Source organism: Anser cygnoides, chromosome 1 (assembly GCF_040182565.1).
Source record: "Anser cygnoides isolate HZ-2024a breed goose chromosome 1, Taihu_goose_T2T_genome, whole genome shotgun sequence".
Taxonomy (NCBI): domain Eukaryota; kingdom Metazoa; phylum Chordata; class Aves; order Anseriformes; family Anatidae; genus Anser; species Anser cygnoides.
This window is the reverse complement of record NC_089873.1, coordinates 15,847,722-15,989,324: the sequence shown is the minus strand read 5'-3', so window position 1 is coordinate 15,989,324 and position 141,603 is coordinate 15,847,722. Positions and strand designations below refer to the sequence as shown.

Here is a 141,603-nt window from a genome sequence, read left to right as displayed (position 1 = left end):
ATCTACGTAGCTCCTCTCTATCAGATAAGACAGGTAACAGATATTTCATCTGTTTTAGAGAATGATTCGTTAATAAGAGAATGAAGCAAACTGATGCTGACCAATGGAGCCCTGCAGTGGATAGCTATATTTTTTAATGGAATTCAGCAAAAAAATCAGTGTTATTCAGGAAATAAGAAGCAATTGATACTGTGACAACAAATTATGACTTTGGGAACTGAAGGAACTTTAAAACGTACTGACAATAGGTTCTATTGACCAAAACCAGCAAAGGATGTCTTGTGAGAACCACAAGATGTACTTGGGTGTTCAGAAGAAAACCTGTCCATCTAAGCTAGACTCCAAGAAATTTTCACTGATTGTGACTCTTTGCCATTAGCAATGTTGCAACGTATTGACTTGCTTTCCAGAAAGGCAGACACAAATAACTCTGGTAACATCCTAGTAACTACAGAACATAACACTCAGGAGTCACCAGTTTTGACTTGAAAGCAGACAGCTGACACAGATGCTTGCAAGTCACACTTCTGTGTGGATTCCATGCTTGGAGGCATTCCTCTAGCAGCAGCCGTCACCTCCTCAGAGAGGAGCTTATAGTGACGAAGGACTGAAAATCCCAGGATCATCCCAGTGTCCGCACAGTGATGCATGATCTCAGAAATATTCTGTCAGTTATATTGAGGAATTCATGACCAGACCCAAAAGCTAACTGGAGCCAACTCCGTGCCATTTTGGTACTTGAATAGAATGCCTGCGAGGCATGAAGTCAGGCCTGGAGTCAGGCCCACCTTCTGACATTGGGTTGAGAGGCAAACACCACTAAAAGAAATGCAAGTGGTCAGACTCAGGGGTGTGTGCCTAATTCTTGGTTGTTTGAAACAGAGTAAGTCCTCTCTTCATTCAGCTTATTAATGGCATTATTAATTTTCTTACTTGGGCTTATCTTTGAAATTTAGTCCCTTACCTCTACTTCTAATCTGTGTGGGTCCTCATCTAAGGTTGTGACAATGCTCTGATAAAGATATCAAACATTTTAAACTGTATGTAATGCAGACAGGCTTTTCTTTAAGCAGACATGTTTGCTACCACTGCTGCTTGGAAGAAAACCATACATCTGGGTACTGCTGCAGCTATCTGTAACTCAAGTCTCCAGCCATTACGGAGCACTGTCAATAGCATTGCCTACCGAACAGTTGGCAAAAATTTCAATGAGGTGCACATCCACCCATGCAGCTTGAAGAGCCAATAATTCCATAACTCTGAAACTGTCATGCATGAAGGTAGCAGCTTCCTCCTCTGCTAAGAGTCCTTGAAGTAGTTAATTTGACAAACATCTACAAATTCAAGCTCAGCTACCCTGAGGAGACATGATCACAGCTACACTTCTCCAATAGTCCCAAAAATACCTGCCTAAGAGAAGCCAGCCCTCTATGCCAAGCGAGCCCTCCTTCTGGCACCTTGGAGTGAGTGGATATACACCACAGTTCTTACAACCTACAGATTTCCCACTTGTGGGCCCAGTTCTTCAGCATCTGGAAGATCATGGCCATCCTCTGTGAAGTCAGGAAGGAGTTAACACGTGTCAACGGGTGATGCAAATTCTTGTTTTGCCAGCTGAACTCCCCTGTGGGAGCAGCACTAGCAGAGCTGAGGAAGCAGAGAAAGCACACTTCTTTAAAGAAAGATTTCAAATGTGTCAGATGCTTGGGACCCTAAGAAAAAGCTGGAGGGAGGGGATTAGAATCACTTCGTGGTTTCAGTGTTGTCACACAAAACTGAATTGGGGCAGGGGAATTTAAGAAGGGGAAAGATAAAGTGAGCTGTTTGTAGGCAGGTCAAAGGATAATGCTCAGAATATCAACAGTATAAAACTGTATAAAATGACAGTCTGCCTCCATCTGTCTGAACAGATTTCTGTGTTGAGTTTGGTTTTGGCAGGGGATAGAGATTAGAGAGCTTAGACAGAGACGCTGGTATTAAAACCTCTTCTCTAAGTCCAGAGCTGCACTTGAAGTCTGTTGATGAGCAGAAGAGGATAGCCTTTCCTTCCAGCATGTCACTGCACCGCCCTTTGAAATCAAACATGCTGCAGCTGGCAGTACCACGCTTCATGCATACAGATCTAGCTAAATATCCCAACTGTATGAGTTCTCCGTGATGGCTGCCATCTCTTCTCCATGTAGGCTACCTATGCATTCGCTAACAACCGGGACCTCTACCTGCTGAACTACCAATGTTTTTGATACTGTTTCTTGACTTCTCTATCAATTTCAGCATTATCACCACATTTTTGCAATTAGACCCACTCCAACTTGAACTGCTCAGCACCAGTACAACCTGTCATGTGTCTCCCATTTTCAGCCACTAGCAGTAGTCTCATACTGCTTAGATTTAGCATAGAATAGAATAGAATAGAATAGAATAGAATAGAATAGAATAGAATAGAATAGAATAGAATAGAATAGAATAGAATAGAATAGAATAGAAGTAGAGTAGAGTAGTTTCAGTTGGAAGGGACCTACAAAGATCGAGTCGAACTGTCAGAATACTTGCAGGCTGACCCAAACTTAAAACCTATCATTAAGAGCTTTTCAACTGTCTCAAACACTGACAGGCATGGGGCATCAATGACCTCTCTAGGAAGAGAGTACCAAGTGTATAATATGTCATTTGTTCTTGTTAAATTTCACGCCATTGCTGATGGCTCAATGCTCCCGTCTATTTAGATCCCTCTACAAAGCCTCTCAACCCTCAAGAGAGTCAATAGCACCTCCCTGTTTAGTATCACCAGCCAGATCATTGATAAAATTATTGAACAGCACTGGACCCAAGATTGAGCCTTGGGGAAGCACTGATTGTGTTCCAGTGTTGCTCGTTTCCTGCTTCAACTTAGAAGACAGAGCTGCTTCTAGCCTTTCATTTCAGATACAGGCTGGCCCAAACATCTCGGCTTCATCTCCTAATAACCAATTACATTCCAGAGCATCAACACTGCGAGGTTTATCCTGACATGTGGTGTGCAATATGGCACAGAGGTGGCAGCACAAACTTGTCAAAAATCATGTAACACCACAGCAGGTTTACAGGAATACTGCAAGAGCATGAATAATATAAAATATCTTTCAGAGCAGCATAAAAGATAAAACCTTCGTGATAGACAACATAGCCTTGTATGTGTTCCAACTTGCTTTTTCATCAACAATTTCATCTAAGTTCAATTTTTATAATTTTTATAAACTTGTTATTGATTAGTGTTACATCTGCATGGAAAAAAATGTGTGTGGGTGAAATGTGGAGCATTTCATATTAAGTAGCTGCTGAATTTTGGCATTGACTGGATCATGTCGATCAGTCTACCCTATACAGAGCAGCCACGATTCCCACATTTTTCAAACTATATTTGCTGAAAAATGATATAATCAGATTCTGTTCAATCACTAGTAGGAGTCTGGATATGTTCACTTTTTTTCTTTTGTACAGTAGACAAAGAACACATTAAGTTACTGCAAACTCCTGCTTGATATTTATGTAGTTTAATTATTTTTCCCTGCTTTTCCAGACTGTGGTGTTCACTGCCATGTCACCAAGCTGCTAGCTACTTCCATTTTGCCTTGGAGTAATAGTAATATTTGTTTAATTATGTTTTGTTTAATGACTTTGATACAAATATTTTCTGGGTTGAGAAGGAAGAATTCAGTGAGTTAACAAAATATAGGTAGAGACTGGGATACACAGTTGAATAATGCATGTGCAGGGAAAGGAGAACAGGAAAAAGAAATATTTTAAATTCTTTCTGCAGTCAAAGATGTTGCCCACCCATCACTACCTGAGACATTGGACCCTCTAGGATCTGTCTCCTAGACAGGCATAAAAACTCTCCCATGAGGCTGCCTGTACCACTGCTACAACTGCTAAAGATTATGTCCAAGATCCATAAAATCATTGAAGGGAAATGGCTGTAATTAGAATAGATAGAATCATGTCTGTTCAGCTGACTGTTGTATTTAACTATCCACTAGCTCTGGAGAAGGGGCAATAAGCAGAACATGTCCGCATGAAACCATTAACAAACTACAAAGCTACCATATACCAGCTCTACTATTCTGGCATAGGCAGGAAATTAGCCTTGCTAGGAGAAATCTTGGAAATTTTCTATAAATAACACCAAGTCTCCAGGAAGCAAGGATCAGAAAAAGGCTGCGAGTGCTGAGCCACACATTCTGAATTCAACTGCAAATATATTTCTCGCAGAAATATATTCATATATATATAAATATATATTTCATGCAGAAATATATATATTCTGTACAGACGGAAGCTTCTGTACTACTAGCAAAACCATCAATCTTTTGTACAGATATGATTTTGCACCCACTTCTACCCCAGTGCATAGGTATCATTGATGCTATTGGCATTTCCGATGAATAAGGTCTCTTAGGCTTAATTAATGACTCAGCAATGTGCCCTTCCTACATAAAAGGCTAATGGTATCTTGGGTTTCAATAGGAGGAATGTTGCCAGCAAGTCAAGAGAGCTGTTCATTCCCCTCTACTCAGCACTGGTGGAGCTACAACTAAAATACCATGTCCAGTTTTGGGCTCCCCAGTTCAAGAGATACATGAAGCTACTGAAAAGAATCCAGTCAAAGGTCACTAACATGATTAAGGGACTGGAGCCCCTCACATATGAGGAAATCCTGAGAGAGCTAAGACTGGTCAGCCTGGAGAAGAGGATGCTCACGGGGATCTGACCAGTGTAAATAAATACCTGAAGGGAGGCTGCAAAGAAGATGAAGCCAGGTTCTTTTCAGTGGTGCCAACTGATAGGACAAAAGGCAGTGGGCACAAACGGAACACGAGGTGCTGTCTGAAAATAAAGAAACACTATTTTACTTTAAGTGCAACTGAGCTCTGGCACAGGTTACCCAGAGAGGTTGTGGAGTCTCCCTCTTTGGATATATTCGAAAGCCAGGATATATTCAAACCCCCTCCCCAAAAGGGGTTGTTCCAGGTGACCTCCAGAGGTCCCTTCCAACCTCAGCCATTCTGTGATACCCTGTTTCTTTGGTTTCCACATTGCTTAGTCTCACTGAACCATCAGGACTATTTCTCATTTTGGTGATACCTTACATTTCCTCAGCTGCACAGGTATTTCAGGACAAACTTCTCCACAGCATTTGTACAACAGATGAAATTAAAACCTTGAGTGCCAGATTATAGCACTGCACAAGCAAGTGGGAACAGACTGCCAGATGTCAAGGTTTGATCTGAGCAGCTCAGTCCAAGCTTCAGCTTACTTCCAGGAATTAGCACCTCTGGGACTTCCTCAGGCAGAAGTGAATCTTTGTATTTAATTTGGTCACTGACATTTTTCCTCCATGATTTAATCCAATCATTTCTGGAAAACAAGTAAATCTTTAGCATCTACAATTCCCTGCGATGAGCAGTTCTACAACTGAACAGCATGTTATGAAGAATTATCTTTTGCATTTGTTTTGGACATACTGCTGGCTAGTTTCATTTGACACCCACTAATTCTTGCACAGAAAAAGGACAGAAGTTCCCTACACAGTTTGTGCCATTCACAATTTTATGCACGCGTAACGCAGATCAGTTCTCTTTTCTGGACTAGAGAGTATGGATGAGGAACAGTTTTCCTCATACAGAAATCATTCCATTCCTTGGAAATCAGAAAAATCAGAAAATCAGCCACCTATTAGAACTTTTCCAGTCCTACTATGTTCTCCTTGAGATGGGAGGACCAATTATAAAATGTTCAAGATGTCAGCGTACCACAGATTATACATTAACATAATCATTTAGTGATGAACAGTTCAAGAAAAGAGCACAAAAAAGGATGTTGCTGAGAGAGAAGATGATGTTAATTGCATCTACTGAGCCTCACAATGGAGCATGATGGCTTTAGAGCTGTGAATAAGCCTGGGAAGAGAAACATTTCTACACAAGGCAGTGAAAAGGACTCTTGTGACAGAAACAACAGCTGCAAAGAGAGGAACAAGTAGCATCTACAGAAAATGTTTTAACCATTCATGAGATAAGCCACTGCCACAGGGGTGATGTACAAGACCATGGAAACAAAAATTATAGCTATGATGACTTCTTTTTCAATGAGATTTCCAGCATGTGTACAGTAAAGTGCAAACATGAAAAGACTGAGTAAATTTTTGCCTCTCCATACAGAAAAAAATATATAGTCCTTTTTCATCAGCATAGATGCATCAAAGATGAGACCAAGAAAATTTTATTAACTGTTACTTATTATTTTCATAAAGAAGAAGGCAAAAAGTCTTCAGATTTTTGGGAATGTATTCATGAAACCTCCTTGACTATACCACAGCATACAGTCATGTATCACTTACAAAAATGCTGGCTACTCTTGTCAACAACAATATTGGGTTTGCTTAAAATGTGGCAAACACTCAAAATTTGCTTATTGTGACTCTACAAGAAAGGATGCTCTGCTCATATAAGAATTCCACATTCATAGAATGCTTTGGGTTGGAAGGACCTTTAACAGGAATATAAGCTGGCCCTACTGTAAGTCTGAATATGCATAACTAAGTCTGAGTTGCGGGGAAGTGTTACTTGTGATCTGCTCCCAGTACCAGGTGTGCTCTTCTGCTTTGGGCAGCTGTGAATAACTTTGCTTCAAGTTCTCTGGATATTTAGCTTAATTTCATAGAATGGTTTGGGTTGGAAGGGAACTTAAAGTTCCAACTCTAGTTCCAACTCCAGTTCCAACCCAGTTCCAACTCCACTTTTCACCAGGCCAGGTTGCCCAAAGCCCCATCCAGCCTGGCCTTAAACACCTCCAGGGATGGGGCAGCCACAGCTTCTCTGGGCAACCTGTGCCAGGGCCTTACCATCTCCGAGTAAAGAATTTCCTCCTAACATTTAATCTAAATCTCCCCTCTTTTAGTTTAAAGCCATTCCCCCTTATCCTATCCCTACACCCCCTGACAAGGAGTCCCTCCCCAGCTTTCCTGCAGGCCCCCTTTAGGCACTGGAAGGCCGCTGTAAGGTCTCCCTGGGGCCTTCTCTTCTCCAGGCTGAACAACCCAAACTCCCTCAGCCTCTCTTCATAAGAGGTGCTTCAGCCCTCTGATCATCTTTGTGGCCCTCCTCTGGACTCAATCCAACAGGTCCATGTCCTTCTTGTACTGGGGACCTCAGAGCTGAACACAGGGCTCCAGGTGGGACCTCACAAGAGTAGAGTAGATGGGTACAACCACGTCCCTTGACCAGCTGGTCATGCTTGTTTTGATACAGCCCAGGGCACGGCTGGCTTTCTGAGCTACAAGCACACATTGCTGGCTCATGTTGAGCTTCTCATCAACCAGCTGCCCCAGGTCCTTCTCTTCAGAGCTGGCCTCAATACATTTTCTACCCTGGCTGTATTTGTGCTAGGGATTGCCTCAGCCCTGGTGCATCACCTTACGTTTTCAGACTGTTACCTTCATCAGTTCTATGCTTTCACTGTTTGCCAAAGCAATTGGAGCCTGAAAAAACAGCATGTTAGCACAGAACAGCAGCAGCTAGATTTCCATGGTATACCTCCAAAACAAGTGCACATTACTCAAAGGCATATTCATCAGCAAGAAATGCAGGTCTGACATCAAATATATGATGCATGTCATTGATGCAATGACTGATTTTCCAAAGATAGCTCAACATTTTATGGCATTAACAGGAAGCAATACTCACATTATTTTCAGCAACATCTAAGGAATGCACATGCTGAGCATTTTTGCCCTAATGAACACTTAGAGGTCTAACACAAGAAGTGAAATACAAAAAGGACATTCACAAAACAGAACCGTGCTTAAAACAAAACCCCAGGTTAACCTCCGTGACATTTACAGAGGAAATGGAAAAAACAGTGCAAGACTGAACATTAAGTACAAGGATTATTGCGGGGAGTGTAGTAAGGCTAGTGAATGAGATTGAATTGCATCAACTTTCTCGTTGGATTTCTCTGCTCTAACAGGATAATGGGGATATATGAACATGGCACATTTTTAAGTCTCGTTTATGAAATCTTCAGTTAGCAAATTGAAATTATCATTGTTGCTTTTTATCAAAAGCAAACTTTCAGATATATTTTTAAATTCCTGAAGAGAAGCACTCTGACAAACAATGATAATGGCAAATTATCACCATAAGTATTTTTTTTAACTGTTCTAATAGCCCTGGACTTTTTAAACATAAAACTTGAGTTCTGAGCTTATTCTTGTATGTGTATTTGAGTGAATTTATTGAATATATGGCTGTTATATAGGCTTAGGTAATTTGGACTGTTAGTTCAGTATTTGTGCACACAACTATTGCTCTAACTAGGTTTCATGTGCAGCAACAAAGACATCTGTTACACATTGATTTAACCCTAACAAGTTAAGGCGCATGCTTTCCAAATTTAAAACTGGAGTGAATACTGGAGGTCTGGAACAAGGATAAACTTCGGTGAGGCAATGTACATCTCATTGCTGCACAATCTGTCCTCCGGCTGTGAGACTAATGCCACCACCCTTTCCATTTAGGTGGTGTCTTACTCTTGTAAGAGCTATCCCAGAGAAAATGGGTGAGGTCCAAGCCATATCCATCGTGTGAACGTCCAGAGCTCTCAGCCATAAGGCATGACCCATTCAGTTGAGCTGTAATTCAGAATGAAGCTGGCAGGGTAGAACTCCCCAGATGTCTCAAGAGAGCAATTAAAAAGTCATCTCAACACATGTATAATTTCTAAACCACATTCTGTGTGTGAGTTTGGAAATCAGTGCCTGGGGTTTAATGTTGACAGCTTTCTTTTGCTTCCACCTCAAATAAAGTTTAATAAAATATAATCACTACAGAAAAAAAGCTGGGGCGGGGGAGCAGGACTTTCTTCCCCACCCCCTTTATAACGAAGGGCCAAATTTCTACACCACCACCTATTCATGAGCTGTGCTGATAAGACAGCACTACGAAGATCCACAGGATACACAGGTATACAGCCAAGGGCCTGGCAGAGCATAAGACCACCCCATGCCACCCCCGTGGATCCAAATCCTTTCAAAAAAAATCATCTCATCTTCATCCTGTCTGTCCATGAGAGCAAAAAGCCACCTGGAAAGGCAGCCCAGCGAGAAGGTGAAAGGGAAAATACGGAGAAGTGCTACATCACTTAGCGTTTGTTTGGTTTCTTGTATTTAAAGAAGGTGTGAAGCTATGCCAGGTAGACAAAATGCAGCATCAAAACAGCCAGGGAATAATTACAAACCAGCAAGAACATTCGCAAATGTTGGCACTAGCACACTGGCATGAGGAAAAGCAACTGAAAGGGTTAGGTCCCTCTGAGAGCCTGTGAGTCTGTCAGAAGGTCGCTTCCTGACCAGAGTGTATAAAAACCTGCTTTCAGTCATGGGCTGGCCGAGCACAGATACACAGAAGGGAGACTGTGCTGTGTGTATCATACCTAGCGGCGGTGTCAAAGGCTTCTTCAAAGCAAAAGATCTAACAACAACCGAACCTTGAGCTGTGTCCAAGCTACATCTGGGCTGGCCTTTGAGAGCTGGAGCTCTGGGACAAAGAGGGGTGAACTCACACCCTGTAAGAGAATCTCTTTCCTTTCACTGACACAGTCCCTAACTGACAAATGATTTTGGAAACCTCAATCTGGAGGGGCAAGGTCAGAAGCCATGTGTCACAATTCATCTCAGGATGTATAGATGTGTGCATACAGTTTTATTATATGTATTTATACACTTACATATAAAGGTTACAACCTGCTATTCAGATCCAATTACTTCAATATTTCTGTCGTCTTTTTGCCAGTGTCAGAGCAAATTACTGCCTGCGGTTTGATTTGGGTGATGATATACCTGAAATAAACTACTTACAAACACTGCTTGATAAAAAGCACTTCGTCTGTGATAAGTCATAAAATCAAGTTGAATTCTAAGAAGTTCCTGAATACTAACAGGAAAATTGATCAGATTTGCACGTGTTATGATCCAGATCTGGACCTGTCTGTAGTCTATGTTCCACTACAAATATTCCACATTTTATACTTAATTTTCAAAAATTTCCATTTGCACCAGAATGATGAAAAAGACAGCTAATTACAGTTTCTTAAATTAAACTAGCTCTGTAACAGATACTTTGGAGGAGCTGGCTTTGTTACAAAATGCTTCAGTCTCACTTTATGGCTCTGTCCAAAGCCAAAAATCTAATGTAATTGCACAGTAAAAACCTTGAATGATATCCAGACAGAAACAGAAAATAGGATATACCAAAATTGGCTGAATATAAAACCTTCCAGTGCACACACTTCAAAATAGCTCAAAGCACTTTATTTTTTACCCATAAAAAAAGACTAAATCAAAGCATAATTGATCAAATAAGAACAAGACTTATCTACAGCCATTTCCTACCAATATGATTAGAGGCAGAAAAGGAAAGCTATAACAGCAATAAAGGGAATTTTAATGTTATTTCAATAGGAGCAAGCAACATCATCACATAAAGAAATGTTCTTCCAATAAAACAGTGCTGAAATCATTTCAGCTAATGAGTATTAAAATTAACTCTCAGCTTCAATGACTTCTTAGTCATGGTCAACCCAGTGACATACCACACGCTATCCACTATTTTGTGGGAAAAGACTAGTGAATTACAACTGCAAGAAGCTGCACAAAACCAGTGCAAAACAAGGCTTTAATTTGATGCAGGACAAAAAGAAGCGAGCAAAACAACTTCCCTACCAAGAACGACCAACTTAAAGACTGCACAATATATCTGGAAACCAGCGACGTATCGATCAGCAATGCTATTCAGCAAGATTGGACCAAGAAACTGTTGCCTGGCTGCTGACCCTGAAATTCAGATGACTAGCACCAAACTATGCAGAACTGAGAAATGATACTAAAACTTGGAGTATAACGTAAGTGGAATTAAGACTTACAGAAGTGTGCCAGCGACTAACACGAAATAAGTTTAAAACCTGAATGTTTTGTTCAGCGATTTTCATCAGTATTTTTATAGCTTATAAAATGTCAATTATTTCTGCTTCACTGATACTTTAAGAAGTTCTGTCAATTTATACTTATCTTTTAGGTGCAAAATCTTCACTCATGATCATTTTGACCCAGATTTTATCATGAAACTAGCGAATCCAAAAGCACGTGGGCAGAGCAGATGTCCTACTGTGCACAAATGCTGAAAGATGAGAAATGAAACGCAAATAACTATTGAATGGCCTGGAATTTTTAGTCTACAATTAAGGGATGAGATTATCCAACTGTGAGGATGGGACTGAACTCCTTTATTAGAACATATAGGTAGAAGATTTGGCCTTAGGAAATGAGCCTTAACTGAGGAACAGAACTTTTTGTTGTGGGAGGAGAGGAATGTGGTGATGTGGCTGCTATGTAAGATGTTCTCCAGCACTAGACAAATATTGTCAGGATTAAAATTATTCTGGGAATGAAAAATGAGGCATTATCTGAGAGTATCTATGAAGGTTTATCTTACTGAGAGCACAGTTGTGACCAACATATTGACAACACAAACTTCTGGAATACTCCTGCAGTTCCTAAGCATTCCTTTCTGTCACTATACTCCAACTCATGCACCTAACCATGGACTGATTTTAGCCTTGGGACACATGGGAACAGTGCTCATCAGCACATTGATGCCATATAGCTACAAGAATAGGTCCTACTTCACAAAGACCTTAAGAAATTAAAAGTCTTATTGTAGAATATACTTGCAGGAACCAAATCTTAATTTCTCCTATGGAGAAAGAAGGATATCAGACCTGCTCAAAATGTGAAATGCAAGGTATCAAAGACCCAACTATAAACCCTTCAGGGAAATCACCGAGCTTTGATTAGTAACCGAAGTCTGTGAGTATTTCATATTAGATTCTCTTAGAGCTGTGCAGCAGACAAAACCAGCTGAGATATAACACTATTAAATACAGTGCTTGCAACTGAGAAATGAAGTGCTACAGTTCATGTTGTGTGGGACTGCTGGCTGACTACCCAGGAGACAACTCCACCAGTGCAGTATTCTGTTATACAGAGACATACCTTCTGTGACCAGGGATGTTTAAAGACACAAGGTTAATTATTCAAGCAATTTCAAAGAAACATCTCAGGCAGCCTACAGGTGGACTTCACAGCTTAGCTTTGTGCGTTAAAAAACGCCTGAAAATAGATGAAATCTAGGCTTGCTGTTTCTAAGGGGGGCATGGGTGGTAGTATGAGGAAAATCTCTATGTTCTCCCACTCTTAAGGGAAGGCACTTCATAGAATCACAGAATGGTTTGGGTTGGAAGGGACCTTAAAATCATCTAACTCCAACCCCCCTGCCATAGGCAGAGACACCTCCCTCTAGACCAGCAGCACTTGACAGTGTGTGATTCACAGATTCACAGATTTTTCTAGGTTGGAAGAGACCTCAAGATCATCGAGTCCAACCTCCGACCTAACACTAAGTACTCCACTAAACCATGTCCCTAAGCTCTACATCTAAACGTCTTTTAAAGACCTCCAGGGATGGTGACTCCACCACCTCCCTGGGCAGCCCGTTCCAATGCTTAATAACCCTTTCGGTAAAGAAGTACTTCCTAACATCCAACCTAAAACTCCCCTGTCGCAACTTTAGCCCATTCCCCCTCGTCCTGTCACCAGGCACGTGGGAGAATAGACCACTCGTCTAAGATCAGGGCAGGGAAGGGCGACATGGCCCTGACGTGACATTGTTCCAGCCCTCTGCAAGGAATCCCATCCTCCCAGCAGGCTTGCCTCCCTCTCCTCTGTGCAAAGTTTCCACAGTACCAAACCCCTCTGGTCCTTCCACTCTGTTGGCTACCCCTAGACACCACCTGGACCAGGACTTGGGGACAGGCTCTCTTGAGACATCACAGTGTCCAACTAGGCAGGGCAATGAGCAGCACATACGGGGTCCTCATTTTCTTTTCTATTTAAAAATTCAGCCAAGATGAAGTTTAAATTAATATTTTCCCCTAACAAACATTTACGATTTGTTTTCCTCCATTAAAGACATAGCTACAAAAGAGCCACACGTGTATTCAATTATAAATATCTCTTCCACCATGATCTTGTGGAGCCAATTGCTCATTTCCTTTTCCAGCAGGCCCTGCCATGGGTAGCTGGACAGACCCACTACTGGTGTAGGCAACCAACACTACACATGATGTTGAGTGTTATTCAGTGACTGAAGTGAATGATGGATCAGCTCCGAGAAAGGTTTGGTTACACCAGCAACACTAAGTAAAAGAAAAAGGACATCGTACACAGGACTCTGTTAACAGAGTATAAGGAAAATAAGTAAAATCATACCCCTTCTTTCCCAGAGTTGAAACATCACCAACTGATGCAGTAGGAAGCCTGCCAGAAAGCTGACCACCACTCGTTTGATAACACTGAGATAAATGCCCATTACAGCAAGCAGCTGTGCTACTGGAAGCACCCTGTGCCAAAGGCTCTGCTGCCTTCCCCAGGAGCATTTGGACACACTTAACCTCCTTGGAAAGATGCAAAAGCACGGAGGAGTTGACACACTGGAGAACATCAACTGAGATATGGGACTAACCCTCTCATGGCTCATGGCTTTTACCTTACTGCCAACATAACATCAGCCAGTACAGATAGACCACAAAGGCTTCCACAGCACCACGAGCAGTATAGAACTACACAGGTGCGCTGTGTTTATGTACTCAGTGTTGGTGACAGCGTGTTGAGCATCACTGCTCGCTCAGCAATGCATTTACTGTGTTGCTTTATATTGTGTTCTGCTAGGTGCGATACGGTCCCAACACGATCATCAGTTACGCACACCAACTGGAGATGCACCATTAGGAAGCTGCCATTCTGCGACACATTTCAAGTCAGCTTCATGCTTCATCGCAGTACCTGATAGCACCGTTATAGTTTTTTGATATCAGCACAGGCCTTGAATATGCTTAACTCGCTAGTGAAAGAAATTTAATTTTTTGCTATTTGTAGATGAGGACTTTCACATTGCTGTTATTCAAATAACTTGAGATTAACTGTATACATCAGGCCTTCCCATACTGCTCTGACATGCCCAGAAGTTGTATTTAGGGTAAAAGATTTTAGAATTTGCCTGTAATTCAAAACAAAATTACAAATAAATAAGTCCATTTGGAAAAACTGACAGTATAACTTAAGCTGCAGAGAATATACAGAGTGTCCACCTTTATAGAAAAAGCAGATGCTAACTTATGCTTTGAAAATTAGACTTGGGTTAAACCAGAGGAACATTCCCTTTCACTCCCCCTGTTTTAGCCCAATTTATTAACAGTGACACAAATTAAGAATTACAGAAATTGTGTAACAAAATTAAAATGTTACTCAATTCTAGCAGCATACTGTTACACAAAACCTTGTAAAATATATCGTAAATGCATTTGATATGGTAGGTAATTTGGGAAACCATTTATACAGTAAAATTTTGAATTGGAACTAAACCTGTTCCAGTGATCAAGGGATCAAGTCTTTACAGCTTAAGCTTCTAACTACAGCTGCTGCTTCTTCCCTCATACGAAGGACTGATAGGCTACCACGTCATCTAGATGAAAAGTTGTTAATAGCCACCAGACCACAATACAACCATTTGAAAAATACAGATCAAAGAAAAGATGTCCACCTTTCCCTGAAAGCTCTGCTTGCATTGTTATTTACATTATGCTTAGAAAACACAGAACTGAATTTTTCAACAAAATTCAAGGTACAACTTGGAATTAAGAACTCAAGATTCATTTTTATTAGAAATTAAAGACCGAAAATTGCACCACAATCAACACCAGTAAGCTTCAATATATAAACACGGGGAAGTGGCCAAAAATTCCTTTCCATCAAAGATCACTTGACGTACTTCAGAGAGCTCGTTTGGATGAGAAGGACATAACGCCCTCACCTAACCAAACTTTAAGCACTGTCACCACACGTTGAAGATATTCAGTACATACACACTTGTCATGCAATTCATAAATTTATTTAAGCAACAATGCCTGAAACTTGCATGCTTGAGAACAGAAATAGTCACAGAATGGTAAAGAAGAAATGCAGAATATCGTTAGTCATAACAGGAGTCCTAGTTATTCATAAAAAGTGACTGACTTGAGATCGAAGATCCTTATTGGCACTGACATTGGGCTTATCCCACCCCCATAATTTAGTGTTGCATAATGGGGGTGGGATAAGCCAGTCCCTGTCATCTCAGCAGTTGGACTCACTCAGAGAAAATTTATTGTCTCTATACTCTTCTACAGTTACAGGTAACATGATATGCTACGCTAGTAGGTCAAGGGAGGTGATTGTCCCGCTCTACTCTGCGCTGGTGCGGCCTCACCTCGAGTACTGTGTGCAGTTCTGGGCACCACAGTACAAAAAGGACATGAAACTGTTGGAGAGTGTCCAGAGGAGGGCTACGAAGATGGTGAAGGGCCTAGAGGGGAAGACATATGAGGAGCGGCTGAGGTCACTGGGCCTGTTCAGCCTGGAGAAGAGGAGGCTGAGGGGAGACCTCATCACAGTCTACAACTTCCTCGTAAGGGGGTGTCGAGAGGCAGGAGACCTTTTCTCCATTAACACCAGTGACAGGACCCGCGGGAACGGGGTTAAGCTGAGGCAGGGGAAATTTAGGCTTGACATCAGGAGGGGGTTCTTCACAGAGAGGGTGGTTGCACACTGGAACAGGCTCCCCAGGGAAGTGGTCACTGCACCGAGCCTGTCTGAATTTAAGAAGAGATTGGACTGTGCACTAAGTCACATGGTCTGAACTTTTGGGTAGACCTGTGCGGTGTCAAGAGTTGGACTTGATGATCCTTAAGGGTCCCTTCCAACTCAGGATATTCTATGATTCTGTGATTCTATATTTGTGGGTTTTTGTTTGTTTGTCTTTGTGGAATTGCTTTGCTAATGCCTCTCTGGGTAACTGGGGTTATCTGAAGATGCTTCAAGCAGCTTATCACAACAGTGTAGGAGATGATTCATAACGAGAGCCATAGATGGATGTTGTGTTACTTGCATTGCTTACTACTATCGCCTCTCCCTGCTGATGAAGCAACTTGGGCAGAGCTGTTGAATTGGCACAGTGGATCCTGCGCTTACTACCAACACCACTGGATCCAGCCTGAAGAAGAAACCAACAAATCACTTTGCTATTTGTCAGAGGAATTTGCCCTCATGGATGAACAATCACCTGGAAATCAGAATTGAGTGCTGTGCCCATTCACTTGTCGTTGGCAAATAGGTGGTCTCTTTCCATTGATTATTCTCCCTTACCCATCAGATTAACAGCTGTCAGTGCTGTTTGATTCCCAGCTGTGGGAACCTGCTTTTTAAAACCTGCAGCCCTTTGCAAGCACATCATCATAGTGGGCTACATCTCCCCCAGATCAGCTGTTCCCTCTGGATCAACTGGCCCTTAACCCTCCTCCCCCCAGCCCTCTTCAAGATACTCTCGAAGCCCATGTCCAGGGATTTAGGCTTTACGTTACACCTCCTTAGAAAACACTTTTTTTCCTTAAAGGTCTGATCAAGTGAAAGCTTTGCCTCTTTAACACACAGTGTTTAATCAGCTGGATACTGTCAGAAAACATCCTGAACATCTCCTTCAGTTTCTAATTTAGAGACACAAAGTGCATCATCAGCTGTTCAGCAAGAAAGAGCAGGAAAACTTATATGAAGTACTACCATAGTCTGATCTGCTCCATTAACATAGAGACCTAGCAATAGATGGCAAAGCAGTGCACCCCAAAGGATGACAGAAGGGAAAAGCATGCAGGAGGAAGACAGGAATTTCAGGAGAGTGGAGGGCAGGAATTCCAGGGACAGCCCTTCTTTTAATCAAACCCAGGTCTGCTCTGGCCTCTTTTGATAAAAGCATAGTTTCAAGAAGCCTTAACTAGAGAAGCCACAAGAAAAAGATCCATAGAATGTATACTACTGTTTATTACTGTATTATAAATACACCCACCACTAGGTGTCACCCCAATTTAAGATATATAATATGTGCACAATTAAAATCTGACCTTCATTATACCATACTATGAAAATATTCAGCATTTTTAATAAGAGTATCAGTCCTTTCTGAAACATACACATGAAACACTCTTAAGCTGCCCATAAAGAACAAACCAAATGACACTTGCATAAAAACATTGCATATCTAGCACCTTTTTGAAACTGCTTTGAACAAAGGCACATTTGGAGGCTGTGGTGATGACAAGCCTTCTGTACAGACAGCAGAGAACAAGCACAGGCTCACGAACAGTACTTCATCCATATTTAAAACCCAAAGCCCCTGATGACTAAAACATAAGCTAAAAATGCCATCTTTTAGTCTGAGGTAGAATACCTGCCCCAACACTGCTTTCTGAAGCAGTGATTCCATTAACACCCCAGAGTCCCTGCTGACTAAGATATAAAAGGAGATGGACCATTTTGGCCAGGAGGCAATCAAATAACTCATTTCTGAACAGGCCCTGAGTATTTTCTGTCATTCAAATAACAACACCTCCTTTCCAATCACAGAGCTTAATACATATAGAACAGGAATGTAACACAAGGAAAGGTATTTATTCAGAATACTGTGCCTTCAGTGATAAATTTGCATGGGCTTTTCAAAGCAGACTTCAAAAACAGAAAAGGTGGTTATGAGGCCTCCTGTAATTAAATTTTCATTCCTCTCTAGGGAAAGTATGATGAGACAAAACTGAAAGTGGAAAAATGGACCCGAGACTGCACATGGTCTGAAAGAGCTTGCAAAGGAGAGTCCCCATGTAATGCCTAATGCAGCCTCTGAAGGCTCGCCAGTGATGTAAAGCACTGCAAAGAAGGAAACAAGAGAGCAGGAAGATGAAAGCACTAGAAACAGTTCAAATAGAAGAACAACTGCTTCATAAAATCACCTACCTTTCTAGCAAGGCCTTTCCAACAGCCTTCAGAGCCTTTCCTTGCACACCGTCTCCCTCTTCTGTCAAAATGATGAAGCTCCAATTCTGAAATATATTTATATCACACTGCAACACGGTCTTTCCACAATTGACCCACCACCTGTCTGCATTTCCTGATCTCTCATCCTAAAAGGATCACAAAACACCCATGTCAGTGTCAATACCAAAGTCAGGAAGAAATGAAGGAACTACCACGCAGCTGATGGCAAGAGCAGGTCTGAGATGAGTGATATCAAGGACAGACTGAATTCAAACAAAGTGGGAAATTCTACAACAAACATGATAATGAACATAGCCAAGATGAAAAAAGCAACCAAGGCAGCAAAATGACTTGCAGAAGAACCATCAGAAATAACTAATAACAGAAGGCAAAAACAGTCCCTTTACAACCCTAATCTGGAGCTCCAAGGTGGATTTCACTTCTAAATCTAACCCTAGGACTGGGCTGAGCCTTAGGCTCAGAGGCCAGCCATAACGCAGACAAAAAGCTCCTCAGGGGAAGGGGCTTCTGGCAGCCTGCCCCTTCATACAGGAGCCCCTTTGGCAGCCCTCCTCCAGCTGAAGCTCCAGGCTTTGTCTCTCTCCTGGTCCTAACCCTAAGGTCGGGCACAGCCAGAGCATTAAGCCAAGAATCCCAGCAACAGCCCAAACAAAAACACTCTCATGGGGAGGCCTGTTGGCAGCCCAACCCTTTGCATAGCAGCACTTTCCAGCCCACACCACGAGGAACTGGAGGAGCCTTGCTCCTAACCCTAGCCTTTTTCACAGCTTCGGCCTCCAGCCCTCACCTAGGCAAAACAGCTCTCAGGGGAAGAGGTCTTTTGGAAGCCTCAACCTTTTCTCTTGGTGGCTCCTTTGCACTCAGACTAAGTGGAGCTCTAGACTTTGTTCCCTTTCTAACCCTAACACTGTCCAGAGAAGGGCTACAAAGATGGCGAAGGGCCTAGAGGGGAAGACGTATGAGGAGTGGCTGAGGTCACTGGGCCTGTTCAGCCTGGAAAAGAGGAGGCTGAGGGGAAGCCTCATCACGGCCTACAGCTTCCTCATGCTGGGGAGCGGAGGGGCAGGTGCCGATCTATTCTCGTTAGTGACCAGTGATAGGACCTGAGGGAATGGTGTCAAGCTGTGACAGAGGAGGTTCAGGCTGGATATCAGGAAGAGGTTCTTCACTGAGAGGGCTGTCATGCACTGGAACAGGCTCCCCAGGGATGTAGCCATGACACCAAGCCTGTCAGAGTTTAAGAAGCGTTTGGACTGTGCTCTTAGTAATATGGTCTGAATTTTTGGGTAGACCTGTGTGGTGCCAGGGGTTGGACTCAATGATCCTTATGGGTCCCTTCCAACTCAGGATATTCTATGATTCTGTGATTCTGTCATAGCGTGGCAACAGCTGGCAGCTCTGCAAGGAGAGCAGAGCCAGGAGCTAAGCACAGACCAGGCAGGTCTGCTTCAGAACTGCATCCAGAGAGCGTGATCTGGGCAGGCACAGTCCAGCGATCACCCAGCAAGGCCACGGTGATGAGGCAGGTGCAAGGCCAAGCCAGGAAGCCGAGCCACAGACCCAGGTCGGGGTCTGACCAAGACCCGTTTCCTCCTTTTACATTCTGAAAATTATTATAGTGTTAAAGATGTCAGAAGGGTACCTGGGGCAATACATTTTTTCGGGAGCTTTATCTACAATCACATCCGTAGCAGAACTATAGCCATTTCTGCCTGTTGCAAGACTGTGCAGTTAACAGTGCTCGTGGCCACAGACTGATGTGCAGGTCTGAGGAATATTTACAGAGGAACAAGGCCTTTGCTACTACAAAACTGATTCTATTTATTGCTATGATCAGTGTGCAAGGCCTATGTGGAAAAGCATTGCAGGTGTAAAGGCTGGAAGTGCACAATGTGTTGCGAACAGATCCTAGACAAAACCCAGCAGCAGTGCTTCATGCCTGTGGCCAGAAGCTGAGAAGCAGGGCAGTTATATTTTCCTATGACAGAATGCATACAGAAAAGCATGACATACCAAGAGACTTTTTTGCCATGGAGTTCGCACTAGAAGTGCAAGAATGTAGAGGTGGAAAGGAAAGCTGACTGTTTAAAGGTGATATGCCTCATGGACTTTATTTGGTTGCTTATAAAGCAAAGTTTGAGGCTTTCCTAGTATGTAATGCCAAAGGCTGTAACAGATACATTAACATATCATTTGTTTAAGAAAGTGGCTGCAATCACATTTGCTCCTAGAATTCATTCAATAACTCCTACTTTTCCCTGCTGGGAAGGGATGAGAAGACAGCAACAATGAGGACAAAGATAACAGAGATAGAGATAGGAATATTCAAACCAAAAGCAAAACCACTCAACTGAAAATGGGTAAGACTGGAACTCAGTGTGGAAGATGCACACATGCAAAAGTATTGGGAACTATCCTGAGAAGCCTCATGATGAGAAAGCTCCAGGGGAATCTTATCCATGCATATAAGGGAAAGTAAAGAGAGACTCTTCTCAGTGATGCACGCTGGCACAAACTGAAATACAGGAAATGTCATTTAAGAAGAAAAAAATACTTCATGGGAAAGTGGTCAAATAAGCAGTCAATGAAGATACTCAAAACCCAACTGGAGACAGGCCTGAGCCTCCCACACTAAGTGACCTTGCTCTGAACAGCAGGGTGGACTTAACAGTCTCCAGGAGTCTCTTCCAGTCTCTGGTTTCTCTGATTTTTAGATTAATTACTGTTGAATGTTGTCTGGGCAGTGAACTAACAGCAGTGTTTAAGCCTGAAATAAGCACATACAAACAGAAGGTCAAAAAGAATCCTCCTGATCCATTTCACATACAGATAAACCTAAGCTGAGTGAAAAAGCAGCTGAAGTCACAATGCCACATTATCTGATTAGATGTGTGGGAATTAGAACAGTTTTCAGAATTGGAAAAATATCACTACAATATCAGAGAAAGGTTATTGAAAAAAACATACAGCCTTCAAAACAATTTCCTTTTCTTGCATGTAAGAAAGTCAGGATGAGACTGTCATGCAAATTATTAATAAACAGAAGTAAAAGAATCAGTTCAACTGTCACAAGAGGTCAGGTGGCCACACTGATGACTGATGAGTAAAGCATGACAATACAAGCAATTTGTCTTTACTTTGCTGACTGCCCTATGGATGTCACAAAAACAATCAAATTTAGAAACAAGATTGGCTGAGTGGCAGTCTGCAACCCACCACCAGCACCAGTTCTGTTTGCATAAAAGTGAAAGCAACCTCTGATGGCAGCTGCACACAGAAGTTCTGTTCTGTGTATTCCACGATGACATGAAACAAGAGATCAAAGATCTTGCCACTACAAGCTGCTTCCAGAAAGACAATCTAACTAGGAGCTTTGCTCAGCCACTAGCCATACAATCATGTGCAATGCAGACTTTATCACCATTTCATCATGAGAATAGAAAAACTGCCTGTGATCAAATATTGTTAGCTCTTCAGAAGCTGTCTGTGCCATCCAATATAACTATACCAACAGCTTGGGGAAAAAAAAAAAACACAAAAAAAACAGATTATCTCCTATGGTCTGCCACTGAACAGAAGAGAAAACATAGCATCATAAGATAACTCAGACTGGAAGGGACGTCAGTAGCACATAGTCCAAGGTCCTGCTCCAAGCACAGTCAGGCCAGGTCAGTCAAGGCTTTATCCAGTCAAGTCTTCAGGGCTTCTTGTCATGAGAGAGTTTTCCTGATACCCACTCTGAACCTCATTTCAGTTTATGCATGTTGCCTCTTATCTTCCTACTACACACCACTGAAGAGCTTGGCTCCGTTTCCTCAGATGTATTGGCAGGAAGGTGTTAGGTCCCCCTAAAGCTGTCTTCTCTGGGCTGAAGCCATTCCTTCAGCTGCCCTTCATGGGGTAGACCCTCCTAGTCCTTGACCTTATTGGTAGCCCAATGCTGACAACAGATTTCACTCACATGGACGTATTCATTAGGTTCCTGTGTGTTCACAGACCTATCTATAATACAAATTGAGAAAACCTCTTACAGTAAAGACACGATAACCCAATAATCAGTAAGAATTCCAAGCAAACATCACAACTTTTATTCCAGATGTAAAAGTCAGAAGAGAAATAGATTACATGGGCACAGGTCTAGGTAATAAGCAGAAAATAAAGAATTGTTTATTTATCTACATTTGTAAGGAGCAGGAATCTAAAGTCAAAGTTTCACTGTGCAGGCATTGGCTTTTTGGCAATGGCTCCTTAAAAATCTTTGCTTCTGGCCATCACAAACCAGGACTTGAGATTTTGGACAGGTTATCACCCTGTGCTCTCATGTACAAGCAGGACAGATGAGCTTTCTGCATGTTTTATGAATTCCTATCCTAGTCAACCACTGTGTAAAGTTAAAACAAAGATCAATTACTGTACGCTCAAATCTATCATTGCATTAATTTAGAAAGTTACTTTATGGTTCAGTGCATCCTTCATTTCTGCATGACATTAAACAAGTTGTGAGAAAGCATAATTATTCATTACACATTGGGTGATGAGGCCATGGAAATTGTTATATTAAATCAGAAGACCAGCTGATCTGGAGTTACAGCCTGTGGCCAACATGAAATTCTGCTTCAGAGAAAAGAGCAGAAAACCTTAGGTGAGACTGGAAAAAACTGACTTAAGATTTCTTCCACAAAGTCTGGCAGAATGTACACATTTTTGCTTAGTAGACTCAAGCTTGATTGCAAGAGTCTTAGTGTATCTTCATCTTTGCTCCACACTTTGCTCTGTCACAAGTCACTGCCCCAAAGCACGAGCCCAACAAACATACCATCGTGGTAAGAAAGTTCCTTGTTGCTTTGCTAGGGCAGATGCTGGTCACTGCTTCTGATTCTGCCTGCGGCAATGCCTAAACCACAGCCCAGCCCACTCTGACTCAGTGAACCAAGCACACCAACGATTCTGGAAGCGACTTCAGCTACAATTTAGATGCCTACGTTATTACTCAGGTGTCACACTGCCCTGAGGGAACAGGTTGTCCTCTTCAGTGAAATTCATTTCGTACTCCTTAGGTCTCTCTGCCAGGTCACTGCAACATGCCCAGCAGTTCCCCAGGGTGCCTACCTGGGCATCCACCAGGCACACATTTATCAACTCCCTTTGAAAGGTGGCAGCTCTGAGAGGATGAGAAGGTGCACACGGGTCACAGCCCCAACATGCACTCTGCACGTAACCACATCAGAGGTGCACTCACACCACAGCTTGCATCAGTTCTCCAAATCGATCTTGGAGAGCCTCAAGTCTCACCACACCATCCTGAGGCATCACTGCGGCCAGGAACCACACAACTGCAAAACGCTGGCAACAACCTAGAAGAAACAGCAACCAGAAAATATCTGCAGGAACCATAGCTTCATGTCCAGCTCTGCACCCAGTGACCCATGTAGACCTCAGCAGATACACAACTGATGCACAAATCAGAATATTCTTCAAGGTTATCTCACTGTGGCTGCCCAAAACCATAGTTAGCTGTTTGTTTTTTTTTTCTGTGAAAAGATGAGCTAATTAAGGATATTGGGATTTCCTGAGCAACAAGGCAGAGACTGAAACCTTGTCATTTGTGTGCACCCTAATATAATTGTTAAAATGTACTTTACGATTTGGGTCCCTTGGTTTTTGTTTTGGTTTTGTTGTCACTGTTTTGTTTTAAACACTCTGCACAAAATTGTGGCCACACCAGAACGTAAGCGCAAAGAATAACAAAACAATCAGTTGGATCACTGCTCGAAGCAAGTAGGTCTCCTATCACCTGTATCACAATCTGTAACAGTGCTAAAGCATCTCAAAGCATTTCAACTACAGGCACCCTGGCTGTATAGCAAAGTGTCAGGGTGCACCAAACACATTTAGCCAAGAAGCATGAGTCGATGACGCTCCCTTACTCTGACACTAGGATCCAGGAGTGATTTAGCCAAACTACCTCCAATGGTGAACACCACCAAGAATCAGATGGAACTAAAAAGTTAAACGCAATTTTGGTTATTACAGCTGGACTTCATTAAAAAAAAATCTTTGTTGCCATACTGATCGGATTTCCTCCAGGAGAAGAAAAATGTCTTCCCCGAGCCAAATCTCTTCTACCCACACTGCACAGCTGACCTAGGATGAAAGCACAAGTCAGTTCCCTCTAAAATATATTTTTTCCCACAGTTAAGACTTTTTTTTTTGAGTTTAAGTGTAATTTAACACTCAAAGGAAATCCATCTTTGCTAGTCACTTCCCACAGTTTATCTGCTGTATTTGTGGTACCATTTCCACAGGCTTTATATACTGCTTGACAGGGTAAAAAAAAAAAAACGACTATTATATTCTAAACCAGACAGACAATTCCCATTTTAGGGAAATGGCTATATCGTCTTAGTGATGCACTTTTCTTTTGGCCTGCATGGGACATCACGTTTTCCTGGTATATCCTCTACTGACTTTCCCATTTGTGGTTTCTGCAAGATGCCTCTCAAAATCATTGTAATTACCAGCTCCATCGTCCCAGGCTTAGGATACACAGCTGCTATCACTGCTGCTGCTGATACCTAGGAAAGATAAGACCGAGGAAAGTGCAAGGTCTGTGAGCAGATACAAGGAGGTGTATCGACTTGTCAGGCTACACTGAAAACCAAAACAGCGTACAGGTTACACAATGCTCTGCCTACTCAGGCCCGTAGCTTCTGGGAAGCTATGGGACAAAATCAAGAAGTTGCAAAGGCCACCACAGACACAGTTGCACAAAAGTCAGACCAACTACAAAGCCTGGTACTCTCATTTCCCAGTCTTCTCTCTCAAGAGAGAGTGAGGAAGGCTAGTAACAAGGAGAGGGGCCACCAAACCAAAGACAAACAGAGAGCTGAAGTAATTTAATTCACACAAGTGCCCGGTGCCTCTCTGTTCAGCCCAGAACAGAGCCACGTACTTGACTGAAGGGCAGCAGCAGGCTCTCAGGAGGCACAGGGAGGACGTGGCGTGGCATCACGTGCGTGTTGAAGCCACATCCAAAGGACAGGACTAGAGGAACACAGGACAGTGCCCACAGAGGAACACCACACGAGAAGTGGTCTGATGTATGTCATAAGTCTGTCTTAATGCCTGTGCTCTCACAGCCAAATTTTTCTTGCCACAGACACAGAATGAGGAAGAAACACAAGCCGGAGTAGTATTTCCCACTATACGGGTAACAGCTTAGACTTGATCAGTGCAGGAATACGTCCCCAACATGCACACTTGCAGTTTGGTCCATGGCGACCCATTTTACAATGAAATTGAGATTCAAGCTCACATGCAAAAAAAAATTCTCCACTGATCTGGTCTTCTCTGTTTCAGTTATGGCTTCACATAAAAACAGAATAAGGAAACGGCTACTTGCTTCTTACAGGAAATTACCAACCCAACAAAGAGCAGACAAATATATCTTGCTTTCTTCTACTATATTTGGAAGGTTTTACATCTGCACCAGTTAAGTTCTTTTCAGCAACTTGCTGGCTGCGCTTCAGGCCCCCTGTTGCACAGCCCCACATCAGCCCCTGGGTCAGCCTTCCAGCCACCTGCATGCATTGCCCAGAAGAGAAATCTGCCCGACAGACACCTGGATTCCACCTCAACAAGCTCTCACCAGGTGCATTACCGACGTGACTACTCCCAGCCCCATCCCTAAGGAGCCCCAGCTTCCCAGAGGCAATCAGTCCCTAAAGGTAGAGGAGGTCACTAACTACAGCCGAAGCTGGGGTGAGTCAGAGTAGAAAGAGCAGGGTTCAGACACACCAGCTGGGAAACGCAGCCCCACAGCCTTAGAGAGATTAACCAAGCACAGCCATGGTGTGACCAGTATGATCAGGTCGTTACTCTTTCCATTAAAATCAGATGACAAATAAGAGCAGACTTCCCGAAGTATGTGTTAAAAAAGCAATGGTCAGGGCCAAATCCAAACACTCACACTATCACATATCCTAAAACCCACGATTTCAGAATCCAATTGAAGTTCAATGTTCCACATAGTTCTGTGGTACCCCAAGGTGTTCGTAACCTACAGCAGGAAAGAAAAAGCAGGGTGACCTAAAACCATAGTTATCCCATCGATACCACAACCACCGAGCTCGTTCAAACAAGAGTGTCAAATCTCCAGGGCTCTCTGGTGCCACGTAATTTTCCAGCTGATGCAGGAATGCAAAAGCTGGAGGTAGAACAATGTATTAATCTCTTTGTTAATGTGCTACACTATCTGTTCATATCTGTCTAGCTGGTCACACAGCAGAGATGATATATTACTTAATGAGTACTAGTAGTCCCATCCACGTGGAATAGGATAAATACAGACCAGGACACACAGGGCAGACAGCTGCCAATCTCACTGAAAACAAAAAGGGGAAATAATTCTTGTATGCCTAAAGCGCTCAACCTCAAGAAAGAGCCAGGTGCGACAATCCTGATTTTGTTAAAAACAAAAAACCACACACACCACCATGAAAAGAACGCTCAAGGAGACACGAGTGTTTGGAAGCAAAGATCGGTTGGAATTTAGGGAATTACAAGGGAGGTGGAGTGACAACAAAACCCCTTGATACACAAGTAGGACATATGGAAGAACTGCGCTTGAGATCTCTTGAGAAACAAAAATTTTCCTTAAGCAATTTTCCTTAAGGAAATCCACAACTTTATTCCACTTTTCTCCACTGAAACACCAATACATAACCTGTATTGGTGCATTCTTATTTAAAATATGCTAGAAAGAAGTCCAGAGCAGCAGCGCATCCAGAGGGAAGCTCTGCTGAATGGACAAAGCAGCCACAAATTCAGTTTAAGAGTAGGATTTGGAAGCCATATTAATACAACTTTTATCAATATCACTAGTTGTACCTTACAACTGCAGAGATTCTAAAACTCACAAGTGACATTTCTGATCAGTATAAGCTATGGAGACTGACCTTTTAAAAATCTTTTGCTAAAGTCTCATAGCAACTACAGCTTCGCAGATACGGGAAGAAGTCAATATAAACTGAGACTATTTGCATTCATTTTGCAAGACAAAAATACTACTGTAAATCAAGAAAAACATTTTTCAGTTATTCTTTGTGCTTGCATTAGTGGCTCTGCAGAAAAGAAAAACATATTTCAAGTGCAACCAGTCCATTTAATTCAACTCATTTTTGTTTCAGTCCAGATGTAATGTGTTCCACACATCTCAAACTATGAGTCACTATTTCATAACGCTATCTCACATTCATGTTTGTTTTCCAGTGCTTTAGAGAGGGAAATACTAGCTCATCATTTAACAAATGCAGTCCTAGTTAATGGACTATAATTGGGATGCCAAGACAATAGTTTCTTTGTGCAAAAAAAAAAAAAGCCTGAACGATGAAGGCAGCCGTGTCCAAGGTTTTCAGGACCGATACACCAAGAGGCCAGGGACAGTTCAGCCAGCTCCATGTGGATTCAGAGGCATTACAGAGCACTTTCTTAAAGCATGTTTTGAGAAACAAGCAACCTGTGAAACTACTGTTCAACAAACAATACGTGTTTCTAACAAAACACTGTGAACTAAGCAAAAGCGTCAGGTAAATCCATACTCCTACCATGATCCTCCAAACCAGACTTTTGTCTAATGAAGTCCAATTTAACTGGAAAGTTTATTCCCTTAATTAATACTTAGGTATTACAAAGGGCATGCAACTTCTGTATAACATATCCCACTGGTACTGCCTTTCTAACCAAGTATTTAAAGAGGTATCCGGCTACCTCACACCCACACACCACTCTCCCAGAAGAGCAGTGAGGTACCACAAGTATTGCCAGGTTACAGGAAGATTGCATCAACCACAAGTGAAGCAATGCACGTGCAGGGCAGGAGAACTTTCTTATCTCAGAACTGCAAACTCTCATTGCGCAGCTTGGAGCAAAATTTGACTTCCAAGTACAACAAAGTTTTGTTTTAAGCAAACCCACAGACCTAACGGAGTCCATGAGGCCAAAACACTCATGAACATGAAGCAAGGGTCTTCCTTGGGCTATGTTAACCCAAAGCTGGTGATCCTTCAGCTTCACCTCAGCTGCCTCAAACCTCATGAGAGGACATAGCTCCTTCTCCACCTTCCCTGGCCCACCACAGCAGGAAAAAGGACACTACATTATGCAAGGAGGCCTCAGGACCTACTGCCTGCCCATGGAGCCGCACACATTAGCTGCATTTGCTCCCCTTTTCCGAGGAAGAACAAAACAAACCCAACGCCTCTCTCGCCACCACCCTCACCTGAGGCGCAAGGGCACGCTCCAAACCCTATTTATAGCCTAGGCACGCTAGTGGGCGGACCCCGCACTGCAGATCTGCCATCCTATTGGATATCCGCGCTGTCAATCTCCGCAAGCGGGCGCGCTGTCAGCGAACCGTGCGCGAGTGCCGCGGGCGCCCCCTAATGGCGGCGGGCGGGCGGGGGGCCTGAGGGAGGGGGTTCCACGCCCGGCCGCGACCGCGTCCCGGGGCGGGAGGCAGCGGCGGCGGGGAGGGCGGCTCGAAGGGGCCGGGCGGCGCTGTCAGCGGCTGCGGGACGGGCCCGCGTCGTCCGCTCCTCGTCCCCGCGGCGGATGGGGTGAGGCGAGGCGAGAAGAGGCGAGGCGGCCGCCGCGGAGGGCAGCGGGGCGGCCATGGCCAGCGCCGGCCCTGCGGAGGAGGAGGAGGCGGCGAGGGAGGAACAAGCCCTGAGGAAGCTGGTGGTCCGGCTCCAAAACGTCCAGGAGAGGAAGCGGCTGGAGACGCTGGTGCAGACCCTGAGCGACCTGCTGGAGCTGGCGGCCCGGCAGAGCGGTAAGGCGAGGGCCGCCCTGTCCAGCCCAGCCCAGCCCTGCCCGGCCCTGTCCATCCCGGGCTGCCCCACACGCCCTAACGCGGCTTTTCTGTGTCCCCCTCCAGCTCCACGGCTCTTCAGCGGCAAAAACATCCACGTTCCCGTGCTGCTGGTGGTGGACATGTACGCGGGGGCAGCGGGCGTGCAGCAGGTAAGCGGCCCCGAGCTCCCCCCGGCCGGGCTCCGGCCTGGGGCCGGCCCGCTCCGAGGCTGCCCCCTGCCCTTCCAGGGGGCTGTGTGAAGGAAAACGCTGCTCCTCAGCAAAAGGACAGGAGAGGGGTTGGGATTGGCAGTCCCAGGTTTCTGCAGACGCAAACAGCAGCTCTAAACGGCAAAAGAAAGTGGAGTGATGAGCGTAAACGAAGCGGCGTGGATGCAGCACACCCCACGCTTCTGAGTTACACGTAATGCTGTTTAATATAGTTCTGACGTATCGACGTGAAATCCTGCCATTTGATATAGTTCCGACATATCGACATTAAATCCTGACGTTTAATATAGCTCCAACATATCAACATTAAATCCTGCCTCCTTTAGGCAAACTTTAGGAGCAGGATGATTTAAGATGTCTTCATACATACGTCTCCCCATCCTGTGAGAGTTGTACGAGGCCACTTTTTAGGGGAAAACAGTGTTGTAACTCAGAGGAGCTTCTGCAATTTAAGGTTCTGCCTGGCTGCTCCTGTGACAACACCGGCCCACTTCAATGAGGTGTGGCGCTTGCACAACTTGGTGCTGTGCTTTATGGTACAGCTGCCAGGCTTGTCATATGAAAGAGCTCCTTCCTGGCAGGCATAGATTAAGTTTCTGACTACGTTATGCTCAAAGGATGTTTATGAAGTCCAAGTTCGCGTGCCACTCGCTTGCTTTCTTTATTAAGCAATTTTGTATCATTACAAGCTTTTGGGCGTCTTTTTTTTTTTTTTGGATTCACTAGAAAGCAAAACATAAATGATGTCACATAAATAATAATGTTTTTTAAGATTTTTTTTAATCTACTAGATCTTAAGCTAGAGATCACAAGCATAAGATTCAGATTAAAACATGAAAGTTTCCTTTGAAGACTAAGTAACTTGTACAAAGTCTGAACTTTCAAGTTATTTTACTATTGAATTGTCATTAAGTAATACAAAAGGATTGTTCATAAAGAAATACAAAAGGATAAATCTTTATTTTTTTTCAGAATAAAGCATATGAGGTATGTAACAATTTACAAAGCCACTGCCCAGAAATTTAGTCTAGGAAGTAAAAAATATGAAATCCAACCACAACCAGAAGCAGGTCTGAAGTGATTGCACAGGGCTCTAAGAAGCGTGTAAGAGGACCGTGATCGTTTAATTTTTATTTTAGTAAAGTTAAAAATCTTCACTTTGATTTAATATGGAATTTTAAAATCAGTTTTAATCTTCTCTCTGCCTACATTTGCAGTCATACAGTGCTTCAGTTTAGAAGTTTTGGATTTCCTTTGCATTACTACATTGTATTCAAGTGTCAAATTCAAAGCCAGTGCAAAGCTCTAATCCAGTTCCTCACGAAGTGCCATAGGCAGCTCGTCCTTCAGGTTTTGTTATGATATTTACCAACATCCACAGTGTGTTAGTAGAGCTCTGGCTTCCTTGCTTCATCCACAGCAGTTGATTTACAGCCTTTGTGAATACACAGTTCTCCCTGGCAGCAGTGAAGTGACGTAGTCCTGACTTCGCTGTAGTCCGTCTGTACTACTAAAGAATTCTCATTGAATAAATTGATTAACCAACCAGTTGCCTCCTTGGCTTTTGGCATTGTAATAAAACTGACCCATGTAAGAGAAAAAACATATTAGGAGCCATATCTGAAGTGAGGATTTCCTTTTCTGTCCTATGCTTCCACAGAGTAAATTGGCTTAATAGATCAATATTGCGAGTACCAGCGCAAGTCGGACTACAGGCATAAGTCTTGCAAACTTCTTTATAAGTAGGAAGATACTGAGCTGCAAAGTCAGTAGTGCCTTAAAAGTAAAATAGACATCTTTTAAGTAAATATGATAGCGTGTTTTTTTTTTTTTAGTTGCTGGCTGACAACGATTAGAGCAGGTTAGAAACAATAGATCAAAACTTGTTTACACTTCAGAAAGGAGCAGTCAGTAGAGCTTTGTCTCATGCAGAAGGTGTGAGCTAATGTAATATAAATTCATTGCATGCCAGAAATGAAAAGGGGCTGACAAAAATAACAGGGTTTCAGTGCTGCCGCCAACTGTCCCTGTGTGTCAGAACATGTTAAAGTGTTTACAAGAACATCTTTGTTTACTGCATTTTTTTCCTTTCCCTGTAGCCTTTAGTATCTCTGTTATTTAAAAGACCCTTACTTTCTTACTAATTATTAAAAGGATAATAAGCTCTTTGTTACCCAAGGCTGTGATTTTAATATTGTAAAATAGACTGCATTATCAGCAGGTCAAATGTCTGCTTCGGTCTTTTCTGGCTCCACAGTCCTTATAAATGTTTGTCAGTGCTTGGAGTCACAACAATCCAAATAGAATCTTTAATAGAAATATAAATTTCATCAGAGACAGTACAAAAGTGACTTTTCTAAAGACATTAAGCTAATTTTCATCAGGTTCTAAGTTTTACAATTAGCAGGGCAGGAAGTGGCACTTTAAAATCTTTTTTTTAGCAATAAACAGTGTTTGAGTTAATGGTCACCTCTACGATGTCTTTGCCGTGCAGATTTGAAATTTGTTGCTTGAACATGGAAAATTAGGTAATGCATAACCCCATCTTTGGGGGATTTGGTGGTCACTAAGGCTGTTCTTTGAAATTATGCTTGATCAGGAGTTGATCCCACAGTCCAGACTAATTTTCCTGAATGTCCATAGTAGTTGGTTTGCACTCTCAAGTAGAGCAAGTCAGCTCGCTGTCTAGGCAAGGAAATTGTCTTCTGGGCAAGCTCAATCTGCAGACATTAAGGGTATAATTGGCTTAAAACATTTGACTCTGGAAATCTAAACTGCAACAAAAGCAAAGCTACTGCGGATAGCGTGAACGTAGTGCCTGTGACCTGTGAAATATAAAAGCAGAATTCCAGTTCCCGGGGATTTCCATCACCTTTTTCATAGACTTGCCAAAGCTGTTGTGAAAGCCGCCTGCTTTCTAGTCTACGTTTGTTTGGGTGGCTCTGCACTACCCAACTTCCAATTTCATTCATGTCTCTCGTCTTTCACACTGCAGGGTTAGAGATCATGCAATTTCTATGAACTTTGCAGTGAAGCTCCTTCGAAGCAGCTGTTTACATTCCTGTTGGTGGTGGATGTCCTTTGTTGACCCCTTTGCTTTGCATAACTCTTTGCTGAAATGGGATCTTGTTATGCATGTAGTTTTTGGGCCACACCTAGGTTATCTTCTGTCTTGACCCTATTCCTACAGCAGACAGGCCTACTTCCTCCTCCTTTTGTTCTTTTTTTATTTATATGGCCAGGGAGAGTTTTATGCTTTAGTGTTTTTTTTAATCTGCTTTGTCTTGAACTTTTGACATTTCTCAGTTTACTTCCTCTCTTTCAGTACAGCAAGGTTTTCTTTTCATCAGTTAATTCTTTCTACATTTTTTGCTCACTGCTATCATTCACACTAAAGCACATTCAATTTTATCAGCCTGCAGGCCGATACGCCCAGCAAGCTCTCATAATAATAAAGAACATTGTTCCAGGGAACATGGGGGGAACAGATTTCTCCAGTATGGACATTTTTCATTTTTGGTATTATTTACAGATACCTAAAAGTCAAGGCACTCGCATAGGATAGAGCAGGTAGTTATTAGAATAAATATATTGTTTTCAGTTTGTCTTTCACTCCTTGTGTTCTCAAGACTTGCATTGCCCTTTTTGTGTTTTGTAAGCACGCAGAAACTGAGGATTGATGGCAAGAATATGAAATATGTAGTATCATTTAGGTACCTCACCCCATTTAGAACATTTACACCTTTAACACGTCCACTTTTAAAAACTATCCTTTCTCCTTCTCATTTGCAATTAAATAGCAAATTCTTATGGAGGCAGCAATGCTTCAGTGAAGTTGGACTAGCTGTAATAGTGCAGTGGTCTTCCGTGACCCATGATGGCATACTATTGATCTCATTTTTCTCTCTGTCAGCATCTCTTTTAAGTGTATGTCCTCTATCATCAGGCAGTGCTGGAGCACATTGTAGGTGATATATTGCTACAAGCAAGGCACTGAGAATCACTGACATGTTCTAGTTCCATCTCTCAACTTTTTATGTCCCTTGTCTTGTGTAATTATCCCTTATTTAGCTAGATAACTGTTGAGAACATCCATCTTCTGGATGCCATGAATATTAGTAGACATTTAAGTTCCAAATAGAGCATCTGTTCTGATTTTTTTTTTTTATTTTACAGATGGGTTGGTCACTTCTTTGTAAATTGATAGAAATTTGTCCAAGTACTCTACAGAACATAGCTCCTAAGGATGTTGGGAAGGACTGGGAAGTCCTGGGTGTTCACCAGTAAGTACGTTGTATGCAAAGAGTCTTCTGGATATCATGGCAGCATATTTATGCAATAAAATGTATTTATATAAAGTTATTACATCAGCTTCTACATGGTTAAAGATCTTTTTTGGGTTTCTTCAGTTTCCAGAATAAAAAGCTCACACAAGCAGGGATGTTAGCTGTACACACAAATACCTGATGAGGAGAGTAAAGAAAACTGAGCCAGGCTCTTCTAAGTGGCGCCCAGTGATGGGACAGGAAACATTGGGCACAAATTGAAATATAGGAAATTCCACTTCAAGATTTTAAAAAAAATCAAATGATTTTTTTTTAATTATTTTGAGGTTGATCAAACACTGGAACAGGTTGCCCAGAGAGGTTGTGAAGTCTCCAGCCTTGGAGATATTCAGAACCTGACTGGACCTGACCCTGAACAATCAGCTATAATAGACTTCCCTTCTTTGAGCAGGCAAATTGAATTAAGAGACCTTCAAAGGTCCCTGCCAATCTCAGTGATTCTGGGATTCTGTGGTTAGGAAGTTTTCTTTTAATAGACATATGCAACATTACCTGGCAGGTTTTGTGTATGTGTGTTCTTTATGATGCATTACATCCCCAAGCCTAAAGTGGTACAAATCAAGAGAAGGGGTATTTTTTAGTTGTCTAAAAATTAAGTATTTAAAGTAGACACCTCAACTACCTGTGCAGTCAGTGGACGCAATTACCATTAGAAGGTGGTTCTTCCCATCTTTTTAGTAAGTAAGCCTGGAACTAAGTGTAGTTTGATTTGAGTCATCTCTGTGCTGACCGTTGAGGGAGCCTAAATTAATGGCTTCTGCGTGGCTTTGGTTAGATGGACAAAGACTGGCAGAGGTTAACCCCAAAGCTGTTCCGTAGCACAAATGCTAGCTGCAGATGTAAGTATAACATGAATAGGAGAGAAGGACTTGGTTGGATGTTCTCTCTCTCGGACAGATTGCCTCACTCAGGGCTGATAATGACAGCAAGGAGCTACAGCTTAATAGCTCTGCTAGTAAATCTGCCTCTGCTTTTATAGCCTTCACCTGCCCTTCCTTAGAAAGGTTGCTATTATGAGATGACTTGCATGAAGATGCGGTATGTTTGTGATTTTGGTTGCTTTTCATGAGCAAGGAATGACTGAGCTGAAGCTGTACTAGCTAGTTAAGATTTCTTTGGCAGCTTTAAGGCTTGTTAATTGACTGATGCTTATTCTTAGGTCCCAGAAAATTACTCCATTTGAGCTGATATTTCCCATAGTTTCCCATTGTGGGTTAACCACCCACGCCTCTTGTGGGTTAAGCACCACACAGTCGCTCACTCGCTCCACACCAGTAGGATAGGGGAGAGTATTGGAGGGGCAGAAGTGAGAAATACTCTGTGTGAGGTAAAGACAGTTTCATAAGTAAAAGAAAAAAAAAATCAGCAAAACAAAGCAAGTGATGCAAAAGCTCTCGTTTACAACCAGCCAAACGATGCTCAGCCAGTCCCCAAGCAACAGCAGCCCTGGCAAAGTTCTCCCCAGTTTTATTGCTGAGCGTGACATTACATGGTATGGAATATCTCTTTGGTCAGTCCAGGTGAGCTGTTCTGGCTCCATTCCCTCCCAGCCTGTTGTCCACAGCTGCTCCTGGAGCAAACAGGTGAAGGAATCTGCAACCCAGGTACAGTTTCTACATGTGTATGCATGTGCGCACACACCTGCAACCACACAATAAAGTGCATTAGGAAGGCTTAAGACTAAAACATTTTAATCAGGACGTTAAAGAAGTGCATTTAAGGGTGTCTGTTTAGCTACTCTACCAGCTTGGTTAGGGTGGCTCCCTGTTTTCTTTGATTCATCACCCTACCACTTAGTCCATACATCTGGGCTGTGTGCTGGGCCAAGAATTTGCCTGGGGACTGAAATGCCAGTGCCTGTCCTTGTCTGTAGACTTACTGGTCCAAAGTGTGCATACAGAAATTTCAGGGAGGTATCTATTCTCAGTTTAAAATAATAAGAAATAAATAATAATAATAAATACATTTATCCTAGTTTATAAAGTTAGACCTTAGCAAGGCACACAACATCATTGCTATATCTTGGGAATGAAATTTGGATGAAGCTTTCAGTGCTGTTTTTGTTTTTCTAGACAGGTCAGGAATGTCTGTTAACATTGCCAGCTACTGCACGATCCGTTTTGTTTAGATATCTGTACAAAGACACTCTCATTTGAAGATCATTGAGATCGCAGAGTCAAACTCTCCAAAGTTATGAGTATCAACAATGAAAGTTTCTTGATATTTTTTTCTGAGCCTCTTTATTTTTATTTAGTTTTTAATTACATGGTCTTGGTTTTCCCCCATTTTAGGATATGCTTCATTAAGTACAAAATCAAATGCTCATTTATTTTCTGCCATCATCATCATTCAATATGGGGCCCACTGCCTTATTTACGTTATTGATACCTTATCTGAAAATCGGCCTTTTAATTTCTTCTCAGTTTTTCTTAGTGCTCATCAGTATTGTCTAGAGATTTAAAAAAAATGTTAATGAGAAGGTATTACAGATTTTAGGTCACTGTCTTAGAAAATCATGTTAAAAATACCAACAGATTTTTGGGCACACAGTTTGGTACATTCACTGGATTTTTCAGAGCACTTAGCATTGTCTGGCTCTCCTTATGTTTAAGAATTCAACTTTGTTTGACTCTGCTTGCAACATTTCAGAGGGTAATATCCCTGGGTCTCAAGTCAGGCCACCTAGAAAGCAGAAAGTATACAATTGCCAGTCTATGAAACACTTCTTTTTAGTGATTTGTCCAGCATCCCATAAGTGCTACGTGGTGGAACCTTAGATAGGATAGAGTCCTTCAAGATGCTGTTCAAGTTCTTTAGCTGGGAATCTGCTTTGTCTCTTCCAGCAAGCACTTGATCATTCACTGTTACATCACTCTTGCAGCAAGCAGAACACTGCCTTACCATCTGCAGTCTGCTGCACCCCCCAGCCCTGCTTTCTGTAGAACAATTCCATCCTGGATGTAAGACTTGCCTCCTGTAGAATTAATATATGCATATAAAATTAATTAAAATTTTAATTGGTAAATTACACGTCATTACTTTCATGAAATGTAAAAATTGTTAGAGTAACCAAGTAATTTAATTGCTAACTTGAAAAAAACATAAGCTGAAAGAAAAGTTTGAAAAATGAATTGAGAAAGGACAAAAATGGCTTTAGAAAGTTTTTGCTAATTTCTGTAACTACTTTGTATTGTTTTTTTTAAGTAATGTTTGAAAAAAATAGTTTTGTTAGTATTTACTTAGCCCTAACTCTTTTTTTCCATCTTTTAAATTTTTAGGTTGATCCTTAAAATGCTCACAGTTCACAAAGGAAATGTAAATCTCTCAGTAATAGGACTGAAAACATTAAATCTACTCCTCATGTCAGGTATTGTCTGTTTCACTTTCCTAGTTTGAGCCTTTAAAACAAAGAACAGTAATATAAAGTGCATGACCATACATTTTGGACCTGATTTGTCTCTGTTTTATTCTGTAAAGTCATTTAGAATCATAGAATCCTAGAATATCCTGAGTTGGAAGGGACCCATAAGGATCATTGAGTCCAGCTCCTGGCACCACACAGGTCTACCCAAAAATTCAGACCATAGAACATTTGTACTTGTATACAAAGTAATAACAGTACTGTTTTTGTCCAGGTAGAAAGGAGTCTCCAAATTGCAAGGCTATGAACAACATAGCCAAATAGTTTTGTCAACTTGTTATCAGCATAGGCACAAATACTTGCTGTATATAGCTAAGTTAAATAAGTAAGAACTTTTTCCTAGCAAAGTATAAAATTGGTCACATTCTGACTTGCTTCCTTTAGTACTAGTTTATGTATTTGAAAAGAGTGAATTGTCTCTGATACATTTCTTTTAATCTGCTCTCCAGAGACTTGATCTTATCAGGAACTGAGAACATTTTTCTTGATCTTCTGTTGAAATCAAAGAGAGACTGTAAGGGAGATATCTGCTAGCATGGTTCAAGGTAGCATATAATACTAGTACTAAAATTGTTGAAATAGGAAAGTTTCCACTGACTTTGAAAGGCCTTGTAATCAACCTTACTTACAAAATAAGGCTTAGACTTTAGGTGGTTAAAGCTGATCTGGCTGTCCAGCTTCCTGCTATAGGCAGTAGAGTGAAACAGGAACTTTAAGAAGATGGTTTTGCTATTTATTTGTCTATTTTATGATAAGATCAATTACCTCTTGAATCTGCTTTCTTCTCCCTTTTAATTATAGAGAGAGACTTAAAGTCTCGTTTTGACTATCTTACTTCAGAAAAGTATTTGAAATTGTACCTTGTCAGAAAAGTCTCTTGGTATTCTATATGTCTGTGTGTCCAAAAACTTGAATTGCACTACAGCTGGAGGTGGTAGGCCACTGCGAATGCAGAGTGGTAGCCATACAGAAAGATCCTTTCTTTAAAAGGAAAAAAGAACAGCTGCAGCTGAAACACTGGATCAGGCACTATTAATTTTATTGTTATTCATGTAAGCTTGAAAAATTGTCATGTATATGATTTTTTTTCCTTATACATGCTATAGAGACAGCAACTTTTTTCAGTCTGTTTTTTTTTTAATTATTATTATTATTGTAAGAGCAACAGTGACATTGGAGTTTTAGTTCATTTTCAGGTAGCAATTATCCAGGCTGAAAGAATGGGCAACAGAGTGAGAATAGCATTTTCAAGAAACAGATGGATCAATTTCATGGTTCACCATAGCTGAAAGGTAGATTTCAACTCCCTATGTGCTTTCTTTTGGCAGTGTAGTCCTACCCTTTTTTTTTTTTTCCACAAATTTAGTTTCTTAGTGAAGTTCTTCAGCTTGCAAAAAGTGCAGTTTTTTGGACTGATTAATTTTCCACTAGTTTAGTGAGATGAGCTGTCTCTGAGAAGTCAGACAAGTACCAAAGCCAGTGCAATGTGGGAGAAGGAGTGGAGAGGGGAAACTGTCTTATTACCAGTAATATTTTAGAACATCTCAGTTGTGTTGTAAAACATTACCTTAAGAGATAACTGCCTCACAAGTTATATAAAAGCCTGGGTGTGAGCCACCAGAGTAAATTTGAAGGACAGTATTAAAGACTTCGGGATTTTAATGGTTAAGTACAGTGCTCCAATTAACATGTTGAGAACACCTCAGCACAACATGTAATCTCTTCTGCTTTTTAGATGTAGTTGCTTTCCTGCTCCTGGAGGAAGAGGTGGATGTGTTTTCTTTGATATTTAATGCCATGCACACCTTCCCTAAAAATGAAGAGATCCAGCAATATGGATGTAGAGCATTATACAAGCTTTTTGAAAAAGGTATCTATATCTTGTGGGCTAGTTAGAAAAGCATATAGATTGGGAGGGGACTGCAGATATTTATTTAACTGAAAAAAATGAATTATTGCATTCCAAATTTTGTTTTGTGTATTATATCTGTTCTTCAAACCTGTTAGCACAAAACAGGTTTTCCAAGCTGTATCATAAATTTTCTGAATCAGATAAATTAATGTGTAAAATGTCACTACATGTCTGACTAGAGTTAACTGGAAAGATGGGATTCAAAGTTAGTCAGTAACACTGGGACAAAGAGTAGTGATACTTGATTTTAATTCTCAATAAGTAAAGCTGCTTCTTGAAAGACTGGTAAATTTTAGGGTTGCCAGGAAGTTGTGAGCAAGTCTAAAATCAAGCAAAATGTTTGCACTTTAGAAAAAGTATATAATTCAGCTTTTGATCCTGACAATGCTGAAAGGCTAAGTATGTATCTCTACAATATTCCTGTGTTTCTTTGGAGGGATGATGTCACCATGTATTAAATTTCTGCAACATTTTCAGGAACTGTGTGTGTGTAATGGCCAAAAATCCCATTATTGTGACAGTTTTTCTTTGCATCGAGTTTCTTGCTTCAGAATAACTATTGAGAAATTCCAGTACTCCTAGTAAGTCCACTATACTCCTTTGCTTCAAAGACAGTCTCCAGTTCCTCAGATTTGTTCTTCCTGGCACCATTTTATATTGCTTCTTTCGTAAGTCTTCCTCCCACACGTGTGCCTCGAACTATTTTCTGCTTTCCTTTCCCTTTTCCACTCTCCCTAAATACTTTTGTCCTGCCATATTTTCTCTTCAGTCTCCACAAGTGTCTCAGCTTCTTGCATTTTCTGTGTATGCCTTTTATAAGAAGTGCCTGATTTTTACAGATTCACAGATGTTTCAGGTACAGACCTGCAGACCTTCTTCTTGACAGCAGCGTAACAAGTTCCTAGGCTGTCCCTGGATATTTTTTTCTTGCCTTTGAGAAACCTTCTCAGCTACTGTAATGTGAATGTTTGTACCCTTATCATGAACCAAATTCAGAAAATGATTCTTCTTAAAAAATTTAAAGTGCGGGATTTGTGCTCAAGCTGGATTAGTTCCTTTATCTGGTTCACTGCACAACTGCAGTGATGTCAGCACAAATGATGGGGGACAGTGATTGAAAAACCTTAAGCGATTATTACAGTGAAGGTAGGATATTATTAAAGCATGGCTGTAGTCTTTATGGAAAGAACTCCATTATCAAAAAAGTTGAGAAGTAAAATAAAATTAGGGAGTATGTGAAATGCATTCCATCAAATTGTTTTCACTGTGTTCTTAGCTTTTCCTTCACTTCTATGTCATCTTGGTGAGGAATACCTGAAGTTCGTTCTGTGAAAAAGACTAAAAGAATTTTTATTTTTTTTAAATACTCATTCACAGGAAGGCACTTAAAAGTCAGAACTCATTTACAGAAAATGTGGGCTAGAAAAAGGTCTTTGTAAAGTAGCTCAGTTTTTGGTGTGAGGAATTTTAACTGTGGAATATGATCTCTATGGAGGAGACTACCTTACTTTCTGTGGAATATACAAAATAAATATAAGGAAACTTCATTAGAACAACTGTATTTTCTCATATTGTATCAGGATATGAATTACTTCCTCAAAACTTACTGTCTCTCTCTTTCTTTTTAATTTAGTTCCAGAAGAGCAGCTGACCGAATTTGTTGAAAGCAAAGATCATATGATCATACTGGAAGTATTTAAAGAGTGTCCAGAGAAAGAAGAGGTGATTCTTCCTGCACTTTACTCATTACATTCCTTAGCTGGACCATGTAAGTGTACTGTTGGAAGTCATTTTCAATTCTTCACCTCCCACAGCTTGCGTCAGTTCACCTGAGTGCATGGTAATCTTTCAGTGACTGTGAAAGCAAATAAAACTTCAGAGTCTCTCTAGGGAAAAACAGTTGGTAGTGCTGCAAAAATAGTGACACATTTTGACAGAGGGAACGGTTTTGAAATGAGAATTGGTTGGGAGCTGCTAAACAAATCACTTTTCTGTTTTCTGTGGGAAATACTGACTTGTAATTTTTTATGGGAAATTTTCCTATTCAGTCATACTTACAAGGCTGGAATCTCATAAAGTAGGTAAAGAGTCTTTCTTCTGCTCAGAGCAAGTGTTAACTAAGATGCTTATTATGGCTGCAGAGGTCAAAGTTCAAGTCCTTGCTCTGCCTTTTTTTAAAGTTTGAATAATAAGATATATTTATTGACTAAATGAATATTCAGTGAGTTTGGGTAGCACATTAAGAACATTGGTGGCAGAGGCTGTTCCACAAGGGGAAAATTTCCCATGCAAATCCAATTGCCAGAGCTAAGACAAGGTGTTGGGGCTCAAGCACCTCTCTCTGACCAGTCAGTGGTGGCTGCAATGAGGAGCACAGTAGGATTGGGCACATTTTGGAGTCTCATGGTGTCCTCAGGTGTTGTGCAATAGGACGGAAGAAAATCTCATTGTGTCTCGTTCTCTCATCACAGCAGTCCCTATTATGGGCAAAATCAGGTCCCAAGAAAAGTCCCTGATGATATGTGTCCCTTTATTGACTTGGTGCGTGATGCTGTTGACACAGAGGCATCTCTTGCACCTTACTGTTGGCAATTTCAGCAGGCATCGAGCTCTTTGTCTTTTCCGCAAGATCACAGAATCACAGAATCATCCAGGTTGGAAGAGACCTCCAAGATCACCGAGTCCAACCTCTGACCTAACACTAACAAGTCCTCCACTAACCATATCACTAAGCTCTACATCTAAACGTCTTTTAAAGACCTCCAGGGATGGTGACTCAACCACCTCCCTGGGCAGCCCATTCCAATGCCTAACAACCCTTTCGGTAAAGAATTTTTTCCTAATATCCAACCTAAACCTCCCCTGGCACAACTTTAGCCCATTCCCCCTCGTCCTGTCACCAGGCAGGTGGGAGAATAGACCAACCCCTACCTCTCTACAGCCTCCTTTAAGGTACCTGTAGAGAGCAATAAGGTCGCCCCTGAGCCTCCTCTTCTCCAGGCTGAACAATAGTTGTATTCTTGCAGAAGTGTTTCCTCATACATCCTGTCCATTTGGATAGGAAACGTGCTGGCCCAGGGTGTGCCACAAAACAGGAACTAGACTGCAGTTTTCCAAATTTCATCATTCTCCAAACTATTTAATTTCGCTTTCACAAGCTTCTTGCTGTTCCAGTTTGTCTTTAAAAATTAAGCATTCCTGGAGACAGAAATAATTTTACCATAGCCTAGAAGTTATTTCCATTTTCTAAAGCAGAGAATGCTAAGTGCTTTTTTTTTTTCTAAAGAAGAGAGTGCACTTCAGAGAGAGCCTTAAGTGCTCTTTAAAAAAAGTAATTAGAGAATGTGTAACAGTTCCAAGAGGAAGCCATGACAAAGACTTGCTCTACAGTAGGCGTTGTTTTTGGAGTTTGCACTTTCTGATATGAAGTATTGAAAACAGGGAGACAAAGATAGTTTGAGCATAGCTTGAGTAGTCTCCCTATATCCTAAAGTCTACATACATCAAGGATTTGTACCTCAGTATGCCTTCTTACACTAATACGTAATGTAGACTTTACTCTGGCTCATATGTCGTGAGAAATTGAGGGCTGGCAGTTTATCCCAATGCAGGACAAGAACTCTTTCAAATTTCAGTAGTCTTGAGTGAATGAGAAAATGCTTTGCTGACAACTGTCCTTCAAAGTCCACGGGGAAGTGATGTATCACATGATGTTTGCCATCTAAGTGTTAGTCATAGGCAGCTATCCAGGCTTCTCCTATATTTAATGGGGAGAAACAGGCACCTCCAGAGGCAATTTCACCTCACCCTGAGAGAGGTACCTGTTATTCCATGAATTATAGAGTGCTCACATCTCTTCCTCAGTTACAGTGAGAAGCTGGATGTGCAAGTTCTAGTGGTAAATGTTAAATGAGAGCCATTCCATACCACTGCTTCGTTCTTGCAGGATTTAAATATACACTTGATTGCGCTCTCTCTGTAATCAACAATTTTAGAATTGTTTGAATATTTTAATATGTTGATAATTATCACCTGTGAAGTGTGCAAACCTTTACAATGAAAGGTGTTTTCAGTGGTGAGTGACATTAATAAATCACTGTCATCTTAAAGCATTGTGAAAAGTACCTTCCTACACGAACAAACAGAATGATTCAGAAATGCTTCCCACTCAGAGCTTGCTTTTTCAACTTAGTATCTTTGTATACAGGAGAGCCAAGCTGTTGAAAAGAATATTAAGAAAGTTTATAGACCTCAGTAGAGTAGTGCTGAACCTCTTGGAGGCAGTGACAGGACTTTCATTCACTGGAACCAAGATTTTGACCAAGATTTTTGTGGTTCTGTATCATACCCTAGATAGACACATACTGCAAAGATGCTTTCATGTACTGTGTTTTTAACTACCATGATGCTATTTTGTTTTAAATTACTGGGTGTGGGATCTTCAGTAGGGAAGGATGTCTGTCAGTCAGGGACTGACTTCAATAGGAAAGGACGCATTCTGTCTTTTTACTGACTAATGTGAATGCCTGCTGGTTTCAGTATCTGACCTGCAGAATAAACAGTGAATAGGGTGAAGGTGACCGAGCCCTGGCACAGGTTGCCCGGAGAGGCTGTGGATTCGCCATCCTTGGAAATACTCAGAAGCCACCTGGTCGTGGTTCTGGACAGCTGGCCCAGGGTGACCCTGCTTGTGCAGGGGAGGTTGTTCAAGATGACCTCCAAGGTCCCTTCCAACCTCTGCCATTCTGTGATTCTGTGAAATATTTCAGGATCATTAGGTGAACCTTTCTATACCCTCAATACGTAATAGTCATACAGTAGAACTAGTTTAAACCAAATGAATAACTTGCTAACTTGCACCCTAAAAAAGAAGGAAAGCATGAGAAACATGGAAAAATTTCTTTCTTAGAAAGAAAAAAAAATCTAAGTTGTTTCTTAGCTGTATGCCTCTGGGAATATTTCTCAAATACTGTAAACTGTTTAGCTTATCTCAGTTGTGTTATAAACACCACTTATAAGATTGAATTAATATTTATAAAATAATGTGTTCAATAAAAAAAAAGTAAGAATAGTTTGTAAGGAGGTTCCTGTTACATGTCATGGTATGGAATGGAATAAATTCACAAATGTTAATATTGACTCTGAATTTAATTATTTTTTTAATTTGAATTTAATGACTTTAATTATTATAAATTATTACCAAGTGTTGGTAGTCATTAATATTAGAACCCAATTACCATGCTTCTTTTTTTTTTTCTTTTAATCTTAAGTAATTTTTGTTTCTGTTTCCCTCTTTAGCCAGCAATGTTGAAGTGCTGATGTCTGGAAATGTTCGCTGCTACAATGTTATAGTGGAAACCATGAAAAGATTCCCCAGTAGTGAAACAGTTCAGGAAGCGTGTTGCTGTTTGTTGCATAAGCTTACATTGGGTAAGTTCACAAAGCTGGTGTTAGTCAGCTTACTCTGTGTAAGAACTGGAGGTACTGACATGAAATCTTAGGCCAACTAGAGAGCTACTGTTCCAGTGAATCCTCACGGTAGTGTATAGCTCAATTATTCTAATGATGTGAAGGTCTGGTGGCAACACTGGCAACAACCAGCATGGAATCCTTTTGTGATAAAGGCTAGTAACAATGACAGAAACAGTCATAAAAACCTAGACTGAAAAAGTGAGAAAAAAAGAGTATATCAATAGATAAACCATTCTTTGTAATGTTATTAAAGAATGGAAGAAAATTCCTTCTAAATTTCTTCTTCGAAGTGGTAGTTCTGGTTGTGTGAGATACTATTGGTGCTACTGAATTATCTGGGACATGCTTTCCAAGACGGTGTTTTTCCTCCTTGCAATGCATCTACCCAAAGGCCTGTGCTGCATTCCTGCTCAGGTATGGTGCCAGCCTTGGGGCCCCTGGCCTGCAGCAGTGAAAGAATCAGTTTGCTGAAAAAAAAAAAAAGAAAAAAAAAGTAGCTCCATTGTCTGGGCTGACACAGGCTAACGCCACGTCAAGCCAAATAATGGCAATGTCAACAAGGATTTTGTTGTGCCTCTTCCCAGCTCTGTGCTATCTCTTGCCAATACGATAAGATGATCTGAGCAGTTGCAGTAATAGCAAGTTCAGATGAAAATAAATACATTTTTTCCCCTGTTGTGTGAAAAGACTGAGTAGAGCAGCTGGAAGAGCCCACACTACATGACAGGTTTTTCATCACTCCGCCAAGGTCTTTCTCATGAGTTAGACTTCCCAGTTCTTGCAGGTGGTGGCCTGAAGCTGCTGCAGATGCTGGTGCCATTGCATGACTCCTCTTAATCAAATCAGTCTCATCCTGTCACCATCTGCTTCCACTCCTTCATGCAGATACCGTAGAGAATACAGATCAACCTTGAGTGCAATGGAGTGCAACTTCCAGTTCCCCTTCAAAAAGCCAAATAAACATTTAAAGAAAATGTGGCCTCTGAGGTGGTATTTGCAGTTATTTGGCAAGAGGTGATGTTAAGCTTGAACAGTTTCCTCTGCCAGGCCAACTGCATGGTAACCAAGCTCTTGAGGGGACACAGCAACTTTGTTGGCATGCCTTGATCCTGTCCTATGTGCAACCAGCCTGACTTCATGGCCTCAGAACGTGCATTTGTGATTTGTGTTTACTGACCAACAAGTAAGAGGGGCAGTTAAACAGACATGAGATCTATTAACTCTTTTTTCAGCTCCACAGATGTCTTTCATCTTAATATGCAGACACTTTGGGAGGAGATTGAGTAGGGGTGCCCACAGCACCAGAAAGTTAGGCAAAACAGGTGTGAAATTGCTAGGTTGTCCTTCCTGTCCTTTCATATGAGACTGGAAATAGTCTGGAAGACTTCCTTATAGCCAGTATGGCTTCCCAAATTATTCTGATGGACACTGTTTTCCTAAACCCAAGTTATTTGGTAGTGAAATTGTAAAGTCAACATCTATTAGCTTCCAAAATCACTATCATGTGTTCTTGCTAATCTGGTAATGAATATTCAAGACGAGAATATCATCAGAATTTTAACTGACTGATATCTGTTTAAGCAGCCACAAGTCCAGCATAATTATTAGTCACATAGCCTACATTTCTTACTTTCTGTGAAATAAGTAAGATTTTTACACAAACATGTCATTTTCAGTAAAATACAGCAAGAAACAGCAACGCTGCTACAACATGACCACGCTAGTACAGAGTAAGAAGAAAAATGCTGTTTCCATTTGCACTTGTGTGGATAGTAAGGCCAAAGTTTTAGAATGAGGGATCTGGAAAGGACTTGCCTTAAAGTCTGTTCTTTAGAGTTCTGTTGACTTGGACTAATAGGGCTGAATCATAAAACACTGGGAGAGGTACTTATTTCCCAGTGAGCAACCCAGACATTGCAGGTAGCCAGCACCTATAGGGCTCAGGACCAGAACAGAGGTAAAGAAATTTTTAGCTTTTCTTCTGCTTGTAATTTTATTTTTCATGCCCCAAAATCATATAATTCTTAATTTTGTACCTTATCTGAAGCACTTGAGAAACATTGATACAGATTTGAATTTCACCTTTCATGTGGTTAGTATGATTCTCATTTTTAGTAATTGAGAATTAAACAAAATTAAATATCAAAATAGAAACTGTATCTATCAGACTATATTTTACAAAGTGAGCATAGCCATATTATTGTATGCATGATACTTGTTTGCACAACAAATGGGGAAGTTCTTTTCTTTCGCTTGCATTCATTTGTAGAATTCCTTATATTCAACCTTATATTCGATTATATGTAATGTATAGCCTTTGATAAAAGCTGTCCTTTAAATACATTTATCATCAAAAGCTAGTTATTTTTACTGTTCCAAAATGTATTTATTCTGTATTTATAAGAATGACTTTGATCTATTTAACAAGGAGGACAAAACCAGAGGGCAAAACAGGTTTTAAACGCTTGCTTGGCAGGATAAATCAAATCATTGCAAGAATTCAAGACCAGGACTGCTTTGGTTTCCTGGCAGGAAGTCTGCAAATGATATATAGATGGTATCTTATTTTGCTGACACTGTGGATGTCATGTTCCATTAAACCTCAGTCTTCATATTAAAAATAAAGAAAAGAACCTAGATCCCGGTTGTTTTTTATCCTTGTCCTCTTCTTTCCACAAATAAAATACCATTATAGTATACCCCATAAAATATATATATACCATAAAATATCCCCTAATAACAAATCTAATGTTTGCTACAAAGTCTGTGCATTATGTGCTGCTGAGAAATCTATGCTAAATGTGTATAAAGCTATAGATGTGTGTTTGCATTCATTTAATATCTTAATCTATTTCCAGGAAATTTTTTCAATATCCTCGTGTTACATAAGGTTCCAGAAGTCATTGTGAAGGCTGTGACAGCGTATTCTAACAATGCGAAGTTACAGGCTGCAGGTCTCAGCTGTTTAGCTCTTCTCAGTAAGTAAATTCATTCTTAAACACATAAATAAATTACTTATGAAATAAACAAGTAAATGTTTTCATACTGGTGATTTCCTGTAGTTATTCTTAATTCTGCTTCTTTTTTAATGTGGAAGCCTCAAGTAAGGTAGCTTTGATAGAGCTAGATTTCCTGCACGTTTATGGTTTAGTGTGACATTCCTGTGTTCATACCATATTCCCACATATTCAGAGCTGGGACATTATGTTGATAGATCTTAACAAAGCAACCTGTTTGTTCCTAGGCAAATATTGGATAATCCCTACTTAATATAAAGTGTCTGGAGACAGCAACATGTATTTGATGTTTGCCATGTTTGCCGTGTGTGGCAGGACTCATTATGTACTGCCAGTTGATTGCAACACCAAGTTAATGCTTGTGCCTGAGTTTTGAAATCAAATAAAAGATTTAACCTTTTCCTTGAGTACGCTCCAGTTGTTATTTTTAAACAGAAATTAGTTACCTAGTGGCAGAAAGCTAAAGATCAGATTCTGTTAGTCTTTGAGTAGTACAGATGTCAGTAGAAAGGCTGTGTAACAGTCCTCAAAACAGCAACTGTTAGTAATCAGCGTACACTCCAGTAAACTTCAGACAGTATGGTCGGTGCTGATACCTTTTTTTCTTAAATGCTGAAAAACACAGGTATGAAATTATTTATTTTACATTTCATTGTGCTTTCTGGGACCTACTGTTTCTCTCAGCAATTGCAATTTATATTTTTAAATGGCATATCTTCAGAGTGAAGATGGCTCAGCGATAAGTGGTTACGTGCAAATGAACCACAGTTATATTTTATGTGTGTGGCGTTCTGTATGTAAATGCATAACAGAACAAGTGTGTGCTGGTCTTTTCAGAACCTGACCGTTGACTGATCTGTAACTATCTGTATAAGTGGCTACACTAAAGTACTACATAGCAAAGGGTCTTTTAATTCCTTTTATAACCTTGAAGACGTCTCAATTCTGTCACAGAGCTTATGTCAAAAGACTTCTCCCTTTCCAGAAAAGACTAATCCTCCAGCTGACTTTCCTACACAGGCAATGTGAGCACCTCCATGACTACAGGAAAGTTAAGACAAGTGTTTTGTCTTTGCAATAAGAATTGATTGTAAATATTTTGTATTTCAAGCTGAAACAATATTCTTGAACCGAGACTTAGAGGAAAGAAAAGAAGAGGAGGAGGAAGAAAAATTATGCTGGTTGGAAGCATGCTACAGAGCATTAGAACTACACCGAAAAAACACAGATGTACTGGTGAGAATTTCTGGATGATGGGGGTGTAGAAAGACAGCATTACACACTAACTAAAACATTTAGCAATATAATTTTCTCCCATATATCATCAGACAAACTAGGTCTGAGGGACTGTATTAGCCTTAGAAAAAATTTCCCTTTCATTCCATCCTTACGTTTGTTCACCCCAAGCAGTTTCAGTTACTCCTTTGGATCAAATGTGGTTAGATAGTTGAGACTTAGTGCCTGGAACTTTGGCCACCCAAAAACTTGTTGTCTACTCAGCTGCTCTGTATACAGCAGCAAAACACAGGCTCATCAGCTGAAGAATTAATGTTGGCCTAATGTAGGTATCAAAATGAAAATCAGATAATGAGAACGTGGCACATGCTTGTAACTGACTTCTATCCCAGATATAAAAATGTGACAGTCCATACTTAGTTGTATTTCTACATAAAGCAACTAGTACTTTTATCACGGACAGAACAATTCTCAAACTTCTTTTTCTATTTTTTTTTATTTTGCTATTCTGGAGGTTTATTTCTTTAATCCTTTTGTCTCCTCTTGTTTTGTATTTAGGAGGCTGCATGCTGGGCTTTGAAAAATCTGTTTCTGTATCAACGCAACCTTCATGAAAAGATTGGAGATGGAGATAATCAGTCAGTGTTAATACCTTGAAATGTGTCTTTGGAAATGAAAAAAAAAAAAGTGGCCTACTATTAGGCCATTTGGGTCTCATGTTTCTGTTATTTTTATTTTTCTTTCTTGTTTTCTAATACATGATGAAATGCATGACAATCAACATAGAAAGTTTCTTTCTTGAAAAGCATTCTAAACTCCACACAGACCAAATTGCTAGTGTTTTAATAAAGAGTAAGGACACAGTGTAATAGAGCAAATTTGTACAGTTCACAAGGAATTTCATCTTCAGTTGCAACGAGTATAGGGAGATTTAAAGAATGTAAGAGTAGGGAAAATAGAGGAGATTAAGATTAAGTAGGCAGGAAGTATGGAAAAGCAGCACGCATTCTCCCACAAGTCAGATGAAAGAGCATAGCAGAGGGAGCACTGGCCTTCAGGAAGAATCTAGACACGAATAAGACACAGAATTTCCCTTAAACTCTTTCTCAGAGTTGTTTAAAATTTTAATCATTCAAATTTTGGTAAGCCTGTTTTTTTTACTCACTTCTGCACCTCAGATCACTTGGAAGTCATGACTCCAAGTGAATTGTGTAAGATTCAAAGTTGGCTTACACACGTAGTATGCAAAGATGTGGCTATAGTGAAATATTAGAAGCCAAGTTCAGTCATCTAAAAAATTAACTATGTCACTTAGTGTGTTTTTAGGAAACTGAACGATAGTAATGAAGTAACTGCTGTAATGTGGTCCATGTGCAGTGATTTGTTTCTCTCTGTGAAAGGTTCCCAATAGACAGGGCGGTGATGCTGTCCATGCTGATGCACTCCTCTTCAAAAGAAGTGTTTCAGGCAGCTGCTAGTGCCTTGGCAATTTTGTCACAGCAAAATGGTAAGGGAATTTAACTGTCTTTGCTTTCTAATTCTGCAGTCATTGCTATAATATTAAATATTAATATTAAAGAACATACAAAGTGTGCTAGAGTATGGATACCGTATTCCCTGTGATTAGAGTATTGTACAGTTGTGTTCAATAGGAGGTTTATTCTTTGCTTTGAAAAAGGTGTTGTTAGCTAGTAGCTAGACCGACCGATGTCATCTACTTGGACTTCTCTAAGGCTTCTGACATGGTCCCACGCGACTTCCTAATCTCTAAATTGGAAAGATAGGGACTTAAGGGTGGACCGTCTGGTGGACGAGGAACTGGCTCGATGGCTGCACCCAGAGGGTGGTGGTCAATGGCTCTATGTCCAGGTGGAGACCGGTGATGAGTGGTGTCCCTCAGGGGTCTGTCTGTGGACCAGTGCTTTCCAATATCTTCATCAGTGACATAGATGATGGGGTTGAGTGCACCCTCAGCAAGTTTGCAGATGACACCCAGCTGAGTGGTGCAGTCGATACACCAGAAGGAAGAGATGCCATCCAGAGGGGCCTGGACAGGCTGGAGAAGTGGGCCCATGTGAACTTAATGAGGTTCAGGTCCAAGTGCAAGGTGCTGCACCTGGGTCAGGGCAATCTCCGACATGAGCACAGACTGGGAGAAGAACTCACTGAGAGCAGCCCTGCAGAGAAGGACTTGGGGGCTCTGGTGGACAAAAAGCTCGACACGAGCCAGCAGTGCGTGCCTGCAGCCCAGAAGGCCAACTGCGTCCTGGGCTGCACCAACAGAGGGGTGGCCAGCAGGGGAGGGAGGGGATCGTGCCCCTCTGCTCTGCCCTTGTGAGGCCCCACCGGGAGCCCTGCATCTGGGTCTGAAGCCTCCAGCACAAGAAGGATGTGGGGCTGTTACAGTGGGTCCAGAGAAAGGCCACGAGGATGATCAGAGGGCTGGAGCACCTCTCCTGTGAAGAAAAACTGAAAGCTGGGGATGTTCGGCCTGGAGAGGAGAAGGCTCCAGGGAGACCTTATTGTGGCATTTCACTTCTTAAAGGGGTCTTATAAAAAGGATGGAGAGGAACTCTTTACTTCGGTAGATAACCATAGGACAAGGAAGAATGGTCTTAAAGAGGATAGATTTAGACTAGACATTAGGGAGAAATTCTTCACTCTGAGGGTGGTAAGGCCCTGGCACAGGCTGCCCAGAGAAGCTGTGGCTGCCCCATCCCTGGAGGTGTTCAAGGCCAGGCTGGATGGGGCTTTGGGCAACCTGATCTAGTGGGTGGCATCCCTGCCTGCGGCAGGAGGGTAGGAACTAGATGATCTTTAAGGTCCCTTTCAACCCAAGCCATTCTATGATCCTAGTATTGAAGAATTCGTGTCCAAAGAAAGAGATCTTTGCCAGTTTATGTGTTGTGATTGCTGTTTTTTTGGAGCAGGAGACATGGGTCTGTGCTCTCTGTATGCTTGTTTAAATGTTTATCACGTTTGAATTTCATTAAGACCAGAATTTGTTAAAACTCACATGAGTAAGGATTACAGCCTGACAAATAATATTTTCTTAATAATACAGGGCATTTGAGCAGCCATGTTGACTTCAGTGAATCAAATCTTATGTAGAAAGTTAAGCATTGTGCGTAACAATTTTCAAGATTGCTTTAGTCCTGATTGTGTCCCCTAACTGGTTTCCTAACATTTTTCAATTTGCGGACCCCTTCAACATTTTTCAGTGGCAGTGTGGACCTCTGGCTAGAGTATTTAAGCCTACTTTGGCCTTCTTTTGTCAGATACTTTTCCCAGAATCCTTTGAAATGTTTCTGGATCTTAAGTGGTTTGTAGACTGCTCGTTGAAAACCACTGGCTTGATAGGAAGATAAGGACTAACAGTTAATTACCATTCTCTAGGTGAGAAAGCTTTGTTTTATCACTAGGTTACTAAGCCATCCAAGTACATAAAATGTAACAATGAAGAGTTTTTATTTAATTATGGAGAAATAGATCTCATAAATAGATGCATAGTGTTATCATATATTATATCAGGTACTTCCATAATGTGTTACTTAAAAGTGGGCCTCTGATTCCCACTGGAAATCCAAAGCCAATTTTCATTTTGTCTTTTTTTAAATTCCTTCTTTTCCCCTAAATGAATATGCTTACAACATAAATGATAGACATAAAGAAGCTTAGTAAGACCCTGTGGCACAACATAATGTTGCTTGAATTTGTCATTTGAAATGGATGTACTGAACTGGGAATGCCAAGAGTTGGTGGTAGTTACCATGATAATGTAGAATATTTGTATAGCATTCTGAGCTGTATTGGCTACAGTTATAGCTACAACCTCTGCTTGGGTATTTGAATTCTCAAAAATGTGTGAACAAAGTAATTAGATTGGGTTAATATTTTATTTTTGAAGTCTTATTTTGGAACTTAGAAGGTTTTTTGAAAAGTAAATTCTCACTTTCCTACTGAATCACAGAGTGCAATTCAGAGAAAAAAATGTTTAAAAATAAACATTTTTCAAAAATAAAAGTAAAGTGATATATTCGCCTTCCCTTAAGTTAACGGTGCTAGTAAAAATACAGATGTATTTAAACTTATTGGGCACTTCAGGAATTTTAATGCTTTTGATTAAGATATGGAAATAAAGTCAGCTTCAGCTTGAATCATTTCCTGTTTTAATTTACAATGCTATAACACATATGATTTTGAGGAAAAAAAAAACAAAATGAGAAAAAAGTTAGTTCTGTTGGTTTTTTAGGACTCTATATATAGGGAGAAAAGAGATTTGCTTATGGGATGCTTGCTATTTTGTCTTGTAGGAAATATTAGGAGGACACTTTTGTCTAAAGGAATACACATGAATGTTTTGGATATAATGAGGAAACATCCACATTCTCCCGAAGTGGCTGAAAGCGCCTGCAGAATTCTGAATCATGTTTTCAAAGGAAGGTAATACACTTAGAAATAAGTGACCACTTCCAAAGTGAAGGTTTGTGAGATTCAGTGCTGTAATTGATTGCATTTAAATTACTGACTGTTTCACTTATGTTAAAATTGACTAACCTGACAGCTGTATTTAAGACACTGAATCACATCTAGCCCCTCCTGTTAGCCACACTGATTTCCATTGAGAGCTAAGAATTTTACCACAATACTAACTCTAATTATAAAAAAAAAAAAGTGTTAATATTTCTTTTGTAATGGCTTTTGCAAATGCTCTAGGACATGGGTGGAAAACAAACTTGTGACTCAGAAAGAAAATCCCAAAAATTCCATAAACACGTTCACAGGAATAAAATGTATTATAAAATAAGAAAGTGGCCTTAGAAGTAAATTAGTGGCCCTTGGCTACTGCCATTTCTAAGTTAATGTCACTGTGCTACCTAATTGTAGGTGTTCTTTTTCTTCAAGATTAGAAACTAGCATGTTTGATATTTTTCTGATTATTCTGCAAGTATCTGGCAACTCATCAATATTTTATGGCAAATTAGGGAAGATCTATCTTCTCACATGTCTGCACTAGAATCAAAGAGAAATATATGAATCCACCGTTCACCCTGAGTGAAATACTATACTCCCTGTGTACCAGTGTTCTGGACTGAACTGAAAATTACCTCTCAGTAGTCTCAAATTGAATTAATTACATACTCTGCATTCATGAAATGACATGAAAATAACATGTTTGCTATGCTAAAGAAAAGCGCCATTGTTTAATTTATATTTTGTAGCTAAAACAGATTTGCAGTGTTGTAAAGGGATATCACACCATGCTAATGAAAGAAGCAAATATGTGTAAAATCTAGAAATGTGTTACTTTTATTTATTCTATAAATAATATTTTCAGTTTCCCTCATCTGGATATAATGACAGTAGCTGCATCGGAAGTTGTAAAAGCCATGAGGAAACATGAAAAATCACTCTCTGTACAACTGGAAGCACTTCGAGTCCTTTTACACTTTATGATGCCTGGTAAGTCATCTAAAAATATAATTGGTGTGACATCATACATCAAATCAGAGAATTTAATTAGATAGCTTGGTTTTAGTCTTATCTAATGAGACAGCCTTTAGTAGGACTTAAAAAAAAAATTACCAAAATTCTGTATTTAACCGAGCAACTGTAACTCTTTAGAATGTACAAGATGGAGGATGCATTGAAAATAACAGGCCAAAATTATCACTGCTGATATCCCTTTGATTTCATCAGTGATGATTTAGCTCTGCTGCTTCTGCAGAGTTCTTGGAATGACTGTGGAGCCATTGCTGTGGTTGCATGCTCCTACCATAGATGATTTTTAATGAGAGCAAGCAGTGATAGTGATATCAGCATAGTTTTACCACAAAATACAATTGTTTTGATAGTATCTCTTGGAAGGAACATCAAAACTAGACCTCTGACACCAAGACAGTGATTCAAAGATATGAAAGCTACTATTACATGCTATTTTCTACAGCAAAGGAGAAACCAAACTGACTAGCTTAGGAATTCCTTTTCCTCCCAAAAACAACTCTTTAAGAGCAATCTACATTATGAAAAGAGTGTTCTTTTTTTATTTCCATACCTTTAACAGAGTATGGGGGAAGTTTTAGCTCTTCTTTATCAGTTTACTGCTGTATATCCCATTTTTCTTTCCCCAGTGTTAAATGTGAGAGTACAAATGTGCTGATTTTTTTCCAAACAGGTTTTTGCAAGTATCTTTTGTCAGTTTTAGTTGAATATTACAAAAGCAATAGTTTCTAAACTAGTCACTCCACTAGCATGCAGATTGATTACAGATTTCATTTTTTTTCTGTTCATTGAATTATAATTCTAATTCTTTCCAACTTTTTCAATAAACAAGAGGATTAAGACTTTATACATATATTCTAACATGTAGGCAAGAGTATTTTTTGGTGAGAATCCTTAAAGTGAGGCCCTTCTAAAGTGCAATGAAGGAAACAGAGCACAAAGCAGATGTTAAAATTTGCATGTTAATTAGGGAATAAAAAATCATTTATAGAAAAATAGTAATCAGAACAAATACGAATGCTGAATTGACATTTAAAGGATATCTAAGTACTTTCTGTAGTGGCATTTGCCTGCAAGTACTGATAGCTACAGGAAAGGTAAATCTGAAAGACCATTCTGTGTTCTTTAATTTGTACTCACCTTTCACTTATTTCATCTGTTGGTAAAAGTCAGCCTCTGATGTAGTGCCAAGTGAAGAAGAACAAATAGTTTATGGCTTCCTTACAGAGTCTCCTTCCCAGAAGGAAGAAGCATTTTGAAGTAGTTATCTGGAACACCAAGAAACCATATAGCTCAAGGAAGTACTAATGTGTTGCAGTGTACCTTAGGCAAAATTCTTTGGCATGATTTTGCATTTTCACAGTAAGTAGTGAGCAAACATATGGTGAAATTACCATTTTAAACGCGATGTACCCAATTCTACATTGTAAATCTGGAAGAACTCCAGTCTCTATCACTGCAGCGTTCTGAAAAAGTCATAAGATTAGAAATATGCCTGCGGAGTCATTTAGCCTGTATGTTCAATCTGATTGTAATATTGGGTTAATACTGGGAAGAATATTAAATCTGTTCTTCTGATGAATTCCGTTTTCCTTTGTTTCAGATACAAAAAATGACCAGAATGGTTCTTTGGGAGATATGGGAGATGCTGCTTTCACACTTACTGTAAAAGTCATTAAAAGCCAGTGTCTGTTAGAGGGAACTCATTCGCTGGTGCTTGGTGCTTTGAACAGGGTATGGTTAAAGCTTTATCCTAACGAATTTTGTCACTATTTTACATGTGCAGTGATGAATCATTTATAATTTTTAGTTCCATGGTGATTTTCCTATCGATTGGATTAAAATCAATCTCAACCTTGAGTTTCATTTATCATTGGATGTTTCTTTTCTACTTTATATACTAGAGTACATTAGATCATCTTTTACATAGTAATTCTAGGGGATACTTATACAGTGCTGATTTTTTTCAAGTATTTTATTTGTGATTTTGTTATGGACTATTTTGGACATGAAAGGTGTTCTTGTGTCTTTGCCTCAGCTATGCATAGAGCCAAGTGGTTCTGTAGTATAGTTTTCATTGATACATACTTCTTTGTTTTCAACAGAACAGTGTTTCTCACTTGTCGCCATTCTTTGCATTGTTCAATTCCATGACTTTTTCCAGCCACTGGAAAGCAAAATGATCACAGTGCCTTAAAATGGAATCTGAAAAGTGAAAGGCATCACTGCCAAAGCAGGCCCAGGCTAAGCAGAGATAGTACTTGGCACTTTGCACAGCAAATTAACCTTAAATCCTGGTGACAGGAAATTTTTAACTTCCTGGCCTTCAGAAGATTCCCACTGGTTTACAGGTTTCACATGACCACAATCAAAATGGATACAGTACTTCATGATTTTCTAGAAGTTTGTCAATGATTTTAGACTTGGCAAAAACCTTCAGTCAAGGAGATATGTCTTGAAAGTCTATTATAAAAGTCAGAGCAAGTGATGTATCAGCAAAAGAAAGCTAAAGTCTAAAGGACATTTCTTGACAGGGTACAGGAGTTAACTAGGCAGAGAAAATGATTTTTTACTTCAGATTGCATTAAAGCTTTCAGTGCTTTTTGACCACCTCGATGGCTTTTTTGAACTTGCTGGTTTGTGATTTGGGGTACTATATTATCAAGCAGAAGGGCTAGAAATTAACATATTTTTATGAAAAAGTAGAGAAGGAATAAGGAAGGAGGTGGGCATGACTCCACTAAAATAATATTGCAGCTTTGCAAGTCACTGTGATGCCCACACACACTTTCAGATCTAGGCCTTATCTAGGTTTTCTCCACCTAAAAGTGGGGAAAACTTGTGACAGATAATAACAAATAAGCTATTTAATTACTTTGTAATGGAAAAGAAAACTTAAAACCTTGTTGTGGTGTGGCAATAGGTATCCTGCTTCATACCTTTTTCCTATCCTAACTTTATCAACAGCCACCGCATTTGTCACTTGTCCCTTGCTTCACAAAACCTCATTTGGTTCCATTTAACCACAAAGGAAACACATTTTCCTACCCTCCTTTTCCTGGCAAGATCGTGTGAACTTGAGTGGTTGTAATGAAAATTAGAAAAAAAAATCATAGATTGAATCATAGAATGGTTTGGGTTAGAAAGGAACTTAAGGATCACCCAGTTACAACCCCCTGCCATGGGCAGGGACACCTCCCACCAGACCAGGTTGCCCAAAGCCCCATCCAACCTGGACTTGAACACCCAGGGATGGGGCAGCCACAGCTTCTCGGGGCAGCCTGTGCCAGGGCCTCACCACCCTCTGAGTGAAGAATTTCTTCCTTATATCTAATTGAAATCTACCCTCTCTTAGTTTAAAGCCATTTCTCCTTGTCCTGTCATTATCCGACTGAGCAAAAAGTAGCTCTCCATCTTTTTTATAAGTCCCCTTTAAGTAGTGAGATGCCGCTATAAGGTCTCCCCAGAGCTTTCTCCAGGCTGAACATCCCCATCTCTCTCAGCCTTTCTTCATCGGAGAGGTGCTCCAGCCCCTTGATCATCTTTATAGCCCTTCTGTGGACTCACTTGAACAGGTCCATATTATTCTTATGTTGGGGGCCCCAGAGCTGAACGCAGTGCTGCAGATGGGGTCTCACGAGAGCAGAGCAGAGAGGGACAATCCCCTCCCTGGATCTCCAACTCCTCTGTTGATGCAGCCCAGGACACGGCTGGCTTTCTGGGCTGCAGGTGCACGTTGCTGGCTCATGTTGAGCTTCTTATCCACCAACACCCCCAGGTCCTTCTCCCCAGGGCTGCTCTCAGTTCATTCTCTGCCCAGCCTGTGTTTGTGCTTGGGGCTGAACTTCATGAGGTTTGCACGGGCCCACCTTTCAAGCCTCTCAAGGTCTGTCTGGATGGCATTTCTAGTCGGCAGAAAGTTCACTGGACTGCCAGAGCTTCTCAAACATGATGAATAGTGGCTTAGCAAGTACATCTGCCAGTTCCCTCAGGACCTGTGGATGTATCTCATCAGGTCCCATGGACTTGTACACCTTCAGGTTCCTTAGATGCTCTCGAACCTGATCTTCCCACTCTCTGGTAGAAATCTGAGGGTATGAGCAACTGAAACTTTGACTGAAAAGGAAACCTTTTTGAAATTGTACTTCTTATTATTTATCGTCACATCGGCTTTAATTTGACATACTTCTTTGAAAGATTATCACTATCAACTCTTCTATTGCCATTGTAGCAAAATAAATCGTTCATCTGATTTTTTATTCATTTCTCTGTTAGTTTATTGGAAATCCTAGCATTCAGAGGTGTGGATTAAAACTACTTACTTCTGTAGCTGAGTGCACTGGTGCATTAGAAATTTTAACCCAGCAAGGAGCTACGGACACCGTGCTTCACACCCTACAGATGTATCCAGATACACAAGGTATGGAAGTTATTTTGTTAGTTCAACGTTAATGATATAGTAGAAGGGGCTGATTAATCATATAATCTGTAACCTATTACACTCTTTAGTACTGGTCGTGAAGTAGGTTACATGGCAAGAAATGCAGCAGGACTGTATAGTCCCCAGGTTTATTCACTTTCTAGTTATGCTTGGCCCTGTAATAGGTAATGCAAGCAACTTCCTAGCATATTAGCTGTATAACACTCTACTTAGGTCATGGGTTTATCCCACTCAGAATGTCTGAACAATCAACATTATTAATCTTTCTTTTTTCTTCAAGACATACAGTGCTTGGGTTTGAGTCTTCTGCGCTCTTTGATTACAAGGAGGAGTTTGTGTATTGCAACTATGCATGTCCTGGCAACAGTTCTGGTTTCTACTCTGCGGCGATTTAAAGAGGTCACTGAAATCCAGATGCATGTATGTGTTATTTCTTTCAATTTTAATTACTTCATTTTCATCTTATTGCAATTACTAGGTATAAACCTTAAAAATTAAACCAATATGATTGCCAGAGAGAGGGGTTTCTTGGAGGCGTATATTCAATTCAGTCCAAAATATATAAGCACAAGTTTGGTTGCTTATCTAGCAGACTAGAACAAATTTTTTGGTCACAGTCCATTATTCAATCAATCTAGAATCGTGTAATGAAGCAACCATCATTACTGTATAAATCACTCTTTTTTTAAAAAGTAAGGGAAAATATCTTAGTTCACAGCCCTGTCACTAGCAATAAGCTTGGTTTAAGAATTTTGTATTTAAGAAGGACATTACTGGAATGCTGTGTCAGAGTGACAGATTTTGAATCTACTTCTGAATATGGAAGTAGAGTTCTCCTTATTCTGTCAGAGAAAACATGTTCAGTCTTCCTCATTTGAAAGTTCTCTTTCCGCTGCTTTGGAAGCTTTCCCTGTTTGTTGCCAGTTTCACTTTCTGGTGGAATGAAGGCTTGCCTGTGAGATCAGCTTCTTGTGAGATTTTCTGCACTTCTGTTTCAGATCAGTCAGAACTATCACAAGCACAGCCTCCTTTTTTTACTTCTGTTTTTCCTCCAGTGCTTCTAAGTTTTGCTTAGGAACCAATATAAACCAATATAAAGAGAGATCAAAATAAAGTAGAGAAATAAGGAAGTTGCATAAAGTCATTTAGTTTTGGTGACATTTGTACAAGAGTCCATGATTTACCCAGTTCACCGTTCTGAGTGAACTTTACTAGTGGAATCACAAGATAATTTTGTAATTTTTTTTTTTTTTTAGTTTCTGGATTTACAGTTTTTCATTTAGCCTATATATTTATTTATATATTCAAGGATTCTGGAGCAACACACTGGGACAGGCAATGCATCATCATCCCATATCCTTAGGAGCAGATTGTTTCCTCTGTAAATATTCAGGAAATCATGAGTACATGTGTCAGGCAGGATGTTGTCAGATATTACTGTGCATAATTGTGCTTTTCAAAATGTCAGTTCACATCTGCTTTCGTGGGTCAGCTATGCAAGCATGAGACTACAGCTATATAAACACTGAAACACCAGATCTTCCTTCCTTCTTTTCTAATGTGTTACAATTTGTGAATTATTGAATGTTTAAAAGCAAAACAAAAATAAAGTTGCAGCTTGATTTGTTTCATGTCTTGTTTTAAAATGACCCTGCACTTACAGTCTTTTCATTGTGCTTGTAGGGATTTCATGCAATCTTGTCAATTCTTGGTTTGTCACCTTGTTTTGCCAAGCTGCTGGTACACGAATCGTTTGACACAGTCATTTTCCACCAAATGTCTATGTGCTTCACTGACCAGCGAGATCGACAGGTATCTTCTCTCTTTTGACTGCTCAATATCTGAAAAACTTTGGTGCTTCTTATGTCCTAACTTTGATTGTTTGTGTTCCCTTTCAGTTTCAAAGCCTGTGTTGTAAATGCTTTGCTAAAATAGCTGAAAATGATGATTTAAAAAGTATGATGCTTGAAAAAGCATGTATGGAGTGCAATAGTATTATGGCTGAATGTTTAATTCTACTGGGAGCTGATATTAATAAGAAGACAAAGACAAGCTCTTTGATCTATCAGGTAATACATGGAAATATATGTAGTTTCATTGCTATAAAATACTGGCTTTTGGGTTCCTTTCTCTTTTTGTGTATAGCTGTATAAGCCAGAAGACAGTTGTACTCTCTAGGGCAATCTAACTGTGACTTAAATGTTAACAACCATTGCTGTTCCTGGTGACTTCAGACCTAGTCTGATACTCATCGAAACACCCTTCACTTCATTGGGGCTCATAGTTATTGTCACATAGATCTTGCCCGCAATGCTACTTTGGTTCTGATGCAAGTTCACGTCAAAGTCTGCATGCTTTCGGACTGTTCACCCTGCTCACATGCAAACCAGGGTTCATTCAAGTACTGACTTAGCCTTAGATTTAAAGTAGTTTTGAGGAAGAAGACTTAAGCTCAGGCCTTGCAAGATCACTGGTGATTTTTCTGAACTAATCAGGCATAGATAGCCACAAGCCCATTAGGGCTCAGTCCATGAACTGATCTTCCGATTCAGCTTTTCCCAACCACTCTGAAGTCAAAACGCAGACAGACCAGCATGCAGTACTGTCCATAAATAAGTTTCAGTGTGCCACTGAAAAATCCCACTCTGTCCTAGACCTTGCAATGAAGACTTTGCCTAAAATGCCTGCCCTGGAGTGGTGGATCTTTTTTACTTTGTGTTGTACTTACAGATCAATACAGTCATCAGTTTTTGTGCTGTTTTAACTATTAAGTTAGGGTTCTGACTTTCTATCAACATGGCTAAAATAATACAACATGTTAGAATGACTGTACTCACGAGCTGCAAAGAGCTTGATCCAAACAGTGGCCACATCCAGAGTTTGAACTATTTGAAATACACTTTACGACAGCCACGGGCAAGCATCCCATCTGGATTCAAGTGTGCCAACAGATTAGATTGTTCCCACCTGATCATAAGTATTCCCTGCTAAATGTGACTGTCTTTAAAACATTTGGAGAAACTGTTTGTATGAGCACGTCTTAATTTTGCTTCAATGTCACAATTTTAAATGCTTGGTCTGAGATAACTCTACCAAGTACTGCTTGAAGTAAATTTGGAAGTGTTCCCATGAAGATTTCCGCCAGCAGAGCTGGCTGGGTGATAAAGCACAGATGGATTTGGAACAGACCATGAAATCTGAGGCAGGCAAATCAGTGTGAGTGAACCACAGTGGAAATACTGAAGTAACTGGAAGTATTTCTAAAAAATGTTTGTAATATTCAACACTGCTCTGTGTAGCAATGCAAGCTGAGAGGTTGGAAGGAATGGAGCTGACTGAAACCAGTGGACTTGAGCTCCTAGCACTAAGCAGAGCTTAATGAGTCTCAGTGTTGTTGGCCTTTCATCTGGCATCCTGATAACATGGCAAAATAACCACAAAGAACGTTTTTTCCACTGAACCACAGACCACATGCAATAACCAAATTACATGAATTACCATTCATTTTTGTCTAAAAATTGGGTGTAGTCATGGCAAAAATTGCAATTACAGAACTCAGGCATTTGCTGTATTTTGGTAAAAACTTGATGAAAATGGGAGTTGGTACTCAAATGCCTTAAGCAGGCATGTGCCCTGAGGTGTAGGGAGTTGTGTAATTGAAAAGGGGGCATGAGCCTAAAAATGTCATGAATCTGAATTTGCGAATGTCTCTGACTGCAGTCTCAGCTATTGTTTGAGTCCCTCACATAAACTTGTTTGTTTTTCTGTGTTAGGTTTGTGAAAAAGGAAATAGTCCTAAATTGGTGGAATTGCTGTTAGCCAACGGTGCTCGGGAGCAGGATGTTCGGAGTGCTTTAGCCATCAGCATAAAGAGAGGAGATAGCCAAATCATCAGCTTGCTCTTAAAGAAGCTTAGCCTTGATGTCGCCAACAGCAGTATATGTCTTGGAGGATTTGGTATAGGGAGACTTGAACCTTCCTGGCTCATTCCTTTGTTCCCAGATAAGCTTACTCCGTTACGAAAACAAAGTGAGTATACATAGAATTTGCTATACTTCATGTGTTATTATTTATTGATGGTATTAATTAAGTGTTTTTTATCAAGACTTTCGGTTGAGGATCTCTTCATGGTGCTTAGCTGGTTGTAGAAAGATTGCCAAGCCTTGAAAAGAAATCAAGTATTTCTGTTACTATTTTAAGCTATAGGAATTTCTTGGAGAACATGTTACCTTCTCGATTTCTTCTTCATATAGATGCAGGTTCTGTACTGGCAAGAATGGTGCTTAGATACCAGATGAAGAATATTTCAGAGGATAGATCAGGAGCCTGCTCTGATTTAAACTTCTCTGAAGACGGAGTGGATAAAAACTATGATTGGAATTTCATTTCTGACCCACTAGTGGACAGTGTTTTTCCTTTGAATGATGATATTGATAGCGAAGGTAAATGTTTTCTTTTTTTTTATTATAGTCGCAGTGTAGCTTACTAGGGTTCGGCAATAACTATGAATTCCTTCAAATTATATAGGGAATTTTAAGACCATCAGCTGAGGAATAAATAATATGCCAAAAAGAAATCATAAATCAGTTGTTTATTTGTTTGGGGGACAAAACACTTCACATGGAAAACAAAAAAACAACTTTTATCTAAAATTTTGTTTGTGGTACCACTGGAAAATTGTTTGTGGTTAGTACATTCTTTATGTGTGAAATTAGCACCTTAAAGTATTTTTTTTTCAATTATCCATTTAAAATCAGTTCTTTCTGAACTGAAATGCATTCAGTTGCTTTCTTGTAGAAAGGGTGGAATTCATCTAACCATATTTAGATAATGAGTATTTTTCTATTTTGATGCCTGTTTCTGGGCTAAGCTTACATCAACTATTTTGATGTCTGTTTCTTAGCAATTCTTGTATACTCCCTTTATAGTCAATGGCAAAAAAGCAAGTGCTTCAAAAGCACATTGTCTCATCATGAAGTCAGATGAATTATGATTTAGAAATGCCCTTTTCCCACTGTTGTCAGTAAATGAAGAAAACACAACTAAATTCGGTACAGAGGACTATATTATTAACAAATAAATAAAGTGAAATAAGCCCTATCCCAAAGATATCTAACTGATGAGAAAGTGTAAGCGACAAGTCTATGTTCAGTCCAACATTGTTCTTGTTAGCCATGTCAAGAAATCTGAATGCCTTTAACGTATAAAAAACAGCATTTCTCTCTGCAGCATCAGTAACTTAATAGCAACAGTAAGTGTCCTTTTCTTATAATGTGCCTTTTATTTATTCAGGTGTCACTGTTGTATTAGAAGTGTTTGTTCTTTTCATTCAGCACCATTTTCATTTCTGTAGGACCATAGTACAGACCTATGACACTGTTAGGTACTATTTTCACATAGAAAAGTTGTTAAGTCTTACATAAATTATAGTAAAAAAAAACATAGGTTTCACTAACAGGAGTGCTTTTAGGAGTTAAAAAACTAGCTCTGAAAGGAAGAACACTAAATGAGTCCAGATGACCCTAAATCACCAGTGCCAGAGAAGTGTTTGATGTTTCTTTTTCAGTAAGGGTGTGAGTGCAAAAGTATCTATTCAAATACAAACTTTTTCTATATTAAAAGGTTACTGACACTGCAGTAGCACAAAGGTGTGTTATAAAACATGTATAATAATAGAAACCTGATGGAAATTTTAAGCGATAAAGCACCAATGTAACAAGCTACATTTTATATGTAGAACATATCAGGTAAGTATGGCCTTTATGTTAATATTATTGGCCTATTACACATACAATTAACCATTAAGTTCCTGCTGTTATTGATGCTTTTGAAATATATCCCTCCTTTGTATGTCAGCATATACGTTACAGTTGAATTCAGCTTTAAAAATATTTTCTTATTTACCTGTCCTCCTGTGTTGTTGCTTTGTGCTAGGAAGTGAAGGTTCACTTTTTACAAAAAAGAAGTCCAATTCCATTGCAGTTGCAGATTTATATTGTAGGGAAATTGCCTTTCAAAGAGCTTCTGCTTTGCCACGACATTCCTACTCTCTGGTAAGTCAGATCCTTATTCATTCCAGGTTCCTTACAAATCCATCTGGGTTGCCTACTGTGAAACGGTTAATAAGCAAGTGTAAGGATAGATCTTGTAATTATATGGGCTCTTGCCTGACTGTTGCTATTTAATGCTCCCTTCTATTGCTGTGTAATTAATGTGCTCCAGATTACCTGTATAGATGAGAGTTTATTTCAGCAAAAATTTATGATCAATAAAAAAATGTGTTCTGAGTTGCTCAGATTTCCAGTTTGATGTTCTGGTACTGTTCAAATACAAATACAAAAAATAAGGTTCTGTTCACAAAGACTTAACTATCCTGTAGTGAAGCTGATCTCTGGAGTGCCACGGTGGTCAATGGAGACAGATTTCTTAAGATGACAAGTCAGGGAAGTCAAAGTCAAGTTCCTGTGAAAGGAGTGTGTCTCTTTCCATTGTCTGCAAAACCGGAGAGACTGGCTTCCTGGGAGAAAGTTAGTTTTTGCAATATCTTTCTTCATCCTCTTAGCCTACCCAGGTGAAAGTCGTTTTAGGTTGTCAAAAAACGCACTATATCCATTGCACTTTAAAATCTACTCTTGTTTCATATTGCATGGATCAGTAGTTTTTATAAAAATGTGACCTGGTGGTATTTTTAGAGTTTAAAAATTCGGTCTCTGTGTTACCCCTGGGAGATCTGATAAAAAGAAATGACAACAAGAAGAAATCTACTGAATTCAGATCATTTCATATATCTGCATATGTCCACACCTGTTTTTTTTTTTTTATTATTCTGTTTTGGGATTTTCCAGGGACCTGGCACAGAGTATGAACCATCAGTGAAGCAAAGAAGGAAGTTACTGCCTTCAGATGAATCTCCCAGTAAGTAAACTATACAGTTTAGGATATATATGTGATGTTTCATCCTTAATGCTTTCATAAGCATAGCACACAAAGGTTTTAGTTAGATTATATATTTGTTTACAAAGAGGAAGATACATATTGAAATACTACCATGGAGTACAAATACTGTATATATAGTGAAACATTTTTTCCTGGGCTTCACAAGTAATTTATGTAGATTCATGCAGACAATGTAATTTCATGAGTGCCCTTATTAGCTTTCAAAAACTACTTCTGTTGTGTAGTGCATAAACCTATGTCTCTTCCCTACTGTCTTACAAATTTGTCTCCTAAAAGAAATATTCATGGATTTGGATCTTGACTAATAACCAACCATTCACTGTCTTCTGCTTCTTTAGATCCTAAGCTGATTCATCTTAATTTATGTATTCAGTGAAATCATGCTATTTTTCCCATGTTTTTGTTTTAATAGAAGGAATCTCAAAATTCTCACCGTATTTAAGACCATCAGACAGTCTTTCTTCATTGATCTCAGAGAAAGAATATATTAAATCACTAGATCTTTCATCAAATGATCTGGAGAACATAGATGCCATCAGCCAGAATAGCAGCTTAACTAGTCATTTGGAACATCTTGAGAAACTGGAGCTCCACCAAAATGCTCTTACAAACATTCCAGAACAACTGTGTGAAGTAATTCTGCATAATTTTATATAACACGAGTCAAGATGAGTTACAATTAGTTGTGTGTCTCTAACAATCTACTTATAACAATAGTACTCGAGTATGTGCGTATATCTTTGCATGCTTCATCCATTCACTTTGTTTTCATTCAAGATTCATGTGCAGCTAGAATTAATAATAATTTCATGGGACTGTTTTAAACCATTTATTTCAGAGAACTGCTTTGGAACGTGTTATGTTCAGTAACATAGTAACATAAATGTAACTGAGAACTGCAGGCAATTCATAACTTAGATTTTATGAAACTGGGCTAATTAATTTTAAGGAATGCTTTATATTTTATTCTTTAAAAGAAATATGGCTTACATTATTATGAATGATATTTTCTGCTATTTTTCCTAGTAAGACAAATATAAGTAAATTGTATAAAGTATAACTCAGCTTAAAAGATATGAATTCATATTTGCATTACATTCTTTTTTGAAACAATCCTTTTTCTTTCAGAACTTGAAATGCTTGAATTATTTGGATTTGCACAGTAACCGATTTACTTCTTTTCCTACTTATTTATTGAAAATGAATTGTATTGCAAACCTTGATATCTCTCGAAATGACATTGGACCTTCCTTTGCTTTGGATCCATACCTCAGATGTCCAACTCTCAAACAACTTAATCTTTCATACAATCAACTGGTGTGCACTCCTGAATTTCTTGCAAATGTTGCTGAAAACCTGGAACAGCTATTGCTAGAAGGGTGAGAGTAACATTTGTAAATAGACTGTAGCATAACAAAAGTAGCAGAAATAATGTATTTGTTATCCAGAACGGTGACTGCTATAGCGTGGAAAGGATCATTTAATCAGTAGTGAAACATTGACATTGATTTGCAAATGTGTAAATTGCTACAGTTTTCAGTGTTATATTACAAAGTACATTACAACATCTGTGAGCCTTGATAGAATCTAATAACATTGCATTTTCAGTAATGTACTGAAAATGTTGTAGTTCAGCATTTTTCTTTTGCCATACTACACATCCACAGGACTGTCCATGTTGTCTGATATATTTAGGAAGGTTTTCAGTTACAGTTTCCACTGTATTTCATATTAACTAAAGTTATTTTGGAAATATGATTATGGATATATGTTATGGATATATTTCAAATAACAGAAGAAGAGAAAATATGTATTTTTTAGTTTACCAGCATTTTTTATCATATTTGTTAGTGAATGAAATAATTTGTACCATTGGGAATTCGTACAAATGATAATATTGGTAGTTCTGTGAACTGCAGATGCTGTCTCGTATGTTTCCCACAATTTACATAAGGGTATGATATTTCTTACACAGAAATCCACACAGACTTAGTAGGTAATAGCAAGATACGAATCTAAACCAAGCAGTATTAAGTATGTGAATCAAATTCACAAAAGCAATATCTTAAATTCAAAATCCTGTAGCACTTTATTTTAAACTTTATTAGCTTTATTTTTATGAGCTTTATTTTCAACTTTACTAGCAACATTACACTTACAACACATTGCTACATGGTTCTTTTATCAATGTATTTTCAGTATCTTTGTCTTTTTCTCTTTCCTATGTTATTTTTTTCAGAATACATTGTCTGTAGCATCAAATACCATCTAAATTATATCCCCTGTGTGGAATTTCAGTTGTTGTTTTGTTGTTGGTTTTTTTAGATTGACAGTCTTTCTGTGATTGTAATCACAGAAACAAATACACATCTTTAGTAAACAGAACTATTCGCAAACGTGGCAATTCTCTTTGTGTGGGACTGAGCTTATGTAATCAGGAAATGATGCCTTGTAGTATATTCTGACATCTGCTTTCCACATTAATTAAAGCCAATTTAAATCAATCATGTTATTCTATGTTGCTACATGTACCAATTTTTTGCTGACTGGTCAGTCTAGATAAGATTTTTATCTTTTCTTTACCAGCGTAAGGGTAACAAAGTCAGATTAATACTCTTTACTTTCACTTTTTAGCCAACAGTTTCTGAATAACACATTTTTTTTCTTCTTGTTATCACAGAAACAAAATTTCATGCATATGTTCACCCATATGCTTGAAAGAGCTGAAAATTTTAAACATCAGTAAGAACTGTATTTCCTCCCTTGCTGAGGATGTCTTCATGGGCTGTACAAAACTGGAGCTGTTCAATGCCAGGATGAATGCTCTTGGTAAGTATCTATGAAAGTAAGACCCACCTTCTAGAAACCATTCCAAGTCACAAAATGCCTCAACCACCAGCATTTGGAGTCTTGGGAGAAGAGTCAAGGAGAATACCTTATATGCTTGTCCTTGTTTATGTTGTTCCCTAAGCAGCTTTTGGTCACCGTTGGAAGCAGTATACTTACAGTAGAGCTTCCTGGACATTTGATCTGACTCTGTAACTGATGTTACTCTTATATTTGTAATGGAAGCTATGAAAATGGTTGGTTGGAGCTGAGATGTTACATCCTGTTGGGAAAGGTTCTGCTCAGCATAGTCTTCTGAATAAAATAGGATATTTGATTCACTTGCCTAAACACAGGTGACACAGTTGCCCTGAAGTATTCCACTTGGCCTACAGCTTCAGATCCAGAAAAAGCAGGTCTTCCGTAGCTCCTGTGTGTATCTCCAAGTCATGTGCAGATAGCTAAGGTACCACAGAGTAGCTCACCTTCCCTAGACCCCTGTGTCTAAGGAAATTAATTCAATCCAGAAAATGTTTCCGTGGCTGAGTATATTTTATGCAAAGGTTTCAAAGTTATTTTATGAAAAAAAACAAATGACATAAATGCAATTTTAGTGATATTGCAGGATTTCATAAATTACTGTTAGAATTTATTTCCATCTTCAAAATACAAAATTTCCATTTTGAAATAATTGACACAATATTTCAGAAAGTAGCTCTTACACCTGCATTAAATACAGCTGAAACATTAGAGTCATTTTTGAATGCGTAAGACCTACCACTCATATGGTGAGTGATGTGAATGTCATGTGTACTGACAATACAGTTAAGTGTAAGTAAGATTATTTCAGTGTTTAATGCCAATATGAAATAAAGTTCAGTAGGATGCAACGTGATAGAAGCAAATACATTAACTCTTGTTGTACACTTCTTTTATTTGGGAAAGTTAGTTTTAAATAAGCTTTTAAAAAAAGATGCAGTTTCTGTCCTGAGCAGTTTATATAAGTACCTGTGTATAAATGATAGACTGACATTTTAGTCTCTGATTTTAGAAAATTCCAGTATTAAAAATAATGTCAATAGTTCTGAAAAATAATGGTATCAATCTCTTTTTCTGTTCCAGAGATAATGCCTGACTTGTCATCCAGCATAACAACCTTAAAATTATCCCAAAATAATTTTATTAACGTTCCAGAAACAATTCTTCTTTTACCACAGTAAGTTATTATTTTTCTTATTAAAGTTAATGACTAGTTCTTGATGAAGAAAATCTTGTGGCAAGACCTTTGTTAAGCAGAGCATTCAGCATGTTTTACTGATTTTCAGGAAATCCTCTCTCAAAGGTTAAATGTTTAGTAGTATCTTTTAACTGAAGCCAAATCAGTAACATTTTCTTCACTGTCCTGAGAAGCATTATTCCTCAGATTCAAATCGTTATTATTAAAAATATGTTGCTTGACTGCTGAAGCTGACAGTTCTGAGAAGACTAGAATGAATTAATTACTTCCTTGAAACCAACACAGTAAAAAGATACTGGCAATTTTCTTCCTTTTCAAGAGGTTCTGCAGCTTCTTCAGCACAAGGCTACTGAAATGAGTTTTTCACTTCCCAAATATCACAAGATGTTTATTCTCAGAGTGATACTTCCTCTGTATGGAACTGTGATGAAGATGCATGTGACATTTCTTTTGCTATACCTTCAAAGCATTACTCACGTGAAAATCAGGACTTCCCCTTTTTCTATAGAAGTTACTGACCTTCACAGGTCAGTAGAGTCAGATGGTGGAAGGAGTACTGGGAGTGGTGATCAGATCAGGTGTCTGATAGATGTGGGTAGGTGTGAGTGCTGAAGGCACCCTGGCGAGGAAGGAGAGCGTTAAAGAGCACTGATGCCTACAAGGTAATGAAGGGGGACTAACAAAGATAAGATGGAGGGGTAGAGGAAAGAATAAACAAACTCTTGTGCTCACAGGAACAATCAGATCTAAAAAATGTTGCTAGGCTACATATGTAGCAACTCTAGTACTTAAGGAAAACAGACTTGTGGACTTGCATTAATCAAATTTACATACAGCATGTCATTATTAATATGATGTTACGCTGTGTCAGCATGCTGATGTTTGAATTCACAACAACAGATTTAACAGATGGAGTGAAAAAGATGCATCCTTCAGGTTCCATGCTCCCAGTCCTGATGAGTCAATAAGGAGTTGCATGCATTTCTTGCATGGTTCATGTTCCACAGTGACATAAACAGCATATTTGTCCAGCAGATGACTTGCAGAAATAAAATGTTCTTTATTATCTGGTTCTTAAATACACACATAGTTGAACTATATAATTTATGCACATACTTGTATATACAAGCATACATGCATAGAAACATTATGATAAAAGGGTGAGATATCCAAATGGTCTATGTTAGTCTCCTAAATTAGAAGCAAGAAAGAGAGAAGTTCAGTTTATTTATGTTAAGTGAATCTTCATAGCTTGTAAATGGAATTTTGGTTTCTGTAAGGCTGATAATACCTTAAGCTTCCGTATTGCATTTTTTAGTAATATTTTGAAATTTATAAAGCACATGAATATAATTATATATATAATATATATACATATATTATACTAGTAGTAACATATTACTGGTATGTTAGGCTGCAATTAACTTTTAGAATACATTTATTCTAGTAAGTTCAATGTTGTGGTCCTGCACTCAGCTGTTACTGGCACCCTGAGCCTAATTCTATTCTTTGTTGCCTGGATATAAATCATAGAATCATTTAGGTTGGAAAAGACCTCTAAGATCATCTAGTCCAACCTTTAACCTAGCAATGCAAAATCCACTACGAAACCATGTCCCTAAGCTCTACATCTGCACGTTTTTTGAAGACCTCCAGAGATGGTGACGCAACCACTTCCCTGGGCAGCCTGTTCAAATGCCACACAACCCACTCAGTGAAGAAATTTTTCATAATATCTAACCGAAACCTCCCCTGGCTCAACTTAAGGCCATTTCCTCTCATCTTTTCACTTGGTGATCACTTGGTGCCTGGGAGAAGAGACTGATCCCCACCTCGCTATAGCCTCCTTTAAGGTAATTGTAGAGCATGATAAGGCCTCCCAAGCCTCCTCTTCAGCAGGCTAAATGAACATTAACTGTACTGTTTACAATTAAATTACACAATATATGCACTACAGGAGTGTGAACCATATTTATCTATGTCCTACTAATATGAATAGAGCCATGCATATCTGCAAATCTTAGAAAGAGTAAAGAAATGTACTGTTATCCCAATATACAAACTTACTTAAATTGACTAATTTAGACTTTTTAATTAGAGCAGATCCAGAGGAGGGCCACGAAGACGATCAGAGGGCTGGAGCACCTCTGTGATGAAGAAAGGCTGAGAGAGCTGGGGATGTTCAGCCTGGAGAAAACTCCAGGCAGACCTTATAGCATCATTTCACTACTTAAAGGGGACTTAGAAAAAGAAAGATGGAGAGCAGCTTTTCACATGGACAGATATCGATAGCATTAGAGGGAGTAATTTTAAATTAAAAGAGAGGAGATTTGGATTAGATGTTAGGAGGAAATTCTTTACTCAGAGATGGTGAGGCCCTGGCACAGGCTGCCCAGAGAAGCTGTGGCTGCCCCATCCCTGGAGGTGTTCAAGGCCAGATTGTATGAGGCCCTGGGCAACCTGGTCTAGTGGAAAGTCTCCCTGCCCGTGGCAGGGGGGTTTGAGCTAGGTGATCTTTAAGGTCCCTTCCGACCTAAACCATTCTATGATTCTGTGATTTACTCTCTGAAACATATGTGCACAGTATAATGTAAATGTTTATTTTCATGACCAGGAAAATTAATTCACTGGCAATTACATTGAAAACATATGATACTATATTAATCATATGTATTTTCTTGTTATTTTTTTCTGATATTAGTTACTTTTGATCATGGTAGTAGTTCTCTATCTTCCCATCTAGATTCTGGACAGAAAACTGTCCATTCTGATACCTAATCTGTCTATTTGTTTATTGAAAATTCATACAGTTCTAGTTAATCTCAGTTTTATTTATTGCACTTTCTAACTTTTCTCTTTTGTTTATTCATGTCTTTAGTTTGCGATCAGTAGATTTAAGCCAAAACAAGATCATAAGCCTGCCGGGGCCAGTGCACTGGAAATCATTAAACTTAAGGGAGCTGTTATTTAATCATAATCAAATAGGCATCTTGGACTTGAGTGAAAAGGCATGTGCGTGGTCTAGGCTAGAAAAGCTACACCTGTCCCACAACAATTTAAAGGAGGTAAAGTACAAGATTCTACCTAAAGAAAGTGAACTCACTTTTTAACTGAATACAGTTTTTCAATGTTCAGTTGATTTTCCTGTCACTGCCTCATATCACCGAAAATTCTATTAGTGAAATGGTCTCTAACTGGAAATAGTATTTCCTGTGAAGGAAAATCCCCATATTCTATTAAGCTTTTCTGTCTAGAATGTGACATAAAATCAGTTTTCATAAATAATTCATTATGAGGTTGTTTGTCTATTAATGAAGGATATTAGATTTGTTTATTAAAAAAAATAAACTACAACTGTAAAAATTACACCTACTTTTGTTAAATATTTATGGTATTCTTGCTCATACAATATTAATTTTTTATGTTCAGTCATTCATTAAATGTTCTTTTATTTAGATTCCTCCTCAGATTGGCTTCCTAGAAAATTTGACTTCTCTGGATGTAAGTTATAATCCCGATTTGAGATTCTTTCCAGATGAAATGGGAAGGCTATCCAAAATCTGGGATCTTCCTTTGGAAGGACTGCATCTTAATTTTGACTTCAAACATGTGGGATGCAAAGCCAGAGACATTATCAGGTTTGTTGCCCTGTAGCTCTTTAATATTCTTGTTTTCTTGGGATATGTGGTGAGCAGTAAGAAAACAACATGGCCTTTTGAAAAGAAGTGCTGGTTTGTCATGTGATATCAATATGATATGCTTCTCTATTGAAGGTAAGTTTTATGTCACACACACAAAATAGATTATAGTCATAAAAGTATGACTTGAATGCTTCTTGAATTTGACATTTCTATAAACAATGCAATAAATTATATGGTTTTCGATTTCTGCTTGGTCTTGAGTTCTGGTGGTGTTTTAATTTATTACACATTTCTGAGTTCTCTAAATTTCTTTCATGCCAGATTTCTTCAGCAACGACTGAAGAAGGCAGTTCCTTATAACAGAATGAAGCTCATGATTGTTGGAAACACCGGTAGTGGGAAAACTACACTATTACAACAGCTAATGAAATGCAAACGATCAGAATTTTGTTCCCCAAAAGCTACAGTAGGCATTGATGTGAAGGACTGGATCATTCAAGGGAAAGGCAAAATGAAGAAAGAGCTTATATTAAATGTCTGGGATTTTGGAGTATGTTTAGAGCTTTATTATTAGATTTTTGTCTGTTCTCTATTGTCCTTTATTATTGTCTTCTCTAACACATGAATGCATTGCTTATTCTTAGAGTCAGCTTGTGAAATTTCAAACTGTAGACAGTAGAATCATACAAACTTACACCAAAACTTACATGGCCACTGAAGTGGCAGTGAATTCTGCAAACTGGCAGCAAGTGCTTCAAATTTAATGTAAAGCTTCAGGAATTTCTTATCACCAAATGTGGTCTGATCATTCATTTCAACCATAGCACTCTAAAACTGTAATTTCAGAATAATAAGAAATTGCTTTTTATCACCAGAAAAATCATCTTCCACTTAACTCTGTTTTTCCCTTTTGCAGTCTGGGTCTCTCTAGGCTGCACAGTATCACGGTTTTGTAAGGTCACAAAACAAAGCACTTAGGGAGAGACTTGGGATTTTAGAAGGTAAAATTTTCTAAGTCTGGTGATTCCAGAAGCAATTCTAAAACTTAGGGGTGTTTTAGACTATAGAAAAGTTATTTTTAAGCGTTGGTATGTGATCAGCTTAATAGAATCTATATCATAACGTATGTATACAGAATAGCATTCACGTTCAATGTCCAGCTTTAGCTGAGACACCTTGAGATTTTAGGTGCTTAAGCATGTGAACATAAGACACTTTATTTTGAAGTTGCTGAAATGATGGGAGAAAGGGAAGGAAGAAGGACAGAAAGGAAAAAATAAGGGAAGGAGCATGGAAGAAAGGAGTTAAAATTTTAGTGATTAGGAATTCAGTATTGGATTTTTAAAAGAATCGTGACCTTTCAAGTTCTGTTTGCAGCAACTGTGTTTATCTTGTTGCTGAACCTTGCACTTCTTGATTCAAAACTAGCTTATGTATTTCAACCCTACACTTCAGTCAATGAGATATCACAGAATACCTACTTAAAATTCACAGTTTTTACAGGTTTCCTGTCAATGTAGATAATTCTATGCGAGTGTTAATTTCATTTGTGGATTAGTGATGTGAGAATAAGTGTTCTGCTGCCTTTTTGTGGTCTGAAGTTGCTCAGTGAAGGAAGTACTAAACAGTGGGATTTTTTTTATCATTAGGACAAGAAGAGTTCTACAGTACCCATCCTCACTTTATGACCCAAAGAGCTTTATATCTTGCTGTTTATGATCTCAGCAAAGGACAAGCAGAGGTGGATGCTATGAAGCCGTGGCTTTTTAACATCAAGGTATTAAGCCATGGATATGTACATTATGGATTGACACTTTCAGGGGTCTGATGTTGAACGCAAATTAACCACAAATGTTTTTAGAGAGGGGAATAAAAAAGAAGCTCTTCAGCAAATAAGATGATACGTAAGATGAAACAAGTGCTGAAATACATAGTAAATTGGATATGAAAGATCAGCACCATTTTGTATTTGAAATGGTACACTGATGTGCAGAACAGTTTGCATGTTCTGGCAATATTTTGGATTGACTGATAAAAACAAGAAAGGGGTGGTATTAAAGGATGACAAGAGTTAAGCATGCTTTTTCTTCTACGCCATTGTAAATTCTAGGCAAATCAGAATTTCACTAATTTAAAACTGACTAGATATTGGTTTGAAATCATGCTGTTAAGTTTATGCTTAGCATCCTGTTGTTAATAGGAATGGTCCCAGGACTGTAGTAGGGAAATTGGTCTTAGAATCTGCCTATGGATTTTTCTTTTGCTGTAAGTGTTTTGTTTGCCTTGGGTGGAATCACCCCATGGTGGACATTGCTTGTCTTTCAGCTTTCAGTCTGATAGTCAGCCATATCTGGGCAATGCACTTACATCAAGATTTTACATATTGTTTGTTAAAATTATTTTTTTTACTACTTTTGCCTTGAGCAGTGGTACAGGACAGAGGGTTATGGTCAGTTAAGTGTTGATGGAGCCGATTTCTGATGTATTCTCTTCTGCTATGCAGTGCTTGCTGGTGTTCCATCGATGCACTGTTCCTATGACAACTGACATAGTACCCTTTGCTTTTCCTCTTTGTTGGACTGTGTTACTGCTGATACTATTAATCTACAAAGAATGAAATCCAGATCTAAACTGCTTCCTTTAAAAAGTGTATTGTTTAGATTTCTGTTTTGATTCAGACTGCTCTCTTTATGTTAAAAAATAAGTTTCATATTTGTAGGCTGATGCATTTTTATTGCCTTGTCCAGTCAAGACTATTGGATGGGTTTGCAGTTTAAACTTACTCTGAATAAAGACTTGAGGTAGTATTTCAGATTTAGATCTATCCACTGCTCAAACTTACTTAGAATAGGTATATTTAAGAAGAAAGAGGAAAAAGCAGTTGCTCTTTTCATTGTATTGATTATTTTAACTAAATTGTTCACATTTTATGCACATATAAAATAAAATCAACATTCACTGTTGAATTAATGGATTGTATGGATCTTGCTAACAGGCTCGAGCTTCGACATCCCCAGTCATTCTTGTTGGCACTCATTTAGATGTTTCTGATGAAAAGCAACATAAGGCCTGCATGAGTAAAATTACTAGAGAGCTGTTAAATAAGCGAGGCTTCCCAGCTATCCAAAATTATCACTTTGTGAATGCTACGGAAGAATCGGATTCCATTATCAGACTTCGGAAAATCATAATAAAGGAGAGTCTTCACTTCAAAGTAAGCTACATACAGTTTATAACATTGAAAACATCCTAGTTTTAGTGAAGTAAATATATTTTGAAATGTTTTTAAACACATAATTTCATTTTTAGTTTGATAGTAAACTCATTGTGACTTCTATAAAGCATTAGACACAGCAAGTCACCAGTTTTGTATTCATTTCTTTTTCTATCAAAAAATCAACTTAGTAAAAATCTCAGCTAAATTTAATTTTCAAACACTTATATCATACATAGAATATTTAAAATAGGCTGTTCTTTTTTTGCAAGACGAAATCTGGTCCAAAACTGCCCATTTTTTTTGGTTGGAGATCAGGAAATAAGATGATGTGATTTCTGAAAGCCAACTAATTCTCCATTTACTGATTTGATTTTACATTGTGTGATACTATTCTTAGAGGAAGGTGAGTGAAAGCAGGAAAAGAAGACCCCCTGGACTGAATGATCCTCCTAAACTGGATAGTCTCACAGTTGTAAGACTTTCTGAACTGGAGTACTCATAGTTCTGTTGTCTCCAAAGTCATCACTAACACTCATTACCTGCTGTCTACTTGGCCACAGCATCCAAGTGTGAACAACTGCAAAGAAACTAGCCCAAACATGAAGCTTGTAGGAAGACATGATCCCATTAATAGTAGAAAAAATATACTTGCTTTTATTTTTCTGTTTATGCGATATAGATCATGTATTCAGTGTCATAACCTGTTGAAGAGAAAAGGTGATGTTTGGTGCTACTAAAGTCAATGGCAGAAATCCATAAGTCACAGCAGAGTCCAAATTTCTTCTGATTTACTGCTCTGAAGATCTTAAAAAGCAAATGCTGTATTTATGACTAGCCTCACACTGTTGAGCTACAAAGGAGGGGAAGAGTGCACACTTCTCTTTTTTCTCTCTGAGAAACCACCAGCTTAGCCACATCCATGGTCTGCCTAACTTCATTCCACAGGTCAAGGGATAGTTAACCAGTGCTAAGGACAGTGAGGTGGTTTATTTGGATTAATTTTGTTTATAATACATTCAGTAGGCATGAACAGAGATGGTATTATAAAGGTATATGTACTCTTCTCTTGTGCTTGCCATATGTGTTCAGCACTCAGGAGAAATGCTGCTTTTTCAGAACATTTTGCTCTTAGATAACTAAAATTTCTTTCTGTAACACCCACATCTCTTGCGACTGTGATTTAAACCAATATTTGAACTTCCACAGAAAAGTAAGGCAGCCTGAAGGAAAGGAGATAGTTTCCATAAATAATGCAGACACTTTGTGAAAGGAGAGTTACAAGGTAACTGCTTAGAAGTTAGTCGTAGTGAATTAAGTATTGAACATGGTCATCAAATGTTTTGAGTCTTTGAACAAGGTAATGATTACATTTTTGACAAATAAAAATGCCACAGTGCATTGGTACTAACTTCTTTGAGAAACTTGAGAAGCCAATTTAGAAATGTTGGGAAAGTCGCTTCCCATTTTCTCCACAAAATAGCTAGCTCAGACTCTGTGGAGAATGACAAATCTGACTGGTTGCTAGCTAATACCGAAGGTCAAAAAAAGTCTCCAGGAAGAAACTCAGGCTACAGGAAGCGGGTACAAAGCACCTGGCTGTGTCTTCATTAAGTCTCACTAGCCCTGCTAGAGTTATTCCTTCTCCTTCTGTCATCCACTGACTAGCACCACCAGTTGACTGTGGAGACTTACTTGAGCTACCACCCTTTTCTCCCTAGCTTGTCTAATGATACCTGGAGACATTACAGATTACAAGGACCATATATATATATTTTATTCTTTAATTTACCTATTGTCCTCTGTTAACCTGAGTATGGCATCATCTGTTCATACAGTGAACATTTTCGTTTTACTTCAAATCAAAGCTTCTCTTTGTACTTCTCAGATGTCATTTTTTATTTTTGTATACATGTACACATATGTAATATGGAAATATTTTCTTCTGTGAGTATTCATTTGTAGAAAAACATGCATACTTTAATTCTGAAAGAATTAGTCTCATTAACATTTCAATGACAATTGACATTGACAATAAATGAGTGTTCTTGTTCCTTACTGCCATTATTATTGAGTGGATATACCCATCTTGCATCCTAGTTGCATTATTGCTTGCACTTCACATGAATAAATTAATTAGGAATGATAATATTAAATGTATTATACAGATCCGAGATCAGCCAGTGGTCGGTCAGCTAATTCCTGACAGCTATCTGGAGCTAGAGAAGAGAATTTTGCTGGAACGTAAAAATGTCCCAGTTGAATTTCCTGTGATTGATCAGAAACGATTACTAGAGCTGGTACAAGAAAGCCAGTTGCAATTGGATGAAAATGAACTCCCTCATGCGATTCACTTTCTGAATGAATCAGGTAAAATATTCTCTTTAATGTATGTTTGTTAGCATTTTGTTGTAAATCTGCAGCAGACAGGACTTGTATGGATTTTTAAATTTCAGACAAAGTTGACCCATTCTGTGGAGCTGAAACGCTAACCTTGGGTAATATTACAGTTTGATAGTCCAGATATTTATTTCATGAAGGAATTTCATGATACAAAGGATCACTGCTATAACAATTTACATATCTTATCCCTCCATGGAAATCACACCTGCTGGTTAGACAGCACAGCTTCTGAAGAGAGGTAGAATTGCCACAATAGCCTGAATAGTTAGGTGAATATATGATTAAATAATTAACAACAAAGAGCACAGCTGCTTGACCAAAAAAAAAAAAAAAAAGATTACATACCTAACAAAACATTCAAAAATAAAGGTAAAGCTGAAATAAAAAATGATTGCATTCTACTGTCCTGTCATACTGACATAAAATCAATGACTGTAGTTATTATTCAAATTGTTTATATCAATTCACATAAGGAAGACAGCCCAGAGTGGGGTGTTTAATTTGCTTAATACAGAGCTTGAGGAATGCATTGCTAATTACAGTGTTCTTTGTGCAGGTGTACTGCTTCATTTTCAAGACCCAGCACTACAGCTCAGAGATCTCTATTTTGTAGATCCTAAGTGGCTGTGTAAAATCATGGCACAGGTTAGTCTCTGATTACTTTCTGCATCTACATTCGTGAAACGTTTTCTCCTGTTCCCAACAACTGTAACCTATCTGTGATTCTTTTTCACAATTTCTTTATAGTTTCATGATCTAGTATTTTCTCAGGGTCCAGGTTGGTTGACCTGGCTCTTTCTGGTTTTGCATTCTAGACAACTGTCTGTTTTGGTTGTTCCATGATTGAGAAACATTTTCAGACTTTCTGATATATATTCATATAACCTAACCTCTGAAACTTCACTTTTCATTCAGTGGAAGAAATGGGATGGCAAAATAAGTTTGAGCCTACAAAGCTGATGGGAGTAAGAGTGAGAAAAGACCTGGAAAGGTTGTGTAATCTGTACCAGTCTGCATGTGTCAAGTGCTGATACGAAAAATCACTGTGCTCATAGGCTCCTTTCAGACAAAATTTTCACAAATTAACTTACGGAATAATGTCCCATAGAAGATGAAACCGTGGAAGCTACTGAAGAATGGGTGGCACACTAATGTCTTGGACAGGTTACATTTTTTCACTGCTCTCTTCTTGCTAGCTAGCATTATGGAAGCGTTTGGTTTCACTGTGATATGGAGTCCTTTTTCCCCCCTAAATAATAGGCTACCAAATATTTCATAGAACAAAGTTTGTCAGGAAAATGCAACCAAATGGTTACTCTCCATCTCAGATTGTTTTTCTTTTTTGGAAAGATTCTGACAGTGAAAATGGAAGGCTTTTCTAAATATCCTAAGGGGATTGTAAAGCGTTCAGATGTAGAAAAATTCCTTTTAAAGAAGAGCAAGTTTCCCAAGATCTACATGTCACAATACTTCAAGCTTCTGGAAAAGTTTCAGATTGCTTTGCCATTAGGAGAGGATCAGCTCCTAATCCCAAGCAGGTAAGCAGAGCCCACAAATGTGCCACGGAGATCAATCAAAATAAAAACCTTCCGTCAGGCTAGCTAGCTTAACTGATCATCAGAGCAATTTTGGATATGAAAGCGTGATACATACTTAGTACAGTACATTTTAGTAATTGCTTTCAGAGACATGTTAAACTGATCTTATAGCAGATAAAGCTTACTGTTATAAATAATGAAAGGCTTTATGAGAAAAATACTTCTTTTACAGTTATCATGCCCTACAGCGGAAGATTATAACGTAGCCTTACATCGTGGGCCAACATTACAGATATTTACTGCAAATTGTAACCATGAATTCTTACAGCCTATTTGCTTGGAGTCAGAACAACTGTCAAGTTACTTAGAGGCAGAATCTCCTCCAAACAGTCCAATGATTAAATGTCACAAAAAAAAGCGTTCTGAATTTGAATGTGGTCTTTTTGGTTTATATGAAGCCAGTAACAGTTTCTGTGCTTCAGTTACAGATTTCTCTCATGTGTTTGTGTACTTATTTTTCGTAATGAATGAGAGTATTACATGGTTGAACTGATAAGAGTTTCTACATTCTTCTAAGGGCTGAATAAGTAGATTTTTTTCTGAATGCCTCTTGGTTGCCTTTATATATATTTCAGGGTTTTTTTCACACATTATGTAACGATTGTTAGCGAGGTTGTGATGGGTTTAAACAACAGCAGAACTTTACTTTAGCCCAGGCAAACAGAATAAGCAAATATACTGTCTGTTCCCTGATTGTTTGAATCGTTCATTAATAAATAAGACATTTATATAGCAAATAATGTATGCCATCATTCAGTTTGAATAAAGTACATCATTAAATACTGCCTAATATTTTTATTCTTTCAGTTTGTCTGATCACAGACCTGTTATAGAGCTTCCTCACTGTGAAAATTCAGAAATTATCATAAGGCTTTATGAGATGCCATACTTTCCTATGGGATTTTGGTCCAGGCTGATCAACAGGTTGCTTGAAATATCACCTTACATGCTATCAGGAAGAGGTACAAATCTTTGATTTCAAAAGCAATAGTGAGCCTGTTTTCTGAAAACACAAACACCTGTGTGTTAAAGCTCTTATCCCAGATATTGTTTTGCTTTAGCTATTTTCTGTCCACTTCATAAATGTGAGAAAAAGAACAGTGGTCATTTTTGTAATTTAGAAATATCCTGGAACAATTGGTGCCGGGTCTTCACAGTGATGTGCAAAAGAAAGTGAAGGTGTAAGCAGCCTATTTCTCTCCTTCACATGCCAGAGAGATAGAGGAACTTCTTGTACTTATGCAATATTGCTGTTCGGTCCTGTATTCTGCAGGGAATACAGGAAAGGATAAGTCTTCCACAAAGAAAGGCTTGTCTATGCTCCCTTTATGAAAATCTGAAAGCTCTGCTTTGGTCAGAAGGGGAGATTTTTCTCTTATTTTTTTTTCTACCATTTACATGTTTTGACATGAGATCTGTCTCCTGAACTTTGCAGTTTCATTCATCTTTGATTTTTTAATGTGTGATTTATGAATACTGGTGACAAGTGAAGTATGCAAAATATGCATTGCTAATGTACAAACATGATTTATAACTATCTCTTTGGTATAGAATTCCAGTTGCATCCTATATCAAGATTGTGTGATAGAGGGAAAATTTAAATCACTGAGTTTTTTTTCACACAGGCCAAACATAATCTATATTTGAAGCCAAGTGTACTTAAGCATTTGGGTAATCCCTACATGCATCACCTGCTGCATTACTTACCATCTGATGAAATACTTAGTTTGTGGATTTGCCTTGTAGAACTGATGACCACTTGACACGTTTTCAGCTTTTGTGGGGCTGTTCTGACTGCAAAGTTGTAGCACTCAATTTGTTTGTTATTTGGGTAGGCTTAAATGTACAATAATAATTAAATATTTTAATACTATTAATTATTCCAAATATTTAAAAATAACACATTCATATTAGAGATAGATTTTTAATCAAATTTTCTATTTTCTAGCACGAGCTCTTCGTCCTAACAGAATGTATTGGAGACAAGGCATCTACTTGAACTGGTCTCCTGAAGCTTATTGTCTAGTGGAATCAGCAGTATTTGACAACAATCCAGACAGTTTTTTGAAAATTACGGCACCTTCTTGCAGAAAAGGTTAATTATTCCTGAACCTGATTTGTGCTCCAGTTTGATTGCAGCTTGGCATTTTGGTTTGTTGTGCTTTTGCCTTTTGGAATGTAGACTTTAGCTTTGTAATTATAGCTATAGCAGATAGAGGCTGTAATTTTCCTCTCTTGTTTTGTTAAAGGTTGCATTCTTTTGGGACAAGTTGTGGATCACATAGATTCTCTTATGGAAGAATGGTTTCCAGGTTTGCTGGATATAGATGTATGTGGTGAAGGGGAAACACTGTTGAAGAAATGGGCTCTGTACAGCTTTGAGGATGGTGAAGAACACCAAAAAATACTACTTGATGACTTACTTAAAAAAGCTGAAGAAGGTATATATATTTGTGCTATTTGAGGTAGATAGATAAGTTTTACATCCAAGGTATCCATTTTATAATATTTGAATACTTCATGTTATTTAAAAATAATTACAGCATGAGTCAAAAGCAACTTGTTCTTTTTTTATCCAAGCGACATATGCATAACTATATAATGTGGATCAGTTTGCAGCTGCCTAGTATATTCATGTATAAATGACAGTAATGAAGTTTTTCTGTCATGGTACTGATAATGCAACTTCATTCACGTAGTCGAACCCAACACATAGTAAAACTGATACTAGATATTTTTGTTAGGACCATGTACAAAAGTAATTTAAAAGGTAATATTCCTGATGACATACTGCATAATAAGCAAATTCTTTCTTTTTGTAGACAGAAAACTGATCACTGGGTTAGCTTGGTATTGTGACATAGCATCAGTTGCTGTCACGTTTGATTGGTACACGTACAGAACCTTGAAAATATTTAAACATGTCAGATACTGTAGAAATTGAATAGGATAGTTAATTAGTGTTCTGTTGTGTATGTGTGCACACATATATATATATATGAATTTCCTTTTAGCTATATTCATCATGTGTACTTACAGAGATTCATGCGTTCTTCCTGCATCTTAGAGTATCGTCTCATTTATTTTTCGCAGGTGACCTCTTAGTAAATCCGGATCAACCCAGGCATACCATCCCAATAGCTCAGATTGCTCCTGATCTGATACTGGCTGATTTGCCTAGAAATATTATGTTGAACAATGATGACCTGGAATTTGACAAAGCTCCTGAATTTCTCTTGGGTAATCATTATTTTGTAGGTCTTTTTAAAAGAGCTTACGTAAACAAATCTATTGAAATCAGTTCGGCAACATGGAAACATTTGGAAAACATATTAGAGACTTCTCCTCATTGGAAATGTATTTTTTATGTACTCTGAATTTCAGGGTATTAAGTTTTGAATTTTCCATTAACTTTTATACTAGGACACTGCTTTTTATGTGGTTAGATTGCTGTTCATGAAGTTTGACACAGTAGATGATCCACATGTTTTAGAATTGGACCCTTTCAGCAATATTTGAGAAATGGTTGATAACTCTTTGTTTTTAATATTCTTTTCAATTTTATCTTTGAAAAGGTGATGGTGGATTTGGATCTGTGTACCGTGCATCCTATGGTGGAGAAGAAGTTGCAGTAAAGATTTTCAATAAACATACTTCCCTCAGGCTTCTAAGACAAGTAAGAAATGTTGCTTTTTCTGCTGTAATGCTGCTTGTGGAATACCAGCAGCCCTAGTGAAGAGCTTAAAAAACTTAAGTACTGTGCAATACTTTACTTCAAAACATGTCTTAGTTTACTTCTGAGCTACAGAGGTTATACTACTTGCAGTGTTTCATCTGATTTTACAATTTACAGGAGCTTGCAGTGCTTTGTCATCTCCATCACCCCAGTTTAGTGTCTTTGCTGGCTGCTGCAGTCCGTCCCCGAATGCTGGTGATGGAATTGGCCCTCAAAGGATCTCTTGATCGCTTGCTTCAACAAGACAAAGCAAGTTTGACTAGAACACTTCAGCACAGGATAGCTCTACATGTAGCTGATGGCTTAAGGTAAATGTGACTCTATGTTGCTGTAAAAATAGGATAAAACTGCAAGATGGACATAATGAAAATGAAAATCTTATTTCTTTGTATAACTCAAGCAGAATATTTCCTGGGTCAGACAAGTGCTTGTATTTTTATGATTGATTAGCTGGTATAGACCACATGGTTTTGTTACCTGTTTTTTTTTTCTGTTAACGAGTGGTGCCCATATAAGTAGAGAAGTAGCAAAAATGCTGCTTGGAATTTGCGAAGTGGCTGAAGACGACTGCTGATTCCTTGTTAAAGTGTCAAAGAAAATAGTTTACTGTATTTTTAAAGTTCTGAAAGTCCGTGAATGTCCTCAGGAGCTGTAGAAGTGTGACTGTAGAGCCACAAAATCTTCAGAGGAGCTCAGGGACAAATGAACCTTCAGCTTCTGAGATTCAGTTATCGAACAGCCAGTGACACTTCAGATAAGAACTGACACTAAAATACTGCAGTGTTTGTGTGCTGGTAAATAGTATGTCAGAACAATTCTGAAGTCATTATTCAGTAAGGCAGTATCATGTTTTTAATATTTGGCTTGTTACCCAGTATTTAACACTTGAAAGCACAATTTACTGTTGTGGGAATAGAGCATTTACCATTGTGTGCACATGCATCCCTTAATTATGAATGCTTTTAATAAATATCTTTTTGCTTAACAGGTATCTGCATTCAGCAATGATCATTTACCGTGATTTAAAGCCTCACAATGTGTTGCTCTTTACCCTATATCCCAATTCAGCTGTCATTGCAAAAATAGCTGACTATGGCATCGCCCAGTATTGTTGCCGAATGGGAATAAAAACCTCTGAAGGCACACCAGGTAGGGAAAAATGCTTTGTTCTACATTGTGTCAAAAAAAAAAAATAGCTAATACATTTTTGGTTTAGTGTGTAAGAAGTAACTCCAATGTATACTGCAGCTGAAATCGCAAAATGTACTCGTAATCATATTACACATTGTGATGCCAGATTTATACCCCTACGCCTTTCTTCCTATTTGTGCTTTAACCCCTTTTAGAAGAATTGAGAAGTATACTGAGGAGCTAAAAGGAGAAAAAATTAAATAACATGCACTAGTTTTGATATTTTTTTTCCTGTCTTGTTTTAGTATGGTTATTGTGGTAGTGAAATTAAACTGCTAAAAGTGTTTGTTGTTTTAATTTTCAGTAATGCATAGGTAGGTCTTGATTTTATTTAAAGGCAATGAATACTTGCCCTGTTCCCTGACCTGAGAGAGAACTTGTTAGCATCCATTTTAAAGTACTGCACACTTCGGGAACTTCAAATAGAGCCTTTAGGTCTTTGAAATCGTGCGTGAGGGTGTGACTGCAAGTGTTAAATATTAGGCCTTCAGTAAGGACTGTAGAATTTCAGTATTCATTTATAAATGAATTATTTTATGTGTAATGGTGCAGGAGCTTTGTAACTAATGTACTGTACCCTTCCTTTGCACTGATTGCTGATATTTTTGGTAGTATGCCACATGCAAACTATTCCAGCCCAGAAATAGTGTGCCATTTTTGGTTCACTTCCTGTGATATTTTTATCAGTTAGTGGCTATTCTTAAAAGGATAAATATGGCTTCAGCTTGGTATAAATCATAATAACTATTAATGATTTATTTGCAGGATTTCGAGCACCAGAAGTTGCCAGAGGAAATGTTATTTACAATCAGCAAGCTGATGTTTATTCATTTGGCTTGCTTCTGTATGACATTTTAACAGGAGGAGGTAGAATAATGGAAGGCCTGAAGTTTCCAAATGAGTTTGATGAGTTAGCAATACAAGGAAAGTTACCAGGTATGCCTCGTTTCTTCCAGTTTTAACATGAAAGCAGACAATTTGTCCTGCCTCCTCTAAAAATAGCACCTCGTGTTTTATGTTGTAATCTTGACACTGATCAGAGCAAGAGGCTAAATAATAGCAATTTTTAGAAACTTCTCCTAATTTCACACAGTCTTCAAATTGTGAGAAATAGGCATCTATTCATCATTATGTTGGTTATAACTTCAAGGGAACAAGCTGGTTCATTTTATAAAGAAATAGAGATTTTGTGTACTTGGGATTTTATCCAGACCTGGCTAAAATGAATATTGCTGGAAGTACCTTCCAAGACAGTGTCTGGCATTGATCCTTACATATTGCTTTGATTATGCTTATCATGTACTAAGTTAAAAAAACAAGCTGCTTTTAATGAAAAAGACTCTAGCCCAGTGACTCTCGTTATCCTGTAATGACAGATGAGCAATTCCAAGCTGATCATACTGACATTTTACCTCAGACTGTAGTATTTCTTAGAGCAGCTTTGTAAGCAGTTAGATAAATTCTTAAAATACGGAGAAAGTTATTCAGAACTTATAGTTCTACATTATGGTAAACATTGGCTAAGAAGTTGTATGATTTTACATTTTAGATCCCGTCAAAGAATATGGGTGTGCCCCCTGGCCTAAAGTTGAAAATTTAATTAAAAAGTGTTTGAAGGAAAATCCTCAGGAACGACCAACATCTTCCCAGGTACTGCTTAGTGTATTTATTAGTATTTTTGTGATAAACTATACCATGAAGTTATCGTGCTTTCTGAAAAGAAATGGCAAGATTATTTTAGTAAAAGGCATGGTGTTTTTTACTGTTGTTTTCTTTTTCTGGAGTGGAAACAGCCATGGAATATTGCCTGGCCTTGCTATCCAGAATAAACGGTTCCGTTCACATTTACCAACCATTTATTGGTAACCTTCTGTTTTTCTCTGTGTGATGGTATGTAGTGATGGTATTAAAACAGATTGCAGATCACTTTGTGTTTTTTACTAGAGTTATGCAGAAAGGACTTTGTTTTATAACATCAGTGGAGCTAGCTTACACTGTTCCACGCACGTGAGCGGAAGAACAGTGGTGTGGATCTGAAACCTACTGTCTGATATCACACATCGTACTGCTCTTTGAAATGGGTGAAATTTTGAAAAGAGCTTTAATCCCATTGATTTCCCGAAATTTTAATTGAAAAATAAAAAGAGTGAAGGTGAAATTTCTCAGTGAACGAAAGTGGTATACAAGTTAGCAGACCTGCTGAGAAGCTTTGTCGGTATTCCATAAAAGATTGCTATCCATTCCTTGTTATAGATGTATCACTGTACAAGCCATTTTCATTACCATGTGCATGCTGTGGCTTTCTTTGCAGGTGTATGAGATTCTGAATTCTGCAGAGCTTATCTGTTTGATGAGGTATGTTTCAATACCCAGCACTTCCACAGCAGAGTGCATGGTAGCTGCCAATCAAAGCTGCAAGAAGGCAGGAGTCTGGATAGGCAATGGGAACACAGAAAAAGCACAACTTTCGTTTGTGAACCTAAATACAGATGGACATACTTGTGAGGTATGTGAGGAAGTTGTCATTTATTCTGTTTTTGGCACCCAGATGTATTTCAGAAGAATTATCTGTATTTGAACAGTAGGATATTGCTTCGGAAAGCTCTACTTTGGGAGACTTTTGAGAGAACAAAGATTGCTTATGTATCAGTCTTCCTTGCATCCATGAAATGAAGCAGAAACACAGTCTCTTTTCCTCTCTTCCTGCTGTCCAGCCTGAAATTTTGACTAATACTGTCTTTCCACTACTGTGTTTCTTTCTTACACTCAGATAGAAGCTGTTTCTGGCGTGGAGGCTAGGACAAGAAGTAATAGTTATACAACCCTTTGTGTCTCTGCCTCCCGCCTAACAATCCAGATAGTTTCTTATCAGTTCTTCTCTTCCTGTGGATGCCACCTCCTTCTCTTGCTGCAGGCAGGTTTGTTTATTGTTCACCCCAGTCCTGTGCCACCAGAAAAGGGAAAGTTTTACTCAGGCTTGAAGTGCTGTGATGTAATGTGTTTCTCTTTGTCTGCCAGAACTGAGTATGACTCAACATCAAAGCTATTTAAATTGTATTTCCACAAAGTATCTGCCATCTGTTGACCATGATACATTTGAATTAGTAGATTTGGTTTAAAGCTTATGGCTTGTTTTTCTAAAACTAAAATGGAAAAAAGGTTTTTAGACCAGTAGTTTTATTGTTAGCAATTAAACTGAACCTATACTGTGTTGTTCCATTTGCTTAATTTTCTGATGGCTTTGAGACCTTCATTAAAATAGAGAGATAATATTTTTTTATAATATTCATCTTAAAGATTTTCCTATGTACTGTTTGAGGGGCCCTTCCCAGCACACTGAAGATAGATGGTATCTCTGAAGATAAGTTCTGCTAATGAGGGATTAGATTTCATGGGAAGATCTTCATGGGAAGACCCAAGGCCCGGGGTCTTCCCCAGTACAAGATTGTATTTTATTTTTATTACCAGCTATTTACTAGTATTTATCCTTGTTGAAAATGTAACCATATCATTATGGGTTTGTTTGTTTGTTTGTTTGTTTGTTTTGTTTCTGATTCAGGATATTGCAGATAGTAAAATTTTAAGTTTGGCATTAGTGACCCTTCCTACTGAGAAAGAAAACTGGATTGTAGCAGGAACCCAGTCTGGTTCTCTGTGGGCAGTTAACACAGAAGATGAAACAAGAAGGCATCGTCTGCAGAAAATGACAGATTCTATCACCTGTTTATACTGTAATTCTCTTTCAAAGCAAAGGTATGCATGATTTTTAAATATTTTGGGTTGCATTTTGAAAATACCACTAACAGTGATGAGCAGAAAATAAGAGCTGTACATTCATGCAGACAGCTTTCTTCACACAGCTGTTTATTTTGCTTATGTTTTCACTTAGTTTTGCGTCCAAGGCAGCTGGAGACTACATTCCTGACCACAGCTGGTTGTTTTTGCTCTTAGTGTTCAGTGAAACTCTTGAAATAGCAGAGAGTATGCATTTAAATTTTTCTTACCTGATCAGGGCATTGTATTTTGTTTCAGCAAACAGAAGAATTTCTTTCTGGTTGGCACGGCTGATGGCAGACTGGCAGTGTTTGAAGACAGAGCAGTAAAGGTAGATTTGTTCTTTGCTGTCCGTTCTACAAAAAACTATCAGCAATATGCATACAGCTACTGATAGTGGCTTTATTTCATGCATATTATTTTTAACTTGCTTCTCTAAAATTAGAAATCATTTTCTGTGCACTTAGAGGAAATGTGCATGTGTTACAATAGATGTTTTAACCAACAAATTTAAGAGGGGGGAATTATTTCTAATGAGAAATAGGTCTTTGACAGGCTTGGCAAATAATGGCCAATCTGTTTAACAGATATTCTGTTACAAAATATATATAATATTCTAACATGAAATCTCCTTTATTTATTGCTGCTATAGCTCCTTTTTTCCTTTCAGTCACACTAAGTTTTCCCCCTGTAGAACAGATACCTGCAAAAAGACAATACTGTTTAGATTCGCTCTAGCTCCTGACCATATGTACCTTAGAGCAGTTGCACAGTTGCAATCTGTTGCAGAACTAGGATATGGTCCAGTGTGGGATTTCTCTAGGATATCCGTGTGACTTTCTTCCCAGTTCTTGAACTGGGCCTCTGGTTGCAGGGAGTATGAGTCCGAGCTCCATCCTGTTTCTGTTCACACGGGCTGTTTTCTTTGGGGTATTTATGATAGTACAGTGCTTTGCAGTCCCTAACATTCTGGAAAGAGAACACAATAGTTCACAAAATCTAGCTGTGTAAGTATTCTGCAGGTTGTGTGGCCTTGTTTTAACAGTTTGTACTTCATACGTCTGCATACTTCGTGTTTCTAATGGAGAGTCTATTTCTTTTTGCAGTGTAAGGGTGCAACACCTTTGAAGATACTAACTATAGGAAATGTTAACACGCCACTAATGTGCTTAAATGAATCCTCACACTTATCTGAAAAAAATATAATCTGGGGAGGCTGTGGAACAAAGCTCATAGCCTTATCTAGTGATTTCTCTGTCCAAAAGCTGATTGAAACAAAAACAAGTCAACTGTAAGTTTATTTTTATGTAATGCTACTTGGCTCTTTTGTTGTTTTTATTAAAGATTTCTAACAGTAGTTTTATATAATATCATGTTCTAGAGCTTTTTTTTAAATTTTGTTTCCATTATTTTCCTTCCATAATATTGATGAAATATAATATGCATTAAAATAAGAGCATTGAGTAATGTTTGAAGTATTCGTGACTGCTTTTAAAGAAGGGATGTGCCTTTTTACTATATAAAGGATTTATGAAGTCAGTATAATGAAGTCAGAAAATGTATAAGTGCTACTGATCAGTTTTTCTCCCTTGATTACATTTGACAAGCCCTGGTTACTTTATTAAGAGCTATACGTGCATACTCTGCAGAGCATTTCTCTTTACATGTTTGTTTGCACAGTATGTGTGCATATCTTTGCTGACCTCTCATTATATAGAAATTAGAGACTGAAGTTTTTGGAGCACTTGCTGTAATCCTTACCTGGGTAAATCGCGCTCTGAAGTTAAGGGGAATTTTTCCTGAGCAGGTGGTACAGTGTTTGATTTTATACTAATAGAGGTCATTTTTCTAGGAAATGAATTTGCTTTGGAAAATAACATGTTAATATAAAGCAAGAAACTAAAGCTTTAGTAAAATTCAGTTCAATCGCGAGATGAAAAGTGTATCACAGGAATACCTTATGCTTTGTAGAGGCAAAACTGAAAATGAAGTTGACAAAAACAAGTAACATCAGGCATAGCAGCAGCTTGGCACTCTGAGTCTGCTGTCAGGCATCTGTGATTTGGAGCTGCTCTTCAAGATGAATTGGAGTCGGTAAAATAAGCTAATGCTTTTAAATTGCAGAGCCAGTAATACTTTGATATGTACAGGCACAGAGACACATTCATATGTAGAGAAAACCAGACAAAAAGGCTGTCAGCTGCAGTGAAACAAGCAGAGCAAGATGAGCTAAATCTCACTGCTGCGTTTTAGGCTTAGTCATCTTTGTCGAGTGACCCTTGATGGTCCTGTGGGCCCTGTAGGAACTGTCAGGTGTCTCCAGACATCAAAAGGTGGAGTTTGCCCCGCTGTGATGTGGGCATATGTGATCTGAGCAGATGGATGGGAAAGATTTCTGAACAGACTTTGGGCATTGATACATCTTCAGGGATAACGTAACTCCAGCTCCAATTCTGTAAGAATTTAGGTCAAACTGCAGGAAGATCATAGCAAACCTTCTCAGTTGTATCCTAGCCCACGTAGGTCTCAAGGCTGAGTGAATCTCTTAACAGTTATAGAGAACCTCACTCATAATATTCAAGTTTTTCTACTGGATATTGCCTGTGATTCTGACTGGAGTTCTTCTCTCTTCTAGGTTCTGTCATAAGGCTTACAGTGATGCAAACATAATTTCAATAGCAGTAGATAAATCCATCTACTTGGCAAAGAAAAACAGTCATTTTGTGGAAATCTGGGACAAGAAGACAGAAAAGCTTTCTGAGCTAATTGACTGTGCACATTTTCTTAAGTAAGTACTCCATTTCAGATTGATGACCTGATGCACGGAGAGCTGACCAACAGATCGCCTTCTCTAGCACAGTACCTCACCCTTCTGGGGTGAGGAGAGATAAGAGACTTGGCCAGTTCTTTGGGCAAATGCGGAATTCTTTTCCTCTCTTCTGGCCCAGAACTTCAAAATATCCCGTGCAGAATCTCAATTCTGTAATACCCTTACTGTATTTCACAATCTGTGATTATGAGAGGATACACTTAACTCTATGAGATAAAGAAGAAAGTATTTTGCTGGCCTTACCTGATGTGATAAGGTACTGCCGCTTTTGCATCCAGTTACTTCCTGCATCCCCTGATTAAGAATCTTATCTCTGCATCAGAGTTTTAGTGACGGTGACAGTGATTTACATTTGCATTTAAATTGTTCTTCTTCCTTCATGTGCTATGTCCATTTCATTTTTATGGTGAAGCTAGGAGCAGCTCTGGTTGTGCTCCTCCCACTTGGCAGTGACATTATTCTCCTGCATACTGGGAGAAAACAGAGAAATGTACCTATCTCCTATTTGAAGGTCTTTTCAAGCACGCCAGCAGGGCCTTAGAAGTCCAATCGTTTTCATCCCAGATTCTCTAAAGTAAGACAGCTTATTAGCATGATTTTTTTGCACTTTGTCTTGATGAATGATCATTTAAAAGGCTAGTATTGAGGGAGTCATTTTAGCAGCTGTGCAATAGTGTGCCACCAAAATTTAATGCAAGTTCTCTCCATACTTTTAGGGAGGAAGTAGAAAAACTAGATAAAGAACTAAAACAGAAAGTTGCTTATTCTGGAAGAGTGAAGACAATTTGCCTGCAGAAAAATACTGCGTTGTGGATAGGGACAGGAGGAGGACATATTCTGCTGCTTGATTTATCAACGCGTCGCCCTGTACGAGTTATAGATAAATTTTGTGATTCTATTCGAGTCATGCTAACAGCTCAGCTAGGTAAGTAATGCCATCAGTGAAATCAGTGCCAAGTTTAGGATTGCTGGCTTCCGTTTGACACGGTGTTCCGGGAACAGATTAGCATTTTCCACGTCCTGTTCCTTCATTCTCTTCTCCTGCTGTCATCTTCACTCAGTGTCAGACGGGCCAGTGTTAGCGGAACACCAGCAGGCTGTCCTAGCTGTGCCCGCGTAAAACAACAGCTCTTCCCTGGCTTGTCACTGATCAGCCTGTGAATGCTGCCCGCCCTCACTGCATCCTTTGTGCCCTGCTTCAGCACAGCTCTCGCTGTCCTCTGTCCGGTAGTCTTTGTCTTGTTCTGTGTCTGCCTGCATTCTTTCTCTGTCTTGTGTTTTATGCTTCTGGCTTCTCTCTCTGTGGAGCTCACTAGGTTTTAATTATTTTTCCTTAATTGCTAATTTCCTAGTCGTCTTCTCCCAGCCTTATTCAGGAATCACAGAAACACAGAATCATTTAAGTTGGAAAAGACCTTCAAGATCATCAAGTCCACCCACCAGCCTGACCTATCCTAAACCGTGTCCCTTAGAGACGTGTCCACACATCTCTTGAATACCTCCAGGGATGAGGACTCCACCACTTCCCTGGGAAGCCCAGTCCAGTGTTTGATCACCCTCTCCATGAAGAAATTTTTCATAATGCCCAGTCTAAACCTCCCCTGGTGCAACTTCAGACCATTTCCTTACATCCTATCACTTGTCACCTGAGAAAAGAGACACACATCCTCCTTGCTGCAAGCTCCCAGGGAAGTTGTAGAGTGAAATCAGGTGTCCCCTGAGCCTCCTCTTCTCCAGACTAAACAACCCCACTTCCCTCGGTCACTCCTTATAAGACTCATTCTCTAGTCCCTTCACCAGCTTTGTTGCTTTGTCTTATTTGCACATGCTCGAGCAACTCAATATCCTTCTTGTAGTGAGGCGCCCAAAACCAAACACAATATTCAAGGTGTGGTCTCACCTGCGCCACACCCAAGGAGACAATCACTTCCCCAGTCCCGCTGGCCACACTCTTTCTGTGACACAAGCCAGGATGCCACTGTCCTTCTTGGCCACCTGGGCACACTGCTGGCTCGTGTTCAGCTGTCAGCCAGCACCCTGAAGTCCTTTTTTATCGGGCAGCTTTCCAGCCACTCTTTCCCAAACCTATATTGCTGCATGGGGTAGTTACGGTACAAGTGTAGGGCCCGGCACTTACCCTTGTTGGATGTCATTCAAATGGTTCTTTTGTTCCTTTGTCCTTTGTCAGTGTGATTTAAGGTGTGTTTGCTGTCAAAAAAAAGACTCCAAAGCTGCTTTTGTGGAGTCAGAAATACACTGTAATCCTGCTAGCAAATTTCACCGTTGCAGCCTGTGGATGTTTTTCTCATTACCATTGTAAACCTAATTTGGGGGCTGCTTTTTCCTTTTTGGCATCAGAAGTGTCTGTAGACTACAGCTAGCTCACCATGCTGACAGTCAAAAACCCCTCCATCTTCCCGTGATTTGCTTCTGCCTGAGACAGCAAGTTTGTGGAGTCTGTTCAGCCCTCAGCTGGTAGAGCGCCAGCTGTAGAGTCCGGATGCCCTAGCACAGCACTTTGAGTCCTTCGGGTCCTGATAGCTGCAATATTAGTGCCATAAAGGGACTGTTTTGTTTCTAGTATTTTTTAAAGGATAGTTACTTTGAAAATAAGATTTCTGCCTCACATTATTGTCATTGGTAGGCAAAGTATATTGGATAGAATAATAGAATGTGACTTAGGAAGCCTTGAGTCTCATATTCTCGGTTTCCAGTCAACACAGCATCTTTAAATTTTATATACAGAAAAGTTAATGCTTCATGAGAAATAGATGAGTTGTGTTTGAACAGAACTCAAGAATGGCAAGTGAGACTGATGCATGCGGTTTGATGTGTGCTTCTTCTTTTGATCATTTTCTCCCGGCAATTATTTATAAGGGTTGTGTTTTTTTTTTCCTAAATTCAGGCTTTGGTTCCACTGGTATATTCACAGAATTACTGAAAATGGCCCAGAGGCTGCTGAACATGTCTTCAGTAGTAACACACTGCATCTATGAGATAAGATAGAGGGAAATATTTTTGCATTAAAAAGTTTCATTTTGAGATTAGAACACATAACGTCAATCAAATGTAAATATTTTAGGGAAAAGAGATTGCCAGATGTTGAGACATCAATTTTATCAGTAGTTTGTGTATGAATATAATGTCTTTTTCTAATTCTCTCACCTAACAATTGACATATAATAGACAAGACATCATATGTAGAGAATGATTAACGTGTAAATATATGTATAGTTCATTTTGCAAGGGGAAATTTAGAGTTTTCAAAGCAAGGACCCTAGTCTGAGTGAGAAACATTCTACTCAAGTTCCAGTCTGTTTGGTACAGAGTATGGCTAGAGCTGGTTGCAGAAAAAATTAAAGTGATGAAACATCTGATCAGGGAAGATGCACGGGGTTCCCACCAGCCCTCCGTGATCCATCCACTTTTGTCTTCCCACTCTGTTTTTTTTTGTGTTATTTGGTATTTACCTTATTACGACCCATCCCCATTTCTACATCCCTACTAACTCTCCTTCCCTACCTACGTGCTATTGTTACTTGAGAACACTTTTAATTAGTTTGTATCATACTTGGTTGTTTTGTTTGTTTGTTTTTTATAACCAGACTGACTGCTGGCACTTTCTGCTTCTGCTGTGCGTTGGGACTTCATTCGCAACCTATCCCTTCGCTGTGACATCTGTTTTCCATGCCTCTGCTACCTCTGCATGTGGTAAATAATAGGGTGCTTTGTTCTTAGGCTTGTTCAACAGGCTGGCCGGCTGATCCGGTGGTTACAGCTTTGAACTCTGGCAAACCCCTACATTAAATGGAGACGTGAACTGTATTGTTTCTGTGTCCTTTTTTTCATGGTTACTGACTATGAATAAAGAGAAAAACTCTGGGTTTTATCCTGTTAATGGCATCACGTAAGCTACTCTTTCTTCCTTAAATGACAAAGTTCCCATGAAAATTAAAATGTGACATTTTATTTCTTTGAAAAAGGGAGTCTGAAGAATGTGGTGCTGGTTTTGGGATACTGGTATAAGAGTGACACCGAAGACGACAAATCTCACAAAGGTAGCTGAACTGTGTTTTATTAATTTCTATTATTAGTGGAATAGACAATATTATGCTTGACTACCCACTGAGATATGTTTGGAGAGGATCAACATTTGATACAGTGTTAGCAAAATATTGTCACTAGTTTTTGTAGTCTGGTGCATTTCTGGGCTCCATACAAACTAACAGTAACTTCCAAAAATGGATCGGATGAAGCTACTCTTTGAAGGGCATGTAATTTGCTGGAAAACTGTATTAAAAGAGTAATAGTGCTTGTCTAATCGGAGAATGTATCGAATGGATTTCCAGAGGGGTTCATGCTAAGCCAGGAATACTCAGTGTTTTCATGAATGATGTGGAGGAAGGAACGGTGAATTTGCTTTTCAGATTAGCAGACACCACTCAGCTAAAAGAAGCCACAATGGAGGACAGGATTAGCATTTGAAATAACCTTGACAAATAGAATAAATGGTCCCAAAGGAAATAGGATACAGTTCCGTAAGGGCAGATGCAAGACCTTTTACTTAATTAGGAGTGATCTGTTGTACCAACATGAGGAAATGGTCAGCTTAAACAGCAATGCTGCAACAAAAGGTTTATAATTGATCACTGGCTGAACGTGAGCCAACAGCATCATGTTCCTGCAGAAGAGGCAAACACCTTCTCACACCAGTAGAAAAGTGGCTTCTCTAAGATGTGTGAATTCCTGTGCTCTGCTGAGCTCTGGTGAAGCCTCTGCTGGAGGAGCATTTCCATCTGGGACCTTGCCGAATGATTTGAACTGTTAGGAACAGCCCAGAGGAGTGAAATGCAAACTACAGGGAAATACTGAAGACAAAGTGGTTAATATAAAGAAAGCATAAAAAAGACGTGATGATAGGCTTCAAATGTGTAAATAAAGAGGAAGGGAATAAACACTTCAACATATTCCCTGTGGGTAGGATAAAAACTAAGCGGTTTCTGTTACAATAAGGGAGATTTAGCTCAGGCACCAGGAAGAGCTTCCTGACAGTTAGGATGGGGAAGTGCTGGAATAGGAAGATATGAAATCATCTTTGTGGGTTTTTTTTCTTAGTACGGTTACATTTGATGCTCTGATTGATGCTCTTCACCTTTCTCTGATCCCAGCTTCTGAGTTTCTTGATAGTGGGGCAGTAATAGTATAAAGTTAAAGGTGGCAAGTGTAGGTGAGCTGACTGGACTAAAATAAGAATCAGACTTACAGCTGTGTTTTTTACATTGTGATAGTCCCTGCTTATTGCCGTAAGAGCACCTATTGCCTTTTTAGCTTTCTAATCGTATTTCAGAATGCCATTGATTATACAAAGAGTAATCAGACTCTCAGGAACCTTCAGGGCCTTAGTTTGTGAGCCCCTGCTCGTGTAAGTGTTCTCAATTTTCCATTAAAAGTAATGTTTCTCCAGGAGCAGAGAGTTGTTTGCTTGAGCGGAGATCGAAGAAGTGACCTGTTTTCAGTACACTTACTACCTTACGAAATCACTTTTCATTTCTGGTTATAGTGAATGGGTTTTGAGTCTTGTAAGCATTTAGGGTATATCTGCTCAGGAAAATCAAGACGAAATTTTATGCAGGCACCTCAATACTAGCATTGGCTGTAGCTCAGGTAAACACCCTATAGCCCACAGGCACCAGAAATGTTTCTTGAAGTGCTTTTAAATGGTTTAGGAACTGGAATCCAAACTATTGTGCAAGTAGAAATGGCTTGTAACACGTATCTTCATCACCTCACACATAAGGTAGCACACAACTTGGCCTCCAGGTCCTAAACACTGTGCCTCAGAGAGGCAATTTATGAGTAATTAAAAGAAAGAGCAGATAAGCAAAACCACTTCTAATTACGCAATAATAATTCTCACTGTTGCCATTTTCTTTTTTTTTTTCAGAATTACAATCCTGTTTGTCAGTGTGGGACATTAACCTCCCCCATGAAGTGCAAAACCTGAAAAAACATATAGAAATGAGACAGGAACTCGCAGAAAAAATGAAGAGCTTTCCTTTGGACTGAAAAAAACCACCCTGCAAGTGCTATTCTCTTTTCTAGACTGCTATCGTAGCTTACTGTGCAATATTTACTGCTTCTTGTTGCTGGGCTTTTTAACCCAAAACCAGGAAAAAAAGTGCCATGGGACAGGATCTTCCCAAATCATGGTATACCAAGCAGAAAGAAGGTTTTTATTCTGTAATATTTCAAAGGACAGAAAATTGTTGAGAATTTAAGAAACTGAAGTGTTGTCACGTGTCTGTTTACTTGTTAAATCCTGTTCTGAGCAACTATGGCTCAGCTTCAGGATAACTTTGTTCATCCGGTTTTTGATCCCTGTTAAACTGGTAACAAGCCAGGAGCCTGTAAACGGCTCTTGTTTACTTCATTATCTCTGTTGAGTTGGTGCTGTAATAAGGAGCAGAATCTAAGCCTCTGTGTGCTTATTGCAGTTTGCATGTGTGAGTTTTCTCTGATGATTCATATTTTCTTAGTAAGTCAGAGCTCATGACCTTGGGCATGTGAAAGAAAACATGCTATTTTATATAAATAGCAGTGTTTAAGGGAGCATAGCGTGGCTGCATTACTGCTTGTGAAAAAACAGGCAGAAGTGAGGCATTGCTGAATAATAATGAATAATTCCATGAATAATTGACATTTTTCATTGGGATCAGAAAAGAAAGCATACTAAAAAAATAAAATTATTAATAATAATTTTAATAATAATAAAATAAGATTTTTCGGAATTCAGCATTTACATTCAGAATTTTACATTAGAGATACAGACCAGCTTCTGCAAGTTGGCGTCCTCTTGCAGTACTGCAGTCTGCCTTGTTCCAAGTGATGTAGGCACATAGCTCTGAACATTACCAGTCGTATATGTCTGTTGTACAGATATAAATGCCAAGAGAAAACAGACAGTGAAAACGCTTGATCTAAATGCTGCTACAACTTGTACCACAAAGAAAGAAGCACGCTGCTGCATCTTGACTGCTAGTTCTTAGTGCGACGTGCTTGTTTGCTTATCTCAGTCTGGGGAAACAAAAAAAAAACTGAGCTTTGATTTAGTCTTGTTTTAATTTATGTGATATAAATCATATTCATGTTTTAATTAATATCATTTTGGCAGTAAGCAGTGAAACCTTGAGGAGTGTAAGAATTAGCTACCTCTTGTGTGTAACTAACTCCACCAGAATTTGTTGCCACACGTCTTCATTCAGGAGATGGATCTCACTGTTCCCTGGCTATTAGTCCAAGCTGCTGCTTACAGCCTTCACTGACCTGCTCTAAGTGCCTTCTTTCTGTCCACCAGAAGACAGCTCATTTTCTTATTGCGATACCAAAAGTACTTATAGGGTGCGCCTGAAATCTCAAGCGGTACCCAGAGCCACTCCTGAGTTTATTTCTAAGGAGCTGAACAAGGGTTAGCGCCACCAGAAGGTTCTCGGATCCAATTTTATAGTTCTGGAGAATTTGTATACTGGGACAAGAGCATTATTGTATCCAACCACTGCAGCCCTTGTTCTATTTTCTGCCTGTGGTTGTGTGTGTACTCAGGATTCCTTTCAGAGATGTACCCTGGTTTTGTTTTGTTTGTTTGTATTTAATGTATTCTTATATTCTTCATACTGAGAATAATTTGCTATTTATATGGAATTTTATAACTCAGAAAATATATATTATTGTATAATCAATACTTTTTTTAAAAAGACAGAATATATGTAATGTGATTATGTTTATTTATAAATCATTTTGACATGTAACTCTTATACCTGTTTATTAAAACCCTGCTTTGTTAATAACATCGTTTACTTTCTCATTGCTGAATTTCCAGGGAGGAGCTTTTCTGTGCAGCTTTTGTTGAGCTTAATCCCTTACATCAGGATCACAGAATCACAGAACTGTAGGGGTTGGAAGGGACCTCCAGAGATCATCGGGTCCAACCCCCCTGCCAAAGCAGGTTCCCTGGAGCAGGCTGCCCAGGCAGGCGTCCAGACGGGCCTTGAATATCTCCAGAGAAGGAGACTCCACAACCTCCCTGGGCAGCCTGTCCCAGTGCTCCGTCACCCTCACCGTGAAGAAGTTCTTTCGCATGTTGGTGAGGAACTTCCTGGGCTCCATTTTGTGGCCATTGCCCCTTGTCCTGTCCCCACAAACCACTGAAAAGAGGTTGGCCAAATCCCTCTGTCTCCCACACTTCAGTTATTTGTAAACATTAATAAGATCCCCTCTCAGTCTTCTCAAGGCTGACAGACCCAGGTCTCTCAACCTTTCCTCATAGGTAGGATGCTCCAGGCCCCGTATCATCTTTGTGGCCCCTCTGCTGGGCTCTTTCCAGGAGATCCCTGCCTTTTCGTACCAGGGAGCCCAGAACTGGACACAGTACTCCAGGTGAGGCCTGACCAGGGCAGAGTAGGGGGGAGGATCGCCTTCCTTGACCTGCTGGCCACACTCCTTTTAATGCACGCCAGGATCCCATTGGCCTTCTTGGCCACCAGGGCACGTTGCTGGCTCATGGTCAACCTGTCATCCACCAGGATTCCCAGGTCCTTCTCCCCAGAGCTCCTCTCCAGCAGGTCGTCCCCCAGGCTGTACTGATACATGCAGTTGTTCCTTCCCAGGTGCAGGACGCTACACTTGCTCTTGTTAAACCTCATTTGGTCTCTTCCTGCCCATCTCTCCAGCCAGTCCGGGTCTTGCTGAATGGCAGCACTGCCTTCTGGCGTGTCAGCCACTCCTCCCAGCTTCGTGTCAGCGACGTACTTGCTGAGGGTGGACACTATTCCCTCATCAGTTCTCAACCCACCTTACTGTCCACTCAACTATCCCACACTTTCTCAGCTTTGCTAACAGGAGTCGAGGGAGACAGTATGCTAAAGTCAAGGTAGATGACATCCACTGCTCTCCCCGTCCACCCAGCTGGTGATGCCATCATAGAAGGCAACGAGGTTGGTCAAGCACAACTTCCCCTTGGTGAATCCATGCTGACTACTCCTCATAACCTTCTTCGCTTCCTTTTGCTTGGAAATGGCATCCAGAACAAGTTGTTCCAACACCTTTCCAGGGACAGAGGTGAGACTGGCCTGTAGTTTCCCAGATCCTCCTCCTTGCCCTTTTTAAAGACCAGAGTGACACTGGCTATCCTCCAGTCTTCAGGCACCTCTCCTGTTCTCCAAGACCTTTCAAAGATGATAGAGCAGTTCAGCGATCACCTCCGCCAGCTCCCTTGGCACATGTGGATGCATCCCGTCGGGGCCCATGGATTCGTGTGCATTGATTCCACTCAGACACTCCCAAACCACTCCCTCGTCAAACGGAGAGGAGATCTCCACTTCCCAGACGCTTTCTCCTCCCTCCATGGTCCAGGAGTCCTGGGGGGCAGTCTTTGAAGCAAAGAAAGCATTCAGTATCTCCGCCTTCTCGGCATCCCCCGTTACCAGGGCACCCCCCCTCATTCAGCAGGGGACCCACATTAGCCCTAGTCTTCCTTTTACCATTTACATACTTAAAAAAAAAAAACTTATTACCCTTTATCTCCTTTGCCAGCTTCATCTCCACGTGGGCTTTAGCCTTCCTCCCTGCAGGCCCTGAGAACACTCCTATACTCCTCCCAAGGGGACAGTCCATTTCTCCACATTTCATAGACCTTCCTCTTCCTTTTGATCTTGTCGATGAGCTCCTTGCTCATCCACGCAGGTCTCCTGCCCCCCTTCCCCAGTTTCCTATTCTTCAGGATGCACTGATCCCAAGCTTGGAAGAAGTGCTGTTTGAATGTTGCCCAGCTCCACCACCTGCGTCAGAAAATTATCTTCAATGTATTGTAGGAACCGTTTGGACTGCGTGTGCCTGGCCGAGTTGCTTACCCAACAGCTGTCTGGATAATTAAAGTCCCCCGTGAGAACCAGTGCCCAGGATCTCGATGCTACTGTCCTTCCTAAAGAGGACATAGCCCTCCACTTCCAGTCATGCAAGCTGTCCCACCACGTCTCCATGATCACGATGAGATCATGGCCCCTCAACCATCCACAGATCTTGAGCTCATCCTGTTTATTTCCCATGCTTCGCACATTGGTATACAGGCACTTTAGGGAAGCAGCAGGTGCAGTTACCCCTAGAGGGATACAAGATGAGTCCAGACAGGGTATCAGGAACATTACACATACATGTACCCAGAGCTAATGAGACAAACAATCGACGTTATGATACACTCTTCAGATACAAGAGGCATCAGAAAGTAGTAAGAAAAGGAAAAAAAAAAATCTTATTGGCCAAGTAAATGGAGAAGTGAGCGAGCAAAAGATGACATTTTTCTATCAGACTTCAGTTAGAGAATTTTACAAACAATTCCTCCTGTTATTTTTTTTCCTGGCCTGTCAGTCATTAAAAATCTGAAGACAACTTGCATTACTTGTCTTAAGAGGATGAATTTTTCTGCTCAGAATTAGCAGTTATTGTTTTTTCTGTCTGAATTAGTTTTGCAGCCATACTGTGAACTCATCCCAAGACTACCTATCTGCTGTCTTTTAAATAAAACCTCCAAGGCAGTTCAACACGTGTAAAAAAAAAAAATTCACATGTATTGGCTGTCCACTGCAGCCCTTTTGTGACTTTACCAAATCACTTTGTTCAGTTAGATGGGCGCGCATCCTTTTAACAATTTAGTTAGTTTTTAAGTACATTGACACAGCAAGGTGAGATCTGAGAGTCATACTTATTGCATATTTGTATTTTTAAATCCAGGATTTTTTAGGAAAAAAGCACAAACGAGTGCTGTTGTATTAGCAAAGTGAAACTTGGTTTAGCAAAGATTCAGAAGCAAATGCAAGCAAAATTTCCAGTGTTAGCCTTCAAGAATTTGTTCTCGATATTTATGGGCTGTACACCTACTGTATGAAGACAGCAGTGCCCATATGTGCACAGATGTTGGTAAGACTCTTCAACACAAACTAGTTCCTGTTCGATTAAATAACAGAATTACAAGAATGATCAAATTACGAGTTGTTGGGTTTTTTTGTTTGTTTGGTTGGTTTTTTTTTTTTTGCCTGCAGAGTACACTGTGATGAATTTATGGTTCCTGGTATCTACAGTTTATTTATACCGAGGCAGTAAACTGGAAACGTTTTTTGAAAGTTATTAAACATTACAATATACCGACATAGCTATAAACACTTTTTTTTTTTTTTTTTTTAAGACTAGCCTACTACAACTCTGCTAAAACCAATAATAAAAGCAAGTTAAGGCTTTTGGTTTTTTCCTTTTTCTCTGCACTGCTTTGATTTTCTTGCTGCCTGAGAAGGCAGCAGCAGATTACAGTCATGTTTGTTAAACTCTGCTGTCAATCCCTACAAAGGTTGTCAGTAATTAGAGAGCAGAAACTTTAATTAAATGCATAAATGTTACGTCTCTTGTGTTTGTGACTATTCACTTCCAACACAGCCCATTAGTGTTAGTGACCTGAAAAGTCAAAATGAATAGAAAAGGGGAAAGAAATGAAAGATCTTTTGTGGCAATTCCATTGTTTTGCCTTTTCCGCACCTTTTGTTTATCTGCCTTTTGCTGTGCTTGTCCCATGCCACCTCACGGTGCCGCTATCAGGTGCCATGGACACACGCCTGGGAGATGCGCAGGGCTTTTTGCTGTGGTGGGATTTGACCCTGCTAACAGCTGGAGGAGCAGCACAGAAACAATTTTGCAGTCTGGAAGCACACAACAGGAGAAGAAAAGAGAAGACAATGACGAAGAGAAGAAAGATGCCCAGCTGAGGGCACGCAGCCCCAGCTTGACTGCCCTGGCTGCAGCGTGCGACAGCTGCCACCTGCCCTCCTGCAGCAGGACATCACATCACGGACTCGAAGGACAGGCTCTGGGCTCACCCAAAGGTGCTGGGTCCCCGACAGTGCCAGGAGCGCAGTGACCCAGACCTCCGGCATCGCCCCCTCTTCTCCTGCCCTGCATTTTGACAGCTCCTGCCAAGCTCTGCCCACGCAGGATCATGGTAGAGAACAACTGAGCTGCAAATAAATGAACTTTGGTACATTAGTGCTTGGTCCCGCTGCTTTTCATTGCCTTGACATCTCTGCAGTCACCTTGAAGGCATCTGCTCGCCCTCAGCGCTCCCCAGCAGGGCTGAGCAGCGCTCCCAGGCTCCAGCAAAGGAGCTAAGGCCAAGAGGCTTAGAAAACAGTTGGTTTCACGCTGTCACCTTCAAAAGTCACAGTAAATACGTAATAACTGCAGAGGTAGCGTGCAGCTGGCTCAGCAGAGGGTTGGGGCGGCTTCGTGTGGTGAAGTTCCTGGAAGACAGGTGGTGGTCGTGTCCCCATGGCCGACCCCAGCACCTCAGCCTCCTCAGCTCTTCTGCCCGTCCCAATTACTGCCTGCTGACACACAGCAGCTCAACAGGCTGCAGCAGCCCAAAACAAGGATGGAAGATCAGAAAAAACACCTGATTTTTCCTCAGTAGATGTTGGACATCAACCCAGCCACCTCCCCCTGTGCAATGGGCTGGGGGCACAGGGAAGCAAAAAAATAGTAGCTCCTGTCATCATCCCCCGCCGGTGCCTATATCCCAAGATGGTGCTGTTGGCGTGGGGACGGGGATATATCCCTGCACGTTCCTCCCTGGGGGGCTGACAGGGATCTGGGCTGCAGAGGGCAATCACCACGGCAGCAGAGTGAGGCGGCGGCCATCTTGTGAAATGAGCCCGTCATGTCCCCAGCTGCTGGGCACCTGCCCCAGGCCTCTCCTCGGGGCCGGGACAGCAGCAAAAGTGGGGTCCAAAGCCAGAAAACACCCCTAACTCCTGCCAGGCATGGACAAGCCCTTACACAAACATCTGGGGAAGCTAATTACACACACTAGCTCTGTTACATTGCTGAAAGCATTTCCTGCCGAGCGCTTGCATAAAGCCATGCGAACATTGCCATTTTTAAGCCCTCTACCTTGATGCTTAGAGCAGGGCTGACCCTTCTCCACTTTGTCCCAGCCAGACCTTTCTGGGAAGAAGGGCTCTTGGTCTTCCTTCAGGGATCCAGCTGCTCGTGGTGCTGCTGGCCAGGTAAGGGGAGATGTTCCCTCCTGCCCGACAGCCACGGACTGCTGCAGCCGCAACTCTTTCTGTGTTACTCTAACACTGTCGGGTTTAGGCAGCTGGTGTATCTCAAAGGAAGCTGTTAAATTGCATTGCACAAGGTTCAATGAGTTTGATAGCACTTTGAAGAGGTCTGACTTTGAAAGGTGGATTTCTGAACCTAAAAGGAAAACCCTTCTGCAGAGCCCCTGCCCCCTGGCTGAGGCTGCAGAGCAACAGCATCCCCAGCTGGGCGGAGGCAGCCAGGCCCAACCACCACAGTTGGTCACACCTGCTCTTAATAACTAACTGCTAGCCAGATAATTAAGCTTTGGTAATCAGTAATTCTCAAATATTTTCCATGCATCAAAATTCACCTCTTCCCCCCCCCTCCCCCCCCATAATAATTGTATGAGCTGAGCGTTCTGCAAAACACAGAAAACCTCACAACACATTCATGCTTTCGTTTTCCTTACAAATAATAATAATAATAAAAAAAAAATCAATTCCCAGGTATTACAGCTAAATCCAGGAGGGGACGCAAACACCTGAGCTCTGCAGGGGCTAAGAAGTGCAACTCTCTGGTCCAGCATCACGACTGCGCAGAGCACTGAGTCCTGCTGGAAAAGCCTCAAGTCCCCATAGCTGAAGCTGGAAAAAAAAAAAAAAAAAAAAAGAGGGATGCCCAAGGTGGGTGGTTTTGCAAGCCATGTCACTTCTCGGTGGCACTGGCACTGAGAGGAGCCCTTGGAAAAGGCAGATGTCGACAGGGTATCAGGGTACGGGGGGAGACATCTGCTTACAGGATGCTGGTGGCCTTGGTCCTGGAGATGAGCAGGGATGGTCCTTCCTGGAGGAGCTCAGAAAGCCTCTGGCCTCCACAAATCCAAGCCTGGAGATGAGGGCACAGACAGGCAATCTGCACAGTCTCGCCCAACTTGCCTTGTCCATGGTGAGGCTCCTGGCTGGAGACTACAGCCCGCAACACCTCCGGTGTTGGCACAGCGAAGCTGAAACAACAGCTTCTTCCTGGGACAGTGGAGACCTGAACACGGCTGCCTGCAGGGCCTCTGCTCACCCAGAGCCTGCCAGGCACCCGTTTGCAATTGCCTCTTGCCCCCAACACCAGGTTCCTCCCCAGCTCAAGCCAAACTTATCTCTGTTTCACACCTCAAATGACTGGACCTCACACTTTGAGCATCTCTCCCTCTACATGTCAAAAAAAAAAAAGTCACAAAACCAGATTCTGCTAGAATCTTTTTATGTGGAAGCCAGAAGGCTTTCGTTGGCCTTCAGCCCTCCCCCACAGAAGGCAGGCTGTGATGCTGCCGCCCAACATCAGTTTGTGCTTTAATGAATTATGAACCAGCAGTTCAGTTCTGGGGCCTCTGGGAAGCAGACTGAAGCAGCTGCAGACAGCACGCGTAAGAGAGCAGCTGTGCCTTGAGCCGCACAGCAGAAGAAGGGAGCACACCCCACGCCACTGCTCTAATCTGTTTGCCACCTCAAGGACACTCAGGATGCCCTCCCTTTGTGCCCAGGTCGATCTCCTCCCCAGCCCCTGCACCAGCCAGCATCAGCACCCAAGGTGCCCCTGCACTGGGCAGCCAGGGCGGGATTTTTACAGTTAAAGCACCCAGAGCAGGTAATCAGGCCTCAGCTGAAGTCCTGACACAGCAGCGCTTCCTTTTTGTCCTTAGCAGGGCTTTGATCGAGACCTTGGGAGGGCAGAACAAAAACACCACGCACTTGGGGTCAGCCAGCATCACCCCCTGAACTCGGCACGGCTGTGTCCATCCCTGCCGGTGAGGGCCCCCCGCTGCTGTCAGCGCAGCACTTCACCTCTTCCTTCCTATTTTCATGTAAGTTTGGCGATTTTCCATCAGACTTCCACACCAACCTCCACTGGGCAAACTAAGGACAGGACCAGGAGCGGAGCTATCTTGTCACTGCGGAATAAGCGCTTTTACAGAGGCCGACACTCTGCGAGCTCTCTATTTACCTGGAGCAACACCAACAATTCTAGCACAGCGCCACTGAGAATTACAGAAATTGAAACCACCTCCCTGGGGGGCTAACACAGGAGCAGGAATTCTGGTGGAAGTCCTGGGAACGGGCTGAAAGTCCTGCCACACACCTTCAGCTCCGGCAGCGCTGCGGAGCGCGGGGCAGCCTCGGCACCACCCAGGTCACACCAGAGGACACCTGGAGCGAGGTGCAGGACAAGAGGTGACGCTCGCTTCCAGATCCCTGCACAGAAATGAACCACCAGGAGCATCGCTACGGGAGTAGTGACTGCGACTGGCCCAGAAGATGCTCTGGCACTCCTTGCACCCTTGTCAGTTCTTGCAGGAGATTGCTGGGGAGAGGAAATAGTCACAAAGCTTGTGCACAGCAACAACTCAACAAATGCTCGTGCAGCCCCAAGGTCCAGCTGCAGCTATCGGACAGCAATAGGCTGCATGCGGCATCCTTACACAAAGCATAACTCCTATTCATTGAGCGCGCGCACAGAAGATGGAGAGAAGCCTCCGCAGCTCTTGATGCACCCGACAATACGTGAGACTGCCAAGTCGGGGTCTTGCCCATTTACAGTGATCAGAATCCACAATCAAGGATCAGAGAAGGGCTACTGCAGGGAGGAGGAGGAGGAGGTTACTTTGTGTATGGGGACTGTAAGGTGGAATTAAAACACAGAGAGAGCTGCAAGGAGGCAAAACTTTAAGCCATACCTCTCCCAGGTAGAGAGCCAACGATCTCAGTGGGAGTGAATTGCTTACAGTTTCTTCTGGCCACCTCCAATTTCTCACCATTACACCGGAGAACTTCTTCGCCAGCAACAAACAACTTCTGCACCAGCTGCTTGGTATAAAATAATTGCAGCAGGCTCAAGAACTGAGCAAAGCAGGAAGCCGGCATCGTTTCATTGCCAGTAGCAGAAAGGCAGCAGCGAGAAAGGGGGAGGCACCTCCAGAAGGGCCCGTGTCTCCGCATCCTGAAGGGAAGAGCAGGCCTGCACATGCTGTAGGGATGCACAAGACCTCTGCCACTGGACTCAGAAAGCCGTGCCGCTGCCCCCCACAGTTAAAATGGGTAAAACTGAGTAGTGAAGAAGTTGCTCTATGACAGGGCTGAAAGCTTGCTCCCTCAGCAAAATTGTCTTGTAAGGGCAGAAAAGGGAAACCTCTGCTCACCAAAGCACCTCGGACTCACAGAAGACTCATCTAGAAAGACAGGAGAAGGTGACGCTGCCTTGCTCCTGTGCCAGGAGGAACTAGAGATGCTCGGGAAAGGACACTGAGCCACGGCAGAGGAGAAAGATGAAGCACCTCAGAATGCTGACCTGCAGCACCAAGCCTTTGCTAGGGCACGGGAAGCAGCAGGCAGAGTCCTGCAGGGCTTTGAGAAGCGTTAGCAACTCGACAGCTGTGTACGCAGGCAAGGGCATTTTCTCTAAACAAGAGACTACCACCAAGTCCAAAACACCAGACATGTCTTACATTAACCACGTGTTTATTAGCATGGTTTAATTAACCAACTTGGTTTATTAATTTTAACATCATTATCAGAGATGTGATCAATGTGAACACACTCCTCCTGCTTTAAGTAGTGTGGGCAATATATTTATTATACAGGGCACCCCTGGAGCCACATCCTCTCACACAGAACTGAACGGCCGAACGACAAGGCACAGGCTGACTCCCTGACCTCGCTTCTGTCCGTACGGTTAATCACGGCCGAATTTATCCCAAATGTCTGTCTGCCCCGACAGTTCCTAAGCAACAGTGCTGACTGCTCAGAGCTCAGCTCGTCACATCGGTCCTTGAAGAGCTCAGAGGGAGGATCTCCGTGAGCCACCTCCCAAGGACAGGAGGCACCCAGGGCAGAGCCAGTGGCTGCAGAGACACTGCAGGAAGCCAGGTGGGTGCTTTTCGAGATGGGAAGAGAATTGAATTTTAAGTTGAAATTACTCCGACATTTCTAGTATGAGAATTTCAAGGGGAGTGTTTTTTTTTTTTTTTTTTTTTTTTAAGAAAATCTACTTAGGTTAACGCAATCCCTCTTCTACTACTGAGCATGAATTCATCTCGATTCATCTCTACTCCTGAGCGTGAATTCATCCTCCTCAGTTCCGTGCCAGCAAGAGTCCCAAAACATCTGCTAGGAAAGCCAAAGAACGGAAGGAGCCCAAGGAAGGGAAGTTTCCTTCTCCATTCTTACGCCCACTCTACTCGCATTTCACCGCCTGTCCTGCAACAGGCACTGCACGCCACAGAAGGTGGTGAGGACGGAGCGAGCCCCGGCTCTCCAGCTGTAGCCACAAGACGCAGCAGGAGGCTGTCGCAGGAACCTCCGTGGCTTCCCCGTCACACCGCCTGCCTGCACGCACCCCAGCACAGCCCGCTCGTGTCGCGCTCCCCCGATGCAGGGAACGCAGCACATCGGCCAGCATGCAGACGTTATTACTACAATTACATGAATTTACTCCCTATTTCAGCTCACAATCAAATGAGCCCTAAAACCAACAGGGTTACTTGAGAAATACCTGCTCACGTTCCTTCCCCACTTTCTCTTGGGAATTAAGGCACCGTTTCCCAGGAGAGAAAGACAGCAGCGGGGCAAAACCCAAACCATTCCTGCTGAAAGCAGGACAGAGCTTTTGCCCAGAAACACAGCTGAGAGGAACAGGGCTGCCACAGTAGTCTGCAAGACATGCTAATGAATACGCCTTACAAAGGTTAAATTTCTTCATGTGCTCCCTTCTCCAGTATCATGTTAGAGACAAAGATAAAAATACATGATTTTGATCTTGTCCTGACCCAGAAAACGATCATATTAATCACCATCAGGATTTGATTTCCCTTGGGAAGCCCAGTCCTTTCATTTCTTTCCATACTCCACTCACTTTTTGCCTACAACATAGGTAAACATGACAAAAAAAAACATTTCAATGAACTGTTTTCTCTGGAACCCCCTTGCACATCCTGGCTAAGGTAATTAAAATGTGTGGTGCAAGGCTAAGTGGCACCAGCTGTAACGACCAAACCCTCTGCAGGGAGAAGGCAACTGGCCCCAAACAGCGAAGTTCAGCCGATCCTGCACTCAGTCTGCAATGCAGTGCCTCAGACCTGGAAGTCAACCCCAAATTCTCTCCCATTAGCAGCCAGCTGTCACACAAGCTCTGCTCTAGACAGAACAATACGAATACGCCACACGAGGATTTAAGACACACCAAGCCACTTGGCTGTTTTATGTGAGAATAGAAAATAACATTTACATTCTGATACAGAGTCAACTGAGATCAAAACCTCCGCCGGTGCCGTCTGTTCCACGCGGATCAGAAACAAGGGTTAGGACAGAGCCCAGAGCGCAACCAGCCTGTAGCAGAAGTAGGCAAAAAGCCTCGGTGGGAAATGCCAAAGAGATTTGGGAATCCAGAACTTACAGCTTCTGATCTTCTTGCTCACTAGGGACAAGAGTTTGTTTCTCAAGTTGCTGGAGTTTTAAATAGTGTTTAAAAAAAAAAAAAACACAGAAAACCATAAATTCGAAAAATATAAAAAGACCAAACTTGGCTGTCAATCCCAAGGACCTGCCTTCCTGTCTTTCTCAAGAGTCAAACTGGACAAAGGTCTTTCCTCATTTCCTGCATTTTATTTAGTATTTTGTGTAATTTCTCAATTTCAGAAGCCCTTTGCTTTGCATAGCAAATCAGCTAAATTATTTATACTGTGCTCATCACCAAGATCCAAGTGTCCAGTAAATTACATAAACAGAAGTCAGCAAAATCTGACAACGCCGGAGATCTTTATTTTCCATAGTCAGTCCTCCTTTCTTTTTTCTTTTCTTTTTTTTTTTTTTTTTTTTTTAATATCCAGTATGGTGAATAAGGCCAGGGTCAGCATAATCTCCTAATACGTTATTAAACCAATTTTGCTGAGAAGGAATCACACTGATTATTTTTCACCCTGATGGAGTAACTGTTTAACCACAGGTGTGTGCCAGTAGTTCAGCAGTAAGAGGATGTTCTTCAGTTTCTCGAAGCACCGTCTACATCAATAACATTCACTCTCAGTAGCATATTTACAATATAAAACCGATATTGCTCTTTTCATTTATTTTACAAAAACCTTCATGATCAGGATTAACTCCGCGTATCACTTATCATTTGTCTGCAGCTAAATGGTTCAGATTCCCCAAAGCTGGGGCTAACTTGGGGACCACCTCCACTGCTCCCTGCCTGGACTAGCAGACTGCCCAGCTGGCCTGAATCCCGTGTTTCTACAGTATTTAACTGAACCAGAGCAAGGCAGTTTCTTGCTCTTGCTCTTTTTCCTTATGTGCTAGCAGCAGGGGTACAACGAAGGTTGCATCAAAGCAACTTCTTTACTTAAGAAAGGGGCGTATGAAGAGTTTTCCTCATCTGTTGCTAGGGAGCCAAGACTACGCTCAGAAGCCTTATTTGAAAGGTTTCTAATTCCACCTCAAAAACCAGCACCAGGCACACGGGAACCCATTCTCAGGGGCCTCGAGAACTTCCACACTAAGCACCAGAAGCGATATTGTCACTGCTGGCTACGCGGCCGTGTGGAAACAGAGGCACAAACCTGCTCTGCATTAAGGAATGGTGAGACCACAAAGGCAGCAGCTACGACCAACGTTATGGCTTGGGCTCCATCTTACTCCCTGAGCTCTCTCTCTCAAGCAGGACTTCCCAAAATCACTCCCAGCCTATAAGAATGGCATCTTAGCCCCCACCCTCAGCCATCGCAAAAGAACAAGAAAACCCAAACCCAGTTTGCACGCCTAGAAGAAAAGAACAGCTTTGCTACTGTCCCTCTTTGCCTGCTGCCCGGCCCTTCCACACATCCCACTTGGTCTCTGTCCCCCCTGGAGCCCGCTAGCCTGCCCAGGCACAGAACCAAGGCCCGTAAGCAGACGTTCCAGTGCCTGATGGCAGACATCACAAAGACGTTCAGCTTGCCCATGAATACTGTACTGGCAGGAACGCTCCTTCAATCCCCAGCTGGTCCACCGCACCGGTCTCAGAACTTCCCATGACTCCATACGCGCTTAAAAAGACAAAAAGTTACAGAAATTTTGTTTGCTGCTTTGTTGTTTTTTTTGTAGAGGCTTCATTTTTTCCGCTGCCCATCAGTACTGTCTCTGCATATTGCACAATGTTTTCTTTATTATAAAAAAAAACGTCTTCTGTATCAGGCAGGATGAAAGAAAACTCTCTCAGGAGGCGCTAATGCGTGTTATTGTCTGTACTTAGAGGTAAGTGGTTGCTTGTGTGGCCATCAGGAAGGGGGACCTAGTTAAACGAAAACCAAACGTTATTAGTGGCTTGTCTGGGAACATTAATCCACCACTGCCACCCCAAAACCATATTTCTTCTCCAAAATTTGTACAATTTTTATTACACAAATCTATTTACCTTCCCTTATCTCCTCCCACTCACCTAACTTTGCCAGCTGGCAAACTTGAACAAAATTTGAAGACAAGGCTCCCTATAGGCTACATGGAAAAAATACAATTAAAATAAAATCAAGTAGCTTCTAAGGAACATCACTATTAATGTCCAACGTAAAAGACTGCTCAGTTCTTCCACACTGCTTGACAGTAGCCCACAGGCTGACCAGCAGTAACACTGGATACTTATTTAACACCTATAAAGTAGTTTTTCTTACCGACGTAGATCTGTAAGAGCCCAGTCTGAACCGGCAAAAAATAACTTCTGCTACAAATCTTCCAAAACCATGTAAAATTCCTGCAATGTCAAACAAGATTTACATTGCCACAAGAAGTAAGACCAAAGTATTTATGGAAATATTACAACAAAACTCTATGATACCTAAAAACAATGCAGTGCAATACACCAGTATGTGAAATGCTAAGAAAATAACTACAAAAAAAAATGGAAGCATCAAGGAAGGTAACAAAATTCTAACATTCTGAAACGCATCAATAAAAAAAAAACAAGGCTATCCAAACAAATCTAATCCCCCCTGCCTGGCTTCAACGGGTGAAAATACACTCTGTGAGAAAAAACATTACTTTGAAAGACAGCTCTTTTACTACACCCTCTTCAAGTGAAAGCCAAGAGGACAAATAACAGGGCATCTTGCTTACACGTTATGTTGCGACTAACAAAGCGAATTGTGCCCTTTGACTTGGTTTATTTCCTCTGAAGACCAAATCCTGCAGTACGCTGACAAGTTACATACAGAAAACCCTCCCAGTGACTTCAGATGGAAATGCTACCTCAACTTTTGGCACTGATTTAGCACGAGAACCCAGCTACAGAAAATTCACAGAACGTCAGGAGGAAACAGCAGGCCCCCTCCAAACAAAGCGTTCTGGGACACTGACAAGGAGTAGCTTTTATTGCACATTTCAGGACTCCCTCTTATTTATCCATAACATACTCACAGTAACCTATAAAAAAAAGATCTAACAGGACATAAGAAAAAGGGAGAACATTGACAGTTACCTGTAGTTGAAAAAATTCCCCCAATAATGCCACAGAGACGTACTAAGAACTGCCAAAAAGGCATGTGCTCTTCTGTCACCGTCACCATAAGTGAACTGATATCATATTTCATGAATATTCCTGACACCCCGTGGCTGCCAGCTGCATGGTTAATTACTCTTTCCTGAGAGATGGGAGAGAAACACAAGTTAGTTGCACCTTATTAGTCACAAGGAAAACAATCTTAATAGATGTGATGACAAAACCACTTCATCGGAGAGATGAGGGTCACGGTCTTGGTCTAGACTGTGAAATCAAGAGCGTGCACTGGTGTAACAGTGCCCCGACTCCTCCTACTTTACGCACTGCTATTAATCACTTAACTCAGGATGAGAACTTCAAGAAAACATTTATGGTGCTGAACAGCCTGAGCTGTGGCTATTTTCTCAAGAGGTACGTGCAAATCTGCATACAGCATCTACAACTTGTTAGGCTTCACCCTTCTTCTTTAGGATCATATGTCTAGATTTACGTGCCACAGAGGATTTAAATGCTGGTTCTTAGAAAGCATCAGGGAAGATCCTGAACTTGAATATACCATCATAAAAATTTAGAAGCATAACTTAAATTAGACCAATGCCTTTTTTTTTTTTTCTCATTGGGTGCTTGCTCTGCTTCCTATTATGCTCACCACTGGCTTCTTACTGCATCCACATTTTAGCCATGGCTAGCTGACCACCTCTCTCTGGGTCTGCATACGTGCCTACTCTTATAGAATAAATACGTTAAGTTGTCCAGTGAATAACTGCTCTTAATAGCCTTTTCTTAATAGCTCATCTGCTGGGGGGGTTGGTTTCCAAAGGCAAACACAAGCAAAATTTACAGGCAACAGGGCTACCTACTGAGAGAGACCGAGCAAGTACATAATGCCACTTCGCCTCCTCTATTGACAAGTTTTTCTCCCTCACAACTTGAGAGTGTTGCAACCTTCCTACTAAATAAAACTGCCATCCTAATCTCTGAACTTCCTTTTAACCCAAGACTTCCTCCATAACTTTCCCTTTAGCTGCTGGTTTTAATTAAGCTTTTTCACAAAGATTCTTTTTTTCTTGGCTTGTGAATAAAAGATCAAAATGTAGTTCAGAGCCTGGAAATGATGAGACACGTAGCTGGTACATGTAAGGCCTTTTCTCTTATTTCTCTTGTAAGTCTTTTAAATTGGTATCTTATGATTTGCTCATGCACCACACTGCAATAATTACTTCCTTCATAGATTCAGCATTAAAAGTTTCTCCAGGCTCAGAAGAATTGGAAGCTCTCCAGTCTGAAGAATAATTAAAGTTAGTGGTTCAACAAAGGCTAAACAAGATAGCTGAGAGACAGAAATGCCGTGTGTTTTGTTTCATACATATTGTTTCCATTTCTAACACTCCACAACCAAGTTCATGACATGGTGACATGCAATTTTCACTCTGCTTCCCACACAGACAAAAACCTAAAGGGCTAAGTATTTTTAAGGCTACACACGAGGTTACAGACCTGTAACTTACAGGACTTCCCCACCACCACTAGCATCTAGGCAAAATAAAAACGACTGGACTCTATCATTAATTCTAGCAGCAGACTCCAGATTTAGAAATGCAAAACATTAATGCAAGAAGTTACCATGCATCAGCAAGCATATGGATTTGAACATCAGAATCACACTATTTACACACAAATCCAGCGCACTGGAATATTTTATAGTCTACGTTTGTAATAGAGGAGTTTTCAAAAACTAAGCCTCAGTTCTCACATTTGAGCTTTTGTTAAGACCAATCACTGCTAGATTTTCCCCTGCACGGTTCTCTCTTATTTCCACTTACCCTTTCTGTCACTGAAAATTGATGAGTTTCTGCTGAAATTTTATACGTGTGGAGTTTGGTTGGCACAACTGTGATAAAATACTGGAACATCTGGTTGTCTAGAAGAAAACAAATCTCACTGTTCAATTAAGTACAGAGTAAAAAGATCATCTGAGACACAGTCATAAAGAAGTCAAACAAATACTGTGTAAGACAGTAAACCAACTACACCGTTTGCAGTAGGGACATTCTTCAAGGGATCCTAGAACTGCCAAGACTACTTCAGCACAATCTACGTGAACAAAGTTTACATGGGTCAAGGCCTACGTCAGGTTTGTACTCAGACAAATTTACATTTTACCTACATAACAAAAGATTCATTAAAGTCAGGCCACTCAGATCTGTAAATGAAATGCATTGCGTTTCCCAGGGCAGTAGAATGAGTTTCACGGTCACATTTCACATGATACAAACTGCCACAGGCATATCTATCTTGACAATGGTTTGAACAGATTTTAGGCATTTAATCATCTATGTAAAGCCAGAATCCCTTCAAAACTCGTTATGGTTTCCTCTCTTGATTAGAGAGTCTTCTACAGACTTCTTCTAAAGCAATCAGTAGGCTTATGCATTTATGATTGCTCTGTCTTCACTCAATTCCCTTAGAGAACAAACATTGATAAATTGAAGCAATTTATTTCAATTACACAAAATCATTCTGGCTGGAACAGCCAACGTACCAAGGACTGACTTCAAAGCAACAGCAGCTTTAACAGGTCCTGGGGATCACTTGCATGGGGAATAAGAGTCATCAGAAGATGAGACATAAGTATCTCTGTAAAGTAGGTTACTACTTTATTTATAGATGAGAAGACAGCAATATACTAAGACTCCTGATGCCAGATATTTTACTTTTTTTTTTTTTGGTGGAGGTGGGTTTGGGGGTTTTGTTTATTATTGAGTGTTTTTTTTTGTCGTCGTTTTATTGTTTTTTTTTTTTTTCCCTGTTATGGCAACAATTGGTTCTATGACCCTCCTCTGTAGCACACAGTTGCAGAACTCTTCGCAACTACAGCAGGCGTACAGTAACTTCAGTACAAGCCTGAACTAAACTTCAAAACATCTTTAGCAAAACAGTGAGGTCCAACAATACCAATTTTAAAAAGAAACTGTCTAAGATGCCATGTGAGTAATCAAACAGTGCAATGTTCACTATCAAATTTAATAAGGCATATTATTTGTAAAGTCACACAAATCATGAAATGTGATAATGTTTTATATGTAATTACTGGAAGAATATACAAAACAAGATGCTTTTTTTTTGAACACACAACACTTACGGTCTGATGCTATTTTTTCTGTTCCATCCAAGGGATTGATAATTCCTGGAATAAGCTCTCCAAATGACAGATGATCTATTCTGTGTGAGAAGTTGTAGGCTGAAAAACAATACAGAAGAATGGAACGTTTTTAAACTATGAACTTCTGTACCTTTCTCAGAGAAAAGGACACACATAATTCTCACATTGGAAAACTTATTAATTAGGATACTTAAAACACCAGTGTGCATTTCATTGGATTTGTGCTTGTAATTGTAATAAATTCACATACGTATCTCAAACACAATTCGAATTCAAAGTATTTAGAACGAAATTCAGTTTCTGTACAAACGAAATTCTAAAACAAATTGTATCTGTATTTGAACCAACCTAGAAGCTGAAGAGCCAAAACTTCATGACAGGAAATTTCTTGTTCATCAAATACTGAAGTTCTACAATTCAGGTTGTTGCACATAACAATATTAAAAAGACTAAAATTTCATAAATTAAACGTACAGAGGAAACACAAGGCACCTGTCAAGTTATTACATTGCCTGATTTTGCAAAGATATCTGAATTCTACAACATTAAACACCTGTGCTAATGTACATTCACAGGCAGACGTGGAGATTTAAACCAATTAGATTATCAAGTTCATTTTTCACAGTAAGTCACCCTTGCCTGTCAGTAAGTATTGCAACAACACACATTTAGTATCCAGACTCATAACCTAAAAAATGAAGCGTCTAGGGACAGAGGTCAAACATTTTTAACCTTTTGAAAAACAGATTTTGCAGGAAATTGGTATTTTGGACTGAAATACAAGAATTTCATATGGTATCTGTGTTATAACAAAATACATCCAAGATTCCTGTGTTATCATTATATTATCATTACTATAGAAGCAACTTATTAGTATTACCTTTAGGTATAGAAGCAACACTATTAGTGTTATCTATAGGTAACACAAATAGTATTAAACACTTAGGGGGAAGGTGAAATCCCTACTGAGTTACAACATTGAAAAGAATATTCTTCGCTCTCTTCTGCAATTCAATTGCCCAGCTAGACGACCTCTGCAGCAACAACCTATGTTAACATCTGAAACAGATGACAGCAGTCTGAAAGAAGCAATACTCGTTCATAAGGAGATAACAAAGAACTTACACTCATGGCTTACAAGGGCTGCCAAGTGTGCATGGCCTCGAGGGTGTGGTATTGCCCTAAAGAAAGTAAGATATGTTTTATGGAACACTCGTTCAATTAAGCCACGCACACACAGTTCTCCTAAATAGGATTATGTAGAAAAATTACCTCTCCCTCTCTATTTCAATACTATACAGGGAGAGAATGTCTTTTCGTTTATTTATATATGAGGACTACAACAACTAACCAGGTAATGACTCTAACAATGAGGCATGAAGAAGGCCAGCGAAGAAAGCAATCCAAAAAAAAGTAGCAGAAGAGGAACAGCCTTAACAGCGATAGAATGTAACAATGAGCAAAAGGAAGCAAGGGAAAGCAGAAAATTATTCTGGGTTTAAAAACTGGAGACACAGAGAGAAGTTAGGATAGTCCACATGAAAGGCCAAAACAATTGGCTTTGAAAAGGGCTTAAAAAGCTGGACATCTAGGTGCAAATCAGAGAGGTGGTTCAAGACCAGACTATAGAGACACTTGGAGAAACATCCACACAAAGGCAGCAGTTGGAATTACATGTGGATAAATTAGAGAGTACGGACTGCATGTTAAGGTCTCTGCTGAAAGAGATGACAGGGAAGTGAGGACAGCGGAGTTGGAGAGCACAAAAAAATTAATACAAATTTGTATGGGATGTACCTAAGCTAATACCATTACAGAAGCATATCAGAAAGTCTCTCTTCATATCAAGATGAATGGGAATTTAGCTCCCTCACCATGGTTGTTACTACATCTCAGCTTTGAAAAGTCTGGACAGGCCCAGAGATGGAAAGCCGGTAGAAGCAATCCACTCCATGTTATATATTTACAGAGGGCCTGTTTTCAAGATGTTTCATCCTAGAAGTCAATGGAATTCATAACCACTACACTGAATGCAAGAAAGAAATAGCAAACTTATTTTAATAGCTTATAAGAAATTTGTTTTAACTGCTCCAGGAAATACACCACATGGAAAATGCATATGTATGTCACAGTTAATGAAAAAAGTAACTATTTAGAAGCTTAAAAGCATACAGACACATATACATGCATGTACTACACACAATGTAGAAGTCTTTTTTTTATTTTCAGAGACTGAACAGAACATACTTGCCCACAGTTATGTGAAAATTCCCTGCCACTTTATTGACATACAGATGGCCATGAATTCTGCATGCATCTGGAGACTGTAATGAATTATCTTCCCTGTTTAAACAAAACCAACATAAAGAGTACTTGAGAATATTTGTTAATAGAAGTAACAGTAGTATAGTTAGATTTTCTTTTTCCTGGCACAAAGATAAAGCATTATCATCTACCTCTCCTTACCATATTCTCCTGGAACTATATTAGGGATGGTAGAAGGGAGAGAAACGTATAAAGCTCAGCCCAAGGAAACCAATAAGTTTATGTTCATACTTGTATTCAGAGATCTGGCCTACAAAGCTAACATATAACACTTGAAAAACTGAACAGTAAACGTCCCAAGACCTTACGTATATCTTGCTGCCCTGTGATTTTTTTTTCCAATTATTTCTACCAGATATAGATTATTCTGAAAGTTTTCTTCCTACAATGAACAGAGCAAACTGTGCGTCACATTAATACTGTAGCAACAAGAGCTTTCAACATATTTTTTTTTTTACAAAGCCTTCCCCTTCCCACACTGTACTATATAATATTCCCCTTCCCACGCTGTACTATACTGTACAATACTGTCTGTATTATGTGTGTGTACATATATATATGTAAAAATATGTACATACTATACACACACAAAAAAACCTGTAAGCCTTCTCCATGTTGGAAAACCCAGAGATTTTCATAAAACTGCAGCCCTCCAAAACCAGCATCAAATACACTATTTTAAAACGCAATTAAAAGCACTAACGCCTTCTTTTCTTCCAAACTTATCTTCAAGAAAAAATAAGCCCACAAAAAAATGAAATCTAATTAAAGGGGGCTGGGGGAGAAACACCCCAACTTTTTCTTACCGTGGTGGCAATGCTGTAGAAGCACTTTTAAAAGCACTTTTGAATATCACATCTTGAAGAGAGTGTTCTTCCTGCAGCCTACTCTGAATTAGCTGCAGCATCCTAAAGGTTATACAGACAAGTGTGAAAGCATGCAATATAGAAATAGAAAATAAATTCACGATTATCAGCTTTAATTGCAGGTTATAAATAGGAAAGTTAGCAAGACTTCATGTCAGCATCAAAGCACTGTATTAAACATTGACAATCATATTTTATACAATCAAAAAATAAAAGTAAATATAGCTTACAGTTTTGCTGTTAATAGCAGTGCATTATGAAAATACCAAAGCTAGACAGACTCCCAAATAAGCTCTTTTTTTTTTTTTTTAAACAGAGTTATCAGCACAATGATCACACATAACCAAGCTATTCCAATTTCGGTGATAAACAGTGTGTCAACTACCATACACAAAAGATTCAAACTCATTTGCTTTGCCTGAATGTGCAATCTGTTATTATGGCTCCGCTTTGACATTCAGATGTCAAGCTGTCTGTGTCACACATCTGAAGCCCCAATTAAAACCTGTGCTACCAAGTGTTTGCTCGGTAATGTAAGCTGAGTGAGTCTGTGTACTTATCTTGTCTTGCAACAGCATGACCCAATTCCACAAATCAGTCCAAGCCCAATGGAGGGATTCTTATCAAAGCCAACTACTAAAGCAGTCTGCAGGCCTCACATAAAGGCACCTTGTGCATTATATGCACAGCCTTGTGTAAAACACAAAAAAGAAATGTTTCCCCCACCCTTTTTTTTACAGATCTCTCATCTTCTGGAATAGTACAGCTCAATTATTAACACATCTGTCAGTAGAAGATGAGCTATTCTGGCAAACAAATATTTCTTCTCATGACAGCAAATGAACAGTCCCATAAAGAAATACAATCTTGCATACATTATCACACAAAATTAAACAAAACCCTAAGTATGCTTATAGCAAATTCATTACAAATGCCTGATATGACAGCATTTCACTGAAAAGAGCGAATTTTTTCTCATAGCGGAGATCTCAAATGATGAGAACAGCAAAGTAATTTTTTTCTCATAGGTTTGCACTCAAATTACAAGCAGGAGCTGTCAGACCCAAGACACAGCTCTGTTATGCGACTCAGGTATACCTCAAGGCCGCTTCCACTACAACTAACACAAGCATGCATCTCAGTACTTCAGAGTTACCTTTGCCATTCTTTTTGTTGTGGGCTGAGTTCAAATACTACCTGAAACAAAAATAACACACCTAATAAAACACACAGAAAGCACTGGTCCCCTCCCTGAAAACCTAGAAGAGACCTGGTGGGGTGGGAAGTTGTGGGAGGCTAGAAACAAGCCCCCACTTGGTACCACATACTAGAGTTTATGAAAGGATTTTGCGCTTTAAATCCTCCCCCCCCCCCCCCCCCCCAAAAAAAAAAAAATTATTCACTTGCTTTCATTTCTAACTTCAGAATCTTTTCCTAAAGCTCTACTAACTTGAGTTAGCAGTCCCTGCCCTTCTAGCCTTTGACTAATACAGGCTAGAAGAAGCATGAAGCAGCAATTTAATTATAAGTGCTACAATTGACATGCATGATTTTGATGAAAAAAGGCAATGAAATGAGCAGAGAAGCAATCGCTGGAAGACAAGGGTTCAGGTGCAGCATATTTCTAGGGTCATTCCTCGCTGAGGATGTCTGGAAGAGAAACTACCAGACTTCTCCTACTTCAATCTGGCAGTTTTCGGTAAATGATAAATTATTTGTATACAGTCTAATTACTTCAAAGGTTATCGTATTATGCAAGTCCACTTTAAGAGCATAGGCTTACACATTTCTAGCACTTTTGGTTTGCAATACAGAAATTAAAAGGATGCTTTTAAATTAATTTTGCCATTCCATATTATAAGGATATCGTGGTGACTTTTCACTTTCTTAGAATCACAGTATTCTTCTAGTTAAGAAGCAGTTAGATCAATTCTTTTTAGAGCTCTGACAGTTTTCCTTCCACATCAAACATTGGCATTTATCCCAAGAATTTAAAAGTGTAAAAATTAATAGCCGTAGAAATCAGTAGCTTGTTAAGAAGCACTGACCTGGGGCGCCTGCTGTGTTTGAATCTGCTGTTATTTGCAGAGAGTGAACAGAAATCGCAGTGTTAGCCTAGTTCCCTAGCAGATTCCTGCAGTGAGCACTGCAGACCTCACTCCAAGATCAGACAATACTTGGGGAGGCTCTACGCAGCCCAGCTGTGGCAAAAAAACAGATACAAGACAGCAAGGCAACCCAGCATCACAGAATGAACTTACTGGTTCATAGATTAGGCCATCTGCAGAGGCAACCATTGTTTCTGCTAAGTCCAGAACATCAGCCCCCACATCTGTTTTAAAAAGGGAGAAAAATATTGAGGCATATAGATGATCATAAACAAAAAAAGTGTTCAAGGTAAGATGAAGATTCACAGTACAGTGATAAACCTTCAGTGTAAGTTACTGTGGAGAAGGGGAGAGGGGGAGGGCAACCCAACTCTGTATTTCTTGTTAACAAAGTCCAAACCAAAAGAGAAGCAAAGCTGTCAAGAAGTAGATTACTACAGGATGGGGTGTGTGTGTGTGTGTGTTCAACCTATCAAACCTCAAAGTATCACGAGCTGATACACTGTGAGCAGAAAGAAACTCTTCACACTTGTGATATTTCCTCCCTGATGTACCACCTTCAGAGATGTTGTATGCACCATACATATACAAGTTTTCTAGGATCTGTTATGTGCAAGTGAGTGCTTTTTTTTGTTTCACAAGCACAGAATCCAAACCAAGACTAGCCAAAACATAGGATAGTTTTGCTTCTCACATTTGAACAAAACAAAAAACCTTATAATTTCAGAAATTTCAAACTTTTGATGCTAACTAGAAAATATTTTTTAAAATTAAATTAAGTTTTCAGAGTACGGAGGTATGACTTGTGAATTAATATTTGTGAGACAAACATAAGTATCATATAATTACACTAGTCAAAAAAAAGACTTGAAGGTTTGGCTTGCGTTCCCGGTAGAAGCAGTACTCTCTCAGTCCAGGACAATTAAGATCACTGCATAGAACTAATGGTTTGTTACCTAACTGTTGTCAAAAGAACAGCAAGCACTGCCTTTAAATGGGAAGGCGTTCATATGTTATAACCTAGTGGTTCCAGTATTGTTTAACAATAGACCAGGTTAATATTTGCAAAGTTCATTACTGTGATAAATTCCTGCTGCTAAACCGTGTCTCACAATGAACTTTTAGAATATTCCAGGTAGAGACAGACTGGAACAACAAATCATTTTCTTTCTGAAAGACAAACCAAAGTTCTGCCAGATGTGAATGACACAGCATAAATGCTTTTTTTTCTTATCTCATACCAATTCTTTCAATGAGTCATATCAGTACACTACATGCCATCAAGAACAGAATAAATCCCAGCGTTAAAATAAATACTTTGAACAATATCCAGCCATACCGCAAGCAAAAGCATACACTAAGAGTCCTTACAGTGCTTTTAACCTTTCACCGTTGGATACTTACACTGACACCTCATGGCAACTGTAATATCAATATTGATTCTTAGCTTGCTGGAAAAAAAAAGGCAAAAAAAGTAATAATTAACAGCGAGTACAAGTATCAAGAGAAATATTACTAAACTTTGCAGATTACTTGCAGAAATACAGTCAAAGGACAAAATTCACACCAACAAATATAAACCATTTGAAATTTGGGTGAACCAATACAGTTTCTATTATTAATGCACTGAGGACTGTTCATAAGTTAAGAGATAAAAACTCTCCCTATAGTCATAGGGTTCTATCATCTCTAGGGATCTACTACTGGGAACTCAACTGGCCACAACTAAGTCACATCAGCAAGTGATTCAACGTTGTCTCAGCTCAGGATCAGACACAGTCTGAGCAATTACAGTGATACCAATTTACAGTGGTTTAAATTGTCACAGAACCACAGGCTGAGTGATAAACCTGCACAATCTAACTGCAAAGCCTGCCGCAGAAAGCCTCCCAAGTCCCGTAACTGTTTCTTAAGCACCGGACTCTCCTTCCCTTCTGTGATAACTTCACTAGGGAAGGGACCTATTTTAGAAAGACCTAAGTGTGGAACTCCTGTCTGTCTGAATGGATTTTCTCTAAGGAGAAAAAACTTGATTTTGATGCTTCTCCCTTACATTTCTCCCATTCTTTATTCTTTTTATTACAGTGCCCTTTGGTATTTCTGACGTACAAGGCACCCGATTAATATACATATATTTAGCTTGTTACCACAGCAACCAAGTCAAGTCAAACAGCTTTTAAAGTTCTTTCAATTCCAGACGTGTGACATTTAGAGGTGCTCAGTATACGAAATCTCTAACTTCACACAGAATCAAGGGTGCCTGGCATCACCTCAGGGAGAAAGGCAAACGCAATCCAGAGAACCACATGAAATCCACAGCAAATGTATCCTCAGTGATCCTGGGGCCCATAACAACAGACAAGATCAGAAGCAGCCTCCAGATAACCCAGTTCTGAGTGCTCAAGTTTCATCTCCAGCAGCATTTCATGGTATAACGGCAATATACCAACTGTAAAAACTAGCATCATGCAGCCTTGGTGGGCTTACACAGCTGATGGGGAGCTACATATTACAATGTCCTCTGAATCATTAGCAAACAGATCCTCACAGCTCTCCTTCCCCAACACACCTACACTATTTTGACTTCTTCATTGCAGTAATCTCAGTTTCTCTTCTTCGCAGAGTCCAGGAAAAAAGCCGCAAACCAATCAACAAAAGATAAGTTACCGCCCCCCCCCCCCAGTATTTCACTTCTATTTCAACCATTAATTGCTTGCAAGTCACAAGAATATCTCACATCTAGTCTTTCCTGAAAGGCAGACAACTTCAATTTTAAAATTATAATGAATAAAAATTACCTAGTAAAATCCTTGTCTACTTCATATTCGTACTTCATCCACGTGTCCCGATACACCATAAATTCCATTACAGTCAGGAAAGCTATTGTTGTGAATGCTATCAGAGAAACTGAACAATTAAAAGAAAATTAGACTGTGACAAACATTCAGGAACAAAAGCAGGCCAAAATTTTAACGCTCCACCATCTGAGCATTACCAGTACAATACTGGTATCTTTGATTGGTTTATAAATCCATAAGCTGCTCTTAGAAAAGTGTTTTCATACCTACAGTATTTTCTTTCGCATAGGAAAGGAAAAGAAAAAGTCATACATTTGCATCAAGAAAGGACTTCTCATATTAAGTACAGTCAAACACTAGAATAATGGGGAGGTTATGAAATCCCCAGGGGATTAAATAATAGGTTAGATACTCCTGAGCATAAAACACAGACAAATCACTGTCAGAGTTGGGCTAGGCAAAGATAATCCTAATTTCAAGTATGAAAAAAGGAATAGGTGAACTCTGAAGCCCCTTCAATCCTCCATTTCTCTACAAATTATGTTTTTATTTTTTTTTGATATCTAGTTTTAGAGCCAGGAAGCAGGCAGGTAACAAATAATACGCATTGCGTACACCGTCCAGTAAGCAGAAGGTACCCTTATCAGGGCACATCAGGAACATTTCAAACTGAAGCTTTCACCTGAAGCTATGCAACAATCATATATATAAAGACCTTCACATCAAGGCACACCATGAAAGCAGACGCACTAATCAGTTAATTCTTCTGGCCATGTCTCCTCTTGGAGGCCAGCAGCCCAGCCACGCACCGTCGAAGCTGGAGCCATACTGCCTATCCAAACCCACCAGCAAACAATCCGAGCAGCAGATGCTTTCTGGGCAATTCTGAGCAAGGGAATTTGTGGAACTGAGTAGGTGAAATTAAGTCTTTTAGACTAGACTCTCTTTTCTGAAGGCTCTCCCAGCCTAGAGCCAGAGTCAAAATTCATCCGGAGGGACTAGTCCTTCTTTTACAATGGGTTTTAAGACACTGAAAGGCTGTGAATAGAGTCCTGAGATGTTCTGCATCCCTGTCACACCAGAAAACAAGCCTGGTACTTGAATTCTGAATGAAGTGGAAACACTATAATCTATGCCACTACAAATTCTGAATAAGACAATCATATACTGTCCTAAGGCTATTGGTATAAACCATATAAAGAATGCTACAGTAACTGCTGGTGCTGAGAAATCCTTAAGGCACCCTTCAACAAAGCGAAGTTCTCATGAAGTATGATGCTACACCAGAAAAGAGGATTTTTAGTCATTTATTTTGTTGTAATTTGCAGGGGGGGTGGGGGAAAGCACCTCACTTGCTTCATCTGGAACTGGGCTTTTTAAAATTAACAAAGAGTTATTTCATTACCTCTTAGAGGTTGTTTTACATTCAAGAACCCTTTAATTATTAACAGTGCAATTCAGGAAACAGCAAATACGGATCCTTGTGATATTTACTTCTACACTATAAATCGTGTAATGACTTCAAAGGCTTATCCGCAGATTGCAATTGCTTCTTGTACTTTTTATTCGACTCTATTTCCGAAATAATTACACATGAGAAGATTTTTGTTCTCTATTTCAAACTGCTAGCAGTTTCCTATCTAACTGTGAACCATTCCAATAGTCCAACAGATGAAGTCACTGCTTCTGTATCAGGCTGCCTCTAACACAACCCAACTACAGGCAAAATTTTCCGGTCAGATACAAATAGAAAAGGTACTTCTTATAGCTACAGTATTCTGAGAGAAGCTCAAGTGACAGTACAAGCACATGCCCTGGAGTAAAGTGGTTAGTCCTTCAAAGGGCTTTCCTTACTCTTAAAATAAATGCATCTTCAGGACAAGAAACATTAGAAAGCTGCTCTTCATCCTGATGCTCAGTTCTGCCGGCTTTGAGAATGGAGAATTCTAAGAGCTGGAGATTTTTTCTTCTTCTTTATAAAAGCATAAGCACTGAATCCAATCTGCCTTTCACTGCATGCTGACACAGTCTTAGCCAGAAACTTTACGCCGAGAAAAGGAAAGGGCTTAGGGGGACTCCACAACTCACAGTTTTATTATGGCCTTGGCACACTGCACTTCCAGCCATAATCATTTCAAAGTGTTTACAGGGAATGTTTACATTCGTTTGAGTCTTTCATCAGTTTTGCACAAAAATCTCCCTCGAGATGAGCACTAACTGCATCTATTAGAAGATAGCTGTCTTTACATGAATGAGATCAGCTCTGTCAGTCCACAAAAGAAATCAAGACACCAATTTTGGCTAGTTTCAAACAAACACTGATGCCTGCCCTCATCCAACTGAAGGTTCTATCCTCAGAGCGCCACGTCAGCATCCCAGGAAGGCCTACCTGTTCCTCCGCTTGCTGAAGTCTCCACATAGCTTTCAGGAACCTTTGGGAAGGCATCCAGTTCTTTCATCAAATTCAACGTCTTCTTCCGATTCAGTCGCCTCATCTTCAGCACACTCCTCCACTTCCTCCTTCATATATTCCCTCTGAATCGAGAGTAAATTGTTGTGATTAAAAGATACAAACAATTTGGCTCTGCCTCAAAACCAACTGACAGTAACGTAGCAATTAAAACCTAAGAAATGTGCTTTCCAGAAACACACTAGACAGTAGGATGGTCATTTTTGCTTCAAGAGAACGACTGAAGTTGGCATGTACCCCGCTACACACATTCCAGCCACAACCAGTACACTCAGCAGTTAATTACTGTGATTCATTTACTTCTGAATGAAATTCCTACTCACATTGGACATACAGAATTTTCATTCAAAAAACAAACTTAGTTCTGAAGTAAGCTTGCTAAACAGACCTGACAATGCACGGAAGTCATCCACTTAGCAAAAAATATAGAATTGGCTGCATAAACTCAAGGATTTCGAACTGCTCTGGGCTCCTGTATCCAGCCAATGTGGACACATTATATACTGAAGAGAAAAAAAAATAATGCATTTTGCATTTTTACTTTCACAGCTTTAGAATTTTATGATCATAACAGGATTTTTTTCCTATAAAAATGCCCCCAAAGCAAATTAAGCATCAAATCCTAGCTCTGTCCTTCAGAATCCTTTTTGTCCGTGACACAAACTCATTTTCACTTGGAGTCATTGATACATTAAGCAGCACGATGCTGAGAGAAGCAGCCTGCCCCAGAAGCAGTTTTAAACTGTTTCCAAACTCTGCAAATGCACTCACAACGCTGTCCTGCCAACACACCGCATGTTTTAACAAGCTGGCACTGCTGCCTTCCTCCTGAGGAAGTGCTGCACTTTGCCCAGAATCTGAAGCTGAGAAAACCACCGTGCATCTACTAGATTTGGAGAATATGTCATATTATCGTACCTTGTTTAAAGACACCAAGGCAGGCAAGCTAAGCTACCAAGGTAACACATGAGACACTCATCATTATCTTGTAAAAAATCTGCTAATTTCTCTCCCCCGTTCCAAGAGCACATTGCGCCTCCAACGTGGCCTAGTGAAATTACTTCAGAATTATTCCCTGTTCCGCCCCTCCCCGGTGTTATGCAGACTTTGCTACTGTGAAATAGTAAGTAGGCTTTACTGGAAATGGAAGTTCACAGACCAAGAATCACGATCTACATCTGTCATTTTCTCACTACAGAAGTTTGCTTCGGATCTTAGTGAGACTGTACAGGCCCTGCACTTGGGAGCAGCAGCCAAACCAGCCTGCAGGGACCAAGAAAATAACACTGCATTACAGAAGATTTGAGGAGAATGCAGTTAAAGCAGGAAGAAAAGACGGATGCTGGAACAGAAGTTTGGTTATGCAGCATCAAAAAAAAAAGAGAGAATCTAGGAAGGAAGGTCCGGAAGGTCTTGTCCTTACTACACTACATAGTTGTGGTTTATGGGATCATCTCAACTGCACTCAAAGCAATTTGGGGAAAAGCTGGGAAACTTAGGCACAAAGATACGGCAAAGCTGCTGCTTTGCTGCAGTGACTGCAGCCGTAACATTTGTTAGCACAGAGGAAACACTGGATGGGGTCGCCTGCTGTCCTACAGACAGCCCTGGCATCGGTTCAGCCCCATTTCACATTCACATTTTCTGTACTGCGTGTGGAAATAGGACAGACTCAGGGAATTTGAACACACTTTAACAAGAAACTTTCTAAACCACCCCGTGCGGGTGGGCAGGGCATTTCTGTGATCTCCAAGCACCGTGTTTGCTGATGTGTCTTTAATCCCATACCCACACCCCACGTATAGGGCCCCGAGGGACACGTTACCTTCCTCCAGGCCCACCTCAGGCCCCGGTCACCGCGCACACTACGCCCCTACCCCGCACCACGACCCCCGGAGCCACCTGCGCCCCACGGGGTGCAGCAGTCAGCCCCCCACCCAGCCCCTCCGCCACGAACACCCCACAAACCCGAGGGACCGGCTCAGCCCCGCCGCTCTCCCGGTTGGAGCCGAGCCGAGCCGTGCCCCCCTCCCCGCCTCCCCCCCCCGTACCTGTGGCGTCTCCGGGCGGCGGGCGAGGCCGGGGGCAGGCGGGGGGCCGCCCCGCTCACCATGGCAGCGCGGCTCGGCCCGGCACTGCCCCGCTGCCTTCCCGCCCGCCCGCCCGCCGCGCGCATGCTCGCCCCTCACACGGGCATGCGCCGCGCCGAGACGCTGACGGGGCTGAGGGAGGGAGGGGGCGGCCGCCTGGCGAGCGCGGAAAGGAAGCGAGAAATAAGTATAATATATATGTATATATAAAGTTTTCTCCTATATATGTTGGCAGGAAGGCAAATCTCTTCTATATATACATATATATTAGTTTCAGAGGTTACAAGGGGGCTTAGAACCTCCCCTTATCGTGAGGAACTGCCCCGAGTGCGGAGCTGTGCCGGAGCTCCCCGTGCTCACAGTTAAGGATCAGCCAAAGGGGCTGAGCTGAGGTAAATTACACGTAGTTGGGTGAATTAGGGGTTGCCAGTGTGGAGAGGTTTCCCCCACTGTAAATCCTTTGGGTTTCTGAGGCTCTTGAGGATTGTTAATTCCCTGCTGCATCAGGATCCAAAGCCAGTGACGCTCCAACTGGAGAAGATCGTGCTCCGAAGAGGGATGAACAGATACCACACATTTGTGAAATTCAAAATTCAAGTGATCAGTTAGAGAACAGCTGTTTTAGAGTCACAGAATCCTTAAGGTTGGAAAAGCCCTCCAAGATTATCTGGTCCAACCACCCCCCTACCACCAATGTCACCCACTAAACCCTGTCCCTAAGCACCACGTCCAACCTCTCCTTGAACACCCCCAGGGACAGTGACTCCACCACCTCCCTGGGCAACCCGTCCCAGTGCCTGACTGCTCTTTCTGAGAAGAAATTTCTCCTCATTTCCAACCTGAACCTCCCCTGGCACAACTTGAGGCCATTCCCTCTAGTCCTGTCACTGGTTACCTGTGAGAAGAGGCCGACCCCCGGCTCCCCACAGCTTCCTTTCAGGTACCTGTAGAGAGCAGTAAGATCTCCCCAGTCAGCCAAAGGGGCTGAGCTGGGGTAAATTACGTGTAGTCAGGGTGAATCAGGGGCTGCCGGTGTAGAAAGGCTCCCGCCCCCATAAATCCTTTGAGTTTCTGAGGCTCTTGAGGATCATAACTCACTGCTGCATCAGGATCCAAAGCCAGCAATGCTCCAACTGGAGGAACATCGTGCTCCAAAGAGGGAAGAACAGATACCACCTATTTGTGAAGTTTAGAATTAGAGTGATCAGTTAGAGAAAAGCTGTTATACCAGGTATCTTTAAAAGCAAACTAGAGAAAGCACTACTGACCTGGTCTGTGGCAGCAATGTTATTTTAGGCACTAGGGGTCTATGGATATAAAAGGAGGCAACATCTATCAGACCTATGTTCGCTGTGGGGGAGGAGACTGTAAGACAAATAGTGGGGAAACTAACAGATTTTGAGCTCACAAGCACGTCTTCTAACTGGAATTAAGGCTGAGCTAATAAAAAGGTCCTACCTCCCACCACAAACCTTATGCCCTTAGTAATGGCAATGCTTATTTAACCCCAGAAACCAGAAAATTAACCCTAAAGTCACAACACTTCCTTTTTCTTAACCCTGGTGTCCCCTAGAGCCTTTCCAACGGTGCTACTACCAGAACAGACTCACAAAGCCAAACTGAACACAGTTACTTTGTGCTACTGCCACAGCGCCTCAGTTCACAAGTAGCTGAGGAGATACAGGCATCTTTCTAGAGTCAGAAGGGGAGATCTTGGATATCGTTTGGGAAGTACTAACATCTCACTCAAGATCAACATTACACAAAGGAGAAGTGCAGTTTTTAAGATTTTTAACAAATTAAAACCCATTTTATCAAATATTAAACCGTAACACCAAACATTTATACCGACAGATCAGAAATGAGACTGAAGACCACTGTATTTTTTGATGACACAAGCAAATAAAATCCACGCATAACCCCAGAAACACACAAAGTGAGCTTCACAGCATGTGTACAGATTTGCCCTTTTTAATAGTTTAGAGAAAAGAAGCAGAGCCACAACAAAATTGTTTCACCTAGCCTGTTAAAGTATACTGCAATTTGAAGAAGACAACAAAGTTTGTCTTGGCATTAACAGCATATGAGAAGGAAAGGAACCTGGAAAGGAGGAAGGACTACGAGCAGATCCAAAGAATACTTTTTGCTCTTTAGGGATAGGTGGACACTAGGCTTTGAAGAAGGAAAGAAGATACGGCAACATGCTTATGTTCTCACTGAATTCTAATCCGTTATAATAATTTTGGGATCTATAATAACTGAACAACTGTATTAGAGTCAGAAAGAAAACATGGCTAGGAGAATGACACTACAAGAGACAAACGACTGGGCCAAAACCAACTTTATCTCCATTTGTTCCCTCATCTCAGGCACAACAGCAGGCAGCTTTAGCCACAGGACTTTAAGCTCCTGTACTGCGGTGCCAGTGTTCATGAGTATTATTCAGCAGCCAGGGATTTCACTGGCTAAGCCCTGCTTTCCCTTTAAAATGCTCTCAACACTACGGACTGGAAAGAGCAACGGAGAGATCTGGTTATTAGCTGTGCATCAGAGATGCTCAACAGATGTTCTCGGAGGCTATGAGCTACAGCAATCCAATCTGCTCACGGGTTTTGGCACTACTGCTCGATACCACACTGAGATGCTTCTTATAGAGGGGAAAAAAAAAAAGTAGCACGGGAAAAAAAACACAGCTTTGCACCGTTATATTTGTATCTACAGCTGTCTCTATAGGATTTTACGGGGGGAAAACACAATAAATGTTTTTCAGAATGTAAGAAAAATAAAGAAAGCAAGCGTTATACCCAACATTATCTATTTGAGTATACCACTCCTGCAATACCAGACCACTCTGACTCAAACCCTGCTCCTCTCCCGGTGCACCTGCGTGCTGTTTTCTGCACTCCTGATCCCACCGGTGCCGGCAGCCTCCCAGCACCTACCAAGTTACCTTCGGGAGCCTGAGGGAAGGAGGAAGAAACCCTGTTATTGACCACAGGCCCTGCAGGTGGGTGACTGGGCTGCCCCACAGCTACTGTTCGACACACCTTTATTTCAGTGCGGCGTTTAACAAGATCCTAAAGCACTCTGAATCACGAGTACAGTCACGTATGTAGAAATACAATTGATATAAAGGGGAAAAAAAAAGCACTTGTTAGCCCTAGCGATTTATGAAGTACCTTGGTGCTTACAAGGAGGGGAAGACCCCACAAAACGCCTCACGCCCGCACAGTTTAGCAGAATAGAGGAGCATAAAGACAAAAAGCAACAGCTGCAGGCTGCAGAGCACACCTGAGGCCGGGGAGAGCAGCGGGAAGGGCGGCTGAGGGGGGGACCGCGGGAGGGAAAGGAGAAAAGGGCCGCTTTACCGCAACGTGGAAGCACCGAGGTGGCATTTGAGGAGGAGGAAGCGCAGGTGCAAGAGGGCGAGCGTGGCGATAAGGGCTGGGAGTGGCCGCAGGGGGCAGAGGGGAGGGGGGGAGGAAAATGGCAGCGGGGCGCCGCGCCTCGGGGGCGGGGAAATGGCGGCCCTGGAGGACCCGGGGGCAGCGAGTGGCGGCCGCCCGGCGGCACAGAGCGGCAGCGGCACGGGCGGGGTTGGGGGGGGGGAGCTGAGCGCAGCCAATCAGAAGGAGCCGAGGAGACAGGAACCAGAGAGGAGGCGGCTGGGCGGGGCCGCGGCTGGGCTTGTCTGTCCCCGCCCTGAGGCGGACTCGGTGGTTCCCCCAGGAGGGCCGAGGGGGGAATTGGGGTTTTCCCTCAGGTCACCTCAGCATCAAGTGTTCCCGGGGTCTCATTCCTCATACTGACTTCTTTTATTGCCAGTCTGATGTGAAACTGTTAGCGTAGCAACCACATAACCACCAAGTGATTATATGAAGGTGCTTTATTCAGCGCTGGAAGCCGGGGCAGGTGCCCAAATCTGGCTTCAAGTCCCGTTACTTCCCAGCCGTTATTTATACATACAATATTGCGTCAGGTATACATATTCATTACAGGTTGCAACATCAGCCTCGCTTTTCATTCTAATTAGCTCCCCTCCCCTTTGCACATGCGTGGCGCACTCTGGTGGTCGTCCAGGTGGTCGTCCAGATGAAGTAAGGAGTCTTCCTCTCCGCTGAACTCTTTCACCTTTCTCACTCGACGCATGCTCCCTCCGCTCCTTGGTTCTGCTTCAACTCATTTCATCATCTCCAGGCCCTTATCCAAGGTCAGGTTGTACCTATTCCCTCCCAGGGTTCCCCTTCAACGATTCCTTTAAATGTTCAGTGTACTCCCTAGGTTTCCAGTATACATAGATTACTTGATAATGTAAGTACATTTAATAATATTTAATTATACCGTATGATCCATCACCTGAGAAACATTAATAGAACATCCATTCGATTCTCCCCAACACTAACATTTCCCCCCTTTGAAAATACTTCACTCATACCAAGAGCAAGTATTTTCATTACTATTAGGTTGAATCAGGTTAGTAGAGGTTAGTGAGTATAACTTGATATAGAGATTAGTAAGTATAATCTTAACGCATCTTCGTTAGTCTACTATCTTATTGATTCCTCTATGCCTGCTTGTTAACGCTAGTACTATAGGATGGGGGTGGAGTAAGTGGGATAGGGTGTTCTGGGTGATTCCCAGTAACCTACTAACCTCCTTAACCACATTGGCAATGAAATGTGGTCCCCTGTCTGAAGAAATACCCAATGGTACACCAAATCTAGGGATTATTTCCTGTAGTAACCATTTTACCGTTTCCTTTGCTTGGTTGGTGCGACAGGGAAGGGCCTCCGGCCATCCTGAAAAAGTATCAACCCCTACCAATAGGTATTTATAACCTCTTGCTTTAGGCAGTTCCACGAAATCTATTTGCCAGTAATCTCCAGGCTCTATTCCAGCTCTAATTCTCCCCATCTCAGCATGTTTCCTTGCTACCGGCTTATTCTTTAAGCAAAGCTCACATTTTGACATTACTGACTTTGCCATTGTTAACATGTGTACCGAGATGACACCTCGTTTCAAATAGGTCACCATTGCTTCTGCACCCCAGTGACATTCATTATGTTTTATTTGTAAGATTTCTCGCATTACTATAGGAGGCACTATAAGTTGTCCTGTCGCAGTCACATACCAGCCGTCAGGATTCTTCTGGGCCTTCATCAAATTTGCAAGTCTCTCATCTTCTGCTGAATACTTTGGGTTTTTAGGTAATTTAAAACAAGAGAGGCCTACCTTCGATGGAATTAGAGCCATTGCTTTCCATACTTCACGCGCAACCTTCCGGGCCGTCAAATCTGCCAGTCTGTTACCTTCTGCAATCTCTGACGCCCCTCCTTGATGGGCTTTACAATGCATTATGGCCACCTGTTGGGGTTTCTGTACAGCTGTTATTAATTTCAATATTTCTTCCTGATATTTTATATTAGTCCCTTGTGAGGATAGCATTCCCCTTTCTTTCCATAATGCCCCATGTACGTGGACTACCCCGAATGCATATTTTGAATCTGTCCAAATATTCACATTCTTACCCTCGCTTAGTTCCAGGGCCCGCGGCAGGGCGACTATTTCTGCTCGTTGGGCTGAAGTCCCCAGAGGTAGGGAATTTGCCTCGATCACTACCTTTGATGTAGTTACTGCGTATCCTGCATAACGAGTCCCATTTTCCACGAAGCTGCTTCCATCTGTGAAAAGTTCCCAATCTGGTCTCTCCAGAGGCTGATCTTTTAAGTCTGTTCTGCTGGCATAGGTATGTTCGATGATCTCCACGCAATCATGACTGAGGTCTCCTTCCTCCGCAGTTGTTCCTAGAAACACTGCTGGGTTCAATAGGTTAGTAGTTCTTAAGATTCATTCGGCTGGGCGATAGCCAATGGCCCCCCTTTTGCCTGTATTAAAAGGACTGTGGCTGCCACGGCCCTTAAACACGAGGGCCATCCGGCGCTTACCGCATCCAATTGTTTAGAAAAATACCCCACAGGTCTTTTCCAGCTCCCAAGTCGCTGGGTCAGTACTCCTAATGCCAATCGTTGTCTCTCATGCACAAACAGCTGAAAGTCCTTTGATAAGTCCGGCAAGCCCAAGGCAGGCGCCTTTATCAGGGCTTCTTTTAATTTCTTAAAGGCCTCTTGTTGTGGCTTTCCCCAGGTAAATGTACAGGCCTTTTGGGTTTCATAGAGGGGCTTTGCTATGAGTCCATAGTCCATTACCCACAGTCTACACCACCCGGCCATACCTAGGAAAGCCCGTAGTTCGTGCAGATTTCGCGGCTCGGGGATTTCACAAATAGCTTGTATTCGGTTAACTCCCAATTTTCTTTGTCCTTGAGAAATTTCACATCCCAAATAAATTACTGTTGTGCACGCGATTTGTGCCTTTTGTTTAGAAACCTTGTACCCATTTAGTCCCAATTGATTCAAAATATCAATAGTTACCTGAATACATTCTGACTCTCCTTCGGTAGCTATTAATATATCGTCCGCATATTGTAGCAGCAAGTATCGGTCCTTTGGTACCTGAATCTGTTCTTGGTTAATCCAGTCTTCTATTTCTTTAGCTAGTTGACTGCCGAAGAGGGTCGGGCTATTCTTGAATCCTTGAGGCAACCTTGTCCAGGTTAGTTGCATCTTTCGTCCGTTCCGTGGATTTTCCCATTCAAAAGCAAAAAGCTTTCTACTTTCCTTGTCAATGGGTATGCAGAAGAAGGCGTCTTTTAAATCAATTACCGTAAACCACTTATATTTCTCTTTTACAGATGTTAACAATGTATAAGGATTAGCCACCACTGGGTGAATATCTTTTGTTATTTCGTTTATTGCCCTAAGGTCCTGCACTAGCCTGTATTCCCCATTAGGTTTCTTTACTGGGAAAATTGGGGTATTATATTCAGATTTGCATTCCTCCAGAATGTGGTAGCTAAGAAATTTATCTATAATCTTTACTATCCCTAGCCTAGCTTCTAGCTTCAACGGGTACTGTTTAATCCATACCGGTCGGGCCCCTTCCTTAAGTTCAATTTTTACTGGCTGGGCTAGTTTTGATTTTCCAGGCTATTTCCAACAGCCTATCCAAATTTCTCAAATCTGCACCTTCTAACTTTTGCAATTTCTTCCTAATATCCTCTTGGGCTTGTCCCAAGAAAATGAGTGCTAATTGAGCTTTAGCTTGCTCAGTCTCTACGTCTAAATCTGTATATTTCTTAGCAGTTTCTTTCGATCTCTCTAAAAAGGCGGAAGGTGATTCCGCTTTTTCTTGCCTGACATTATACAATTTTGACCAATTTATGGTCCGGGGCATGGCATTCTGTACCCCGATTTGTACCCAATCTTGATATCTCTTCAGCCTCCTTATTCCATCCCCTGTGTTATAATCCCATTGGGGATCCTCAGTGGGGAAGTTTTGATCTAGATTTCCAAGCACTAATCCATTTCATATATCTTCTCGGGCTCTCTCTCTGGCTGCCCGCAATACCATGTCTTTTTCTGTCGAGTCCATCAAAGTATCCAGGATCACCTGGAGATCATCCCAATCGGGATTTTGGGTTTTAATTATCATTTTCATTACCCTGGCTACTTTATCTGGGTTTTCCCTGTAGGTGCCGGCTGCTTGTTTCCATATCATTAAGTCCCCAGCTGAAAAAGGCACCTTGACATATACCGGTCCTTCTGTCCCCACTCCTTGCCTGAGGAGAGCGATTATTTTCCCTCCCTGTTCGTTTATAGTTTCTCCTGCCCTTCGCTGTTGCCGGGTCCTATGTGACACGGGGAGACTAAAATCGGGGATTCTCCATCACTACTGCTATCTTCCTTTTCTCTTTTCCCTCCCTGTCCTGGCTCTTCCGGCGGAGCCGACGGCGCAACTTCCAGATCAATATTTCCATTATTATATTATTATATTATATTATTATATTATTATATACATTATTATATTATTATATACATTATTATATTATTATATTATATTATTTCCCATAATACTTATTATTCTCTATTGCCTGATGCTGTATACAGCGTCCCTCCTTAGTACATGCACAACAACGTTCCTCAGTTTAAACTTCAAGCACCATTATTCCACAAGCATGCTGCCATTCAGGCTTTCGGCGCAAATAAAAGAATAATTCCACATACGGCAGTTCATCATATTTTCCTTCCCACTTACAAAATAGCATTATTGTAAAATTGTATTATATTGCAATGTTCCATTCTCAGGCCAAGTTTCTTGGTCCTCTAGTTTATACTGTGGCCACCAAATATTACAATAATCAATCAGCTTTCCTTTCCGCATTTCTTGACCAAAACCTCCCTCTTTCCAGTGTGCTAGCAAACACCCCAGCGGGGATGTCCGCGGGATAGGTACATCTTTTCCCAGAATTTCTTTAATCTTTTTCATTTTGAGCTTATGATACGGACCCAAAAGCTGCCGGAGCAGCAACACACTCTCCCGAAAGCTGCCGGAGCAGCAACACACTCTCCCGAAAGCTGCCGGAGCAGCAACACACTCTTCCGAAAGCTGCCGGAGCAGCAACACACTCTCCCGAAAGCTGCCGGAGCAGCAACACACTCTCCCGAAAGCTGCCGGAGCAGCAACACACTCTCCCGAAAGCTGCCGGAGCAGCAACACACTCTCCCGAAAGCTGCCGGAGCAGCAACACACTCTTCCGAAAGCTGCCGGAGCAGCAACACACTCCCCCGAAAGCTGCCGGAGCAGCAACACACTCTCCCGAAAGCTGCCGGAGCAGCAACACACTCTTCCGAAAGCTGCCGGGGCAGCAACACACTCTCCCGAAAGCTGCCGGAGCAGCAACACACTCTCCCGAAAGCTGCCGGAGCAGCAACACACTCTCCCGAAAGCTGCCGGAGCAGCAACACACTCTCCCGAAAGCTGCCGGAGCAGCAACACACTCTCCCGAAAGCTGCCGGAGCAGCAACACACTCTCCCGAAAGCTGCCGGAGCAGCAACACACTCTCCCGAAAGCTGCCGGAGCAGCAACACACTCTTCCGAAAGCTGCCGGGGCAGCAACACACTCTCCCGAAAGCTGCCGGAGCAGCAACACACTCTCCCGAAAGCTGCCGGAGCAGCAACACACTCTCCCGAAAGCTGCCGGAGCAGCAACACACTCTCCCGAAAGCTGCCGGAGCAGCAACACACTCTCCCGAAAGCTGCCGGAGCAGCAACACACTCTCCCGAAAGCTGCCGGAGCAGCAACAGCACACTTTCCAGAAGCTGCCGGAGCAGCAGCGTGCTTTCCCAAAAGCTGCCGGAGCAGCAGCAGCACGCTTTTTACATACCAATAATACCAGGTGCTGACCCTTCAGCACAAACCAATACAATTACCAATGCCGAACCTGCAGAGCTTTCGCTCTGTCTAACGGACGGCGCCTAGGCTTACCCCGGGAGCTCCCTGCCCAACCGAGCGTGGCTTTCGCCGCGTCTGACCGGCAGGCTTTCCCAACCAAATCGGTACCGAATACCCAAAGTTGAAAGCACCTTTGCTTACCACTCCAGTGGTACGTCGTGAGCAGCGGAGGTCGGTCGTGGTCGACTGCTCCCCGAGAATCCCTCGGTGCCGGCTGGAGCGAAACCGAGACACGATCCGCCTCAGCAGTGCCCACGCTGTCCCATCTGGGTCGCCAAAATGTTAGCGTAGCAACCACATAACCACCAAGTGATTATATGAAGGTGCTTTATTCAGCGCTGGAAGCCGGGGCAGGTGCCCAAATCTGGCTTCAAGTCCCGTTACTTCCCAGCCGTTATTTATACATACAATATTGCGTCAGGTATACATATTCATTACAGGTTGCAACATCAGCCTCGCTTTTCATTCTAATTAGCTCCCCTCCCCTTTGCACATGCGTGGCGCACTCTGGTGGTCGTCCAGGTGGTCGTCCAGATGAAGTAAGGAGTCTTCCTCTCCGCTGAACTCTTTCACCTTTCTCACTCGACGCATGCTCCCTCCGCTCCTTGGTTCTGCTTCAACTCATTTCATCATCTCCAGGCCCTTATCCAAGGTCAGGTTGTACCTATTCCCTCCCAGGGTTCCCCTTCAACGATTCCTTTAAATGTTCAGTGTACTCCCTAGGTTTCCAGTATACATAGATTACTTGATAATGTAAGTACATTTAATAATATTTAATTATACCGTATGATCCATCACCTGAGAAACATTAATAGAACATCCATTCGATTCTCCCCAACACTAACAAAACAACGTCTTCAGCAGTGTTTTTTTCCTATATATATATATATATATTTTTTTTTTTAATACATAATGATTGGGTCATACTCAGTAATTCCAGTAGCACTTGTTCCCTTGTCCTGTGGTGGCACAGCAATCCAGTTATGAGGAAAAATGTCTCAAGTGGGTAATAAATCAGACTGTCGGTACTACTTACGCCATCCCAATCGTTAGCTGCTGAATTTGGGTGGTGGGCAGAACCTCTTCTGGGGGCGTATTGGTATCAAGTTGGCATACGCACCCCAAATCATCAACAACGACCTTTCAAAGCACGTTCATGTGGCCCACGGCATAAATTCAGCTTGCTTGGGAAAATAAGCAGTTGAAATTGCACCTTTCATTACGATCCCACCCAAGCACGATTTCCATGCAATAAAATATGAGCTTGGGTGGTTTCCAACCTAAGAACCCCATGGACCTGTAATAATGAGCCAACAATTACAAATGGTGATATTTTTGATAGTCCAGAGCTCAGGAGTCTTCATTAATAATATGAATTGCCAAAGATATTGTAATTTCACTGGTCTTTTGCTGTGTGTCTGTCCCTCTGTCTTGCAATGCCTCTTTGTTAAGGGACTCAGTCGGATGGAGGGGAGAACTGTGCGAGGCTGAGGAGCAGAGGAGCACATCCTGCTTTCCTTGTGAGCAAAGCAGTGAACCTGGCTTTGCTGGCAGGCACGAGGGAATCGATGCAAGGAGAGCTGTGGAGACTGCACGAGGACATTCTGTCATTTATGGAGTTGCTTCTCTTTCCCTATTAACTTTGCTTCCTATATTTATCAGAATAAAATTTTACTGGGAAACCCTTGCAGGCTCACAGCTTGCAAAATCAGTCTCCCAATATGCTTGGTAGACTGCCAAATATCTGAAACCACCCTTTGAAGAGTTGATGGGGCATCTCAGAATGAGGTATTTTAGCATGTGTCAAAGACCTCAGCCTGTATTCCCTCCAGGTTTCTGACTGTTGGCCCAGTACTGACTCCTACAGAAGCCTTCTGTTACAAACAAGACAGTCCGGAAACATTTCTGGGTGCTCTTCTTCCCTTTGGGTGCAGGAACCTACAATTCTGTAATCTGGTCATTTTATTTAAATCGCTGCAGCAAGTGCATAGCATGTGTATTCTGGCATTGCGTGGCCAAAGGCACTGTTTCTTTGCCTAAAACCTGGATGGAAATCCCCATTCCTTCATAAACAGGAATTGCAAATGCTGTGATACAAATAGCAGTCATTATTTTAGTCTTATTTCTTTACAGTCTTCTAAGTATTCCATTTTCTCGGTGCATCTGTAGCTAGTTTAAATAAAAACAAGTGGCAGTTAAAGGAGACCTTTATCTCTATTTTTTACAACATTTTTCCAGTTCAGTGCCACTTCTGTTTTTTTGAGAGATCATTTTTTAAATTATCGTTATGAGCATTTATTTTCACAGGGTTTCACAATGCACAAGAGCCCAATTAACCAAAAGAAAAAATGTGTTATAGCTACTTAAGCTATCTGAAAAAATCCCAGTTAAAGTGAATTCATCATATAAGTAGGTTGACTCCGTTCTCTGGAATCTGAAATCATTAACCACTACAAATCTTTTTAAGGAAAATTAATCCTTATTCTTCTTTTCAATGTTTCTGTGACTTGGCTAGCATTTTAAATGCAATTTAATACAGCTGCTACTGAGGCTCGTACTTCACTCACATGGAAGCTGGGATAAGTATTGCCCTTGAGTGAAGTGCTATGAAAGCTGCAGTTAAAGATGTTATAGTGTGGTCTTGTTTTTTTCCTTTCCCCAAGAATTTAAATTGTTTGGTGTAGACAGATAACTAATTTGAAGTTGTGTCTTTCATTCAGCAGAGATTTGCTATACGTTGTTGATAGACGGTGTGGCATGTGGCAGGGAGGAAGGTAACATAAGTCACTGAGCTGAATTCCTGTCTGGATTACAAATGTCAGTTTGTGAGATGATGATCATCTGGTTGGTAATAAATCCTGATCTATCACCACTTGGCTATTTTTAGTAATTAGATCGTGATTACAAAACAGTAATATTTTGATAATTGATAAAGTTACATAAAAACACTAATCCTT

General features: G+C 40.7%; 2 protein-coding genes across 5 annotated transcripts; one reads left to right on the top strand and one right to left on the bottom strand.

Moving 5' to 3' along the window:
• The first annotated feature begins 28,524 nt into the window (after positions 1–28,524).
• Positions 28,525–98,130, top strand: LRRK2 (leucine rich repeat kinase 2). 2 transcript variants are annotated; one of them, XM_048068547.2, is made up of 51 exons: positions 28,525–28,838; positions 28,944–29,029; positions 33,266–33,372; positions 36,714–36,802; positions 38,592–38,726; positions 40,402–40,536; positions 44,067–44,198; positions 47,099–47,218; positions 48,369–48,493; positions 49,052–49,131; positions 49,894–50,000; positions 52,807–52,936; positions 53,832–53,956; positions 55,599–55,729; positions 58,271–58,415; positions 58,717–58,856; positions 60,120–60,248; positions 60,335–60,505; positions 62,210–62,465; positions 62,690–62,878; positions 64,371–64,489; positions 65,282–65,351; positions 65,806–66,026; positions 66,522–66,772; positions 68,074–68,222; positions 69,342–69,435; positions 72,335–72,521; positions 72,913–73,094; positions 73,419–73,648; positions 74,747–74,874; positions 76,093–76,311; positions 78,480–78,681; positions 79,271–79,359; positions 80,065–80,252; positions 81,120–81,274; positions 82,261–82,407; positions 82,562–82,753; positions 83,406–83,552; positions 83,888–83,988; positions 84,166–84,356; positions 85,037–85,197; positions 86,005–86,175; positions 86,789–86,889; positions 87,551–87,745; positions 88,799–88,992; positions 89,272–89,344; positions 90,120–90,304; positions 91,649–91,801; positions 92,560–92,768; positions 95,827–95,901; positions 97,788–98,130. In XM_048068547.2, the coding sequence occupies exons 1-51, from the start codon at positions 28,679–28,681 to the stop codon at positions 97,907–97,909; spliced, it is 7,593 nt and encodes a 2,530-aa protein (XP_047924504.2). In that variant the 5' UTR covers positions 28,525–28,678; the 3' UTR covers positions 97,910–98,130. The 2 variants fall into 2 exon arrangements, with proteins under 2 accessions (XP_047924504.2, XP_047924505.2); XM_048068548.2 differs by lacking the exon at positions 38,592–38,726.
• A 12,046-nt stretch (positions 98,131–110,176) lies between these two features.
• ERGIC2 (ERGIC and golgi 2) lies at positions 110,177–132,810 on the bottom strand. Of its 3 annotated transcripts, none has more exons than XM_048068555.2 (14): positions 132,662–132,810; positions 127,123–127,268; positions 124,734–124,842; positions 123,340–123,386; positions 122,089–122,159; positions 120,984–121,024; positions 119,768–119,869; positions 118,884–118,979; positions 117,762–117,817; positions 116,616–116,714; positions 115,297–115,394; positions 113,453–113,615; positions 112,650–112,729; positions 110,177–112,273 (listed from the first exon to the last, which is right to left on the bottom strand). In XM_048068555.2, exons 2-14 carry the CDS (start codon positions 127,226–127,228, stop codon positions 112,208–112,210), a joined length of 1,134 nt encoding a protein of 377 aa, XP_047924512.2. In that variant the 5' UTR covers positions 127,229–127,268; positions 132,662–132,810; the 3' UTR covers positions 110,177–112,207. The 3 variants fall into 3 exon arrangements, with proteins under 3 accessions (XP_047924512.2, XP_066845918.1, XP_013046227.3); XM_066989817.1 differs by lacking the exon at positions 132,662–132,810 and adding an exon at positions 129,255–129,401; XM_013190773.3 differs by lacking the exon at positions 132,662–132,810 and adding an exon at positions 127,592–127,706.
• Positions 132,811–141,603: the final 8,793 nt, after the last annotated feature.

Excerpts from the sequence above, each read along its gene's own strand:
- LRRK2 (XM_048068547.2), top strand. The coding sequence starts at position 28,679 with ATGGCCAGCGCCGGCCCTGCGGAGGAGGAGGAGGCGGCGAGGGAGGAA. Across the intron at positions 73,649-74,746 it reads AAATGTCTGGGATTTTGGAG|GACAAGAAGAGTTCTACAGT; the intron begins TATGTTTAGAGC and ends TTTTATCATTAG. Across the intron at positions 81,275-82,260 it reads TTACATGCTATCAGGAAGAG|CACGAGCTCTTCGTCCTAAC; the intron begins GTACAAATCTTT and ends TCTATTTTCTAG.
- ERGIC2 (XM_048068555.2), bottom strand. The coding sequence starts at position 127,228 with ATGAGGCGACTGAATCGGAAGAAGACGTTGAATTTGATGAAAGAACTG. Across the intron at positions 118,980-119,767 it reads TCTACAGCATTGCCACCACG|GGAAGATAATTCATTACAGT; the intron begins GTAAGAAAAAGT and ends TTGTTTAAACAG. Across the intron at positions 112,274-112,649 it reads GCTCTTACAGATCTACGTCG|GTCCCCCTTCCTGATGGCCA; the intron begins GTAAGAAAAACT and ends TCGTTTAACTAG.